Genomic DNA, 144,179 nt, shown 5'->3' with positions numbered 1-144,179 from the left:
TAAATCTACACTGGAGAAACCTGTTATACATGTATATTTCCTCTGTCCACTGGAGGTCTAGAATCAGTGACACTCCAGTAGGAATGAATGCACTCAGCTCTCAGACCTTGGTTTCTAAACTTGGTAGACACTACCTTAACCACGTGATCAAGGTCAACTCACCGTTGGTAAGCTATGTTGTGGACTTCCCTGGTGGTCCAGTGGCTAAGAATCCGCCTGCCAATGCAGGGGACAAGAGTTCGATCCCTGGTCCAGGAAGGGTCCACATGCCAAAGGCATCCAAGCCTGTAAGCCATGACTACGGAGCTTGCATGCGGAACTACTGACGCCCTCATGCCCAGTGCGCGTACTCTGCAACGAGGGAAGACATCGCAGTGAGAAAGCTGAGCACTGCAGCTCGAGAGCAGCCCTCACTTGCCACCCCAGAGAAGGCCCACCCACAGCAATGAAGACCCAGCACAACCACAAATACATACATAAAAGTTATGCTGCTCTATGACCAAGGACAAGGGTTTTTCACCTCTGTGGTATTCTTCCCTAAAAGCCACAACCCCAGTCTTATCGTGAGAAGCATCCAAAAACTCAAATTGAATAACATTCAACAAATACCTGACCAGAACTCTTTAAAGTGTTAAAGTCATGAAAGACAAGGGAAGACTGGAGAATCTGTCGGGCCGGCAGAGACTAAGAAGGTGTGATGACTAAATGCATGATGCCTTGGGTTGGATTGTAGTACATGAAAAGGACATTAGTGGGGGAAAAGGTTAAAAAAAAAAACAAAGAAGAAAGTTCATATTGTAGTCAGTAGTATTGTATCAATGTTAATTTCTTAGTTTTGACTGTGAAGAAAGTTGAGCACCAAAGAATTGATGCTTTTGGACTGTGGTGTTGGAGAAGACTCTTGAGAGTCCCTTGGACTGCAAGGAGCTCCAACCAGTCCATTCTAAAGGAGATCAGCTCTGGGATTTCTTTGGAAAGAATGATGCTAAAGCTGAAACTCCAGTACTTTGGCCACCTCATGCGAAGAGTTGACTCATTGGAAAAGTCTCTGATGCTGGGAGGGATTGGGGGCAGGAGGAGAAGGGGACGACAGAGGATGAGATGGCTGGATGGCATCACTGACTCGATGGATGTGAGTTTGAGTGAACTCCAGGAGGTGGTGATGGACAGGGAGGCCTGGCATGCTACGATTCATGGGGTCACGAAGAGTAGGACACGACTGAGCAACTGAACTGAACTGAACTGAACCAAGTTATATAATTAGCATTTAGGGGAAGCTGTGTGAAAGGTACAGGAACTCTCTGTACTGTCCCTGCAACTTTTCTGAAAGTTATGCCAAAACAAAAAGTAATTTTAAAGCATGGACAAAGCTGGGAGTGAAGACATCTAGGTTCATTCCACTCAAATTAGTGTGCCTTTGTTCCTTTTTCTGCAAAAAGGGACATAATGTAAAGCACATGCTGCTATCGTTGCTTTGGATATTTGTGTTCGTTTTCTGCATGGTTCTGTTAATGTATGTTGGGGGCCAGAGTGAGGCACTCCACCCGTGGCAAAGGTCATGAGGAAGGATGCTCGACATACGCAAAGGCGGGATCGAGCCTCAGGAGTCCCCCTGGAAATCCTCGAGCATCTACCCCCATAACCAGAGCCTGCCTACTTTACTACTTTGCGCTCTCCCCTACACCTCTGACTTTATGGGGGGCTGTCCCCCACCACCTCTTTCGGAGAAGGAGTTAACTTAGAGCTCCAGTTAATAATAATTCCTGGGCGTGATAGGTGTGTTTCAACCTACAAACTCCTCTGAAGGTTCTCTAGCCTGCCTGACAGGCTTGTCCCGCCACATGTGATTGCTCACAGCCTCCCAACCATGAGAGGCACGAGATGCTTTAAACCTTCTAAAAACAGGTTCCTTAGAAAAGTTGGAAAACCATTAGTATAAGTATAGTGGGCTGATTAGAAATTGTATTGGTGAAGGGTTTTTCATTTGTTGAGCCAATGTTTGTTGCTCAGTCTCCACATCCTTTGCCCTTACACACATTAATGAATATATAGAAATAAGTATTAACCTTTGATATTAATCACGTTAGACCTTAGGCTAAGTAAATTCTTTCCTTAACTAAAACCCACTACACCCTCACCCTATAGGAATGTAACTTTATTTGGGTGGCGTCTGTTTTAAGAATTTTCACCCCTGGAGAAATAAGTGTCCTGGTTGACTGACCACTGTCACAAGGAGAGGGTCATAAATTGTCAGCAGGCCCCCTGGCCAGAAGATGATGTAACACCCCTAAGACCTCTGTATACATTTGTATGAAGCACCTGACTTTGATAAAAGTCAGGACTGCTGACCCTGCGTGACTTTTGCATAACATCTCAGTGTATAAAAGTAGACCATGGAAAATAAAGAATTGGGATCAGTTTCTCGAAATACTGGTCTCCCCATGTCGCTCTCTCTCTCACTCTGGTTGAGTCTCCATCTGGAGCGCGGACCCCACCATGCTTGCTAATTATGCCTGGGCTTCTAAGATCCGACTGGGGAGGCCTGTGTCTCCTCTCCTTCGGGAGAACGGAAGGACGCCTGCTGCCTACGTAAGTGGTGCAAACTTCTTGTCTTTAAGTTTTATTGGTCTCCCGCGTAAACCAAGCTACTCAGCCTCTTTTCTGAATTTCCTTACTGAGCTATCCTCATTCTATTACTCTTTACATCTCTAATTAATATCTAACTGAAGCTATTGTATCCTGATCCTCGCCGACGCCGTCCCCGCTTCGAACTCCCTGGATCAGCCGGGGCTGGACCCCGGCAAATGTATGTACTCAGTCTCTCCTATCAAACTGCAGTCCTTTTGTCTGCAGGAAAATATAATTAAATTCTTTGTATTCACCCTAGTTCTGAGGACAAGCCTCAAGATAAAGTCAGGTTATCAGTAACTGACAGGTGATGTGATTTCAGTGCATGTCGTTATAAAATGTTGAGTGATGTTTTTCTGTGGTTCAGGCATGGAGGCCGAGGCTTAAAGCTAAGCATCAAAGGTGTAAGAACATCCCACGTTTCTGAGTTCAGAGCACCACCAGCTGTTAGGGGTCAGCCAACAACCCTCAGGGCTTACTGAGAACAGGAAAAGAAGTCCTAACGTGCACTGCTCTCCACGGCACTGCACCTCCGCTCCGCGGGAGAGGACTGAGTGTGGCTGTGGTGAGCCTCTGAGGACACGCTGGTCGGGAGGAGAGTGTCTTTCCTCCTCACTGCCTCCATCCCCAGGGGCGGGAACCATCTCACCGTCTCTTCTGCAGGGTACCTGACCCCCAGGAAAAGGAGAGAGTAGAGTGTGTGCCAGAACTGAGAGGAAGGGCCTTGGAGGGGCTGACTACGCACTGCTGGGCATGGCAACTCTGAAAGTGTCACCAGAGGAAGGCATCTGGGCTTAGGTCATTTCGTTGGTACCATGTCAACAGGGTGCAGGGCCAGGGACTTCTAGGATAAATCTGTGAGGTATAGAACATCAGAAGTGGCTTCACAAGCACTTGGGTAGGTGCTAGCTGAAGCGACTTAGCAGCAGCAGCAGCAAAATTCATATGTTGAAACTTAATCTCTGTTGTGATAGTATTAGATGGTGAATGCATGCTCAGTCACTTCAGTCATAGCCGACTCTCTATGACCCTATACACTACAGCCCGCCAGGCTCCTCTGTCCATGGGACTCTCCAGGCGAGAATACTGGAGTGGGTTGCCATGCCTTCCTCCAAGGGGATCTTCTCGACCCAAGGATCGAGCCCTCATCTCTTGTGTCTCCTGCACTGCAGGTGGATTCTTTGCCACTGAGCCACCGGGGAAGCCCCATTAGAAGGTGAGGCCTTAGATGATCAGGTCATGACAGTGGAGTGCTCATGGGTGGGGTCAGTGCCCCGGGGCCTCTCACGCCTTCTGCCTTGTGAGAGCACAGCCAGATGGCTGCCTGCGAGCCAGGGGTCGAGCTCTCACCAGACACCCAGTCTGTGAGTACCTGGAACTTGGACTTACCAGCCTCCAGAACTGTGAGAAATAAATGTTCACTCTTTCAGGCCCCAGTCTATAGTATTGTTGTTATAGAAGCCTGAGCAGACTAAGACGGTGGGATTAAGGCCGATTTTTACAGGAGCTAGCTCTCATACCTGATTTGGGTAGATGTCTTCGTTGCTCTCAGATTCACTCTACATGTGACAAGCATTTAAATGTCTGCCACACATGTCACTTTGTCAGTCTGATATTGATGGCCAGTAAAGGTTAGCCTAGGAAGCAAAAATAAGCACAGAAAGAGCATGGCAACCTCATTCATCAAGTAAAGAGAGATTTGTATCAGATCTGTATGAAGATTCAGACAGAACTGATTCTTAAATACTGGCATGAAAGGATTCTCATAACCAAGAGATAGCTACATTGTCAAACCTGGGTCCACGTGCCCTACACACAGTGAGGCCAAAAAAACTGAAACATTGGAGTTTGGAGTACAGGAAGGTCTACTGCAAGGGCTATGCACAGAGAACGCTCAGAAAACCTGAACTCACAGTGCTTTTCAGGGAAGAGTTTTTTGTTTGGTTGGTTTTGGCTGCTGCCTGCAGCTTTCAGGATCTTAGTTCCTCCCAGGGATGGAAGCCAGGCCACAGCAGTGAGAGTGCTGAGTCTTAACCACTGGACCGCCAGGGAGTGCCCAAGGAAGCGTGCTTAAAGGCAGTATTTGGGGTGAGAGCTGCAGGGTCTCGCTGCCTCTGATCGGTTAGTGGTGAGGTGATACGGCGGCCTTCCGGGAACCTCGGCCTTCAGCCTTCCGGTTCTCCCCAGTCTGGGGTCTCAGCGCGCAATTGTCGTGCTGTGTGTGTACTCCTGCGACGGCACCAGGACTCTGTCCTGTCACTGAACTAGCGCTTCCTGCTTTTTGTTTGTTCCTGCATCTCCTAACTGGTAACTGCTTGAAGCTGAATCTGTTCTTTGGGACTCAGGGAAGGCCTAAGACACTACAGCACTTTTCTATAAGCTAGAAGTGAAGAGTCTTTTGTACCCAAGAGGGCCCCACAGGGTCCTGTTCAGTGTCAACCCTCCTTTTCTTTGATATTCCTCAATCGTGAGAAACGCTGGGCTGGAAGAAGCACACGCTGGAATCAAGATTGCGATATGCAGATGACACCACCCTTATGGCAGAAAGTGAAGAGGAACTAAAAAGCCTCTTGATGAAAGTCAAAGAGGAGAGTGAAAAAGTTGGCTTAAAGCTCAACATTCAGAAAACGAAGATCATGGCATCTAGTCCCATCACTTCATGGGAAATAGATGGGGGAACAGTGGAAACAGTGACAGACTTTATTTTTCTGGGCTCCAAAATCACTGCAGATGGTGACTGCAGCCATGAAATTAAAAGACGCTAACTCCTTGGAAGGAAACATATGACCAACCTAGATAGCACATTGAAAAGCAGAGATAGTACTTTGCCAACAAAGGTCCGTCTAGTCAAGGCTATGGTTTTTCCTGTGGTCATGTATGGATGTGAGAGTTGGACTGTGAAGAAAGCTGAGCACCGAAGAACTGATGCTTTTGCACTGTGGTGTTGGAGAAGACTCTTGAGAGTCCCTTGGACTGCAAGGAGATCCAACCAGTCCATTCTGAAGGAGATCAGTCCTGGGTGTTCTTTGGAAAAAATGATGCTAAAGCTGAAACTCCAGTACTTTGGCCACCTCATGCGAAGAGTTGACTCCTTGGAAAAGACTCTGATGCTGGCAAGGATTGGGGGGCAGGAGGAAAAGGGGACGACAGAGGATAAGATGGCTGGATGGCATCACTGACTCGATGGACGTGAGCCTAAGTGAACTCTGGGAGTTGGTGATGGACAGGGAGGCCTGGCGTGCTGCAATTCATGGGGTCGCAAAGAGTCAGACACGACTGAGCGACTGAACTGAACTGAACTGAACTGAATCTTGAGGGGAACAGGGGCGGGACAAGAAAGGGAATAGTTTTGGATCGAGTGGTTAATCATAAACTTGGCAGAGAAATTCAGCTTCAGGGGGCACTTGGTTTCAGTTATGAGATGATAGTTTATGGGATCAAAATAAGTTGTTAAGAGAGCTATGACTCAGTAAGAAAGGGAGGTTCAACCTACCACAGTTGGGTGGCAGGTCCCAGAGAAAAGAAAGCCAGCTCATGCTCATGAGAGAGAAGGGAGCAGAGCACGCAGTTTAAAAGAATGGCATAGCCTGAGGACATGACATAAACCGATTAGAACCAAATAGGTGCAAGATGGTGGCCAAGTCGATTTCTTCTAGACCTTGAGCCATACTGTATCCTCAGTGCAACACATCAGCAGCTAAATGACAGACCCACCCGCCCCATGAGAGTTCCAAGGCCGACCATGAAGGTCAAAAAGTGAGCAGTAGCTCAGTTCCTGGAAATCACCGCCCCTTCCCCAAAATTCCTGGTTAGAACCAACTAGGTTCAATAGTCGTCTCACTCGTTAGTCTATGAAATTACCCACCCCTGTAAAAACTGACAACCCCATGACCCCGTGCCTCACCTTCTGAGGTGCCTATTCTCTGTGGAGTGTTTCTTTCTAAATAATCCACTTCTTGCCTATCATTTTTTCTCTCACGGAATTCTTTCTGTGATGAGACATCAAGACCCTCAGCTTCATTAAGTCCTGAGACCAGGTGTGTGACCTCAGATAAAGACCATGGATTTAAGACCCAGTCTGGCTTCTGACCGGTTCAAGTCCTGGCCCATGAGCTCAGGTTCTAATCTGAGTTGCACTGTTTCACTTATGCCCCGATGAGTTAAAAAGCAAAACCAAGCCACAAATGGAATCATGTACACTTCACCACATCCACCCAGGTTTCAATCCTGCCCAGAAATGTGACCTATAAAGCAATCTGAAATTTCCTGAACAGCTGCTAGTGAGGTAATATGCATGATAAACTAAGCTATTTCCTTCCCCTCAAAACGAAGGAGACCTGGCCCAAAGTAACCCTTTTCTCTTGTTAATAACTTTCTTGCCCTCCTTTGCATAAAAGCTTTCCATTTTGTACTGCTCCTGGAATGCCCTCTAGTTGCCAGATGGAATGCAGCCTGATTCATGAATCACCTTCTTAAGCCATTAGATCTCAAATTTACTTGGTTGAATTTTATTTTTTAGATGTCATTTATCCTTAAATGCATTCTCCTAAATTGAGAATAATTAATAAATTATGTTCTCAGATAGGTAACCTTTCTATTTCTTGTTCTTAGAATTTTTATAAATGAACGGATGAAAGACTGTCTTATAATTTCTTCCTCTTATAGTTTTATTTTCTCAAATTAGTTGCCAGGAAACTGTGAGTTAAACGGAATGCTAGTTGTGAAACAGTGGGGAGAGCACAATCTTTAGAAGAATGACATACCCATCATGCATGCATAATAAGTCACTCCAGTCGCGTCTGACTCTTTTGCGACCCCATGGACTGCAGCACCCCAGGCCTCCCTGTCTTTCACCATCTCCCGAAGCTTGTTCACACTTATGCCATTGAGTCAGTGACGCCATCCAACCATCTAGTCCTCATCTCCTTCTCCCTCAATTTTTCCCAGCATCAGGGTCTTTTCCAGTAAATCAGCTCTTCACATCAGGTGGCCCAAGTATGGGAGCATTAGCTTCAGCATCAGTCCTTCCAATGAGTATTTAGGGTTGATTTCCCTTAAGACTGACTGGTTTGATCTTGCTGTCCATGGGATTTTCAGGAGTCTTTTCCAGTACCACAGTTCGAAGGCATGAATTCTTCGGCGTTCTCACTTCTTTATGGTCCAGCTCTCACAACTGTACATGACCACGGGGAAGACCATACCCTTAACTATACGGACCTTTGTCGGCAGAGTAATGTCTCTGCTTTTCAACATACTGTCCAGGTTTGTCATAGTTTTCCTGCCAAGAAGCAATCGTCTTCTGATTTTATGGCTGGGCTCACCATCCGTAGTGATTTTGGAGCCCAAGAAGAGGAAATCTGTCACTACTTCCACCTTTTCCCTTCTGTTTGCCATGCAGTAATGGGACTGGACACCATGATCTTAGTTTTTTTTTAATATTTAGTTTTAAGCCAGCTCTTTCACTCTCCTCCATCACCCTCATCAAGAGTTTCTTTAGTTCCTCTTCACTTTCTGCCATTTGGGTGGTGTCCACATATCTGAGGTTGTTAATGTTTCTCCCACCTACGTTGATTCCAGCTTGTAACTCATCTAGCCTGGCGTTTCTCATGATGTGCTCAGCACATAGGTTAAACAAACAAGGTAACTGCAGACAGCCCTGTCGTGCTCCTTTCGCAATTTTGAACCAATCAGTTGTTCCACACAGGATTCTAACTAACTGTTGCCTCTTGACCCTCATACAGATTTCTCAGGAACCAGGTAAGATGGGCTGGTATTCCCATCTCTTTAAGAGCTTTCCAGTTTGTTATGATCCACACCATCAAAAGCTTTAGCGTAGTCGATGAAGCAGAGGTAGACGTTTTTCTGGAACTCCCTAGCTTTCTCTGTGATCCAGTGAATGACACAGGTCATGTATACATGTGACTCCCAGTCTCCCAGTTCCTCTCGCCCTCCCCTCCTCCCTGTGTCCACATGCCCATTCTCTACATTTGTGTCTCTATTTCTGCCCTAGAAATAGGTTCATCTGGACCACTTTTCTAGATTCCACATGTATGCATTAATGTAAGATATTTGTTTTTCTCTTTCTGACTCACTTCATTATGTGTGACAGACTCTGTGTCCATCCACATATCTACAAACGACCCTATTTCATTCCTTTGGGTGACTGAGTAACAGTCCGTTGCTTACAAGTGCCATGTTTTCTTTATCCATCCATCTGTCATTGGACATTCAGGTTGTTTCTCCTGGCTATTGTTAAGTAGTACTGCAATGAAGATTGGGGTACATGCATCCTTCTGAATTACGGGTTTCTCAGGGTATATGCCCAGTAGTGGGTTTGCTGAGTCACATGACAGTTCTATGTCTAATTCTTTAAGGAACCGCCATATTGGTCTCCTGGAGAAGGAAATGGCAGCCCACTCCAGTACCCTTGCTGGAGAATCCCATGGACAGAGGAGCCTTGCAGGCTACTGTCCATGGGGTCGCAGGAGTCAGACGCGACTTAGTGACTAAACCACCAGCAGCAGCATACTGTTCTCCACAGTGGCTGTATCAGTTTACATTCCCGCCACTAGTGCAAGAGGGTTCCCTTTTCGCCACACCCTCTCCAGCATTTATTGTTTTTAGATTTTTTGATGATGGCCATTCTGACTGCTGTGAAGTGATACCTCATTGTAGTTTTGATTTGCATTTCTCTAATAATTATTGATGTTGAGCATCTTTTCATGTGCCTCTTGGCCATCTGTATGTCTTCTTTGGAAAGATGTGCATTTAGGTCTTCTGCCCATTTTTGATTGGGCAGTTTGTTTTTCTGATATTGAGCTCCATGAGCTCTTTGTATATTTTGGAGATGAATCCTTTGCCTGTTGCTTTGTTTGCAAATATTTTGTCCCATTCTGAGGGTTGTCTTTTTGTATTCTTTATGGTTTCTTTTGCTGTGAAAAAGTATTAAGCTTAATAAAGTCCCATTTTTTATTTTTTGTTTTTATTTTCATTACACTAGGAGTGGGTCAAAAAAAAATCTTGCTGTGGTTTATGTCAGAGTGTTTTTCCATTGTTTTCATCTAAGAGTTTTATAGTGTCTGGTATTACATTTAGGTCCTTAATCTATTTTGAGTTTATTTTTGTGTATGGTGTTAGGAAGTGTTCTAATTTTATTCTTTTACATGTAGCTGTCCAGATTTCCCAGCACCACTTACTGAAGAGGCTCTCTTTTCTTCATTGTACATTCTTGCCTCCTTTGTCATAGATTAAGTGACCATAGATGTGTGGGTTTATCTCTGGGTTTTCTATCCTGTACCATTGATCCACATTCCTGTTTTTGTGCCGGTACCATACTGTCTTGATTACTGTAGCTTTGTAGTAAGTTTGAATTCAGGGAGCGTGATTCCTCCAGCTCCATTTTTTTCTCAAGATTACTTTGACTATTCAAGGTCTTTTATGTTTCCATACAAATTGTAAAATTTTTGTTCTGATTCCATGAAGAATACCATCAGTAATTTGATAGAAATTGCATTGAATCTGTATGTTGCTTTGGGTAGTATATTCATTTTCACAATATTGATTCTTTCAATCCAAGAACATGGTATATTCCTTCATCTGTTTGTGTCATCTTTGATTTCCTTCAGCACTGTTTTCTGCCTCATTAAGTAGGTTTATTTCTCGGTATTTTATTCTTTATGTTGCGATGGTAAATGCGATTGTTTTTTCCACTTTCTGCTCTTTTGTTGTTAGTGTGCAAGAGTGCAAGAGATTTCTGTGCATTAATTTTGTTTCCTGAAACCTTATCAAATTCATTGATGAGCTCTAGAAGTTTTCTGGTGGCATCTTTAGAATTTTCTATGGATAGTATCATGTCATCTGCAGTGACAGTTTTACTTCTTCTTTTCCAAATAGTATTCCTTTTTTCCTTTTTCTTCTCTGATTTCTGTGGCACTTCCAAAACTATGTTGAATAAGAGTGGTGAGAGTGAACATCCTTGTCTTTTTCTTGATCTTAGGTGAAATGCTTTCAGTTTTTCACCATTGTGAATGATGTTTGGTGTGGTTTTGTCATACATGGCCTTTATTATGTTGAGTTAAGTTCCCTCTATGCTCACTGTCTGGAGAGTTTTTATCATAAATGGGTGTTGCATTTTGTCAAAAGCTTTCTCTGTGACTATTGAGATGATTGTGTCATTTTTATCTTTCAATTTGTTAAAATGGTGTATCACATTGATTGACTTGCATATATTGAAGAATCCTTGCATCACTGGGATAAATCCTACTTGATCATGGTGAATGATCCTTTGGTGTGCTGGATTCTGTTCACTAGTATTTTGTGAGGATTTTTTGTGTCGATGTTCATCAGTGATATTTGCTTGTAGTTTTCTTTTCCTGTGACATCTATGTCTGGTTTTGGTATCACAGTGATGGTGGTCTTGTAGAACTAATTTAGGAGTGTTCCTTCCTCTGCAATTTTTTGGAAGAGTTTGAGGACAGGAGCTCAGGCCCAGCCTCCAGCTCATGAATAAGATCCCACAAGCCACAGAGCAAGGCAAAAAAAAAAAAAAAAAAAAAAAGAAAAATGGAGTAGAACAATAATAAAAAAAATAAAATAAATTTTTATTTTTATTTATTTATTTTTTAATTTTATTTTATTTTTAAACTTTACATAACTGTATTAGTTTTGCCAAATATCAAAATGAATCCGCCACAGGTAATTTTTAAAACTAACAGATATGTTAGGAAAAAAAGACAAATGAAATAAACACTAGAAGGTAAAACAGAACCCTAATAGCTAGAAAGGAAAAAAAAGTGAAGCAGAACATTAACAAGAGTTAAAAAAAATAAAATAAATTTAGAAAACTAACAGGTATGTTAGAAAAAATAAACATATCAGTAAAACAACTACCAGAAAGTAAAACAGAACCAAAATAGCAAAAAAAAATAAAATAAAAAGCCAGAAAAGGCTCTGGCTGGGGGTGCAAGGTGGGGCTTAGGCTCAGTGCAGCCCAGAGGGCACCCCTGGAGTGTCTTTGGCCTCCAAGGGTATAGGATCAGGCTTGGGACCTCAGCAGGTACCCCAGGGCCAAGTGGGCAGGAGAATGCCAGCCGTTTCCACCAGTCCTCCAAACCTCCTCACCAGAGCCCCTTCCAGTCCAGTTCTGGTCTTTCCCCTCACCTCTCTCTCATGCTCCCAGGATTCAAGCAGGTTGGGGGGGCCTCAGAATATGGAGGACCAGGCCTGAGACCACAGCGGCTCCCAGGGGCCCAGTGGGCAGGGGAAGTGCCCCCAAGGGTCTTTCCCCATCCCCACTGGCCCCGTGGAGGTGTGCCTTTCCAGGCATTAGACACCCCAGTTGCCCCTCAGGGCACCAGCCCCGTTGGCTCCACTTCCTCTCCCCCTTCTCTCCCCCGCCATGCTCTACCCAGTCACTCGGGAGTTCCTCCTGGACTCCTCGCCTTCCCACTCTGCCATCTTGTCTCTACCCTTCCATAAGGCTTATTTTATATTTTTAATTCCTTAAAAATGTAATTATTTATTTCTGGCTGCACCGGGTCTTCATTGCTGCATCGGGTCTTCATTGCTGCATGCGCGCTTTCTCTATGGTGGTGGGCGGGGGTTGGGGAGGGGAAGGGGGGCTAGTCTCCATAGAGGTGCACAGGCTTCTTGTGGCGGCTTCTGCTGTGGCAGAGCCTGCGCTGTAGGGCCTCGAGCTTCAGGAGTTGTGGCGCACAGGCTTAGCTGCCCTGCAGCATGAGGAGTCTTCTCAAGCAGGGGATCAAACCTGTGTCCCCTAAACTGGCAGGCAGATTCTTAACCACTGGACCACCAGGGAAGTCCCTTAAAGATTATTTTAAACTGGTTAAAGAAACTACAGACACAGCAGAAGCTCTGAAAACTGAGCAAAAGTTACCTTTTATAAGAGATATTTGCATTTATAAGGAAGCCCTCCATTTGTAAGGGTGTCTCCCTTGCTGTACCAAGAGGAGGGAGGGTGTCTAAACTTTTAGAAACCTGTATCACTGGAGAAGGCAACAACGTGAGTCTGCCCATCAACCCTACCCTTGTTTACTGTGCTTTTCCTGGTATCTGCCTGTAACTGGCTCTTCACCACCACATCCTTTGTCTTTAGCTAAAGGTGGTAAACCATGAAACCAAGTTCTCTTTCATGGAGCCAAAGAATGAACTTCACAAACATGCAAACACTTACACGGTCAGAGTGTATTTTAAAGGATAGAGATACAAAGCCCTCAGCATAGACACTGAGAGGGGGTGAAGTGCCCCCAAAGGTGAGAATAACAACAGTTTATATCTTTACCAGTATTGATCTGTTCACTTTTGGTTGGCTCGGGGCCCTGATGTGTGTAATTTTTGACCAATCATTTTAAATGTTGCAATGTCCACTTTGTCATTTTTATGGCTTTCTTTGATCCCCCAGTCCTTGAGTATTCATAGACATTGAGTCATCAGCCTGTGACCTTTTCTCATGACCTCAGGCTGTTTTAGGATCAGATGTATGTTTAAGAATTAGTGGTCCATCTGGTGTTTTTTTGTTGATAACTTGGGCTGCAGTTATTGATTTTCTTGTCTGGGGCCTGGATGCTTTATGAGTCTCCAGGCCAAGGAGGCATTCCTCTGAATGCCTGGGAATTAAGAACAAAACGTACAGCTATAGGTTAATGGAGTGAGACACTTAGGTGAGGGAGTAAGTTGGACTTAAAATCTACAACTAAAAAAAGAATCCAGGCTGCAACCATTACTTTGCCAACAAAAGTCTGTCTAGTCAAGGCTATGGTTTTTCCAGTAGTCATGTATGGATGTGAGAGTTCGACTATAAAGAAGGCTGAGCACCAAAGAATTGATGTTTTTGAACTATGGTGTTGGAGAAGACTCTTGAAAGTCCCTTGGACTGCAAGGAGATCCAACCAGTCCATTCTAAAGGAGATCAGCCCTGGGATTTCTTTGGAAGGAATGATGCTAAAGCTGAAACTCCGGTACTTTGGCCACCTCATGCGAAGAGTTGACTCACTGGAAAAGACTCTGATGCTGGGAGGGGTTGGGGGGCAGGAGAAGAAGGGGACGACAGAGGATGAGATGGTTGGATGGCATCACCTACTCAATGGACATGAGTTTGAGTAAACTCCAGGAGTTGGTAATGGACAGGGAAGCCTGGCATGCTGCAGTCCATGGGGTTGTAGAGTCGGATACAACTGAGCGGCTGAACGGAGGCTCCACCCCTACACTGACTGCCTAGCAATTTCTACCTCAATAGTATTTAAGTGCAGGTTTCCTTCCTTTTCGGATAGCTGCTCAGTTTTCCAAGGTCTCTCCCATGTATACAAGTTATTAAACTTTTGTGTGTGTGTGTGTGTGTGTTTCCCCTCCTGTTAATCTGTCTTACATCACTTAGGCCAGCCAAGAAAACGAACAGGCAGGAAGGAAATGCTATTCCCCTCCCAACCCCATTGAAAAAATTGCATAGCAAGAAAGGGCAAAAAAGGGAAATCCATAATTCTTTCTTCAGTCTGCCCTTCGTCATCAAGTCAGAAGTGGCGAGTGTGGGTAGAATGCATGTCTCTCAAGCAGTGGAGTCAACAGTTCTGATCACCAATTACAGGATGTGGGGAGCTTCTCCTGGGTGTCCTGCAATTCAGTTCTGACAATATCTACACTGAAATAGTATCAGATCCCACAGGTTAAGGACTGAGTCCTACAAGACCACCATCATTTCAATGCCAACTACAAGTCCTGGTTGTTACATGTGCTTCTGATTATAAATCATAGCTCTCGCAGACCCCTTCTTGGGTTTGACTAATTTGCTAGAGGCAGCTCACAGGACTCAAGAAACTAGTTAACTCACTAGATGAGCAATTCATTACAAAAGGTATTAAAGGATATGAATCAATAACCAGATTAAGAGCTACGCTAATTCATCACCTAATTCTGAAGCTGAGCAGGACACTGAGAGGCTCCTGGGCACAAAAGCCTTTCTGTGGCCCCATTTCTTGTTTGTAGGGAATACACTTCAGCCTCCAGGACCTTTTGTAAGGCAGAAAGGGCATGTTCAAACAGTTGCTAGTCAGGAAAGGGAGGGGATGAAGAGACAAAGGAGACGCACTCAAGAAATAATAGTGCAGCCTTGGGGCAGAGTCCTAGCTCCCCCTCAACTTAAGCACTTAACATCTTTCAGTTCGGCAGAACTAAAACCCCCAAGAAATGGAAGATGTTAACTTCTTGATGAAACATTCTTCATTCCAGAGAGAAGGTCACAGTTGCACAACCTCTAAGTCCACAGAACGCTCTTCAGGAGACCACCTTAGACCGGATTAAAGGAATGCAAGCCCCACACACACCCTGATCCTTATCAGCAACCCTGTCTTTGAACCGCTGCTATAAAACTCCTCACGAAATTGGACAGAGGGGGGCACTCTTTTTCTCCCTTCTGATGTCCATGTCAGAAGCTTCCTCTGTCCTCTTTTTGATTTAATAAAACTCTGCTACACAAAAGCTCATGAGTGATCAAGCCTGGTCCCTGGTCCTGAAGCTAAATCTTCTGTGGAGATTATGGATCAGACATCATTCTCCAAAAGCTATCATCTTGGGGGCTTGTCCGGGATCTTCAGGGCAAGGTTTTAGGTTCCTTGTTCTAAAAATGTTAAGAGTCATCTTTTGGGCTTGTTTTTGGTGTGATTTGTTCTGCCTCTTAAAATTTTAAACACTGTGATGCATCCTGCCATGAACAAGCAACCAGTGGATACTAGGAAGTGAGAAATTCACAGGAAACACAAGAAGAGCCACTAAGCCAAAAAACTGTGTCCCCAGGGGCACACCTCAGGCTGGCTGAGCCTTCTACTCATTAGAAACACTAGGACTGTGGTGAAGTATGCAACTCACTCCCCTTTCCTCCAGAGCCAACAACCTCAGTGAGTGACCTTAAGAACTAGGGCAGGACATGATTACTCAGTGTCTCCTTCAAGAAGCTGGAAGCTTGTGGTAGCTCTTCATGGAAATGAATTCCACCATGGTCTCGACTGTGAGTAAGTTCCAATGGAGGTGCCAGCAGATAAACAAGATGAGAAAAAAAGATTTGTGAAGGCACATGTTGAGAAGACCTTTGCACATGAGGCTCACACACCTCTGGGCAAGCTCCACCCCTTCCTGGGAATACTAATCAGTCTCAGGTTGTCATTTCCTGCCTGGGATCACCCAGCACAACCTGAAGCAAGCATTTATCTGCCTCATCCCCATCACCCTGTTAAAACGCAAGCCTAGGTAGTACTCCTAGTGGGGTGACTGTGAGTCCTAGACTTGAAACAAGATAGTTCCAAATGGAGCAAGTGTATTCAATGAAGTCTCACAGCCACAAGACAGGGGTTTCAGACTGGAAACTAGAAAACTGAGGAGAGCTACGTGAACACTGAGAAAAGGAGGTGGGATGGAAAAGGTTTCTGGTAGGTGGCCCAGAATTAAATGATCTTCAAGGTGCATTAAGACCACCTTGTAGGAGGAAAGTGGAATGATTCTCATTTCCACGGACACTTAAATATAGCCAAATTACCATGGAGGGATTTTAGGCAAGATATTAAAAACTAGATAATGGTGAAAGGTGAGTGAGACCATAATGAAACCCTGAATAGTGTGGCTGTGAGGGAAGGTTTGGAGGAGACACACTCTCCCTGGCATGTAACCCATCAGAGTTGACTTAGACAGATGAGGATGGCAGGTGAGTTTGGAGGGCTCTTTAGGGGCATTAAAAAATGCCTCATTTCTCACCAAAACATCAGAGTTCCTCCCCATCCTCCCCTAGAGGTGTCAGGATAGGGCTTTGTGATGTCAAGGCTCACCCAGGGCCACCATTGGCTGGTGAACTGACTTGCTGACCTCATAAAGCATAACGGTGTGGCCCCCTGGGGAGGGGTATATATAGGGGTGCTCAGGGGCTCTGGAGCAGACCACTGGGAGCCTTCAAAATGACTAAAGTGACTGGGATGCCACAAAGCTCTAGAGCAGTTATGGAACAGTCAACTCCAGATACACAGGACAAAAAGATGAAGACCTCCTATCAACCGAGATCCAAAAGAAGTGTCAAGGTGGCCAGGGAACCGTGATGGTGAATAAGCACATTCAAGAAAACATGGCCAAGAAAGCTTCTCAGAAATCTTCCACCTCTAAGAAATAAGAAAACCAGAGGTTCAAAGCTCTGTAGCCAGTGTTCCAAGGTGAATGAAGAGCTGAATCAGGACGAAGCAGAGGAGGTCACAGAGATCATGGAGAGCCCTGCCATTCCAGCTGGACCAGTGACTTCAGATCACAGTTAGACTTCAGAAATCTTTGGAGATCTCATGCTGAGACATGGCCAACAGTACAGACATTGAATCTTACACCAACAGCATACATTAATAATGAAAGTTCAATAAAATCAACCTGATGTGGAAAAAAAAACTGCACAGAGGTTGGGACACAGAGGAGTTGTTTTCTTTTTATTGTAACAATGGGGTACTGTGAATATTGTATTAGTTGCCTATTGCTACCATTTAGTGACTTAAAGCAACAAATATTTATTCTCTCACAGTTTCTGGGGACACAGAATTTTGAAGGGCATGAGCTGCTGTGTCCCCCTTTGCCTGGAAAAGCCATAAACCTAGCATTTTCTACCTCACCCAAAACTCTGTTGCCAAGATTTGATTTGGCACAAGTGCACCCAGTTTTCAGTATCAGTTCTACAAGAATTAAGTCAGGAGCCACTCAGTCACTGAACTTCAACACACCCTTTAAGGAATTCAAGATGGAGACCAGGAAGTAGGCATTCTGTGCCCTGGAAAAAAAACAGCAAAACAAGCCTTCAGAGAGATATTTTCAGGAGAAATTTTTATAAATCTGCATTCTTACATCTGCCCGTACTTATCAAGTCCCATACTTAGAAAACTGATAACTAAGGTATCTGAGCTATCTAAGTTCCTTATGACCTGCAGCAACCTTCCGCTGAGATATGCACATGATTATACAAATCAGTTCGGTTCAGTCCCTCACTCGTGTCCGACTCTCTGCAACCCTATGGACTGCAGCACACTGGTCTTTGCTGTGCATCGCCAGTTACCGGAGCTTTCTCAAACTCATGTCCATCGAGTCAGTGATGTCATCCAACCATCTAATCCTCTGTCATCCCCTTCTCCTCCTGTCTTCAATCTCTCCCAGGATCAAGGTCTTTTCCAATGAATCAGTTCTTCGCATGAGGTGGCCAGGGTATGGAGCTTCAGCTTCAACATCAGTCCTTCCAATGAATATTCAGGGTTGATTTCCTTTAGGTTTGACTAGTTTGATCTCCTTGAAGTCCAAGTGACTCTCAAGAGTCTTCTCCAACACCACAGATCAAAAGCATCCATTCATTGGCACTCAACTTTCTTTATAGTCCACCTCTCACATCCATGCATGACTACTAGAAAAACCATAGCTTTGACAATACAGACCTTTGTCGGTAAAGTAATGTCTATGCTTTTTAATATGCTGTTAAGGTTTGTTATACCTTTTCTCCCAAGGAGTAAGCATCTTTTACTTTCATGGCTGCAGTCACCATCTGCAGTGATTCTGGAATCCAATAAAATAAAGTCTGTCACCATTTCCATTGTTTTCCCATGAAGTGATGGGACTGGATACCATGATCTTAGTTTTGTGAAAACCTTCACAAGTTTTGGGAACCTTCATGGTTCCCTGGCCACCTTGACACTTCTTTTGGATCTCGGTTGATAGGAGGTCTTCATCTTTTAGTCCTGGGTATCTGGAGTTGGCTGTTCCATAACTGCTCTAGAGCTTTGTGGCATCCCAGTCACTTTAGTCATTTTGAAGGCTCCCAGTGGTCTGCTCCAGAGCCCCTGAGCACCCCTATATATACTCCTCCCCAGGGGGGCCACACCGTTATGCTTTATGAGGTCAGCAAGTCAGTTCGCCAGCCAATGGTGGCCCTAAAACTTAGTTGAGTTTTAAGCCAGCTTTTTCACTCTTTTTTTTCACTTTCATCAAGAGGCTCTTTAGTTCTTCTTCACTTTCTGCCATAAGGGTGGTGTCATCTGCCTATTTGAGGTTATTGATATTTCTCCTGGAAATCTTGATTCCAGATTGTCCTTCATCCAGCCTGGCATTTCACATGATGTACTCTGCATAGAAGTTAAATAAGCAGGGTGACAATATACAGACTTAACGTACTCCTTTCCTGATTTGGAACCAGTCTGTTGTTTCATGTCCAGTTTTAAGTGTTGCTTCTTGACCTGCACACAGGTTTCTCAGGAGGCAGGTCAGGTGGTCTGGTATTCCCATCTCTTTAAGAATTTTCCACAGTTTGTTGTGATCCACACAGTCAAAGGCCTTGGCATAGTCAATAGAGAAGAATTAGATGTTTTTTTGGAATTGTCTTGCTTTTTCAATGATCCAACGGATGTTGGCAGTTTGATCTCTGGTGCTTCTGCCTTTTCTAAAACCAGCTTGAACATCTGGAAGTTCCTGGTTCACATACTCTTGAAGCCTTGCTTAGAGAATTTTAAGCATTATTTTGCTAGCATGAGAGATGAGTGCAATTGTGCAGTAGTTTGAACATTGTTTGGCACTGCCTTTCTTTGGGATTTGAATGAAAACTGACTTTTCCAGTCCTGTGGCCACTGCTGAGTTTTTCAAAGTTTCTGGCCTATTGAGTGCAGCACATTAACAACATCATCTTTTAGGATTTGAAATAACTCAGCTGGAATTCCATCACCTCCACTAGCTTTGTTAATAGTAATGCTTCCTAAGGCCCACTTGACTTCGCATTCCAGGATGTCAGGCTTTAGGTGAGTGATCACACCATCGTGGTTATCTGGGTCATGAAGATCTTTTTTGCATAGTTCTGTGTGTTTTTGCCACCTCTTCTTAACATCTTCTGCTTCACAGCCTTGTCTAACTCAGTGAAACTATGAGCCACCCAAGATGGACGGGTCATGGTGGAGAGATCTGACAAAATGTGGTCCACTGGAGAAGGGAATGGCAAACCACTTCACTATTCTTGCCTTGAGAACCCCATGAACAGTATGAAAAGGCAAAAAGATATGACACTGAAAGATGAACTTCCCAAGTCTGTAGGTGCCCAATATGCTACTGGAGAAGAGTGGAGAAATAGCTCCAGAAAGAATGAGAGACAGAGCCAAAGCAAAAACAACTTCCAAATGTGGATGTGACTGGTGATGGAAGTAAAGCCCAATACTGTAAAGAGCAATATTGCATAGGTATCTGGAATGTTAGGTCCATGAATCAAGGTAATTTAGAAGTGGTCAAACAGGAGATGGTAAGAGTGAACATCGACATTTTAGGAAACAGTGAACTAAAATGGACTGGAATGGGAGAATTTAACTCAGATGACCATTATATCTACTACTGTGGCCAAGAATCCCTTAGAAGAAATGGAGTAGCCATCATAGTCAATGAAAGCATCCGAAATGCAGTACTTGGGCGCAGTCTCAAAAATGACAGAATGATCTCTGCTTGTTTCCAAGGCAAAACATTCAATATCACAATCAGTAATGTTGAAGAATCTGAAGTTGAACAGTTCTGTGAAGACTTACAAGACCTTCTAGAACTAACACTCAAAAAAGATGTCCTTTTCATTATAGGGGACTGAAATGCAAAAGTAGGAAATCAAGAGATACCTGGAGTAACAGGAAAGTTAGGCTCTGGAGTACAAAATGAAGCAGGGCAAAGACTGACAGAGTTTTGCAAGAGAACACACTGGTCATACTAACACCCTCTTCCAAAACACAAAAGTCGACTCTACACATGGACATCACCAGATGGTCAATACAGAAATCAAATTGATTATATTTGCAACTGAAGAAGGAGAAGCTGTTTACAGTCAGCAAAAACAAAACCAGGAGTTGACTGTGGCTCAGATCATGAACTCCTTATTGAAAAATCGAGACTTAAATTGAAGAAAGCAGGGAAAACCACTAGACCATTCAAGTATGACCTAAATCAAATCCCTTACAATTATACAGTGGAAGTGACAGATTCAAGGGTTTAGACTGATAGACCGAGTCCCTGAAGAACTGTGGAGGGAGATTCGTAACATTGTACAGGAGGTAATGATCAAAACCATCCCCAAGAAAAAGACTTGCAAAACGGCAAAATGGTTGTCTGAGAAGGCCTTACACATAGCTAAGAAAAGAAGAGAAGTGAAAGATATACCCATCTGAATGCAGAGTACCAAAGAACAGCAAGGAGAGATAAGAAGGCCTTCTTAAGTGATCAATGCAAAGAAATAGAGGAAAATAATAGAATGGGAAAGACTAGAGATCTCTTTAAGAAAATTAGAGATATTAAGAGAACATTTCATGCAAAGATGGGCTCAATAAAGGACAGAAATGTTATGGACCTAACAGAAGCAAAAGATTATACAAATACCCTTTGCCAAAATCACCTACACCCTTTTCGAAAATCTCATACATACTGACCTCTCCCCTGACCTTTCTGGAAATTTCTCAGAGCTATCTGAAAGTCTGTCTCTAAGGTTATGTTTCTCAATAAGACACTGAATAGGCTCAACTCAAGACTTTTACGTGGCTTTTTGGTTTTTTGACAGATACACAGGGTGCCATCTCAACAAAGGAGCTTCTATCCTCATAGTGGAAGCACTCTGGTTCACCAACCTGTAAGTCCTCTGAACTCTCCTTTTGGAGCTTTATGTAAGTTTCATTTCACAGGCAGATTGATCCAATCATTGGTGACTGGTGATTGATTGAACCTCTAGCTCTTCATTGTCTCCCTTCCCTTCCTTCCCTCTCCTTCCCTTCCCTCTAATCACATGGTTGGTTCTCCTGACAATCAGCCCAGTAGGCCCCAGTAGTCATCTTGTTAAAATAACAAAAAGTATCTTTGTCATTAGGAAATTTCAAGAGTTTTAGGAGCTCTGTGCCAGAAATTGGGACAAAGACCAAATATGTATTTCTTTTTATAAGTCACAATATCACAGGAGTAGAAACAGTTGAATTAGTCTTGTACAGTGTTTCCATTGCTCTGGTGAGAACAAAATACAGGGGCTTCCCTGGTGAACCAGTGCTTAAGACTCCACACTTTCAATGCAGGGAACACATATTCAGTCCCTGGCAGGGGAACTAAGATCCCGCATGCCACAGAGCACAGTCTAAAGAAATACAATTGATTCTTGTTATTCATGGTAGTTATGGTCTAAAGAGTCACCACAAACACTGAATTGGTGAATACTGAACCACAGTGCTCTCAAGGGAAATAGCTATTTCCCTGATAGCTTCTGATCATATTTTCATCAACTGATCAATGCATAACCTTATTTTATGTGTGTTTCTCTTTAAAAACGCTTTATTTAATGTACAGTACTTTTTCATTAACATTTGAACTCACAGTAACTGAACTAAGTCATAGCTGCTGCTGCTGCTGCTGCTGCTGCTAAGTCCCTTCAGTCGTGTCTGACTCTGTGCGACCCCATAGACGGCAGCCCACCAGGCTCCCCCGTCCCTGGGATTCTCCAGGCAAGAGCACTGGAGTGGGTTGCCATTTCCTTCTCCAGTGTATGAAAGTGAAAAGTGAAGGTGAAAAAGTGAAGTCGCTCAGTCGTGTCCGACTCTTAGCGACCTCATGGACTGCAGTCTACCAGGCTCCTCCGTCCATGGGATTTTCCAGGCAAGAGTATTGGAGTGGGTTGCCATTGCTCTCCGAAGTCATAGCTAATGCAGGCGTGTCTAGCACACATGTTTTCCTCATAACGCACGTAACCACTTTCTTGCCCTTTGAACACTGGACAGCACTACACTTGGGGGTCATTGAAACAGTGCAGTCATGAACAAAATCCACAAAAATGCAAAAAACGTGCACTAAACAGACCACAAAAAGACACATGCTTACAGTTTGACAGTTAAAACAAGAAAGCAGAACTTCACCTCCTTAATCCTGTAAAAAAAAAAATTAATAAACAGAATCCTCAGTTGAATAGAGTGGGGAAGCTCTCACTGTTGGGAGGATAGCAGAGCCCAAAATGAGGAAGAAACACTGCTCTTCATTCCCAGCAATGACTCAGCCCATGAAAAGCCGTGGACTCCGTTTGCTATAGCTCTCCCAACTTCCTTTCCTTCCTATTGCCACATGGAGACTTGCACGTGGCATTCCATGGTTGCAGACCTCGAATTGCCATTCTCTGCTGTTTTGAATAAACTCATCTTTGCTGGAGAAATATCTGGCAGTCTGTTTTAGGTCAACAAACCCTGGGAAGGACTATGCATATTGTCAAATTCCAATTTTTCCCACACTGTACATGCACATGTCCATGAATGACCAAAAGTGCTGAGAGTATTGATTTTCAGGTTACAAATAAATTTTAGGTAGTAGGAAAATTCACATACACAGAATCTGCAAACAATGAGGATCAAATATATACATACATGTACAAGTTACAAAATAAAAATTGTGTAATTTTGGTGATTCCACTGATGAGTTAGTTAAGATCAGATCAGATAAGATCAGTCGCTCAGTCATGTCTGACTCTTTGCGACCCCATGAATCACAGCACGCCAGGCCTCCCTGTCCAACACCAACTCCCAGAGTTCACTGAGACTCACGTCCATTGAGTCAGTGATGCCATCCAGCCATCTCATCCTCTGTCATCCCCTTCTTCTCCTGCCCCCAATCCCTCCCAGCATCAGAGTCTTTTCCAATGAGTCAACTCTTCGCATAAGGTGGTCAAAGTACTGGAATTTCAGCTTTAGCATCATTCCTTCCAAAGAAATCCAAGGGCTGATCTCCTTCAGAATGGACTGGTTGGATCATATATATTTACATTTAAAGCTAGCATTCGTGCAACATAAAACTGAATGGTAATATTCAAATAGACAATTTAAAATGTAAGCTTTATTTAGAATGACATTAAGTCATAAGCAAAAAGCACAAGTAAAGAAACTAGAAGAAAGGACAAAATTTTCTATTTTATCACTTCCAGCTTCAGGGATTAATAGTCAGCTGCCTGTTGCTCTGGCTATGACATGAGAAAATCACCGTGGGAAAAGAATAAAAGCAAAATATAGCAATACAGCATAACCCAAATAAAAGTACATCAGGTTGATCAGTTGGGGTTGTCATATCCTGCTAAGCTAAGGAAAAACATAGTGTGGGCCTTGGAACATCAAGTCAGCACAAGTTCAGAACACAGCTGTGCACACACTAAGATGTTTTCCCAAGGCATATGCGGGTCTATGACCTCCAGCTAGGTGAGAGCCCTTGTACAAGAAAATAACAAAGACAGTTTAAAGTAATCAATAAAATGGGAGACATGACCGGGGACGCAGGAGGCTGATTTCATCATAGCACAGCAGATACTTTCTGCTTGCCAAGACACTAAATAACACTGATGTGGCTCCAAGGAACAGGGCTCTTGACCCAAGAGGTCTTGAGTCCCCCGGTCCCATCTTTAAAACTTTAATTCTGTCTCTAGTTTCTTTTTCCCAAACTGTGTCGACCCCTACCTGCTATGCCAGCCACAGCATCTAACATTTTTTCCCCTGATTTTTGAATAAGGTATCTCACTTTTTCACTTTGCATTGAGCCTCACAAGTTATCTATCCAGCCTTGTTCCCAGGAGCCTTTCTTCCCTGTGCTCCAGTTAACACGCTTGCCCCAGTGTTATGTATGTTTGGTATGATTTCAAACCCACGTATTTATGACTTATGTGAAGTTGTTTTAATCTACTTGTTTATGAGTAAGACAAAACAAAGTTTTTATAAGTAAAAGTTGTTTTGATACAAGAATGAAGTCAGGATGTCATCATTTCATCTGTCACTGATAAGCACTCAGTAGCTTAGTAAAGCTGAAAGGAGAAAAGGAAATACATATACCCATTTGAATGCACAGTTCCAAAGAATAGCAAGGAGAGATAAGAAAGCCTTCCTCAGTGATCAGTGCAAAGAAATAGAGGGAAACAATAGAATGGGAAATACTAGAGATCCCTTCAAGAAAATTAGAGATACCAAGGGAATTTTCATGCAAAGATGGGTTCAATAAAGGACAGAAATGGTATGGACCTAACAAAAGCAGAAGATATTAAGAATAGGTGGCAAGAATACACAGAAGAACTACACAAAAAAGTTGTTCATGACCCAAATAACCCTAATCCTAACCCTAACCCTAAACCCTAATTCCAGACTGGATGGTGGATGGTGGATATCCACCTAGAGCCAGATATCCTGGAATGCGAGGTCAAGTTGTCCTCAGGAAGCATCACTATGAACAAAGCTAGTGGAGGTGATGTAATTCCAGTTGAGCTATTTCAAATCCTGAAAGATGATGCTGTTAAAGCGCTACACTCAATATGCCAGCAAATCTGGAAAACTCAGCAGTGGCCACAGGACTGGAAATGTCAGTCTTCATTCCAATCCCAAAGAAAGGCAATGCCAAAGAATATTGAAACTACTGCACAACTGCACTCAAGTACATGCTAGCAAAGACACGCTCAATATTCTCCAAGCCAGGCTTCAACAGTACATGAGCCATGAACTTCCAGATATTCAAGCTGGATTTAGAAAAGGCAGAGGACACAGAGATCAAATTGCCAACATCCGTTGGATCATTGAAAAGGCAAGAGAATTCCAGAAAAACATCTACTTTTGCTTTATTGACTATGCCAAAGCCTTTGACTGTGTGGATCACAACAAACTGTAGAAAATTCTTAAAGGGATAGGAATACCAGACCACCTGACCTGTTTCCTGAGAAATCTGTATACAGGTCAAGAAGCAGCAATTAGAACTGAACATGGAACAATAGACTGGTTCCAAATCGGGACAGGAGTATGTCAAGGCTGTTTATTGTCACCCTGCTTATTTAACTTATATGCAGAGTACATCATGAGAAATGCCAGGCTGGATGAAGCACAAACTGGAATCAAGATTGGCAGAAGAAATATCAAGAATCTCAGATAGGCAGATGAACCCACCCTTATGGCAGAAAGTGAAGAACTAAAGAGCCTCTTGAGGAAAGTGAAAGAAGAGAGTGAAAAAGTTGGCTTAAACGTCAGCATTCAGAAAACTAAGATCATGGCATCTGGTCCCATCACTTCATGGCAAATAGATGGGGAAACAATGGCAACAGTGAGAGACTTTATTTTGGGAGGCTCCAAAATCACTGCAGATTGTGACTGCAGCCATGAAATTAAAAGACTCTTGCTCCTTGGAAGGAAAGCTATGACAAGCCTAGACAGCATATTAAAAAGCAGAGACATTACTTTGCCAACAAAAGCCTGTCTAGTCAAAGCTATGGTTTTTCCAGTAGTCATGTATGGATGTGAGAGTTGGACTATAAAGAAAGCTGAGCACCGAAGAATGGATACTTTTGAACTGTGGTGTTGGAGAAGACTCTTGAGAGTCCCTTGGACTGCAAGAAGATCCAACCCGTCCATCCTAAAGGAGATCAGTCTGAATATTCATTGGAAGGACTAATGCTGAAAGGGAAACTCCAATACTTTGGCCACCTGATGCAAAAAACCAACTCATTGGAAAAGACCCTGATGCTGGGAAAGATTGAAGGTGGGAGGAGAAGGGGATGAGAGAAGATGAGATGGTTGGATGGCATCACTGATGCGATGGACATGAGTTTGAATAGGCTCTGGGAGTTGGTGATGGACAGGGAAGCCTGGCGTGCTGCAGTCCACGGAGTCTCAAAGAGTCGGACATGACTGAGCGACTGAACTGAACCTAGCTTGGTGGAAGGAATCCTATGGAATCCTGAAAGGGGCTTTTCCATAGAACATGTGGCCAGGGCACATTTAGACTATGAGTACCAAGATTTTTATCTGGGCAAAGTTACTCTTTTCCAACCTAGTTCTCCAAAGACATTGGGACATTAGCCCCGGCTTTGGTAAAGGCTACTTCCTTATTGGCAGTGGTGATCAAAGACTGGGAGATCAGATGGCCCGCCAACACGGCTACCCTTGCTCCCCAGCAACATGCTCTAGCAACCAGGGACTTTTATTTCTGCACTGGCAACAGGATGTCAGCTCCACCAAGAATTCAAAACTCATAGAAAAGGTACTCCCTCAACTAAACTTGGGTTTTATTTTCATTTCCCCTTGGCTGGAATAATCTATCACTGGTTTGGAGTATGTTTCTTTACTGACTTACTAAGAGACATTATCTTGCATGCTATTGGCTTGTGAAATCATTATTATTTCCACAGTGAACCTGTGTTAAATAATTTTATTTTTAATCTCAGTCTCTGAGCACAACTTGTCTCCCCCAAAACAAAGCACTGGGTTTCTTTATGGGGATAGGGGACATCCCTCCTCCCTACTCCAACATCCAAGACATCATTTCTCACAAGAAGAGCTCTGGCTCCCTCAGTCTTTCTCTTTCCTCACTATTCCCCAAGCCTAAGTTTTGCAGGCTTTAGTGTCAGCTAGATAGACAATAAATGACCATCCCTACCTAAGGCTGCGCTATCAGGGAAGCGGCATCACCAACTCAATGGACATGAGTTTGAGCAGTCTCTGGGAGTTGGTGATGGACAGGGAAGACTGGAGTCCATGGAGTCACAAAGAGTTGGACACGACTGAGCAACTGAACAGACAGACTGACTGACCTAAGGCTAGCTGAATCCAATAGAGAAAGACAGGCTCCAGTCCAAAGGTCAATGGAAAGCTAAAAAGAGAAAGACTGATAAATACGACTATTGCATTAGTTTCCTGAGACCATAAACTTCGTGGCTAAAAGCAGCATAAATTTATTATCTTACAATTCTAGAAGTCAGTCATCTGAAATGAGTCTCACAGAACTAAAACCAAGGTATTGGCAGAGCTATCTTCCTTCGGGAGGCTCCTTGCCTCTTTTAGCATCTAGCAGCTGCCTGCATTCCATGGATCATGGCCTTTTTCCTTTATCTTCAGAACACACACGCTAACCTTGTTTTTGTTCTTATGCCTCCTTTTTTTTTTTTTTTTTTTTGGCCATGTTGTATGGCTTGTGGGATCTGAGTTTGTAGGTCAGGGATTAAACCCAGACCCAGTTAGTGAAAGCACCAAGTCCTAACCACTGGACCACAGGGAAATTCCCTCCACCTCCTTTTCTGATTCTTACCTCCTTGTCTCTTGTCTCCCTCTTATAAGGACACTTATAATTACTTTAGGCCCACCCAGATAATCCAGGATAATTTCCCCATCTCAAAATTATTAACAATCACATCACATAAGGTTACCATGTGAAGTTACATATTCACAAAAGCCAAGGATTAAGACATGATCATCTTTGGGAGGGCATTATTTTACCTACTGAAACTACATAACAGTATAGATTAACATGCCTGATAATAGCTGAAGCTGATAGCATCTAAAAATCTGTTAAAAGATTCAGAAAAGTAAGATGATATGTGCAAACACAGGCACACACACACGTCTGGTTTTAAAAGAAGAAATTAGAAAGTAGGAAGAAGGCTGCTAGGCCTGGCACATTTGCTGGGTTCTTGATAAACTGATTTAGATTGTACACAACATAGGGTTATTCATTTAGGGGAGTTCTTCCTTTCCTGGAAGTCAAAGCAACTATCAAAGCAAAAGGCAACCACACAGAGCTACCAATGCTCTGGGAGATAACAGCAGACGTATCAGGGGAAATCTGCTGTTGGTTAAATTTACCTTCAAAAAATCCCTAGTAGCTTGCACTTAGAATTTTTGACAAAAGTTACGGTTTGTCTCAGGTGTAATGGGAAATCCTTCTTGTTGTTCAGTTGCTCAATCGTGTCCAACTAAATGCAACCCCATGGACTGCAGCACACCAGGCTTCCCTGTCCATCACCATCTCCTGGAGTTTGCTCACACTCATGTCCATCAAGTCAGTGATGCCATCCAGCCATCTCATCCTCTGTCATCCCCTTCTCCTCCTGCCTTCTATCTTTCCCAGCATCAGGGTCTTTTCCAATGAGTCAGCTCTTGGACTCAGGTGGCCAAAGTATTGGAGATTTAGCTTCAGGATCAGTCCTTCCAATGAATATTCACAGATAGCTTCCTCCAGGATTGACTGGTTGGATCTCCTTGCAGTCCAAAGGATTCCTGAGAGTCTTCTCCACTAACACAGTTCAAAAGCATCAGTTCTTCGGTACTCAGCCTTTTTTAGTGCCCAGCTCTCACATCCATACAAAACTACTGGAAAAACCATAGCTTTGACTATACAGACCTTTGTAAGGAAAGTAATGTCTCTGCTTTTTAATACGCTGTTTAGGTTTATCATAACTTTTCTTCCAAGGAGCAAGCATCTTTTAATTTCATGACTGCAGTCACCATCTGCAGTGATTTTGGAACCCAAGAAAATAAAGTCTGTCACTGTTTCCATTGTTTCCCCAACTATTTGCCATGAAGTGATGGGACTGGATGCTATGATCTTAGCTTTCTGAATGTTGAGTTTTAAGCCAGCTTTTTCATTCTCCTCTTTTACCTCCATCAAGATGTTCTTTAGTTCATCTTCAGTTTCAGCCATAAGGGTGGTGTCATCTGCATACCTGAAGTTATTGATATTTCTTCCGGCAATCTTGTTTCCAGCTTCTGCTTCATCCAGCCTGGAATTTTGAATAATATACTCTGCATATTTCCCATGATGACTCTGGAAAAAGGTCAGTTTTCATCCCAATGCCAAAGAATGTTCAAATTACCACACAATTGCACTCATTTCACACTAGCAAAGTAATACTCAAAATTTCTCCAAGTGAGGCTTCAACAGTATGTGAACTGAGAACTTTCAGACACACAAGCTGGATGTAGATAAGGCAGAGGAACCAGAGTTCAAATTGCCAACATCTGTTGGATCATAGAAAAAGCAAGAGAATTCCAGAAAAACATCTATTTCTGCTTCATTGACTACACTAAAACCTCTGTGTGGATTACAACAACCTGTGGAAAATTCTTAAAGAGATGGGGAATACCAGATCACCTTACCTCCCTCCTGAGAAGCCTGTATGCAGGTCAAGAAGCAACAGTTAGAACCAGACATGGAACAATGGACTGGTTCAAAATTGGAAAAGAAGCACGTCGAGGCTGTATATTGACACCCTGCTTATTTAACTTATAAGCAGAGTACATCATAAGAAATGCCAGGCTGGATGAAACACAAGCTGTAATTAAAATTGCTGGGACAAATACCAATAACGTCAGGTACGCAGATGACACAACCCTTACAGCAGAAAGCGAAGCAGAACTAAAGAGCCCTTGATGAAAGTGAAAGAGGAGAGTGAAAAAGTTGGCTTAAAACTCAATACTCAGAAAACTAAGATCATGGCATCTAGTCCCATCACTTCATGCCAAATAGATGTGGAAACAGTGAGAGACTTTATTTTTGGGGGCTCCAAAATCACCACAGATGGTGACTGCAGCCATGAAATAAAAAGACGCTTACTACTTGGAAGGAAAGTTATGACCCACCTAGACAGCATATTAAAAAGCAGAGACATTACTTTGCCAACAAAGGTCCGTCTAGTCAAGGCTATGGTTTTTCCAGTGGTCGTGTATGAATGTGAGAGTTGGACTATAAAGAAAGCTGAGCTCCGAAGAACTGATGCTTTTGAACTGTGGTGTTGGAGAAGACTCTTGAGAGTCCCTTGGACTGCAAGGAGATCCAACCAGTCCATCCTAAGGGAAATCAGTCCTGAATATTCATTGGAGGGACTGATGTTGAAGCTGAATCTTGAATACTTTGGCACCAGATGTGAAGAGCTGACTCATCTGAAAGGACCCTGATGCTGGGAAAGATTGAGGGCGGGAGGAGAAGGGAACGACAGAGGATGAAATGGTTGGATGGCATCACCGACTCAGTAGACATGAGTCTGAGTAAACTCTGGGAGTTGGTGATGGACAGGGAAGCCTGGTGTGCATGGGGTCACAAAGAGCCTGACACAACGGAGTAACTGAACTTACTGAACTGAGAAAGCCTTGAAAACGCCACTTATGTCAAGTTGGTTGATAGTGTTGAAGGTCATACATATCCTTACTGACTTCCCTTCTACTGGTTCTACCAGCTACTCAAAGAGGAGCACTGAAGGCTTCAAATGTAATTGTGGGTTTGCCTATTTATCCTTTCAGTTCTCCCCATTTTGTCTTCATGTGTTTTGAAGCTCTACTGTTAGTTGCACACACATTTAGAATTGTTGTGTCTTCTTGGTGAGCTGGCTCATAATTATTTAATGTCCTGCTTTATTGCTGATAGTATCCCTTGTTCTGAAGTCTACTTTATCTGACATTAATACAGCCACTAACCCCTTCCTTTCTTCATTCTTTCTTTCCTTTCATTCACTTGAAAAAATGTTTAACCTTTCTTATTTTAAGTAATTTAGACTTACAGAAAAATTCCAAAGTAATACAGAGATTTCCCACATATTCTTCATCCAACATTTCCTAATGTTAACATCTTGCATAACTATGACATAATGATAAAAACTGAGAAGTTAACATTGATACAATATTGCTAACTAAACTATATGCTTTATTTGGATTTTATTAGCTTTTCCAATGTCCCTTTTCTGTTCCAGGACCCATTCCAGGATCCCACACAATGTTTAACCACAGATCTTAGTCTTCTCCAGTCTATGGAAGTTCATCATTCTTGCCTTGTTTTTCATGAGTTTAACACTTTAAATGTTAATACCAGTCATTTTGTAAAATATTCCTTGATTTGTTTTTAATATCTTCTCATGACTAGATTAAAGCCATATGTCTTTGGCACATGTGCTCCTCTCTACATTATGTCAATATGTCTTATTACTGGTGATGTCTAACTTGATCACTTGACTAAGCTGGTATTTGAAAGATTTCTCCACTATAAAATAACTATTTCCCTTTAATAATAAATAAATATGTGGGGGAAGATATTTTGAAACTATTCAAATACCTAATTTCTCCTTAAACTTTCTCCTTTTACTTTTAGCATCGATTGGTGAATCTTGTCTATGACAATTATTGCTGTTATCTCATAATGATAATTTTTTATTTCCCTCATTCCCTCTACACTTATTAGCTGGAATTTTTCTGTAAGGAAGATCCATTCCTTTGCTCCTACCAGCTTTCTTTGTGATTGGTGTTTGCAGATTATATCCTTTCCCATTCTTTTACTTTTAACCTACCTGTGTCATGAATTTAAAACGAGGTACAGTTAGCGCTCAAACAAGGTAGTTTTAACTGCATGCATCTGGTTCTGTGCAGACAATTAGTTGTTTTGCCAAAAGCTTTCACTTTTGTCTCAGGTTCAAGGGATTTGTTAACAAAATAAGTTACTCGTTCTATAAAAATAAATAATACCAGTATTTATTAGAGAAGTATCTAGCTGACTTTCAATATACTAACATTAATAGGAAAAGAGGAATAGAAACAGCAGAGGATACATCACCAAATTGGGTTTTGACCAACATCCAGACTCAAACAACACTGGGAAGTCCCGGGTCACAGCACATCTGGAGTCCCAACTGGGAAGAGGTTCCAGGCAGTCCTTCTGCTCCATGGGTGAGACTTCAAAGATTGCAGTTTGGGGTTCCCGTTTATAACCTCAGGATGCAAACTGATACCATCATCAATCTGTGAACAAAACTGCAGCTCTGGTATTATATTAATTGTTTACAATGCTGTTTGCTTTGTTCTGCAAATCTTGGAATGTTGTTAAGCCAGGGGCTTGGTTGGCCAGGCCCCCTCCAGGGACTCAACAATCTCAGTTCTTTTCCCATCTTATCTATGGTGCCCCAAGGCTTGCATTCATAATAGTCACTCAGAGACACTAACAGTCAGGGCAGTGTCCAGGCAGGTTGGAGGTAAGGTCAGAGGCCTGCTCTGTTTTGCCTCGGTTCAGTTCAGTCGCTCAGTCCTGTCTGACTATTTGCGACCCCATGGACTGCAGCACGCCAGGCCTCACTGTCCATCAACAGCTCCCAGAGTTTACTTAAACCCATGTCCATCAAGTTGGTGATGCCATCCAGCCATCTCATCCTCTGTCGTCCCCTTTTCCTCCCACCTTCAATCTTTCCCAGCTTCAGGGTCTTTTCTAGTAAGTCAGTCTTCACATCAGGTGGATAAAGTATTGGAGTTCAGTTTCAGCATCTCTGTTCCGCAAATCTTCAATGAATTCCAATGAATTTTCAGGGCTGATCTCCTTTAGAATGGACTGGTTAGTTCTCATTGCAGTCCAAGGGACTCTCAAGAGTCTTCAACACCACAGTTCAAAAGCATAAATTCTTCGGTGCTCAGCTTTCTTCACAGTCCAACTCTCATATCCATACATGACTACTGGAAAAACCATAGCCATGACTAGATGGACCTTTGTTGGTTAAGTAATGTCTCTGCTTTTACTATGTTGTCTAGGTTGGTATAGCTTTTCTTCCAAACAGCAAGCATCTTTTAATTTCATGGTTAGTCACCATCTGCAGTGATTTTGGAGCCCAAAAAATAAAGTCTCTCACTGTTTCCACTGTTTCTCCAACTATTTGCCATGAAGTCATAGGACCAGATGCCATGATCTTAGTTTTCTGAAAGATAAGCTTTAAGCCAACTTTTTCACTCTCCACTTTAACTTTCATCAAGAGGCTTTTGAGTTCCTCTTCCCTTTCTGCCATAAGGGTGGTGTCATCTGCATATCTGAGGTTATTGATATTTCTCCTGGCAATCTTGATTCCAGCTTGTGCTTCTTCCAGCCCAGCGTTTCTCATGATGTACTCTGCATATAAGTTAAATAAGCAGGGTGACAATATACAGCCTTGATGTACTCCTTTCCCAATTTGGAATCAATCTGCTGTTCCATGTCCAGTTCTATGTGTTACTTCTTGATCTGCATACAGATTTCTCAGGAGGCAGGTCTGGTATTCCCATGTTTTTAAGAATTTTCCACAGTTTGCTGTGAGCCACACAGTCAAAGGCTGGCATAGTCAATAAAGCAGAAGTAGATGGAACTCTCTTGCTTTTTCAATGATCCAGTGGATGTTGGTAATTTGATCTCTGGCTCTTCTGCCTTTTCTAAATCCAGCTTGAACATCTGAAAGTTCAAGGTTCATGTACTGTTGAAGCCTAGCTTGGAGAATTTTGAGTATTACTCTGTTAGCGTGTGAGATGAGTGCAATACTTTGAGCATTCTTTGGCATTGTTTTTCTTTGGCATTGGAATGAAGACTGACATTTCCAGTTCTGTGGCCACTGCTGAGTTTTCCAAATTTGCTGGCATATTGAGTGCAGCACTTTCACAGCATCATCTTTCAGGATTTGAAATAGCTCAACTGGAATTCCATCACCTCCACTAGCTTTGTTCATAGTGATGCTTCCTGAAGCCCGCTTGACTTCGCATTCCAGGATGTCTGGCTCTAGGTGAGTGATCACACCATCGTGATTATTTGCATTGTGAAGATCTCTTCTGTATAGTTCTGTGTATTCTTGCCACCTCTTCTTAATATCTTCCGCTTTTGTTATGTCCATACCATTTCTGTCCTTTATTGCACCCATCTTTGCATGAAAATTCCCTTGGTATCTCTAATTTTCTTGAAGAGATCTCTAGTCTTTCCCACTCTATTGTTTTCCTCTACTTCTTTGCATTGATCACTGAAGAAGGCTTTCTTATCTCTCCTTGCTATTCTTTGGAACTCTGCATTCAAATGGGTATATCTTTCCTTTTCTTCTTTGCCTTTAGCTTCTCTTCTTTTCATAGCTATTTGTAAGGCCTCCTCAGATAATCATTTTGCCGTTTTGCATTTCTTTTTCTTAGGGATTGTTTTGATCACTGCAGCTGTACAATGTCACAAACCTCTGTCCACAGTTCTTCAGGCACTCTGTCTGTCAGATCTAATCCCTTGAATCTATTTGTCACTTCCACTGTATAGTGTAAGGGATTTGATTTAGGTCACACCTGAATGGTCTAGTGGTTTTTCCCACTTTCTTCAATTTTAGTCTGAATTTGGCAATAAGGAGTTCATGATCTGAGCCACAGTCAGCTCCCAGTCTTGCTTTTGCTGACTGTATAGAGCTTCTCCATCTTTGGCTGCAAAGAATATAATCAATCTGATTTCGGTATCAACCATCTGGTGATGTCCATGTGTAATATTACTCAGCCGTAAAAAGCATTACAGTTGAGTTACTTTGAATGAGGTAGATAAACCTAGGGCCTATTATACAGAGTGAAATAAGTCAGAAAGAGAAAAAAAATATTGAAATGCATATATATGGAATCTATAAAATGGTACAATGAATCTATTTGTAGGGCAGCAATGGAGATGTAGACATGGAGAATGGAGGGGACATGCCTATGGCTGATTCATGTTGATGTATGACAAAAAACCAGCACAATATTGAAAAGCAATTATCCTCCAGTTAAAAATAAAAGAATTTTAAAGAAGAACTGGGGAAGTTTTAGCTTATTATTTCTTCCGTCACGTGAGTGTATACTCCTCGGTTCTATCTCGTCACAACAAAGATTTGGAATGACGGACATTAAAGCCCTCGGCGTGTCACCGCTCTCGGGTGTTGGACAAACCATGTTATAGCTCTCAGATCTCCAAGAGAAGAGCACCCTAGCGCACGGGGGGTGGGGTGGAGAGTTAGCTTTGGCTCCTCTTTTTATGTTTTTCTCTTCCTGGGCCTGTCCTATGTAAATTGGGCCAGCCAGGAGTGCTGTTTGTTTTACCTGAGGTCCTCACTCCAGTCCTCGGACCCTCCTTTGTTCTATTTTCCCGGGCTTTTCTCTTCTGTATCTTTTAGCCACCCACCATTCTGGACTCCTTTTCCCTATTCTAACTACCTAAAACTTCTAACATATTTCTGCATCAATTTGTCTTTCATCTTTGAAACTCCAGTGTCATTAACATTAGAACTTTTGATATTATTACACAGAAACCTGAGATTCTGTTTATTTTTCATCCAACTGTTTTTCTCTTTGTTCTTTCAGATTGAATACATTCTACTGATCTATTTTCAGGTTTATTGATTCTCTTTCGCAATCATTTAAAAATTTTTTTGATCTGATTCTTCTTTATAGTTTCATTTCTCTTCCAAGAACTTCTGTATTTCCATTCAAATAAGGTATCAGTTCAATTCAGTTCAGTCGCTCAGTCATGTCCGACTTCTTTGCAACCCCATGAATTGCAGCATGCCAGGCCTCCCTGTCCATCACCAACTCCTGGAGTTCACTCAGACTCACGTCCATCCAGTCAGTGATGCCATCCAGCCATCTCATCCTCTGTCGCCCCCTTCTCCTCCTGCCCCCAATCCCTCCCAGTATCAGAGTCTTTTCCAATGAGTCAACTCTTCGCATGAGGTGGCCAAAGTACTGGAGTTTCAGCTTTAACATCATTTCTTCCAAAGAAATCCCAGGGCTGATCTCCTTCAGAATGGACTGGTTGGATCTCCTTGCAGTCCAAGGGAATCTCAAGAGTCTTCTCCAACACCACAGTTCAAAAGCATCAATTCTTCAGCGCTCAGCTTTCATCACAGTCCAACTCTCACATCCATACATGACCACTGGAAAAACCATAGCCTTGACTAGATGGACCTTTGTTGGAAAAGTAATGTCTCTGCTTTTGAATATGCTATCTAGGTCGGTCATAACTTTCCTTCCAAGGAGTAAGCGTCTTTTAATTTCATGGCTGCAGTCACCATCTGCAGTGATTTTGGAGCCCCAAAAAAATAAAGTCTGACACTGTTTCCACTGTTTCCCTATCTATTTCCCATGAAGTGGTGGGACCAGATGCCATGATCTTCATTTTCTGAATGTTGAGTTTTAAGCCAACTTTTTCACTCTCCTCTTTCACTTTCATCAAGAGGCTTTTTAGTTCCTCTTCACTTTCTGCCATAAGGGTGGTGTCATCTGCATATCTGAGGTTATTGATATTTCTCATGGCAATCTTGACTCCAGCTTGTGCTTCTTCCAGCCCAGCATTTCTCATGATGTATTCTGCATATAAGTTAAATAAGCAGGGTGACAATATACAGCCTTGATGTACTCCTTGTCCTATTTGGAACCAGTCTGTTGTTCCATGTCCAGTTCTAACTGTTGCTTCCTGACCTGCATACAGATTTCTCAAGAGGCAGATCAGGTAGTCTGGTATTCCCATCTCTTTCAGAATTTTCCACAGTTTATTATGATCCACACAGTCAAAGGCTTTGGCATAGTCAATAAAGCAGAAGGAGATGCTTTTCTGAAAGTCTCTTGCTTTTTCGATGATCCAGCAGATGTTGGCAATTTGGTCTCTGGTTCCTCTGCCTTTTCTAAAACCAGCTTGAACAACTGGAAGTTCACGGTTCACGTATTGCTGAAGCCTGGCTTGGAGAATTTTGAGCATTACTTTTCTAGCGTGTGAGATGAGTGCAATTGTGTGGTAGTTTGAGCATTCTTTGGCATTGCTTTTCTTTGGGATTGGAATGAAAACTGACCTTTTCCAGTCCTGTGGCCACTGCTGATTTTTCCAAATTTGCTGGCATATTGAGTGCAGCACTTTCACAGCAACATCAGGTACGTTTACCTTTAACTCATGAAGCACAGTTACTGTAGCTACTTTAAAATCTGTGTGATAATTCTTGCCTGGAGAATCCCATAGACAGAGGAGCCTGGCAGGCTACAGTCCATGGGGTCGCAACGACTTAGTGCACTGTCTGTCTCTCTCACAGGTTGGCATTTGTTCATCGTTCCCACAACTTTTTTTTTATGCCAAGTAATTTTGGACTATATGCTAGACGTTTTTAATATTGTGCTGTTTAATATCTGGGCCCAATTAAAATCCTCTGAAGAATGTTTATATATTTTTTCATTATAGCAGATAATCCACGAAGCTAGGGTCAGACTGCTAGTTCTGCTTTACCTTCTGTGAGTAGTAGTTTCACTCTCAGTTCACGTTTCAAAGACATTACTGTACCGATTTCAGTCTGTCCCATGCAAGCACTGTTCCAGTACCAACCGCTGACATGCATAGGTTCACACAGAGTCAGGTGCTCCCTTCTCCCACTCTCTCCTCCTCGTGAGTCCTCTCACACTCTCACGTGCTCAGAACCAGCTTTTCTAGTTTCTCTGGCCAGATAGGATGTATCTGTGTTTTGGGTGTGCTGAGTCTTTGTTGCTGTGTGTGAGCTTTCTTTACTTGCGGTGACTGGGATCTACTCTCTACTTGCCGGCTTCTCCCTGCAGTGGCTTCTCCTGTTGCAGAGCATGGGCTCTAGGTGCACGGGTGCAGTAATGTCGCAGACGGGCTTAGTTGCCCCTTGGTATGTGGGACCTTCCTGGACCAGGGATGAAAGCCAAGTCTCCAGCATTGGCAGGCGGATTCTTAACCACTGGACTACTGAGGAAGTTCCAGATAGGATTCTAATTGAAATTTTAATTGGCTACATTACCATCCTGGAATGCGAAGTGAAGTGGCCCTTAGGAAGCATCACTATGAACAAAGCTAATGGAGGTGATGGAATCCCAGTAGAGCTATTTCAAATCCTTAAAAATGATGTTGCTAAAGTGCTGCACTCAATATGCCAGCAAATTTGGAAAACTCAGCATTGGCCACAGGACTAGAAAAGATCAGTTTTCATTCCAATCCCTAAGATAGGCAATGCCAAAGAATGTTCAAACTACCACACAATTGCACTCATCTTACCCACTAGCAAAGTAATGCTCAAAATTCTCCAAGCCAGGCTTCAACATTACATGAACTGTGAAATTCCAGATGTTCAAGCTGGATTTATAAAAGGCAGAGGAGCCAGAGGTCAAATTGCCAACATCTGTTGGATCATCAAAAGAGCAAGCGAGTTCCAGAAAAACATCTACTTCTGCTTTATTGACTATTCCAAAGCCTTTGACTGTGTGGATCACAATAAACTGTGGAAAATTCTTAAAGACATGGGAATTCCAGACCACCTTACCTGCCTCCTGAGAAATCTGTATGCAGGTCAGGAAGCAACAGTTAGAACTGGACATGGAACAACAGACTGGTTCCAAATAGGAAAAGGAATACATCAAGGCTGTATATTGTCACCCTGCTTATTTAACTTATATGCGGAGTACACCATGCAAAAGGCTGGACTGGATGAAGCACAAGCTGGAATCAAGATTGCCGGGAGAAATATCAATAACCTCAGATACAGATGACACCACCCTTATGGCAGAAAGTGAAGAAGAACTGAAGAGCTTCTTGATGAAAGTGAAAGAGGAGAGTGAAAAAGCTGGTTTAAAACTCAGCATTCAAAAAACTAAGATCATGGCATCCGGTCCAATCACTTCATGGCAAATAGATGGGGAAACACTGGAAACAGTGACAGACTTTATTTTCTTGGGTTCCAAAATCACTGCAGATGGTGACTGTGGCCATGAAATTAAGAGGTACTTGCTCCTTGGAAGAAAAGCTATGACCAACCTAGACAGTATATTAAAAAGCATAGACGTTACTTTGCTGACTAGAGTCCATGTAGTCAAAGCTATGGTTTTTCCAGTGGTCATGTATGGGTGTGAGAGTTTGACTATGGAGAAGGCTGAGTGCGAAGAATTGATGCTTTTGAAACTGTGGTCTTAGAGAAGACTCTTGAGAGTCCCTTGGACTGCAGGGAAATCAAACCAGTCAGTCCTGAGGGAAATCAGTCCTGAATGTTCATTGGAAGGACTGATGCTGAAGCTGAAACTCCAATACTTTGGCCATCTCATGCGAAGAGCTGACTTGTTGGAAAAGACTCTGCTGCAAAAGGCTGAAGGCAGGAGAAGGGGACGACAGAGGATGAGATGATTGGATAACATCAGCAACTCAATGGACATGAGTTTGTGAGAGCTCTGGGAGTTGGTGATGGACAGGGAAGCCTGGTGTGCTGCAGTCCATGGTGTCGCAATGAACTGGGCACGACTGAACTGAACTGGACTGAACTGGACTGAACTGAACTGACTGGACTAAACTGAACATTACCATCAAAACTTCACAGCTAGGGCCCAATTTCAAAGAAAATGTATGAGAGGGGTAAAAATGAGGATTACATACACATTCGCTCTTCATCGTCTTTTCCTGGTTCTTCTTTTTAGAAAGGTGGAGTTTCTACCTTAAATTTAGCTGTTTCTTTCCCTGCCACACAGTTTTGTAACTGGTACCCGCTCTCAGGTCAAAGCTATGAGAAAAAGGAGGAAATTTTTTTAAAAAACAAGAGACTCACCTCTATATGGCTCATTTCTCAAAGTTTTGATTTCTCTTCACCATTCATCTTTTGTTTAATTTCTAGATTTAGTTGCTTTTCATGTTGTGTTCAGAGTTGTAACTCATAAGAGAGAAGCTACAGTGGGCTATTCCAAAATGGAAAGAACTAGAAGCCTCACTTTTATTAATTTTTGAGTTATTTGATTAAAAATAAAGGTGTTCTGGCTTGTTCAACCTAATATCGAATTCATTCTGGAGTCTCTTGTATAATGTCTTCTTTCAGATATTAAAGCAGATAGGATAATATTCCTTGAAATGTGATAGTTGGGATGTTACATAGAAAGGTTGAGAACCACTGTCTGACAACCTAAAATTCATCTTCAGTTAGTTATGGCCACTCTGTTAGCCAAAGGTCAGCAGAAACACATTCAATTGGCCACCTCACTAGGGCTTGGGCCAGTGCTGATTTTTTTTTAATGCTATTTTCAACAGGTTTAGCCTGTCAATTAATTAAAGAATTAAATTTTGCTTGTGTCTTCCCCTGTTTTATATATCTTAAGCCCTATTAGATTGCACTGTATGTACGCCCAGGGATATCAAGCAATTCTTAAAATGAACGAACAAAAATAATTAACTCTTGAACGACTCCCAGAAGCCCATGTAAGAAAGAGAGCCTGTGTTATGCTTTTGGACTTTTACTTAGCCCATGTTCAGGTCTGGATTCTTCACCTGCTCAAATGCAGGATAGAAAAGCAGATGATGGGGAAGAGAAGACTCTTCATGTATCAGTCAATTCAATCAGCAGACCCCATGAAGATGCTCACTGTCTCAAATGACGCTTTGGCAATACATGGATGGATCTGAGGGCCTAAAAAGCCAGCTGCTGGGAGATCTGTCCTGCAGCCTTGGGGCATGGCAGCACAGTGCCAGGCCCTCTTTACCATCACACTTCCTGAAGATCTATAGTAGACACTTTCACAAATATTATCTTGTTTCATAGGCAGAGACTTATCTGAATGCCAGTTTGGGGTGACCCTGAGCTACTCAACAGTTGAAGAATCTGCTTGAAATAACATTAGATTTGATAACCAACACACAGGGAGAATTTTTACCAATCTTTTTACCAAGATCTTTAATCTTTTAATTGTGAGAAAAGAATTCATCAACATAAAGTTCTCCAGAAACCTTTGCCTTTGGCAGAGTTTACATTCTCAACAGTTGTCCCAACCTTAGGGCATATTAGAGATGACTCCTTGGTTTGGGGCCTAAGCAAGTAGATGATGAGTAGTGTCATTTGCTGGGGTAGGAAAGACTATGGAGAAACAAGTTTGGGAATGCAGAATTAAGAGCTCTATTTTGGATATATTACATTTGGTATACTTATGGACAGCCGAGTAGAGATGTGAAGTAGGTAATTAGATGAAAGTTTGGAGTTGAGGGTGTCACAAGCCCACAAATAGGATTTAAAGCCATGGAAGGGGAAGTGGTCCCCTGGGGAGAGGATCAGGATAGAAGAAAGAAGGAGATGCAAACCCCAATCCTGGAGCTTTATCATTGGAAAGTTGGAGCAAAGAGCAGGAAAAGAGACTAAATTGCCTGATGCTATAGGAGGAAGGCAGTGAGAATGTGTTGTTATAGAGGCCATGCAAAGAGAGTGCTCCCAAGAAGGAATGGCCATCCATAGTCAGTGATGCTGAGAGGTTGAGTGAGAAGGGGCATGGAGATGTTCTTTGGATTTGCCAACATAGAGCACATAGTGACTCGAGTTTCTTTGTCAGTTAAGTGGGTTGTTTTGAGGATTATAGATTACAGAGGGTCTGTATCTAAGATGTCATTAGCTTGAATTCAAATGATTTTACTTTTTTAAAATTGAAGTATAGTTGATATACAATACTATAGAAGTTTCAGGTGTGTAACAGTGATTTACAATTTTTAAAGGTTATATTCCATTTATAGTTATTATAAAGTATTGGCTCTATTTCATGAGTTGTACTGTTTATTGTTGCAGCTTATTTATTTTGTTCATGGTGGTTTGTGCCTCTTAGTCCCCTTTCCCTATCTTGCTCCTCCCCTTTTCCATCTCCCTACTGGTTTGTTCTCTGTATCTGTGAGTTTGTTTCTTTTTGTTATAATCAAGTTTGTTTTATTTTTTGAATTTCACACATAAATGATATCAGACAGTGTGGACAAAGAATGTCATTTGCAGTTCAGTAAACAAAGGATATTGCAAAGATAAAGACATCAGCTACTGCAACAGCCCCTGATGGTGCAACCTGAAGGGAATTCAGGATAGAGAAAAACAAGATGCTGGCCCTAGATAGTTAAAATGCATATCAAAGGAATATTGTCAATGAGCCAAGATTCTTGCATCTTCCCATTAATAGAAAGGTACTAAAATCATTAATTTGTCCGTAATCTTTTGATATTTGAATACATGGCTTTTTTATTTTCCAGCAAAAACTCCTACATGTCCTGGCTCCTCCCTTTCCTCTTTGGAACAGTCTCTCAGAGCTGTTTCCCAGATTTAAGTCCTCAGTACATCTGCCAAATAAAACATAATTCTCAGACCTCTCCGGTGGTCCAGTGGTTGGGAATCTACCTTGCAATGCAGGGAACACAGGTTCATTCCCTGGTTGGGGAAGATTCCATATATCGAGGGGCAACTGGGCCACGTGCCACAACTGCTAGGCCTGTGCTCTAGAGCCCATGAGCTGCAGCTGCTGAAGCCCGCATGCCTAGGGCCTGTGCTCGGCAACAGGAGAAGCCACCACCGCAAGAAGTTCATGTACCACAACTAGAGAGATTGGCCTCTTTCTTTTTTTTTTTTTTTTTTAATTTTATTTTATTTTTAAACTTTACATAACTGTATTAGATTTGCCAAATATCAAAATGAATCCGCCACAGGTATACATGTGTTCCCCATCCTGAACCCTCTTCCCTCCTCCCTCCCCATTCCATCCCTCTGGGTCGTCCCAGTGCACCAGCCCCAAGCATCCAGTATCGTGCATCAAACCTAGACTGGCAACTCATTTCATACATGATATTTTACATGTTTCAATGCCATTCTCCCAAATCTTCCCACCCTCTCCCTCTCCCACAGAGTCCATAAGACTGTTCTATACATCAGTGTCTCTTTTGCTGTCTCGTACACAGGGTTATTGTTACCATCTTTCTAAATTCCATATATATGCGTTAGTATACTGTATTGGTGTTTTTCTTTCTGGCTTACTTCACTCTGTATAATAGGCTCCAGTTTCATCCACCTCATTAGAACTGATTTAAATGTATTCTTTTTAATGGCTGAGTAATACTCCATTGGCCTCTTTCTTGCAATTAGAGAAAGCCTGAGTGCAGCACAGCCAAAAATAAATAAAATAAAATAAATGTGTTGACGTGAAAAAGCAGACCATTACAAATTTTTTTTAAAAAACATAATACTTTTAGGTTGTGCAATGTTTTTCAGTCAAAACTGTGTTTGTCATTCTCAGTATAAATTATTTTACTTTGCAATGATATTCTATCAGTGATTCTCAAACTTTAGTATTTAGTTGAATTACCTGGAAGATTTACTAAAGTACAGTTTTTCTGACTCAGTAGGTCTGAGAATTGTATTTCTAACAACACTCCAGGTATTGCTGAGTCTCTGCCTGTCTGACTAATAGGAAGCTACAGCCTTTTCCAGGGGTTACTTTCTGCTCCTGCTTTTGATAATCCCCATGATGCTACTATGGCCATGAATAGGCCTTGATACTGCTTGGTACTTCAGCCCATTGGTGAAAAGGAGACAAAAATACACTCTGAGCTGGGCCCAAGTTCTGGTTCCCTAACAGCCCCTCGGAAATACCACTTTGACCAAGTTACTCATGCCTGCTGGCCTGTGCTCCAGAGTGGGCAGCCAGGCACCTGCTGCTGCTGCTAATAATGGAACCACTCAGTAAAGCTAGAAATCCATCAACAGCACTGGTGTCAGTTTTCTTGGATTCACCCCAGCTATCCAGAAGGAATAAAACCCTAGTCAACTGCTACCAGCCTTAGTTAGACCTCTCCAGGTTTCCCCCAACAGTATAACTTTAATAAAATGGGAGAGAACACACTCCATCTCCACTAAACCTATGGAGAAGCTGCCTGACTCTCCAAATGGTGTGTGTGTATGTATGTGCACACTCATTTGGGTCCAACTCTTTGCAACCTTATGAACTGTAGCCCAAGAGGCTCCTCTGGCCATGGGATTTTCCAGGCAAGAAAACAGAGTGGGTTGCCATTTCCTATTTCAGGGGATCTTCCCAACCCAGGGATCAAACCTGCGTTTCCTACCTGGCAGGCAGATTCTTTACTACTGAGCCACTTAGGAAGCTCCTCCAAGTAAGTTCATTCAACTCACATGCATATAACTCCTCCAGAGTCACCTCCACTCAATACACTGTCAAAGAGGCTCCCTTTTTGGTCTTTGAATTGACGTCACTGGCCCCAAGTCCATTTTACATTGTAGGGATTTTAGGAACCTGATTGTCCTTTCCTGAAACCTTACTTTGGTTGGGCCTTCCCCATTCATCAATCATGTTTTTGTAACCTTAAATTTCAGTGGGCTCAAAGTTCCTGCTCCCTTTGTTTTGTGGATTAGTTTCTAAATAAATTCTTGGCTGCAGAAAGATACAAGTGTTTACACCAGAATCCACCAACCACAACAATCAAACCCCAAAAGCAAACACATGCACTGGGGCAGGAACCTTGAATTCTCAACAAGAGCTCAAGGTCCACTCAGGCCTGTAACATGCTTGGCAGGCTACAGTCTATGGGGTCGCAAAGAGTCAGTTGGACATGACTGAGTGACTGACCACACATGCAGGTTATATCGTGTCTAGGTACATTTGTCACCTTTGCCCACATGTAAGTACAGGATAAACTAGATGTGGAATTTCTGGGTCAAAGTATACAGAAGTCATTTTTTAAAAACAGTTTTTGTATAATAAAAGTGACACATATGTATAGTAAAATAACATTTGAATCAGTACACACACACACACACAAAAATGTCTCCATTCCATCTCAGGGCATCCAGCTCCTTTCTCTTCAATTAACCACCATAAATACCTTCCTCCAGAGAATTTTCTGTCCTTAAGCAAGTGTGTATGTGTGTGTTATTTAGATTATAGTTGCAATTTGGAAAGAGAAATTCTGTGGTGAGGAGAGATTCTGTTTGGAAGGGAGACTAAAAAGAGGGAAAGACGGAGAGGTAGTAAAAGCAATAAAGAGGCTGTGGCAGCAATCTGGAAAATGAGCAGTAAGTGACAAAGGCTCAAACTAAGCAGAAGCAATGGGAATGGAAAAGAAAAAGGAAGATTCAAGAGATATTTAAGGGGAACTTCTCTGGTGGCCCAGTGGTTAAGAATCCGCCTTCCAATGCAGGGGATGTGGGTTCGATCCCAGGTTGGGTTACTAAGATTCCACGTTCCATGGGGAAAGCCCATGTGCCAAAACTAAGACCCAACATAGCTAAATAAATTTTAAAAAAAAATTTTAAGAGATAATTAAGGGATTTTCTTGGTGGTCCAGTGGTTAAGAATCCACCTTCCAATGTAGGGGAGGCAGATTCCATCCCTGGTTGGGGAACTAAGATCCCACATGCCGCAGGCAATTATTGAGCCTGAGTTCCACAACTAAAGAGAAGCTCACACATGGAAACAAAGAGCCTGTGCCCAGCAATCAAGAGCCAACGCAACCAAATTTTAAAAGAGAGAGAGAGAGATTTAGGAGGTTAAGTTGATAGGATTTCCTAAGTATTTGAATATGGGAGGTGAGAAAAGAGAAAAGTCTTCATTGATTTCCAAATTTCTGACTTCAGTAACCGGGTGGATGGGGAGTGGCACCATCCACTAACACAAAGACTTCAGGAGGAAGAATAGATGTTGGAGACAAGAAGATGATTTCAGTTTTTGTTTGGCATTTAAAGCACCTCTGTAACATCTAATCAAAGATTCCTAAAGCCAATTAGAGAGAGATCTGGGTCAGAGATACAGATCTTGGAGTCACCACATCCAATTAATTCATAGTCAAAGCCAAGGAAATGAATGAAATAACACATGGAGACAATACAGAGTGAGGAAAGATGGGAGTTGAGGACTGAATCCTACAGAATATCAACTAAACGAGAGATAGCGAAGAAACCTACAAAGGAACTAGAAACCAGGCAGCCAGAGAATTTGGAAGGAAATTGAGATAAGATTTTGTCCTTTAAACCAGGGCAGGAGGAGTTTAAAGAAAGAGAAAATGGTGAGTGAGGCCAAATGATTGCATCATGATTAGGAGTTGGACAGACCCAGATATAAATCCTAGCTTTCCCAATTACCAGCAATGACACCTTGGACACACACCAAACTTTATAAGCATTTGCAAAAAAAGATGAATAATATTACTTACCTAATAGAGTCATTTGTTTTTGTTGTTCAGGCGCTTATTTGTGTCTGACTCTTTGAGACCCCATGGACTGCAGCACGCCAGATTTCCCTGTCTTCACCATCACCCAGAGTTTGTTCAAACTCACTTAGTTCATTGAGTTGGTGATTCCATCCAACCATTTCATCTTCTGTCATCCCCTTCTCCTCCTGCCGTCAATCTTTCCCATCATCAGGGTCTTTTCCAGTGAGTCAGTTCTTCCCATCAGGTGGCCAAAGTATTGGAGTTTCAGCTTCAGCATCAGTCCTTCCAATGAATATTTGGGGTTGATTTCCTTTAGGATTGAGTGGTTTGATCTCCTTGCAGTCCAAGGGACTCTGAAAGGTCTTCTCCAACAATACAGTTTGAAAGCATCAATTCTTCAGTGCTCAGCTTTCTTTATGGTCCAACTCTCACATCTATACTTGAACACTGGAAAAACCATAGCATTGACTAACATGGACCTTTGTTGGCAAAGTAATGTCTCTGCTTTTTAATATGCTGTCTAGGTTTGTCATAGCTTTTCTTCCAAGGAGCAAGTGTTTTTTAATTTCATGGCTGCAGTCACTGTCCACAGTGATTTTGGAGCCCCCAAAAATAAAGTCTGTCACTGTTTCCATTGTTTCCCCATCTATTTGCTATGAAGTGATGGAACTGGATGCCATGATCTTAGTTTTCTGAATGTTGAGTTTTGAGCCAGCTTTTTCACTCTCCTCTTTCACCTTCATCAAGAGGCTAGTTCCTTTTCACTTTCTGCAATTAGGGTGGTGTCATCTGCATATCTGAGGTTATTGATATTTCTCCCTGCAATCTCGATTCCAGTTTGTGCTTCGTCCAACCTGGCATTTCACATGATGTACTCTGCATATAAGTTAAATAAGCAGGATGACAATATACAGCCTTGATGCACTCCTTTTCCAATTTTGAACCAGTCCATTGTTCCATGTCTGGTTCTAACTGTTGCTTCCTGACCTGCACACAGGTTTCCCAGGAGGCAGGTCAGGTGGTCTGGTGTTCCCGTCTCTTTCAGAATTTTCCAGAGTTTGTCATGATCCACATAGTCAAAAGCTTTGGTCAATGAAATTGAAGTAGATGCTTTTCTGGAATTCTCTTGCTTTTTCTATAATCAAATCTTGCTTCTTCTAGAATATAAATCTTGCTTTTTCTATAAACAGATGTTGGCAATTTTATCTCTGGATCCTCTGCCTCTTCTAAATCCAGCTTGTACATCTGGAAGTTCTTAGTTCACACACTGTTGAAGCCTATCTTGAAGTATTTTGAGTATGACTTTGCTAGCGTGTGAAATGAGTGCAATTGTGCGGCAGTTTGAAATTCTTTGACATTGCCCTTCTTTGGGACTGGAATGAAAACTGACTTTTTCCAGTCCTGTGGCCACTGCTGAGTTTTCCAAATTTGCTGACATATTGAGTGTGGTGCTTTAATAGCATTAACTTTTAGGATTTCCAATAGCTCAGCTGGAATTCCATCACCCCCACTAGCTTTGTAGTGATTCATCCTAAGGCCCACTTGACTTCTCATTCCAGGATGTCTCATTCTATACAACCACTATTGTGGCTATCCAAGTCACAGTGGCAAGAATACACAGAAGAACTGTATGAAAAAGATCTTCACGACCTAGATAATCACAATGGTGTGATCACTGACCTAGGGCCAGACATCCTGGAATGTGAAGTCAAGTGGGCCTTAGAAAGCATCACTACGAACAAAGCTAGTGGAGGTGATGGAATTCCAGTTGAGCTATTTCAAATCCTGAAAGATGATGCTGTGAAAGTGCTGCACTCAATATGTGAGCAAATTTGGAAAACTCAGCAGTAGCCACAGGACTGGAAAAGGTCCGTTTTCATTCCAATCCCAAAGAAAGACAATGCCAAAGAATGCTCAAACTACTGCACAATTGCACTCATCTCACATGCTAGTAAAGTAATGCTCAACATTCTCCAAGCCAGGCTTCAGCAATATGTGAACCGCGAACTTCCTGATGTTCAAGCTGATTTTAGAAAATGCAGAGGAACCAGAGATCAAATTACCAACATCTGCTGGATCATAGAAAAAGCAAGAGAGTTCCAGAAAAACATCTACTTCTGTTTTATTGACTATGCCAAAGCCTTTGACTGTGTGGATCACAAGAAACTGTGGAAAATTCTGAAAGAGATGGGAATATCAGACCACCTGATCTGCCTCTTGAGAAATCTGTATGCAGGTCAGGAAGCAACAGTTAGAACTGGACATGGAACAACAAACTGGTTCCAAATAGGAAAAGGAGTACATCAAGGCTGTATATTGTCACCCTGCTTATTTAACTTATATGCAGAGTACATCATGAGAAACGCTGGGCTGGAAGAAGCACAAGCTGGAATCAAGATTGCCAGGAGAAATATCAATAACCTCAGATATGCAGATGACACCACCCTTATGGCAGAAAGGGAAGAGGAACTCAAAAGCCTCTTGATGAAAATGAAAGAGAGTGAAAAAGTTGGCTTAAAACTCAACATTCAGAAAACGAAGATCATGGCATCTGGTCCCATCACTTCATGGGAAATAGATGGGGAAACAGTGGAAACAGTGTCAGACTTTATTTTTTTGGGCTCCAAAATCACTGCAGATGGTGACTGCAGCCATGAAATTAAAAGACGCTTACTCCTTGAAAGGAAAGTTATGACCAACCTAGATAGCATATTCAAAGGCAGAGACATTACTTTGCCAACAAAGTTCCGTTTAGTCAAGGCTATGGTTTGTCCTGTGGTCATGTATGGATGTGAGATTTGGACTGAAGAAAGCTGAGCGCTGAAGAATTGATGCTTTTGAACTGTGGTATTGGAAAAGACTCTTGAGAGTCCCTTGGACTGCAAGGAGATCTAACCAGTCCATTCTGAAGGAGATCAGCCCTGGGATTTCTTTGGAAGGAATGATGCTAAAGCTGAAGCTCCAGTACTTTGGCCACCTCATGCGAAGAGTTGACTCATTGGAAAAGACCTGATGCTGGGAGGGATTGGGGGCAGGAGGAGAAGGGGATGACAGAGGATGAGATGGCTGGATGGCATCACTGACTCGATGGACGTGAGTCTGAGTGAACTCCAGGAGTTGGTGTTGGACAGGGAGGCCTGGCGTGCTGCGATTCATGGGGTCACAAAGAGTCTGACACGACTGAGCGACTGAACTGAACTGAACTGAACTGAAGTCATCAATATCTTTTGTATAGTTCTTCTGTGTATTCTTGCCACCTCTTCTTAATATCTTCTGCTTCTGTTAGGTCCCTACCATTTCTGTCTTTTATTGTGCCCATCTTTGCATGAAATGTTCCTTTGGTATCTCTAATTTTCTTGAAGAGATCTCCAGTATTTCCCATTCTATTGTTTTCCTCTATTTCTTTGCATTGATCATTGAGGAAGGCTTTCTTGTCTGTCCTTGCTATTCTTTGGAACTCTGCATTCAAATGGGTATATCTTTCCTCTTTTCCTTTGCCTTTCACTTCTCTTCTTTTCTCAGCTATTTGTTAGGCCTCCTCAAATAACTTTTTTTTTTTTTTTTTTTTGCATTTCTTTTTCTTGGGGATGGTCTTGATCACTGCCTCCTGTACAATGTCATGAATCTCCATCCATAGTTCTTCAGGCACTCTATCAGATCTAATCCCTTGAATCTATTTGTCACTTCCACTGTATAATTGTAAGGAATTTGATTTAAGTCATACCTGAATGGCCTAATGGTTTTCCCTACTTTCTTCAATTTAAGTCTGAATTTTGAATAAGGAGTTCATGATCTGAACCACAGTCAGCTCCCAGTCTTTTTTTTGCTGACTGTATAGACCTTCTCCATCTTTGGCTGCAAAGAATATAATCAATCTGATTTCGGTGTTGACCATCTGGTGATGTCCATGTGTAGAGCTGTCTCCTGTGTTGTTGGAAGTGGGTGTTTCCTATAACCAGTGTGTTCTCTTGGCAAAACTTTGTGATTAAATTGAATAATGTATACAAAACTGTTAGTACAGTGCCTGATATACAATAAACTCATGAAATGCCGATTTCTAATAAGAAAAATAAACACTGAAAGAAATTCATTCAATTTAAAACTAATGACCCTATCACAGTAATTTCAGAGAAGCCATGCAGATATAAATCCAAATTAAGTATATTGAAGAGTATATGAGAGGAGAAAAAGGATTGAAGGAATTCGGCATTGAAGATAAAATGATAAAACAGGTGTTTCAGAGGGAAGCAAGGAATTGAGCATAATGTTCCCTTACACCCCCACCCCAGACTTTTCAGAAAATAGAATGTGTATATTATTAGGCTTTGGGGGACAACTTGCTCTTGTTATTTAGTTGCCAACTCTTTCACAACCCCATGACTGCCTGTAGCCCACCAAAGTCCTCTATCCATGGGAGTTTCCAGGCAAGAGTACTGGAGGGGAACAACTTAGAGAGGGACAAATTAAAAATATAAGACATAACTTGGGTTGGAAAAATTAATATTGTTAAAGGGCCATTCTGCCGAAGGCAATCTACAGATTAGGCGAGATCTCTGTCAAATTACCCTTGACATTTTCCACAGAACTAGAACCAATAATCATAAAATTTATATGGAACCAAGAAACACCCAGAAGTGCCAAAGCAATCCTGAAGAAGAACAAAACTGGAGGCAGAAACCTCAGAGACCTCAGACAATACTGCAGAGCGACGGTAATCAAAGCAGTGCAGTATTGACAGAAACAGACATGTGGATTAAAGGAATAGGATGAGAGTCCAGCAACAAAGCCCCACACCTACAGTCAAGTAATCTTCTACAGAGGAGGCAAGAGTATACAGTGGAGAGAAGACAGTCTCTTCACCAAGCGATGTTTGCAAAGTTGGACATTTGCATGGGAATCAATGAAGTGGGAACATACCCTCACACCATACAAAAAAATAAACCCAAAATGGCTTAAAGACATGATACCATAAAACTCCTAGAAGAGAGCATAGGCAAAACATTCTGACATAAATCATATCAATGTTTTCTTAGGTCAGTCTCCCAAGGAAAGAAATAAAAGCAAAAGTAAACAAATGGAAACTAATCAAATTTGCAAGTTTTGCACAGAAGGGAAACCATAAACAAAACAAAAAGACAACATACAGACTGGGAGAAAATGTTTGCAAATGATGCAAGTGATAACGGCTTAATTCCCAAAACATACAAACAACTCATACAACTCAATAACAAAAAAGCAAACAACCCAATTGAAAAGTGTGCAGAAGACCAAAACAGACATTTACCCAAAGAAGACATATAAACAACCAATAGGCCCATTAGTACGTACTGCATCACTTATGTCCGACTCTTTGCAACCCTAGGGACTACAGCCTGCCAGGCTCCTCTGTCCATGGGATTCTCCAGGCAAGAATACCAGAGTGAGTTGCCACGCCCCTCTCCAGGGGACCTTCCCAACCTAGGGATTGGACCTGTATCTCTTATGTATCTGGCATTGGCAAGTGGGTTCTTTACCACTAGCACCATCTGGGAAGCAATAGGCACATTAGGAGATACTTAACATCTCTAATTATTGGAGAAGCGCAAATCAAAATTACAGTGAGTCAGAAATTACAGTCAGACCATATCACACTGGTCAGAATGGCTATCATTACAAAGTCCACAACTAACCAATGCTGGTGAAGGTGTGGAGAAAAGGGAACTCTTCTACACTGTTGGTGGAATTTAAGTTGCAGCCACTATGGAAAACAGCATGCAGGGTCATTAAAAAACTCAAAATAGAATTGCCATATGATCCAGCAATCCCACTGCTGGACATATATCTGGAGAAAATTATAATTTGAAAAAGTACATGGACCCCAATGTTCATAGCAGTACTATTTGCAATAGCCAAGACATGGAAACATCTTAAATGTCCATTGACAGACGAGTGGATCAAAAAGATTGTGTGTGTGTGTGTGTGTGTGTGTTGGAATACTACTCAACAGTAAAAAAGAATGAAATAATACCGTTTGCAGCAACATGGATGAAACTAGAGATTATCACACTGAAGTGAAACAAGTTACAAAAAGAAAGACAAATACCGTGTGATATCACTCATATATGGAATCTAAAATATGACACAAATGAAATTATTTACAAAATAGAAACAAACTCACAAACATAAAAAACAAGCTTACGGTTACCAAAGAAAAAAGAGGGTAGAGGAGGGGTAAATTAGCAATTTCAGATTAGCAGATACAGACTACTATGTACAAAATTGGAGAAGGCAATGGCACCCTACTCCAGTACTCTTGCCTGGAAGATCCCATGGACGGAGGAGCCTGGTGGGCTGCAGTCCATGGAGTCGCTAAGAGTCGAACACGACTGAGCGACTTCACTTTCGCTTTTCTCTTTTCATGCACTGGAGAAGGAAATGGCAACCCACTCCAGTATTCTTGCCTGGAGAATCCCAGGGACGACGGAGCCTGGTGGGCTGCCGTCTTTGGGGTCGCACAGAGTCGGACACGACTGAAGTGACTTAGCGTAGCATAGCATAGCATGTAAAAAATGGGTAAACAGCAAGATCCTACTGCACAGCACAGGGACCTATATTCAACATCCTGTAATAAACTGCAGTGGAGAAGAACATGAAAAAGAGTACGTATGTATATGTGTAATGAACTCTTTGCTGTACTCTAGAAATGAAAACAATGTTGTAAATCAACTATAGTTCAATAATTTTTTTTTAAATACAAGAGACAAGAGGTGGCCATGGGTAAGATCAATACGGGACCACTCCTTGATACTTCCATTGACTCTTAGGGCCATTACTCCTGTTGAACATTACCCCTAGTTTAGGCTTTATGAAACACAAGTCTGTGAATATCATGTCCTCTGCTTTGTTGTCCCTGTTTCAAAGCTATCAAGGAATTCCTGTGGTCCAAGGAATATTATTGAAATGTCTTCCCAACATTCAAGGCCCTCCATAATCTTGCTATGTTTACAATGCTGTCTTTCCCTATAATCTGTAGACTTCCCCAGCTGAATTTCTCTCCTAGCTCCTTCAGGGATCCCCCTAACAATGTCTTCACTTACCTCTTGCTCTGTCCTAATTGAAGGTCAGCTTATACCTTCAGAAAGTCTTTCCTGGAATACTACACTTTTCAATGATCCCCTCTTCCTTTCTAACTCTCCTAGAACTAGAGTGACAAGCCAGGCCACGAAGTGATTTTTTGTTTGTTTCATTTTAAGTAGTGTAATTAGAAGTTTTCACATAAAAATCTGAATTTCTGGCTTCTTTTGAAAAATCAGGCCTTCTCTCCTGGCAAGTCTGGACTGGAGTTGAATGTAAAGTGGGCCCGTCATCTAGGGTGTGCATTCTTAAGTTTTATTTTTATACCTGGCTCATCATTCTCATACACCCTTGTGCCTGACTCATGTAAACATTTGAGTTTGTAAACCCAAGTCTAAACTGTAGCCGGACACTTGGTGTACAGTTCAGTTCAGTTCAGTCACTCAGTCGTGTCCGACTCTTTGCGACCCCATGAATCGCAGCACGCCAGGCCTCCCTGTCCATCACCAACTCCCGGAGTTCACCCAGACTCACGCCCATTGAGTCAGTGATGCCATCCAGCCATCTCATTCTCTGTCATGCCCTTCTCCTCCTGCCCACAATCCCTCCCAGCATCAGAGTCTTTTCCAATGAGTCAACTCTTCGCATGAGATGGCCAAAGTACTGGAGTTTCAGCTTTAGCATCATTCCTTCCAAAGAAATCCCAGGGCTGATCTCCTTCAGAATGGACTGGTTGGATCTCCTTGCAGTCCAAGGGACTCTCAAGAGTCTTCTCCAGCACCACAGTTCAAAGGCATCAATTCTTCGGCGCTCAGCCTTCTTCACAGTCCAACTCTCACATCCATACATGACCACAGGAAAAACCATAGCCTTGACTAGACGGACCTTTATTGGCAAAGTAATGTCTCTGCCTTTGAATATGCTATCTAGGTTGGTCATAACTTTCCTTTCAAGGAGTAAGCGTCTTTTAATTTCATGGCTGCAGTCACCATCTGCAGTGATTTTGGAGCCCAAAAAAATAAAGTCGGACACTGTTTCCACTGTTTCCCCATCTATTTCCCATGAAGTGATGGGACCAGATGCCATGATCTTCGTTTTCTGAATGTTGAGCTTTAAGCCAACTTTTTCACGCTCCACTTTCACTTTCATCAAGAGGCTTTTGAGTTCCTCTTCCCTTTCTGCCATAAGGGTGGTGTCATCTGCATATCTGAGGTTATTGATATTTCTCCTGGCAATCTTGATTCCAGCTTGTGTTTCTTCCAGTCCAGTGTTTCTCATGATGTACTCTGCATATAAGTTAAATAAACAGGGTGACAATATACAGCCTTGATGTACTCCTTGTCCTATTTGGAACCAGTCTGTTGTTCCATGTCCAGTTCTAACTGTTGCTTCCTGACCTGCATACAAATTTCTCAAGAGGCAGATCAGGCGGTCTGGTATTCCCATCTCTTTCAGAATTTTCCACAGTTTCTTGTGATCCACACAGTCAAAGGCTTTGGCATAGTCAATAAAGCAGAAGTAGATGTTTTTCTGGAACTCTCTTGCTTTTTCCATGATCCAGTGGATGTTGGTAATTTGATCTCTGGTTCCTCTGCCTTTTCTAAAACCAGCTTGAACATCAGGAAGTTCACGGTGCACATATTGCTGAAGCCTGGCTTGGAGAATTTTGAGCATTACTTTACTAGCGTGTGAGATGAGTGCAATTGTGCTGTAGTTTGAGCATTTTTGGGCATTGCCTTTCTTTGGGATTGGAATGAAAACGGACCTTTTCCAGTCCTGTGGCCACTGCTGAGTTTTCCAAATTTGCTGGCATATTGAGTGCAGCATCTTACATTTCTCATGCTTCCTGGAAAAGTTCCACATGGAACTTCTATGCCTACTTGGGATTCCCCACAATGCCTAGCACAGCAACCTAAACTTAGAATATTTAGTATAAGATAAATGTGGTCCCATCACTTCATGGGAAATAGATGGGGAAACAGTGGAAACAGTGTCAGACTTTATTTTTGGGGGGCTCCAAAATCACTGCAGATGGTGACTGCAGCCATGAAATTAAAAGACACTTACTCCTTGGAAGGAAAGTTATGACCAACTTAGACAGCACATTAAAAAGTAGAGACATTACTTTGCCAACAAAGGTCTGTACAGGCAAGGCTATGGTTTTTCCAGTGGTAATGTATGGATGTGAGAGTTGGACTGTAAAGTAAGCTGAGCGCCAAAGAACTGATGCTTTTGAACTGTTGTGCTGGAGAAGACTCTTGAGAGTCCCTTGGACTGCAAGGAGGTCCAACCAGTCCATCTTAAAGGAGACCAGTCTTGGGGGTTCATTGAACGGACTGATGCTGAGTCTGAAACTCCAATACTTTGGCCACCTCACGCAAAGAGTTGACTCATTGGAAAAGACCCTGATGCTGGGAGGGATTGGGGGCAGGAGGAGACGGGGACGGCAGAGGATGAGACGGATGGATGGCATCACCGACTCAATGGACATGAGTTTGAGTGAAATCCGGGAGTTGGTGATGGATAGGGAGGCCTGGCGTGCTGCAATTCATGGGGTGACAAAGAGTCGGACACGACTGAGCGACTGAACTAAACTGACTGAAATGGGAATGAGAACCTAATCTGCCTTTTCTTAACTAACCCATCACCCAACAAAATTACAGTTATCCCATTTCAAAAATAAATTCCAAGGAAAGAATTCTGTACGTGGAAACAAGAAAGCACTGAGAGTGAAGAGGGGAAGGCAGTCCTAGAAAGGTTGATTTCAGTGATACCAGCTCTGGTCTTGCAGCTAGAGCAAGAGGTTTGAAATTTATCCGTTGCAGTTAGCAGATATTTGTGACTCTTATCAAGGCTTCAGGCTAGGAGACACTGTTGATTCTTATTTCCTCACTCAGGTCAGATGGTTGAGACTCAAAGGCAGGAAGAAAAAGAGCAAGGATGATGGATAGTGGTGATCAGAACTGCTTATATGGTAGCTCCTCTCCCACTTTATTCTCTAATGTGGGAAATACAAACAGAGGGCTATTGCCAACTTGTAGAGCGTACAGAGTTGATTAGAGCTTCAGGGGAGGAACAGGCCATGATTTGAATCCTGATCGTATGATGCCACAGTCAACACATCCTAACACTGTGCCAAGAAAGGAGGATTTGCCATGAAGTTAACAAACTTTAACCTTCAGGACCACTTCCTTGCACAACCCCTTTTCAAGGCTCTGGGCAAGGCCTTAGCAATGTGCTCATACGGTCATTATAAAATTCTATAAGTAAAGTATTCTCATAGCAATGATTAAGATCCCTGTATCCTTTCACTCAGACTCTCTCTTCAATACCTTCCCTCTGTTAGACATTTCTGGGATCTGCTAAGAGGAAGTTGAGTTGGGATACAAATATTTTGAGTTGTATTTATGTGGTATACAGTCATTTTCACTTAGAGTCATTGCCACACATGTAAATGTAGAAATGGCTTTCAGGAATGTCTCTATTACCTGCTATGTAGACTCATTTGGCGTTATGGCCCATAGTTGTAGGACCAGAGGTCACATCTTGATATAAGTGGCATGTAGATTGTGGAGGAGAGACAGGTTTGAAAGTTATGTAATCAGAAGTTAATTTTTGGAAAAATCTTCCAATCATCACATGTGAAAAATTTCTAATGGAGGATTCAGTTATCATTAACACATGATACAATAGCAAGCATTCAAGATAATAAGTTCTGTCTCCTGTTATTCATATCCCACTCGCCTCCCACAGTATGTCAGTATTGACCAATAGAATACACAAGAGGTGGCGGCATGTCACTGCCAAGGCTAGGTCAGGAAACCCACTGCAGCTTACACCTTCTGGCTCAGTCTCCCTCTTTCTCACCTTCTTTCTCTCTCTCTCAGGAAGGAGCCAGAAGCCCATAAGATGAACTGCCTGGTGGAGTGGTCCATATGGTAAGAAACTGAGGTCCCCTGTTAAGAGTTACATGAGAGAATTTTGAAATGGATCCTCTAGCCTCAGTCAAGTCTTCAGATGACTTGTAAAGATGGCTGACAAATCGATCACCACTTTATGAGAAAACCTGAGCCAGAACCACCCAGCTAAACTGCTCCTGAATTCCTGACCCACAGAAGCCATGGGGTGATAAATGTTTGTTGTTTTAAGTCAGTAAATTTAGGGATAACATATATAGCAATAGATAACTAATATATCTACCAAAAAGGACTCTTCTCTCTTGGCCAAGAATATATTAAATAATTCAATATTAACTCTACAAAGTTTTATTGCTTATATATGTAAGAAACTTGATAGAAGTTTCCCTAAATTTGACAACAATCTAAAATTGTCACCAATTTCACCAGTAAGTTATGAAATAGACTTTTCTAAACTATCACGGATAAAAACTACTTTTATTAAAAATGCCAGCGTGAGGGCTCCCTGGTGGCACAGTAGATGAGAGTCCTCCTGCTGATGCAGGGAACAGGTCGATTTCTGGTCCGGAAAGATTCTACATGCTGTAGAGCAACTAAGTCCGAGCGTCACAATTACTGAGCCCGTGCTCCAGAGCCCGCGAGCCACAACTCCTGAGCCTGCGTGCTGCACCCACTGCAGCCGGCGCCTAGAACCCGTGCTCCGCAACGAGGAGCCACCGCAGTGAGAAGCCCGCGCACGGCAACAGAGAGTAGCCCCCACTCGTGGCAACTAGAGAAAGCCCCTGTGCAGCAAGGAAGACCCAGCCAGCCAAAAAAATAAAATAAAATGCCAGAGGGAAGACCGGTCTACTTTTATACTCTTTATAGAAGATATTTTTATACTTTTTTTTAATAAAAAGAAGATACTTTTTATAGAAGATATTACAAAATTGTCATATGAAAAGACAAAGACTATGTAGCTAAACATATAGAAAAATCTATTATAGAAGATTATAGAGTTTATTGGTTAAAAAATGACTTTTTTAGTTTGTAGTGTATATGGTTTAAGATCATTTTTATATGCAGTTTATTGTTCCTCGTCTAAATAAATGTTCACTTTTATTTCATTCTTTTTTTGGCTGTGCTGAGTGTTCATTGCCGTGAGGGCGTTTCTCTAGCTGTGGCGATTGGGGGGCTACTCTCATTGCAGTGTCTTTTCTTGTTGTGGAGCACACGCTATAGGGCGTGAGGGCTTCAGTAGTTGCTGTACGTGGGCTCAGTAACCACGGTTCCTGGGCTCTAGAGCATGGGCTCAATAGTTGTGGTATACATGACTAGTTACTCTGCTGTATGTGGGCTCTTCCTGGATCAGGGATCGAACCTGTGCCTCCTGCATTGGAAGGCAGATTCTTTACCACTGAGTCACCAGGGAAGCCCCAAATAATCACTTTTTAATCTAATTTTCTCACAGTCGTGTCCAACTCTGAACAGTCCAAATCCCATGGACTGTTCATGGAATTCTCTAGGCCAGAATACTGGAACGCATAGCCTCTCCCTTCTCCAGGGGATCTTCCCAACCCAGGGATCAAACCCAGGTCTCCCACATTGCAGGCAGATTCTTTACCAGCTGAGCCACAAGGGAAGCCCAAGAATACCGGAGTGGGTAGCCTATCCCTTCTCCAGGGGATCTTCCCAACACAGGAATCGAACCCTGGTCTCCTGCATTGCAGGCGGATCCTTTACCAACTGAGCTATCAGGGAAGCCCAGAGGGATAGGCTACAAAACCTTTGCTCTGACACTGGACACCGTAAAATATTTCATCAATTATTTACTAAAGAGGTCTTTATTTGCTGCTGCTGCTGCTAAGTCGCTTCAGTTGTGTCCGACTCTGTGCGACCCCATAGACGGCAGCCCACCAGGCTCCCCTGTCCCTGGGATTCTCAAGGCAAGAACACTGAAGTGGGTTGCCATTTCCTTCTCCAATGCATAAGAGTGAAAAGTGAAAGTGAAGTCGCTCAGTCGTGTCCGACTCTAGAGATCTAAAAATTGAATTTCATTTAGAATCAAGGGGGGTGGGGTGTGAGTAGAGAAAATCTGGCATTGTGCCTTTAGTCTAGATAATTTAACCCTTTTTAACAAACCAAGAGCAAGCCCACATTCATCCCCTGAGAATTCTGTTTGTATATATGGAGTTGGGTGGGGGCTTCTCACCTGGACTTCAGAGGATCTCCTAACTGGTTCTCCCTCTTTCTAATTGCCCTAGCTTTTAACTTCTGACCCCTTCAGTGTCCCAAATACTCCATTATTTTTCCTTCCCGCCTTGGGAGAGACTAAATAATCATGATTATTTCCATCAAAAAGGAACTGGGGCAGTTTACCGCAAAAGAGACTTACTGTGTTACCAGAGCTGCTAAAAAAGAATATGGTAGGCCTCTAAGAATTGATGACCATTAAAAGATAAAGATATATTGTAAAGGGGGGGTGGGGTGAGGGTGGGGGAAGCAAGTAGCAAAACAATATGCATAGTTGTAGCCTGTTCTTATCCTAAAATTACTATATTTCATTCATTCTAAGATATGCACACATACTATCAAATTTTAACATCTCTGATCAATGGCCTATCAGAGTTTAATTGGCAGTTTTTTCTCTTAGAGTTCTATAAAATAAAATACATAATCAATGATACCTTAGATTTGATGAAATACAACAATTGTTAAAGAACAAAACTTGAACTAAATAAGTTTAAAGATGAAATTTACTTTATTCAACGATTCATGAACCAGACAGAAGACAAATAGAAGGACAGAGTTGTACAAAATGGAAGTTTTGCTAAGAGGAAATAGAAGCTTTTTTACAGGCAGAAAGAGGGTAGGACAAGGAAGTTTAAAGTGGATTATTTGGGGAAGTTTACCTTTCCTCTGAAAGGTGGGTGGAATCTTAGTAGCAGATTGCCTCACTAGTGCAGACCAGGACATTTCAGACTGATTGGTTTAAAATGTCTCACTCCTGGGAGAGGCCCAAACTACCTTAGGTATTAGGTCTTGGTGGTGCTTAGCATAAGGGACCCCATTTGGGGGCTCCCGCTTCTTTTTTAACACTGTATATAATAGCACACTGTCACGCGAGTGTATGTTCCTCGGTTCTTTGTCTCGTCACAACAAAGATTTGGAGCAACGGACATTAAAGCCCTCGGCACATCACAGCTCTCGGGTCTTGGACAAACCGTGTTACAGCTCTTAGGCAAATCAGTGTTACAGCTGCATTTTATTTACAAGATAACAGGAGAATCCAAGACTCGAAGAGAAGAGAGTGGAGGAGTGCGTGGGGAGGGAGGGAGGAAGAAAGAGAGAGAGAGAGAGAGAGCGCGCGAGCGAGCGAGGGAGCGCGGACGTGCATCTGCTCGCGCATGCACGCGGGAGAGAGAGTCCCAGAGAAAGCGCTTTGGCTCCTCATTTTATATGTTTTTTCTTCCACCTGGGCCTGCCCTATGCAAATTGGGCTTAGCCAGGAGTGCTGTTTGTTCTGTTTGTTCTGCCTGAAGTCTTCACTCTGGTCCTCGGACCTTCCTTTGACCTTCCTTGTCTTTTAGACACCGCCATTTTGGACTCCTTTTCCCTATTCTACCTACCTAACAACACTAATCAGACCAGGATGCATCTTGAAAGCCCTAGTCTGGAAAACCCTTCAGCCTTCTATTAAACTGAAAAACCCTAGGTGTTGAGGCACAAACAGAAACTGGTTACCAAGAACCTGCTTGTAGGGCTGGTTGACATGGCAATCAGAGGATTGTCATGTAAGGGAGTGATGGGGGCTGGGATTCTAATGTGGCTTCTCACTTTGAAAGCAGATAAACGTCCAAGTTGGAAGAGACTCAACACCCTTCTGACCTGATTCATGCCCAGTCCTGGGCCGGCTGGGACTTTCACATTAAGCTGGTAGCTGAAGGAACAAGACCAAGAGGAAATAAAAGGTGCCTGGAGTCTCAACTGCTTTACCATCAAAGGGTATCCTTTCTTAGCAGCAGGACTGTATCTTTTATCCAAGTTCGGTAAAATGTTATACTAAGCAAGTTCTGTTGAGCCTATAACCCTAGGGGGATCTTGGGTTCCTACTATATTAGTGTATTCGCATACAAAAAAGTTAGAATACAGGATAAATTAATGAGAGATTATTTCTCAGGAATGAGATTAATAGAGATCTAAACTTTATACTTTCATATTTCCCTATTATTACCTTAAAAAAAAAAACTCACTTAAATTATACCTTTATAATAGAAGAAAAAAGGTAAAGATATTCCAATGGGAAAATACAGGCTAATATTAGTAATTAAGTGGGTAAGCTACGGATGTATTTCCTTTTCATATTTTAACCGTCAACTTTCTAATGAGCATGAATTGTTTTTTCCAATACGAAAATTTGTTTTAAAAAATAAAACTCCCTTCAAACACATTTCACTTCTGCAAATAAAAATAAACGCACAAATTCTTCAACATCGCAAGGAAACAATCGTTTATTTCTAAATCAAATTTACACAGGATTGGATTTATTCATTAAGCAAACACACTGGTGAGAATAAGCTGAGTGCCTACTGTCGGGTTAAAGAAAACTCTCGCGGCTTTCTCGCTTATTATGTCAATTTGATTTTAAAAATCTGTTTTTAATAAAAGACAGTTTCAAGAAACCTGTAACTTTCTAAAACTTCTAAAAGATAAGGGATGCTGCGGCTTAGCGCCTCCCGTCTCACGTGACCCTCCCAAACGGGGAAGCCATCTTAAGCATCGCCTCATAGAGGAAACTACATCTCCCAGAATCCTTGCGGCTTGCGTCGTGCTGGCACTTTTACTGGCAGGGTCTTAGAGCTGAGCCTGTAGCCGGGCGCCATCTTTGACTCTGGCAGTCTTGGATTTCTGCTGGTGTTGCTGCTGAGAAGACGGCGGGCGGCAGCGGCTAAGAAAGAAGAAAGACGTGGCAGCAAGCGGGAGTCGGGGATAGTGTCGACGGTTCGGTAAAGTTTCTGTTCTCTGGTAACTAAACCCGTTTTTTTGCTTCCCGGGTGGCTTGGGGCCGGGGAGGTGGGGGAGAGGGCGAGGGGAGTGGCCGCGGCCTCCCCTCGCCCCTGGGTCGCGGCCTAGCCCGGAAAGTCAGAGCGGGTCCTTAGGTCTTGCGGTAACGACCCCCTCCTCCACCTTCCAGCGGCCGCCGTCGCCAGGGCGGGCTGGGAGCCCCAGGTTCCCGCTTCCAGTTCCCGTCCACCCTGCCCCCACCCCGCCCCCGCCTCACTTCCCCCACCCCCACGGCGCCTGCTCCTTTCCCAACCTTCTTCCCCTCCCCCACATCCGGTGTTGGCGAAACTGGGATCCCGGAGCAGCCCCTGGAAACCGACTTGTTACCCTACCTCCAGAGGAGAACTGACACTAAATCGGTTTCTTCGGGGGCACGAGTTTCCCTAGTTTAGCGGACCCCTGCTGCGTAAATCGGATTGAGTGCTAGGAGCTGATTTTACCTACTCTCATTCCTCTCTAGGGCCCCACTACTTGGGAGATTTTCTCAAACTCCACACACAGAAAGCCACCGACCTTATTCCGGTATCCTACACCCCTTCCGTACTTTAATTAAACTTCCCACCCCCAGCCCTCAGCATCGGAATCAAGAACAACAGGGACACTTCCGTTCTCCTTGTGGGATTGATGAAACCGTAATGAAGAACACCCCCTAAACTCCCATAATCGGTGCGGATTCCTATGGGGAAGGCTCATATTGTTGACATCTTCCAGCCCTTGGTTCTGGACCTTGAGAAGGAGGCTGAACTAGTGATAGCGATGTTTTTTAGGGTAAATGTGTGTAGGTACTGGGGGAAGGGGAGGGATCAACCAAAAAGGCATGAGAATGGTTTAAAGCTAGTATTTCATTTTTTGCTGCTTATATAAGAGTCAAACTTAGGAGTTACTCGTTTATAGGCTGTACAGCTTCTCCAGTCTAAACATGTCTGAAAACCAAGCATGGATTAACTCTTGATACGAAAAATAAATCGAAAAATCGCTTGTGAGTAAAATTTTAAAGTTTTACTCTCAAAGCTTTTTTTTTTTTTTTTTTTGCTGCCCATATTTTTAAAAGAACTGTGTTACTGTTACTGTTTTAGAGTTGAAAGGGCTCAAATAGCATTTTGCTGTTAATGACCAGTATGTGGAGTCTGATTTAACTTTCCAGAATTGACGTTTTGAGTTATATTGCCAAATTGCAGCCCTAAGTGGTGAATGTTGAATGATGCACTATGTTTTTGTTTAAATGAAATTTACGGAAAATAATTAACTTCATTTAGAATTAGGGGAAATTGATGTTGCTGTCATGAGGCAGCATTAAAAAATACGTGTTTTAAAAGCTGAAGACATTTCAAGCAGGTTTAGTTTTTGTTGAAAGAGAAAGAACATGGACCTGAGATTTAAAAGACCTGGTTTCTAGCTGCTACTTATCAACTTTATTAAACTGGGAAAGTGGGTCTCCGTTCTTTTTCTGTAAACATGAATAAATTGGACTATTTGAATTCAGAACTCAGAAAGTTGGAAGGGATCTTAAAGCCCTCTATGAAAAAGTTTGGGAATGTTCTCCATTGCTGTCATTTTTCCTCCAAAAATAACCTGGCTTGGAAGTCATTGGTCCAAAGGGAATTTGACTCCCCATAGAAATTGGAGAAAAGGTAATGCAAGTAGAGAGGAACAGCTGTGTATGTGTTTGAGGAGTAAACTCACTAACAGATTCTGGTACGAATTTTGGAGACTTAAAAAGGATGAGCGTATGTACCTTAAGTGTACCAGTTTCCTCACTTGCTCCTGGTAGAAGATGTAGCACTTTTAGTGGTGCTGGGATTCTGGGGTGTGTTCCTGTTACTTCTAACACAGATGAAGAAGATGTGGTAGAGGGAAAGATGGTAGCAGAAGGAATGGATAAAGAGGCAGAATTACCCACTAAAAAGAAAAGAAAGAAGGGTTTGCGAATTAAGGGGAAAAGGCGGCGAAAGAAACTGATCCTTGCGAAAAAGTTTAGTAAGGATTTGGTATCTGGGAGGCCAGTTGCAGATGCCCCTACTTTGTTAGCTTCTAGTGCCCCTGAGCAGGATGAAGAAAGTCTTTTTGAAAGCAATATAGAAAAACAGATCTATTTACCTAGTACCAGAGCCAAGACCTCCATTGTGTGGCACTTCTTTCATGTGGACCCGCAGTATACCTGGAGGGCTATTTGTAACCTCTGTGAAAAAAGTGTTAGTAGGGGTAAACCAGGTAGCCATCTCGGGACATCTACTCTTCAACGACATCTGCAGGCAAGGCATTCACCTCACTGGACAAGGGCCAACAAATTTGGAGTTACAAGTGGGGAGGAAGATTTTACTTTGGATGCACCTTTATCTCCCTCTTCTGCTGGAAGCAGTGGAAGCTTTGAATATATCCCTGCTGATCCATTAGATAATGGAATGGGTAAGAAACGTGATAAATCAGTATCTGATGCCCTGAGGGCACAAAGAGGGAGATTTCTCATTAAAAGTAACATTGTCAAGCATGCCTTAATTCCTGGAACAAGAGCCAAGACATCTGCAGTTTGGAATTTTTTCTATACTGATCCTCAGCACATCTCAAGAGCTGTGTGTAATATATGTAAACGAAGTGTGAGCCGGGGTAGGCCAGGTTCTCACCTAGGAACTTCAACACTTCAACGACACCTGCAGGCCACTCATCCCATCCATTGGGCAGTTGCCAACAAAGACAGTGGTGCAGTTGGAAACGGATTAGATGAAGCCGAAACCGAGAGAAATGATCTCTTGAGTGACAGTTTGCGTGGAGAGAGGTCTGCAGGCGGCCAAGATGTAGTAGCTGAGCACCTTAGTGACTCGGATTCAGATGAGCCTCCTGTATTAGAGGTTGAAAATAGAAGATCTGAGAGTCCTACTCCTGTTGCAGAGCAAGACACTCAAATGCATGCACAAGAGCAAGAAACAGCATACTGTGAAAATTCAACCTCAAGTCAAATAAGTCAGGCAGTTATTCAAATGATTGTGGAAGATATGCATCCTTACAACTATTTCTCAACCCCAGCCTTTCAGAGGTTCCTGCAGATTGTGGCCCCTGACTATAGGTTACCGTCTGAAACTTTCTTTTTCACTAAGGCTGTACCTCGATTATATGATTCTGTCAGAGAAAAAATTTTCTTAACTTTGGAGAATGTTCAGACTCAAAAGATCCACCTGACTGTGGACATATGGACCCATGACCCATCCACTGACTATTTCATTGTGACTGTACACTGGGTCTCTTTGGAAACTACACCTTCTTTCAATAATGGCAGGATCCCCAACTTTAGAAGGTGGGCAGTTCTTTGTGTAACAGGTTTAGCCAAAAACTGTTTGATAACCAACATTTTACAAGAATTAAATGACCAGATTGGTCTGTGGCTTTCTCCTAATTTCCTCATCCCTAGCTTCATTGTTTCTGACAGTTCTTCTAATGTAGTACACGCAGTCAAAGATGGCGGTTTTACCCACGTACCATGCTTCCTACGTTGTTTAAATATAGTCATTCAGGACTTTTTCTGTGAGCACAAAAGCATTGAGAACATGTTAGTGGCTGCCAGGAAAACCTGTCATCATTTTAGTCATTCGGTCAAGGCCCGTCAGATACTGCAAGAGTTCCAAAATGATCACCAACTTCCATGGAAAAATTTAAAACAGGATGAAGCTGGCCATTGGATTTCTACCTTTTACATGTTAAAGTGGCTCTTGGAGCATTGCTACTCAGTTCACCATAGTCTTGGGAGAGCCAGTGGAGTTGTGCTCACCTCCCTTCAGTGGACTCTAATGACATATGTTTGTGATATTCTTAAACCATTTGAGGAGGCTACCCAGAAAGTGAGTGTGAAGACCATAGGATTGAATCAGGTGCTACCCCTCATCCATCATCTACTCCTTTCCCTGCAGAAACTCAGAGAAGATTTTCAAGTTAGAGGTATTACTCAGGCCCTCAATCTGGTAGACAGTTTATCTCTGAAACTTGAAACTGACACCCTACTAAGTGCCATGCTCAAATCCAAGCCCTGTATCTTGGCTACTTTGTTAGATCCTTGCTTTAAAGACAGTTTGGGAGACTTTTTTCCTCAAGGTGCTGATTTGGAAACTTACAAGCAGATCCTTGCAGAAGAAGTTTGTAACTATATGGAATCTTCACCAGAGGTCTGCCATATTGCAACTTCAGAAGCTTCTGGCCCCTCAGCTATAGTAGGAGCTGATTCATTTACCTCATCTATAAGAGAAGGCACCTCCATTTCAGCATCTGTTGATAGTTCAGCTGCAGATAATGTTGCCATTGGAGGCAAAAGCTTCATGTTTCCTTCTGCTATGGCAGTGGTGGATGAATACTTCAAAGAGAAGTATTCAGAGATCTCAGGGGGTGATGACCCTTTGTTTTATTGGCAGAAGAAGGTGAACGTATGGCCAGCTTTGACCCAAGTTGCCATTCAGTATCTGAGCTGCCCCATGTGTAGTTGGCAATCTGAATGTGTCTTTACTGCAAATAGCCACTTTCATCCAAAGCAGATCATGAGCCTGGACTTTGATAATATAGAACAGCTGATGTTTCTGAAAATGAACTTGAAAAATGTGAACTATGATTACTCTGCATTGGTTCTAAGCTGGGATCCTGAGAATGAAGTTATTCAAAGCAATGAAAAAGAAATATTATCTTAATTTCTTTTTCCTTTCTCCATTTAAAATGGGCAACTTATTGCTATGTTAGTGTATCCTAATTGCTATAATTGTTATATGTAGTTATACTAATTATTCTTTATGCACTATCTGGGGAAACCTGAAAACACAGAAAGGGCAGAAAATTCCTCAGAGGTAATACAGTATCGACAAAGTGAAGATTAACTTTAAAGATTTCATAATAGTAATTCAGTATAGCTATCACCTGAAATTTTATTTGTACCAATTGAGAGGGGAAAAGAGATATTTTAATTAGAAAAATATAGTGCAGCATTGAAAGGCCTTAGGCTATTTCTGGCTGGTAGATTGAACTAGTAATTGTTTTTAAATTAAAATTTCTCTCAACTTGGGAAGGTTGATTGCTGTGAAACCAATAAAATAGAGAAAAGGCAGGACTAAAAAAAAAAAAGAAAGAAAAGAAAAGGCAGGACTGTATAGTCCATGGGTTTGCAAAGGCAGATGGAGCTGAGCGACTTTACTTTCATACTAAACTGATATATCTCCCCTCCCCCCCCCACCAGTATTTTTCTATTTCTTTAAAAACTCTGATTCATACTTACAGCTTGGCAAAAACAAAAGTTGACAAAATTGTTTTATACTTTGGAATTTCTAATTGCCTCCTCATACTGGTCAATTTTATAATTTCAACTTAAGTGTGATAGAGTTGCCCTTTATTGGTTCTATATAAAATGGAAACATTAGAAAACAACTAGGAAAAAATACTTTTAGTCTTTGAATTGCCCTATTAACTTTTATTGTAAAAACAATAAAAGATTATATAGGTAGTTTTATATAATTTATGGGTAAATGACAAAAAATTTACAGAATTGGAGAAGATTAAATGGGAATAGAAATGAAAGCCCCATGAGAATACTGTGACAAAACCAGTATCCATTTCCCAAAGAATGTTTCTCTGAATTTAAGTGATCGTAAATGTCTTCTTAGAAATTACACTGAATGACCCATAATACTGTATTCTTAACTGTGAGATTATTTTGGCCTTAACTCTTACTTCAAAATAAGCAGTCAGTGTTTTCATGTGTTAGGAATCATTGCCTCACTGGTAAAATGAAAGAATTGATCTCAATTGATCTTGTCCCTTTCCACTCTGAGAGTATGTTTTTGTGATCGAGTGGGAGGCCAGAAATGATGACTTTTAGTAAAAGTTTCAGACCGAATAACTAATGTAAGATCCCAATTTTTCCTTTTTTTCATTTTAGATTTGGGAATATTCCCTGCCCAAAAATTTCCTGGAAAATTGACTAGTATTAAGTGTGAGTAAAAGGTGTCCACTTTTTTTAAAGTTTTGATTTTAGTTTTGTCTTGGATAGTATTTGGCAAGATTTAGCCTAGAAATTATGTAGTATTTATTACATGAGAATCAAATTGCTTTGTTACTGGGCTGGTTTCAAAATCTAGAACTCATTTCTATGTATCAAAATCGCTCTTCATTTTTGTTTTTTTGAAATTCTTAAATGGTAAATGTACCATTGTGAAATGAAATTTGAACTCCCAAAGTTTACCCTTTTACTAAGTGGAGTACATGGATAATCACAAAGTCTTGCGTTGCAGCCATCACTAGTAAAGCATTTGGAACTAGGTTGCATAGGCCTTTGCAGGGCCACTATTGAGTGTCATGCCAGTGACACTGGTGTTGTAAAAGAAGAAAAAATCTTCCCGTAGATAGAAGCTTTCTGTGTTTTGACAGTGCCAGTTCAGGATGGCTATCATGCTGCTCTGCCTTCTACAGCTTGCTGCACCACTCTGTAGTTACTCTGTAACTATACATTTCTATCTTTTTTGGTTAAACACTCCCTGAAGATGATAAAAGATGATGTAACAATATACATACATCCATATTATACACATTGATATATATGTCTAAGGATTTCCCTTCATTTTTATTTTGTGGGCCGGGCAAAATTTAGTGTAACATTAAAATACTTCATGATACTTTGGTATAAGAGGAAATTCACTATTTTTATAATGACCCAAATTTAAAGGCTTTTGTAGTGTATTTTAAAAGGGAAAACTTACCCAGATGTTTTATTTCTACACATTTGTGTACGTGTGTGTGTGTTTATAAGCCAGTTAGTATATATGTATATGTATATTATACATAAAACACTATATTTTTACATACAAGTATGTTTTTATTATACAGATAATAAAGATGGGGGAAGGTTTCTGTTTTTTTCTTAATAGGTGAAGAAATCTTGAAGACCAGAAATTGGATCTTATTGAATTTTGGTGTTTTTTTTTGGTTTTTTTTTTTTAATTTTTTCTTTCTTTTTTCTTTTTTAATTAAATGTTCGGCTATGGAAGATTGATCTTTTTTTCTTTTTAATAATCCTTTGAATCTCAAGTTCATTTTGATATGAACTCTTTTTTTTGTTGTTTTTTTGTTTTTGAGGAGATAACTAACCCTAGCTGTCTCCAGTTTGACAAAGGTTATTTGAATGGACTTAAACTCTCAGTAGTTGAGAGATATTTTAAAAACACATCCTGTGTTTGAATTGTGGCTGAGAGGTTTCCTTGGCAATGTGAGGAGGAAAATTCTTTCTGCCTCATTATTATTAATTCATGGATTGAGTGTTGGTTCGACCTACAGGCGTAATAAATTGGAACTCAGTGAAGACACAGACATTCCTGTTGAGATCAACCAGCTAATGTAAGTGTGGAAATGGGTTTGGTTTTTTTTTTTTTTATCATTAAAGGGGTAAACATTTTTGTAATTTACAGCATAATTTTCCTGAACCAGTAAGAAATCAAAAAGATAGTTGTCAACACATTATTTTTTTCTTGTAATTGTTTACAAGTTTTGGGGTTTTTTGATAGAAATATCACTACCCCATCTTTTTTTCTTTATAATATGTACTTATAATAAAAGTAAAACAATACAGACAAGGTGAATTCTTCCTGTAATTCTGCCTCCTCAGAGAAAACCACCATGAACAGTTTTATCATGGTATAGTTCCATGTCCATACTCATAGCTTTGCCTCACCTCTTTTTAATGACTGTGTTTGTTGCTTTATAAAAATGGATATGCAATAATTTAATATATCCTTCATTGATGGACATTTGGGTTTTGCCATTGAAAACAAAAATAGCCCCTTATCTAAAAACAGCTACACACACATACATATATGTGAACTATTTCTTTGAACCAGTTCTTAAATGTGAATTTGTAGAATTGTTACAATTTTCTAAGGAGGTTAAACCAATTTACTGTATTAATGAAGTCTTTTTGATTTTTAAAAGTTCTTAACATCCCTTTTAGTGAAGGTATTAATCCTTGGCCATGTTGCTGATCTTTTGCTGTATGAATGGTTTTCATTTTATGTAGTCATATCTATGAGTTTTGTCTTGGTTTGTAACTTTGGTATCATGTTTAGGACAGGTTTTTTTCATCCTGAGCTTACTAAAAAAAAAACCATGCATTTCTTCCCAGTACTTAAGTGTTTACATATTTTATATTAAAATGTAATCTAAGGATTGTAGTTACATGACATTGCCTGTCTTCCTCCCCTTAAGCATTGTCAAAAATGCATTTTAGCTCAGCATAGTTATGAATTTAGAATCTTTCTTATATGGTCCTTTTAGTGAGTTACAGCATCTTTGTCATCCTTGCTTTTGTTCTCCTGGAACCTTTTTTGTATGATATAGAATTTATTTTTTTCAAATGGATGGCTAATTTTTTTGTTGTTGTTGTTAATTTCAAATGCCACTTTTTCCAGAAATTGCCTGAATTCTGTTTATCTTGTACTCATTCATTTGCCAATATTACATTTAAAGGTTATATTTCACACCTGTGGTAATTACAGGAAGCCCAGGGCCCTCTCATTCTTCTTAAGATTTTCTTAGTTTAAGTAATTTTGCAGTCTGTCAGGTTCCAATAATAAAGTATCATTGAGATTTTGAATTGAATTGTATTCAATCTACTTAAGGTATTTAGGGGAAAAGTAAACTTCTTTAAGCCTCTACTCCATTATCTCTCCATTATCCAGGTCTTCTTGTGCCTTAGTAGTTTAATAGTTTTGGTTTTGTTTCTAATTTGATGGGGTCTTTTATATTTCTTTGTTTTCTTCCTATATATTTTAGTAGTATTGTGACTAGGACTCTTGTTATCATCTGAATGATTGTTGTTGGAACATAAGAAATTTACTGATTTTAAAAAATATGTTAGTTTTTTAAATTTATTTAATTGATTGTTAGATTGTATAGTTTGTAAGCCTGTAATCTATAGATACTAAATTTTTTGCTTCATCCTTTCTAATCTTTATACTTTTTTCCCTTATTGCATGCATTGAACTCTGAAACGGTGTTGGATGGTAGTACAGACAGGCTTTTTTTCCCTTGAGTGATTTACTTGTAATGTTTTACCATGTCACATATGATGATAGTTTCTGATCAATTAGTACACTTAGGCCAAGAAGGTTCCTTGTAATTTACAGAGTTTTTATTGGGAATAGATGTTTGTAGCTTCTTTTAAAAAGCCATTTTAACTTTTAAAAAACTACAGTTTTAAATATTTTTTCACCATTTTTCTGTTCTTGAAATCTTAAGATACTGCAGAGTTTCCTTTTTTAACCCCTGTTTATTCTAGTAATGAATTTCCTAATGTTAAACCATTCTTAGTTCTGGAATAAACCTTCTTTGATCATGTTTTGTTACTCTTTTGATATACTATATGGTTCACTTTATTTAGGATTTATCAGCTGTATCATGAATCAGACACCCCAAGTAGTTGCTTTAAAACTTTTTAAAAAAATAATGAGATAATGCCTTTTCATTGTTTTGTTCTTTTTCTATTTATTTATTCTAATTTTTTTTTTTCTGAAGTTAGACTGCTTCCTTTAGTAATTTTTAAAAGAATACGTGGAGTACGTACATGATATATATTTTATGAGACTTTCTAAAACCTTCTTCCCAGTCCTGAGCTTTTCTTGAAATGTAATTTGAAAAGCTCAATCTAGGGTCATAATATCACCTTTAAATTCTGGATATTTTGTCTTTTGAAATTTTAGAGATTCAAATAATGTGTCAAATGTCAAGTCTGATTTTCTTTCCTTTGTTTTCAGTCTGCTTTTTCCTAGAAGTCTGTATAATTCTGCTTTACCATTGAAATTCAAAAATTTCACCATTATATATATGGTATATGGTGAAGTAGTGATGTCTTTAAAGAACATTTCTGCCTGGCATTTGATGAATCCTTTAGTTAAAAGACTTAAGTTCATCCAGTTTAGGGAAATTTCTTTGTATTATTATTTTATTATCATTTCTACCAGTTCCATTCCATCCTTACATAATTTTCATTGTGTAGAAATTGAATCTTCTGAAATTATTTCCATGTTATGTATCTTTCCTCCCACATTAGCATATTTTTGCATTCTGGGGAATGTCCTGATAGTGATATCCTATAATTCAGTTTTGTCTTTTTCATCAGTGTTTCTTCAGATTTTTCTTTATCTTGGGTACTATTTCTTTTTTTAAAAAAAGGGAATGTGCACCATGGTTTTGGACTTTTGTCTTATGTAGTAATAATTACAGTCAATTTTTTACCTCTACATTTTTGGGGGCTATTTTCTTGCATAGCAGTTACATTCTTCCCCCCACCCCCCAGTGAAAGTTTTAGAAGTTCAGTATGTAAAAGGGATATATGAAAGAACTGTTCTATTTAAACATAAGTAATGTGGTGCATATCTATTCAGGATTCAGTCTCTCCATGCCTTGGCTTTGCCTTCCTCAGGGTGTTTTACAGAATCGATTTTGAAAAAATGGTGGGCGGGGGGTGGGGAGTACAACTCATGCTATTCTACTATTTCATAAATCTCATTTTGTTAGATTAATATGTAGCAGTCTTACTGAAACCAGCAACAGTTCATTTATGTTCTTTGGGATGTTGATTTCAGGGATGAAGGGGACACCAAAGCCTCCTTTCTATTGTAAAATGTTTCCTTTCTTTTCTGACTAATACTTTTTCTTTTTGTGTGTGTCATTGTAGTTAATTCCTAGAGACTTGATCCCACTGGAGGCAATTTTTAGTTTTTATTTTATGTTGTAGTAGAGTTGATTTACAATGCTATGTTAGTTTCAGGTGTACAGCAGAGTGATTCAGTTGTGCATATACATATATCCATTCTTTTTCAGATCCTTTTCCCATATAGGTTATTATAATATTATAATATTATAGTATTATAATATTCTGTGCTATACAGTAGGTCTTTGTTGATTATTTATTTTATATATAGTAGTATGTGTATGTTAATCTCAAACTCCTAATTTTTCCCACCTCTAAATTTTCTTTGTTTTCTTTGGCCGTTCTGCTTACGGAATCTCAGTACCCCAACCAGGAATTGAACTCAGGCCATGAAAGTGCCAAATCCTAATCACTGGACCATCAGGAAATTCCCTCTCTCCCTCTGATTTTTAAAGTTACCTTTTGGTGTACCCTAGATGGTGGAATGCATTCTCTTTGTGGTCAGAGGAATGTTGGTAGTGGACTGGTGAAGTAGTATTAAAGACCCAATCCTTGTTCTGTTCTGTAGTATATCAACAATGGTCAGGTCAGTTAGGCTAGACTTGAATTTTCTGGTACATCTATGTTTCATCATATTAGAAAATGTAGTGTTATTTTCAGCATAAAATAATAAATAGCCACCTGTAATCCTACCACCGTGACTATAACTACTGCTAAGATTTGATCTGTATTTTTCTAGCTTTCTTCCTGCTACCATATCCTCACCAGCACTTGGTGGTATCAGTTTTTGGATTTTCGTCAGCCATTCTAAAAGGAATTTGCAACTCCCAGTGATACTGAGTGTCTTTTCATATGCTTGTTTGTCATCTGTATATTTTCTTTGGTGAGGTGTCTGTTTAGAGCTTTTGCCCATTTTTAAATTAGTTTTGCTTTAACTTATTTTTTTGGCTGTGCCCCATGGCATGGGTGATGGGATCTTAGTTTCCCACCAGGGATCAAACCTGTGCTCCCTGCATTGGAAGCGTGGAGTCTTAACCACTGGACCACTGGGGAAGTCCCTGATTTGTTTTTCTTATTGTTGCATTTTAAGGGTTCTTTGTATATTTTGAATACCAATCCTTTATCAGTTATGTGTTTTGCAGAAATTTTCTCCCAGTCTGTAACTTGGCTTTTCATTCTCTTAATAGTGCTTTTGAGAAGTGAAAGTTTTTAATTTTAATTAACTCCAACTTATCAATGGTTTCTTTAATGGACTGTACATTTGGTGTTATGTCTAAAAAGCTATCACCACACCCAGAATCACCTGGATTTTCTCTTGTTTTATTCTCTAGGAGTTTTATAATTTCACATTTGTGATCCATTTTAATTTTTGTGAAAGGTTTAAGATCCCTGTCTAGATATATTTTTTTGCATGCAGGTATCCTCTTCTTCCAGCATTGTATGTTGAAAAGACTGTCCTTTCTTATTTGAAATTGCCTTGCTTCTTTGGCAAACATCAGTTGACTCTATTTTTAATGTATATTAGTTTCTTAGGGCTTCCATAACAAAGTACCACATACCTGGGTGTCTTAAAGCAACAGAAGTTTATTATTCACAGTTTCGGAGATTAGAAGTCTGAAAGGTGTTGACAGGGTCATGCTCTCTTTGAAACCTGTAGGGAAATGATCCTTCTTTGCTTCTTCTAGCTTCTGGTGTTTGCTGGCAATCCTTGTCATTCCTTGGTTTATAGAAGCATCAGTTTTTGAACATGTAGGTTTCTAGGTGTTTTTTCATTGTTAGAAGATGGTGATGAACTGTCTTATGCACTATTCTTTTGCATATTTGTTGAATATTAGTTCAGTTCAGGCGCTCAGTCGTGTCTCTCTGCGAGCCCTTGGACTACAGCATGCCAGACCTCGCTGTCCAGCTCCCACAGTTTACTCAAACTCATGTTCATTGAGTCAGTGATGCCATCCAACCATCTCATCCTCAGTCGTCGCCTTCTCCCGCCTTCAATCTTTCCCAGCATCAGGGTCTTTTCAAATGAGTCCGTTCTTTGTATCAGGTGCCAAAGTATTGGAGTTTCAGCTTCAGCATCAGTCCTTCCAGTGAATTTTCAGGACTGATTTCCTTTAGCATTGACTGGTTGGATCTCCTTGCAGTCCAAGGGACTCTCAAGAGTCTTCTCCAACACCACAGTTCAAAAGCATCCATTCTTTGGCACTCAGCTTTCTTTATAGTCCAACTCTCACATCCATACATGACCACTGGAAAAACCATAGCCATGACTAGACAGACCTTTGTTGGCAAAGTAGTGTCTCTGCTTTTTAATATGCTGTCTAGGTTGATCATAACTTTTCTTCCAAGGAGTAAGTGTCTTTTAATTTCATGGCCGCAGTCACCATCTGCAGTGATTTTGGAGCCCCAAAAAATAAAGTCTGTCACTGTTTCCACTGTTGAATATTAATCTCAGGATAAATTCTGGAAATGGAATTGAAAGCCATAGGATATTTAAATTTTGAAGGTTTCCTGTGTGTTTAGTAACATAACTCTTCTAACCTAGGTTGCTGAGTTAAAGGCTGGTTTTACCATGGCCTGCTATTCTTGGATTAGAAATTGTTAGTGGAAAATGTAAATTTGATTCATCGTAATTTCAAGTTGTAGATCAGTGTTTCTCTTTTAAGATCTTTTTGTTTTGTTTTGGCCAAAACCTCTTGGTATGCGGAATTTCCCCAACCAGGGACCAACTCCACACTCTGGATGGTGGAATTGCGAGTCTTAACCACTGGACCACAAGGGAAGTCCCTAGATCCATGTTTCTGAAACTTTATCCTCTGATGTAGGGGTTTGTAGAAACCCCTTCCAGATTCTGACATGTGTTCTTGGTCATGTATTTTTACTTCTGTAGAAGCCTGCTTTCTTTACCCTTTAGTGTGAGAACTATGGTATGGCAAGAACTAAGGGGGAGAGGGAATGTTGGTCATTCTGCATAAGCACTATTTTAGGGATAAGCCCTGAGAACTTCTTTTGCTCCTTTTGTGTAATTGGTGTGCAGCTCTTCGGTCATCTTCATTGTATTAGCTCGCTCTACAGATTTTTCAGGGGTAGTGGTTCACCAGCTATTCCAGTGAGATAGTTTTTTCCACATACTTAGAATTATATACTTTGGAAATAACAAAAATGCTTATGAATAATTAGATGAAAAAAGTCTAGTTTGTCAGAAATACAGATTTAGCAAATTATCTTGTGTAAAATAGTCCAAGTTAATAATCTAAACTGCAGATCATTTGTTGAGTATATAATGCTTACATAATTTATGGTGAAGCACCATAGAGAATGCAAAGAAAGAAGCATGGCTGTTTAACAAAAATTTTGCATTGTAGATGAGAATGTACAACAGTCACAGACTAAAATATGAATCAGAATTTTCATAAGGCTCTGTTCATTGGTCAGGGTGATTTGGAGAAGATTGTTGAAAGAATTTACCTGAAATATTTTCATTCATTGTCTTCTCATTTTAGGATTAACATTTAAAAGACGATTTCTGTGATTGACTTGTCTTTTGGAAGATTAAACCCATATCAAGAGGACTTGGAGCTGGTCCTCGCCTAGAGGAAGCAGTGGCTTGTTTTCAAAAAGCCACTTCTCATCTAAGGATCTACTCAGCATGCCTAATCAAGGAGAAGACTGCTATTTTTTTTTCTATTCTACTTGTACTAAAGTAAGAATTAGCATCTTTAAATCAGTTCTTTCTATGATTTCCCTAATAAAAATTTCCCAGCATACCAAGGTGTCTTTTATGTTTTGCTCAGTGTTTATTATCTGCTGTCAATTTTTCGTGAAGGATAGCATTCCTAAGGGAATTCATTGCTCATCGTTTTTTTCCTGTTCATTTTATGTTCTCCGTACTCCAGAAGTAAAAAGATAGCATTTAGTCGTCATCCGGTGTTCTTATAGCTACAATCAGTCTGTTCAGGGCGCTTTTAAGGGATTAGGAACACTTGACTGTGGCGTGCTAACTGTGATCTTTGTGTAGTGAATTTACTTTGTGGTAAATGGATGGGTGGGTTGTATTGTATTTATAGAATCGTCGTGGACTGAATTTGACTTCTCCCTTCAGATTTCCTGCTGAATCCTAAAGCCACTTTTCTAAATATGCTTTTGCAGGTTTATTAGAGCTTTTTTCTTTGTTGGAGCTTCCTGCCTTTCAGCTTGTTTCTTCTGCAGCTCCAGTTAGATTTATCTGTTATTTTCTGTTATTCCTTTATGACTAATTCTATACATGTGTTTTTTTTTTTTCCCCCAAGTATTTTTCTTAAATCATTCTGGTGCTATATTTTAAATTGTTAGTTTTGAGCAAAGCTTTGAGTTTAAGTAACAAGTTGCACAATAGTAGCGTTTTGTTTCAAATTTATGGTGAAACATGGAATTATACTTAAATTCTAATTACTTTCTAATTTTCCATTTAAAGCTAGTTATACAAGTCAGGATATGTGAAATAGTTTTGAAGATTAACTATAAAACATATTTTTTAAGGGTACCTAATATTCCCACTTGTATTTTTGAACCCCATCTCTTAGCTTGTGTCATTCATGTTGTCAGATCAGATAAAGGATAGGTTTTAGGAAATGAAACATTTCTTGACTCTGATTGTCTTACCATCCCACTTCAGTTGTTTTCTCCCTGTCTCTCCGTGTTTGTCTAGCTACCGAGACATTTACAGTGAGCGTTGTGCCTGGGGGCTGGTTTGATCCCACAGTTCTTTCCTGTATTACTCTTTCTGTTCACAGGGTGACAGCTGTCCATTCCGTCACTGTGAAGCTGCACTGGGAAATGAAACTGTTTGCACATTATGGCAAGAAGGGCGCTGTTTTCGACAGGTGTGCAGGTTTCGGCACATGGAGATTGATGTAAGTCTTCAGTTTGTGTTTTAGTAAGTAGTCTTGTGTCCTGATGGGACAATAAAAAATATGGCAGTAAAAATCATCTTATGTAACATGTGGGTTAAATTCTTTTTTAATGACCTAGTGAAATTTCTATCATTAGTGAAATGCTCACTTAATATCGAGATGCTTTATGTTATGAATTAGTATCATATTTCATAAAGGCCGTTTGGTAATCTGTCTAAAGTGAAAAATCATATATGTATATTTAGGGAGTATTTATATTTCTGTGTTTATTTTAAAACAGTCTGAACTTAGAGAAAAGTTGCAAATATAGTATGAAACTTGCCACTAAACCATAACTGTGATAAACCATCAAAATTAGAATATTAACATTTATATATTACTCTCATTGAATCCTCAGATCCCATTCAGGTTTTGCCCTTGAATTGGTGATGTTCCTTATTGCAGTAGGAGTGAGTCCAGAATCATGTGCTGCATTGAGTTTCGTAGTGATTTGGCCTTCTGTCTAGAACAGTTGATCAGTCTTTTCTTGCCTTTCATTGACCTTGACATTTTTGGTCGCTATAGGACAGGTATTTTGTATAATGTTCCTCACTTTGGGTTTATCTAATACTTCCTCATTGCTAAATTCAGATCTTATATTTTTGGCAGGAATATCACAGAGGTGATATTCTTCTCACTGCTTACCATTGAGTGGTGTACAATTTTAATTATCCCATTACTGATGTTAACCTGCATCACTTCATTAAGGTGGTAGCCACCAGATTGCTTCACTGTACTTTTTTTTTTTTGTAATTATGTTTTGGAAAGGTACTTCGAGACCTTGTAATTATCCCATTTCGTATCAAATTTTGAATGAAGTTTTTTTTTCCAGCCTTTTATGTGTGGTCGCAATGATTTCCTGTTTTATTCAGTGTATTATATGCCATTACTATCATTTTTTCCTCCTCAGATTGATGTTTGGCCAATAAGAGCCCTTAAAGCTGATTTTTGTATCTTTGTGATGTTTCCATCCTTCTTTGAACACGTCTTCACTTTCTGGCCTAACAAGGTTGTCCAAGTTCACATGCTCTACTCCTTTCCTCCCCGGCTCGTCCTCTGACTCAGGAAGACCCTGCCTTCCTCACCCTGCTTAGTCTTTGATGCCCCTTCTAGGCTGACCTCCATGAGTACACCCTCCTCACCCTATCATGAGATTGCTTCTGCACGGAAGCCTTCCTACCCTTCTCAGGCTCCAGCACTGTGCTGGCTATCCTCCTCCACAAATGCTTTGCTAACCCTGACAACTTGTGCCAATTCTACTTCATCCTGTGGATTCCTTCCTCATCTCAGCCAGCCTCCACCACTCTGCTGTGGGCCACTTGCCCTTCCTCTCCCAGCATCTGTGCCTGCCTCTCTCAGCCTCACATAATGACTTTTGAATTGTTTGAGAAGGGGTGGGGAAAGAAGAAAGAGCCTAAATACACAGTTTGTAGGTCTGGGGTTATGGAGCCACTCCATTCTGGTTTCAGCTGAGTACCTGGTGGCTCAGTGCTAAAGAATCCGCCTGTCTGTGCAAAAGACGTGGGTTCAATCCCTTGGTCAGGAAGATCCCCTGGAGAAGGAAATGGCAACCCACTCTGGTATTCTTGCCTGGGAAATCCCATGGACAAAGGAGTCTGGAGGACTGCAGTCCGTGGGGTTGCAAAGAGTTGGTCATGACTTAGCAAATAAATAACAACATTCTATTCTGTCTTCCAAATAGCAGATTCACTAAGTACGTTCAGAAAAAGAAATGCTCTTGCAACTTTTGAAAAATCATGCTGTAACATTGCAAGCAGAGTAAACTGGCACAACTCTTAGGAAAACTGTGCCAGTCTCTAAGAACATATATTAGATTGGTGCAGACGTAATAGCTGTTTCAGACCGTAAATTTTAAATCATTATAACTAGCTTGAAACACATCTTTATTAATCAAAATAGAATTAATTACAATCAACACATTTTGCCAATGAGAAATAAATTGCTTCGGGATTTGATGAATTCTTGGAAAACATTTTCTGCATCTTGCTGGTTGTGGAAGCCTTCTCCATGCAAAAGTTGTCCAGATGCTTGAAGAAGTGACGGTTGGTGAGAGGTCAGGTGAATATGGTGAATGAGGCAAAACTTCATAGCCCAGTTTGTTCAATTTTTGAAGTGTTGCTTGTGCAACGGTTGGGCGTTGTTGTGGAGAAGCATTGAGCCCTTTCTGTTGATTGGTGCTGGCTGCAGATGTTGGAGTTTTTTGTGCATCTTGTTGATTTGCTGAGCATACTTCTCAGATACAATGGTCTTACCGGGATTCAGAAAGCTGTAGTGGGTCAGACTGGCAGCAGACCACCAGTGTCCATGACCTTTTTTTGGTGCGAGTTTGGCTCTGGGAAGTGCTTTGGAGCTTCTCCTCCATCCAGCCGCTGAGCTAGTCATCGTCAGTTGTATAAAATCCACCTTTTGTTGCTCATCCCAATATGATCGAGAAATGGTTCATTGCTGCATAGTATGAGAGAAAACAACACTTCAGAACAGTGATATTTTTTATTTTTGGTCAGATCACGAGGCTTCCACTCTTCAAGCTTTTTCACCTTTCCAGTTTGCTTCAAATGCCGAACAACCACAGAATGATCACCTTTGAGTTCTTTGGAGGATCAACTTGAATGATTACTCTCAGTTGGTCATTGTCAATTTCTGACCAGCCACTCTGATCCTCATCTTCAAGGCTTTTGTCTCCTTTGCAAAATTTCTTGGACTGTATGTTTGTTGGCAGTTCCTGGGCCAAATACATTGTTGATGTGAGTTGTCTCCACTGCTTTATGACCCATTTTGAACTTGAATAAGAAAATCCCTTGAATTTTCTTTTTGTCTAACATCATTTCCCTAGTCTAAAATAAATACAAACAGCATGTAGTAAGTCATTAGCAGAAAGACATAAAGAGAAATGCACATTAAAATTATGTATAACATAATCACATTTATTTAAGAATATATTCCAGTATGAAACAGCAACTTTCAACAATGGAAAAACCGCAATTTTGCATCAACCTAATACATTTGGAATTCTCTAGAAAACTCAAGGGACTTAGCATATGGCTGATGCATGCATTCATGCATGCATGTGTGTGTGCTCAGTCGTCTCTGACCTCTTGTGACCCCATGAACTGTAGTCTGCCAGGGCCCTCTGTCCGTGGGATTTTCCAAGCAAGAATACTGGAGTGGGTTGCCATTTCCTCCTCCAGCGGATCTTCCCGACCCAGCGATTGAATATATATCTCCCACGTTTCCTGCGTTTCATGTGAATTCTGATTTATTACAGTGATAGAGTAAGGATACACTGATTATAAAAGACAGTCATAGTCTGGAGTTATTCATATGTGTGCTTCTTTTATGATCTCTGCATGAGGGTTCACAAAGAACACACACTTCTCCCAAAGGTGAAAACGCAGCAATATGTGTGCATGTTTTTGCTCTGGGAAGCCCATTATATGGGGCTTCCCCAGGGGCTTAGTGGGTAAAGAATCTGCCTGCAATGCAGGAGACCTAGGTTCAGTCCCTGGGTCCTTAAGGGACAGAATGGTTCCGTATTTGTTAGTTAAATACTTACGGTAGTTTTACAGTGCATAAACTACGACAGATGATGAGCATTCACTGTGTATCTTTGGACCAGCTGTATATCTTTGAACCATGTGTTATGTATATGGCTTTTTTAAAAGCTAAAGAAATAATCATGTAGGAGAATGTTACCGTGAGGGTGTGTTGCTAAGTAAAAATGTACAGAATTATATGGAAAACCTTTCTTTTAAATGTGAATCAATACATTTTACAGTTTTTTTTGTTGTTTTTTTAAGAATTCTATATCCAAATAAGTGACTCACTGTGTAATGGCATAATAGGTATTGATTTTATTTTCCAAGTCATCTTTATTGTTTGTGTATTACTTTTTATTTTGAAATAAAATTCAGTAATGGTATTAAACACATTAAATAAATGTCCTGTGACTTCATTTTAAAGATAATGCTATCATATCCAGTAATTTGAAGGTTGCTTTTAGGAAAGAAGCAAAGACAGATCCAGGAGCAGGGAAGATTGGCATTAGGTGCTACCTCAAGAAATAATTGGATAGTTGTTATTTTAAAGAGCAGTGGTAGCTTTTTTTTTTTTTTTAACATTTATTTATGCGTTTATGTATTTATTTATTTGGTTGCACTTCCTGGTGATAACAGTGGTAGCACCTGGTAGCTTCATGGGTTTCCCTGGTAACTCAGCTGGTTACAGATTCAGTCTTGAATCTGCCTGCAATGCGGGAGACCTGGGTTCGATCCCTGGGTTGGGAAGATCCCCTGGAAAAGGAAATGGCTAGTCACACCAGTATTGTGGCCTGGAGAATTCCATGGACTGTGTATAGTCCATGGGGTCCCAAAGAGCTGGACAGGACTGAGCGACTTCATTTGGTTGCTTGGGGTCTTTGTTGCTCCTCATGGGCTTTCTCTAACTGCAGTCAGCGGGGCTACTCTTCATCACAGTACACGGGCCTCGTGCGGTAGCTTCTCGTTGCAGAGCACAGGCTTCAGTACTTGCAGCACATGGACTCAGTAGTCATGGCACATGGGCTTAGTTTGCTCCACAGCACGTGGAATCTTCCCAGACTAGGGATCAGACTCATGTTCCCCGAATTAGGCAGATTCTTACCCACTGTACCACCAGGGAAGTGCAGTTGTAGCTATTATACCTAACTTTTAAGGGTAACGGGATACTAATAAATACTATAAAGTTCTTTCAAAGACTGAGTTATTTGCTATACTTTTTTAAAACGTGGCAGTAAGTGCAGGACATAACTCTTACATTGTTGTTGCTCAGTCTCTCCATCATGTGTGACTCTGCAACCCCATGGACTGCAGCATGTCCGGCTTCTCTGTTCTTCACTCTCTCCCAGAGTTTGCTCAAACTCATGTCCATTGAGTCAGTGATGTCACCCAACCATCTCATCCTTTGTCATCCCCTTCTCTTCCTGCCCTCAATCTTTCCCAGCACCAGGATCTTTTCCAATGAGTTGGCTCTTTGCATCAGGTGACCAAAGTATTGGAGCTTCAGCATCAGTCCCTCCAGTGAATATTCACGGTTGATTTCCTTTAGGATTTGACTGGCTGACCTCTTTGCTGTCTAAGGGACTGTAAAGAGTCTTCTCCAGCACCACAGTTCTAAAGAATCCATTCTTCAATGTTCAGCCTTCTGGTCCAACTCTCACATCCATACATGACAACTGAAAAAAACAATAGCTTTGACTATACGAACCTTTGTTGGTAAAGTGATGTCTCTGCTTGTTAATACACTGTCTAGGTTTGTCATAGCTTTTCTTCCAAGGAACAAACATCTTTTAATTTCAGGGGCTGCAGTCACCGTCTGCAGTGATTTTGGAGCTCAAGAAAGTAAAGTCTGTCACTGTTTCCATTGTTTCCCATCTATTTGCCATGAAGTGATGGGACTGGATGTCATGATCCTATTAGTTTTTTTGAATGTTGAATTTTAAGCCAGCTTCTTCACTCTCCTCTTTCACTTTGATCAAGATACTCTTTACTTCCTCTTCACTTTCTGATTAGAGTGGTATCATCTGCATATCTGAGGTTGTTGATTTTTTTCCCGGCAATCTTGATTCCAGCTTGTGCTTCATCCAACCTGGCATTTCGCATGATGTACTCTGCATATAAGTTAAATAAGCAGGGTGACATAATTTTTACCAAATCACCTTTCAGAGATGTTGAACTAGTTTACATTTCTGTTACCAGCGTGTGGGACTCATGATTCTTCCACATTCCTACCAACACAGTGTATTATCAATCTCCCAGTATAGCAGATATTGGGATCATTGCCCTTCTTGATACCTTTAAGGTTCTTTGCGTTTCGGGCATTGTTTCTCTGTTTGTTTCTTCCATATTGAAAAATGGAAGTTTTTGAATAGTACTGTTGTTCTTGCCTTGAAATTTAAAGCTTACGCTGCTTTATTATGAGAGATCTAACATAATGCAGGTTATTAATCAGACATTAATTACTTTTCAGAAGTCCTTATCGGGACTTTTTTAGTTATATAGAAATGTGCACAAATCATTATCTTACATGTTGAATTTTCATTGAGTGAGTGTACCTAGTAGACCAGCACCCAGATCATGAAATAGAACATTTCCAACCCTGTCTTCCCCCTTTATCTCCTCATTGTCATTCACCACAATCCCAAAACTAGTCACCATCTTGACCATTGTGCCATAGTAAAGTTTTGACTGTTTGGTTTTTCTGTAAATAGAATCATACAGTATGTGCTCTTTTGTCTGGCTTCTTTCATTTTGTACTCGTGGTATTGTTTATTCCCTCTCATTACTGGATAGCATTGTATTTTATGAATATACTGCAAAGTATTCCAGAATGTATATACTGGAATGTATCCATTCTAATGTTGCTGTACATTTGGTTTGTTTCCATTTTGGAGCTCTTTTTAAATAGTGTTGCTTTGAAATTCTTTATATATATCTAATGTAATGTCTGTTTTAGAACTAATACGTATTTCTCTTGGACATATATCCTGTGATCCAGCAAATCATTCTATTCTTGTTTTTCTTGTTCCCTTTTATAAAAGCAAGGTAGCTTGGGAAGGAAGCCTTTCTAGTGTGTTACATGAGCCTTTGAGAAGTCATGAATGGGAAGAATTTTTTTATCCAAATCTTGAACTCTCAACTTCAGATAACAACTGCAGTTTATTGACTCTTCTATCACTAAGTGCTTCTTGTACATTATTTCATTTATTTCTCATAAGAACCTGATTAGATAGCTACTGTACTCCCATTTTATAGCTGAGGAAAGTGAGACTAAGAGGTATTATTTGTCTGACATTCCATGGTCAGTAAGTAATGTGATAGAGAATCAAACACTATTATCTTGGACTCCATAATCTTACCTACTATATTACCCCCCTTTTCTAAATTATGGACATTTAAGATGAGGGCAAGGAGGAAAGAACAGCAAAGTTCTTCCTGCTCTTTGATTTCTCCATCATGCTAGGATATGTCACTTTCAGCAACCCCTTTTCCTCACACTCAAAATCATTTCACATGCCTCAGATTTTTTAACCTTGTGTGAACTTTGTCCAGAAAACATGACCAAGTGAATACAGGTCATACTGATGTCTTTTTCCTCTTACAGAAAAAACGCAGTGAGATTCCTTGTTATTGGGAAAATCAGCCAATGGGATGTCAGAAACTAAACTGTGCTTTCCATCACAACAGAGGACGTTATGTTGATGGCCTTTTCCTACCTCCAAGCAAAAGTGAGTTTCGTTTTTTAATTTTAAAAGGCTAGTTGCTGTATAATGAACACCTACATGCATACTTTATAGAGTACATACTTATAGAGTACATTGCCGTCTCTGTAGTCTTGTGAGCAGTTTTATTTTCACTTCAGATGAGGAAACTGAACTTTATTAAGGTTAAATGACTTGTGCACAGTCATAAGCCAATAAAGTAGCAGTCATGATTAAAACTTTGTTGACAAAGCTGTGCTGCTTCACAAATGTTTCTTGGCATGACTGTTTAGGTTACTTTAGCTTATGTCATTTCCCATTTTCTTACCATGCTTACAGAGATTTTTCAAAAGAAACTTGATTGTCCAGGCCAGGGGTTGGCAATCCTGGTCTTTCACCTGTATTGTAAAGTAAAATTTTATTGAAATGAAGCCCTGCCCGTTTGTTTACATATTTTCTATGGCCAAATTTTGTGCTACTGCTGTGGAGTTGAGTAGTTGAAACACAGATCTACAAGGCTTAAAATATTTACTCTATACTTCTTTATATTAAAAAATGTGCTTATCCTGCTCTAGGGTATAATCTAAAATAAAACTCACACTCTGTCAAAAGCTAGTATTTATTTTCTTTTAAAGTAATTTCCTAATGGAGTGATTAGCCATTTAAAAGCTACATCTGCTGTGTGATTAAAATCTGATGGCTGTATATTTTTATCTTCTTTAAGGGGAAAAAAGGCTCACTCCTTTCTGATTTGATTCAAAAGTATTACCCACTGTCTCTTTAAAAAGCTGCTTCTTGGTCCTACAGCCTAGAATTTCAGTATTAAAATTTAATGTCTAGAATGTGTAAATAATTACTATGCATCTAGCTTTTATTCTCTGAGTGCCCACTTTGTGTTTACATAGAGTGAATAGTTTTTAGCTAGAAGCCACATTTTCCCTCCTGGAAGTTTAGAACCTAATTGGGAAAATGGGGAAATTAAAAGCTAAATTAAATTTTTAATTAAAAGAGATAAATTAAAAAAGACAATGCTCAAATCACCAAGCTTATTATAGATAGTTGGAGTTTTTTGATGAATTGAAACTTTTTTTTTTAATTTACAACTAATTTTTTATGTCTAGCTGTGTTGCCCACTGTGCCTGAGTCACCAGAAGAGGAAGTGAAAGCTAGCCAGCTCACAGTTCAGCAGAGCAAATTATCTGTCCAGTCTAATCCCTCTCCTCAGCTGCGAAGTGTTATGAAAGTAGAAAGTTCAGAAAACGTTCCCAGCCCTACACACCCACCAGTGGTGATCAATGCTGCAGACGATGATGAAGACGATGATGGTGAGCTTTAGCTCTTTCTTTAGGACAAGTAAAAGATCAGGGTAACTTAGTGAGTTAGCATCAGACTTGAAACTCTACATCTGTTTTTTAATTGGAAATTTGCCTTAAATGTTGACAATATAGATCAGTTTTCTGAGGAAGGTGATGAAACCAAAACACCTACCCTGCAACCAACTCTTGAAGTTCATAATGGATTACGAATGACTTCTGCCCGGAAACCTGGGGTCAATTTAAAACAAGGTAAGAAGGGGCTATTTTGAGGCTAGTTTCTGCTCATAAATCTTACAGCACTATTGAATATGTCCAGACTATCTTAAATACCTTTGAAATTTAATTCATAATTACCAGCACCTCCCTCTTCCTTGTGGCCTTTACACTTATTCACACACACACACTTACATATACTTTCTCTTATTCATTGAGAAAGTATGTACAAATAAAATGCAAGGGTAACATGGTGCTAGTTCCTCACGTGGTTGCTATTTGTGTTCCTAGGTGAAAGTTTGAATTTTGGAATAAAAACTCTTGAAGAAATTAAATCCAAGAAAATGAAGGAAAAATCAAAGAAGCAAGGTGGTAAGTTTTCAGGAGTTTTAACATGGAGAATTGAATGTTTCTAGAGAAGACTAAAAAGACACTTGGCACCAACCAAAATGAGCAAATAGATTTTGATTTTTGTGGCTTGTTTAAATTAAAACATAGTCTTATTTAAAACATAGTTGCTTTTTTAAACCGTTGCAGCTGTGTTTCAGTCCCTAAGTATTCAGAACTAGGCACATACAATAAAAAACCTGAAAGAACTTGTTTATTTTGAGAAATGTAACTCTACAGAACAGCATATGAGCTTTTTTGGCCACACTGCATGGCTTGCAGGATCGTGGTGCCCTGACCAGGGATTGAGCCCGTGCGCCTTGCGGTGACAGCTCAGAGCCCTAACCGCTGAGCCGCCAGGGCGTTCCCCAAACTATAGTAAAAGAGGAGAGACTTGATTTTGCAGTAGGTTAATTCTTCCTCAGGAACTGCTAGAATTTTCTTCTAGTGTTTGCCTTAGTCTGGTTGATCTGTATTTCCAACCATAAAAATATTAGGTTAGTGCAAAAGTAATTGCGGTTTTACATTGTTGAACTTTGCTGTTTGATATTGGGATACATTCCTAAATAATGTGTGTTATACATCATTTTAATGTTCATTTCGCAGTTTGTTTTTTGCTCGTGACTTATTACTTGCTATGTATTTTATATTTATTTTAGACTAGGGAAATGGTTTTAGACAAAAAGCATATTCAAGTGATTTTCTTAAATCAAGTTCAAAATGAGTCATAAAGCAGCAGAGTCAACTCTCAACATCAGCAACACGTTTGGCCCTGGAACTGCTAACAAGCGTTCAGTGCAGTGGTGGTTCGAGAAGTTTTGCAAAGGAGACTTGAAAATGAAGATCATAGTGGACAGTTACCAGAAGTTGACAGTGACCAACTGAGAGCAGTCATTGAACCTGATCCTCTTAACAGCTACATGAGAAGTTGCCAAAGAACTGTGTTGATCATTCTGTGGTCATTTGGTGTTTGAAGCAAATTAGAAAGGTGAAGAAAGTTGGTAAGTGGGAGCCTCATGAGCTGACCAAAACCCAAAAAAATCATTGCTTTGAAGTGTGATCTCTTATTCTACATAATGACAACAAACCATTCCTTGATCATATATAACACATATGTACACATTCCTCGATCTCATGTAACAAAAATTGGATTGTACATGACAACAGGCAGCAACCAGTTCAGCGGCTGGACTGATAAGAAGCTCCAAAGGACTTCCAAAGCCAAACTTGCACCAAAAAATGGTCACGGTCTTTCTTTTGTGGTCTGTTGCCAGTTTGATGCACTCCAGCTTTCTGCATCCCAGTGAAACCATTGCATCTGAGAAGTATGCTCAGCAAATCAATGCCTGCAGCTGACTTTGGTTAACAGAAAGGGCCCAGTTCTTCTCCACAACAACGCTTCAAAACTTGAACAAAATTGGGCTGTGAAGTTTTGCCTCATATTCATTCACTCATATTCATGATGAAGTTTTTCCATCATATTCATTTGACCTCTCACCAACTGATAACCACTTCTAAGCACCTCAACAACTTTTTGCAGGGAAAATGGTCTCACAACCAGCAGGATGCAGAAAATGCTTTTCAAGGGTTCATCGAATGCATGGGTTTTTACACTACAGGAATAAACTTATTTCTCATTGGCAAAAAATGTATTAATTGTAATGGTTCCTATTTTGATTCATAGAAATGTATTTGAGCCTAGTTATACTGATTTAAAATTCATGGTTTGAAACCGCAATTATGTTTGTACCAATCTAATAGATATCGTGTGAAATGTATTTAGAAAGAATCAGAAGATTGGTTCTAAGCGCCTTGTTAAAGCTTGTTCTGCAGCGACTTTGGAGTTACGTTTTGCAGACGATTGAGTATGGATGGAAAGAATTGGATTGACACACCTGATAGGGGTGTGCTTCTGAGGTTAGGGTTAGTGTAATGTTAGCCTCACTAGTAAGTAAGTAAAAGTAGATTGAGTGCCTGAGTAACTCAGAACAGTTTATATTTTATTTTCACATTGTGCCAAAGGCAGATAAGAAATGAGATTATCTCCCTTTCCCTACTCCCATTTCACTGTAGGCAAACAGGAACAGAAAGATTGCTTGGCTTGTAGTCCAGTGGTCTGTTTTGGACTTACCTGGTCTCAAAAAACAAAATTTCTTGATTTATGATAGCTTCATTTTTCATAGATTATTTACTGTTCTTTGACTTTATTTAGAAGGTTCTTCGGGAGCTTCCAGTCTTTTACTCCAGTCACAGCCCATGCCAGGTCCTGAAAAAGAGAATGTCCGGACTGTGGTGAGGACAGTAACTTTGTCCAGCAAGCAAGGTGAGGTACAGGTAGATCTGAGCAGCTGTGAGTTCCTGCTTTTAAGTGGGAGAGCAGAATCCTTGGGTTTGGTGTATTGGTGGATTTGCAGGGAGATTTTGAGTATGTTAATTGGATAGAAGGATGAGAATTAGTGCATTTGACTCTACTGTTTAAAAGGTTGAAATTGTTAATCATGCAGCCTTCATATTTATATATTTAAGTTTTACATTGTTTATTTTATGCAGTGAATTTATTGACTGTCCATTGTAGGTAAAAAACTATAATAAAACCCTTTCATTTAGAGAGAAATGTAAAAGTCTTTTCCTCTAATAGTTTTTAAGTCTAATAAGGAATATGACAGAAGTAATTATAGTATGCAGATACATTTAAATGTTTGTGTCATTCAGACAACAAAAAATTAAGAAAAGAGCTCACTTCTTGCTGGATCAAGGAAGGTTATAGAGGAGAGTTAGCAGTGAAGTAAAGTATGATTTTATTTAACATAAGGACTTGAGCAAGCAAAAATATAGCTTGGGTTTTGTAACCAATTGGTTAGATACAGCTTGTCTTTGTGTTCTTGGTTACTGTTAATAATTAGGACTGTGTTATTGCTTCCTTTGGACTGTTCATTTGGTTATTTGAATTATTACTCAATAGGTTGATTGTTTTTTTCCCCTTTAAATGTCAGTAGTCTTTATTTCTCAAGACTAAGATCTGATTTCCAAGAGACTTTCTTAAAATCAGAGCATACTTTGTATCCATTAGTAGTTACTGAATACAGGAAAAATTGGATAATGATAGAGAAATTCTGTTTTTGCCAAAATTGGATAATGATAGAGAAATTCTGTTTTTGCCATATTAGGGGATGAACCTCTGGTAAGATTGAGTCTAACCGAGAGACTGGGGAAACGAAAATTTTCAGTAGGTGAGATAAGTTTTATGCATATTCTTTGTTTTCTGCTTGCTTCTGCATTACTTGATATCTTCTCTAAAATTCTCTTTATACGGATGCCCAATCAATATTGATATGGACTCCCTTGTATTTCTGGCTGAAAGCATGTATAAAATCCTTTTATGTTTTTAACATGTACAAAGTCATACAAATTTAAAATTCAGTTAAATTTATTAGTGCTGTTTTATACTTAGGGGAAGTATTTTACCATGTAATTAAATTATTGTGTAGTGACCGTAGTGTGTCTGTCTCAAGAGGGTTATTTTGAAAATCTTAACTGACATCAGAGCTTCTTTCATACTCGTTTAAAATGTGCTTATGCATATGAAATCTTACCTGTTTTGTGTTTTGTTTTATACCATTCTTCCTGCCTGAGAAATTTTAGGTAAAAAATTATGGAAATAATCTCTTAATAGCAGCATATGTGTTAACTTTGTGATTTTTTGGTTGTATATTTAAAGTATAAATAAGAGGAGACAGGAAAGTATACTCTGTATAGGGTCTTTAAAGTTTTGACAGAACCTTGCTAAGATTTATCTTCAGTTAAGGTTTATCTTCAGTTAACTATCCAAAGAATAGTTTTTAAAAGTTCTGATATTTAAATAACTTGTATTGACCAGTGTAATGTAATAAACCAGGAGTTAGGAATCTTGGTTTAGGTCCTGGCTCTATCACTGACTGATAACTTGGGGGTAAGATACAGCATCTTTCATAATCTTAGCTTTCGTATCTGAAATTGAAGAAAGTGGGGTTTTGGCCTTTGGAGTCTTGTTGTCACAGGAAATTTTTAAATTTTATGGTTCTTTTGCTATACTCCTAATCATCCCAGTTGCATTTAATCACAGAATCTACCTAGACTTCAGCAGTTGGCCAGTTAAAGAGTTTTTTGTGTGTGAAGATTTTTTTTCTATATATCCCTAAATCTTGAATTTCAGCTTGAATCAGGGTTTATAATCCTCCATTTTTAGTTTTAATTATTTGGTAAATGTTAATTTGTGCTTTCTAATTTTTTGTCTTCCTTCTCTTTTTTCTGGTACATTTTCATTCCTTTTCTAACATTGAGTTATAAGGAAGCTAGAAGGTGAACATCATATATTTAAATCATATACATGCATCATATACTTACATCATATACATGCAGAAAACTTGCAGAATTATTCTGTATTGTATTTCTTGACCTTGCTGAAAGTTGACTTGAAATGTTAAGCTGAGTTCCCTCTGTTGTAGGCGGTGACAGTGACCCTCCATTAAAGCGTAGCCTCGCACAGAGGCTAGGGAAGAAAATTGAAGCTCCAGAGGCTAACACTGACAAAACACCAAAGAGAGGTACCTATGTTCTAATACACTTTGTGTGTGTAATCCTGCTGCTTGTCTGTTGTAATGTTAACAGGTATGGTTTGTCATTCTTTTTGCTCAAGTAGATTAGATTATTATCTTCTCATGTCGGTTTTTTCATTCAGCAAACATTTGAAGGTTTACTCTGCTAGATCCTAGGTCACCATTGGGTAAAAAACACCATCACAGTCTTCAGGAGCTTGTAGTCTCATGGTAGATAGGAATACTTACATATATTGTGGTAAATTCTGTGACAGGAAGTGCACAGTGTTACGGGAGCACATATGAAGGGCACCTGATCTCACCATCTGTCAGGGTGAGGTTCCCAGGGGAAGTGATGTTGGCACTCAGACCTGAAACATGGTTTATCCAGGTAAAGGCGAAGGGTTAGGGGCTGAGAGCATGACACGTGCAAGGCACAGAGCTCAAGGGACTCACTTGTGGCTGAATCAGAATTGGAAAGGAGAGCATGACAATGGGAGAGGATGAAGGGACTGCTGGTCATACAGAGTCTTTTAAGCCTAATAGGGCTTAAAATATTAGAGAGTTTGGGCTTATCCTAAGATAGTAGCAAACAATGGGAAGGTTATTAACAAGAATCAGGGTGCCTAGATTGGCATTTTGGAACCACCACCCTGTCTAAGATATGGAGAAGAGGGTTAAGAGTGCTCTCCAGGAAGGAGTTAGCAGGCTTTCAACGTAATACAGGCAAGAGGAGGTAGTGGCGTAGATTTAGTGTTCTAGAAGTTGGTATGAAGAAGCGTGGACTAATTTGAGAGGTAGTTGGGAGTTAGAATGATTTTATAGTTGAAGTTTTATGTATGGAAAGAGGTAAGTGGTTGGGTTTTTATTTTTTCCCGTTGTATGACATGCAGTTGAAACAGTGGTGTTAAGTACTAAATAAATAAATGAGGTGTTTTTTCCTTCTTGTATTTAGTTTTAACTAAATACAAGATATTTAGTTAAGATAAGAAATTTCTTTACTCGTCTTCCCTAGCACAAGAGGCTTTGATAAATAGACCATCTCGTTTGGTCTATATTCTGTCTTACATTCTCAGACCTGTAAACAGAAGTTGCTTTTTTCTTTGCAATCAAATTTCCTTTCCTATTGCCTATTAATTACATTGAAGACTCATAGCTAAAGAGCATATTTCAAAAGGCAGGGTACTTTTTGATGCCAGTAAGATTTCAGAATATTGTACAATAGCAAAACTACTCCCCGAAATTAAGTAGTTTTTGCTTTTCAATGTAAAGAGGTGACTTTTTTTGTTTTGAGCTTTCCAAAGTGCTCTAGAGAATCCGTGATTTCCTATAAATCTTATCTGTACTGTGAAGAAGACAAGTTTTTTAAGACCTAAAGAGATTTTTCAAAAGCATTTTCCTTAGAAAACAAGTATAATAAGTCTGATTTGTAACCTTTGAAAAAGATTTTTGATCTCTAAGAAGTCTAACTTCTTTTTTTTAATCTTTTTCCTTTTTTAAACAGTCCAAGTTTCCAAGTCTCTGAAGGAGCGATTAGGCATGTCAACTGGTCCAAACAGTGAGGAAGCAGCAGGTAGGTAAACCCTAATGCCACCTCCTGATAAATTTTTCTTACTTTAAGAATCTTTTTCTCCAGTTTACCTTTTGACTTAGGTTGAAGGTTATGGGGTTTTTTGTATGTGTATGGATTTGTTTGTTTTTTAAGTAATATTTTTCTCACTGGTATGAATTCTCTTTTTGTGGTTAAAGATAGCAACATGATTTTTATTTTTATGATAGCAGTAATAACTGGAAACTAGAAACAATCTATTCAACAAAAAGGAATTAAGATAGTTATATGTTAAAATAGTTGCTGTCATGAAAAGTCATTCTGAACAATAACGATATGGGAAACTTAGCCCCGTGTTTTGAATGAAGAGAGGCTATGAAGGAACACATAGTGCTTTTGACTTAGAGCAACATAAACTTTTTTGGTGAGAGGTGGGTAATAAAGTTTATTTTCTTATTATAGAAACATATTCCTTAGAAAATGTCCTTATGTATGAGACGATTTCCAGTTTTATAAAAATAAAACTAAATGCCTAGAAAGAAAAATACACCAAAGTGTTAACATTGGTTTTTATCTGGGTGTTGATTAAAAATTACTTAAAAGTAATTTTAATTTTTAATTTAAGTAATTTTAATTTTCTTCATTAATTTTCCTCCTGTACTCTAATTTTTATTGTTGTTGTTCAGTTGCTAAGTCATGTCCAACTCTTTGTGATCCCAAAGAGCACACCAGGATTCCCAGTCCTTCACTATCTCCTGGAGTTTGCTCAGATTCCTGTCCATAGAGTCAGTGATGCTGTCTAACTGCCTCAATCTCTGCCGCAGTCTCCTTTTGCCTTCAGTTTTTCCCAGCATCAGGATCTTTTCTATTGAGTTGACTCTTCGCATCAGTTGGCCAAAGTATTGGAGCTTCAGCTTCAGCATCAGTCCTTCCAATGAATATTCAGATTTGCTTTTCTTGAGGTTTAATTGATTTAATCTCCTTGTAGTCCAAGGGACTGTCAAAAGAGTTGTTCACCAGCACCACAGTTCAGAAACACCAATTCCTTGGCCCTCAGCGTTCTCTATGGTCCATTTCTCACACCCATACATGAGTACTGGAAAAACCATAGCTTGGACTATACGGATCTTTGTCAGCCAAGTGATGTCTCTGATTTCTAATACATTGTCCAGGTTTGTAATAGGTTTCCTTCCAATGAGCAAGCGTCTTCTTTAATTTCATGGCTGCAGTCACCGTCCACAGTGATTTTGGAGCCCAAGAAAATAAAATCTGTCACTATTTCCAGTTTTTCCTCTTACATTTGCAATGAAGTCATGGAACCAGATGCCATGGCCTTAGTTTTTTGAATGTTGAGTTTTAAGCCAACTTTCTCACTCTCCTCTTTCACCGTCATCTTTAGTTCCTTGTCGTTGTCTGCTATTGGAGTGGTATCATCTGTATATCTGAGGCTGTTGATATTTCTCCCAGCAGTCTTGATTCTAGCTTGTGATTCTTTTTCCTTTAAGAGTTTTCTGTTTCTTCCTGTTATGCTGGGACTCTGGTATGATAGATCTAAACATGGATCTTTTTGTTCATTATGCTTAGTGTTCAGTGGGAGGTTTGAATCTTTAAGGACTTAACTTATTAGTTGTAGAAAATATTTCTCTGACTTCTCTGAGTATGTCCTCTCCACCCTTTATGTTTTCTCTTTATGACATTCTTACTAGATGTGGGAACTTTCGGATACTCTGCATGTCTTAACCTTGACTTCATGCTTTCCGTTCCTTTGCTTTTTTCCTCACATACTGTTATTTTTGCTTGGCTGTTTTCTGAATTAAGAATTGACATACTTTTTCTGTGAAAGATTCGATGGTAAATATTTTAGGCTTGAGGTCCACAGTTTCTCACTGCAACTGCTCTTCCACTAATGTGAAAGCAGCCATTTGCAGTATATAAATAAATAGTATGGCTGTGTTCCAGTAAAGCTTTATTTATGAAATATAGATCATGATCAGATTTATTTGCTCACCCTATTCTAGATGGCTAATTTTCTACTGGCCTTGCAGTGTTTTTTGTTTTTTTGTTAGCTTTATTTTGTCACTTGGATTTTTATTTTTCAAGAACTTTTCTTACTCAGTTCTCTGATTTGTCCTTTTCCATAGCTTGATATCTCGCAGTTCTGAGGTGTTTTGTTTTGTTGTTTTTTTTTAATTTGTTGAAGTATACTCGATTTACAGTGTTGCATTAATTTCTTCTATACAGTAAAGTGATGTAGTAACACATATATTCATATCCTTTCCATTGTGGTTTACGTAGCATATTGAATATAGTTTCCTGTGCTACATGGTAGGAAGCACTTTGTTATTTATCCATTCTGTGTGTAATAGTTTGCATCTCCTAGCCCCAGGCTCCCTATCCATTCCTCTTCTACCCACGCCTGCACCCTCCCACCCCCGCCCGGGCAGAGCCACAAGTCTGTTTTCTGTGTCTGTGAGTCTGTTTCTCTTATGTGGATAAGTTCATTTGTGTCATATTTTAGATTACATACATAAGTAATAGTGCATCAGTTCAGTTCAGTTGCTCAGTCGTGTCCAACTCTTCGCGACCCCATGAATCGCAGCACGCCAGTCCTCCCTGTCTATCACCAACTCCCGGAGTTCACCCAGACCCACGTCCATCGAGTCAGTGATGCCATCCAGCCATCTATCCTCTGTCGTCCCCTTCTCCTCCTGCCCACAATCCCTCCCAGCATCAGAGTCTTTTCCATTGAGTCAACTCTTCGCATGAGGTGGCCAAAGTACTGGAGTTTCAGCTTCAGCATCATTCCCTCCAAAGAAATCCCAGGGCTGATCTCCTTCAGAATGGACTGGTTGGATCTCCTTGCAGTCCAAGGGACTCTCGAGTCTTCTCCAACACCACAGTTCAAAAGCATCAATTCTTCAGCGCTCAGCCTTCTTCACAGTCCAACTCTCACATCCATACATGACCACAGGAAAAACCATAGCCTTGACTAAGCGGACCTTTGTTGGCAAAGTAATGTCTCTGCTTTTGAATATGCTATCTAGGTTGGTCATAACTTTCCTTCCAAGGAGTAAGCGTCTTTTAATTTCATGGCTGCAGTCACCATCTGCAGTGATTTTGGAGCCCCAAAAAATAAAGTTGGACACTGTTTCCACTGTTTCCCCATCTATTTCCCATGAAGTGATGGGACTGGATGCCATGATCTTCGTTTTCTGAATGTTGAGCTTTAAGCCAACTTTTTCACTCTCCTCTTTCACTTTCATCAAGAGGCTTTTTAGTTCCTCTTCACTTTCTGCCATAAGGGTGGTGTCATCTGCATATCTGAGGTTATTGATATTTCCCCCGGCAATCTTGATTCCAGCTTGTGTTTCTTCCAGCCCAGCGTTTCTCATGATGTACTCTGCATAGAAGTTAAATAAGCAGGGTGACAATATACAGCCTTGACGTACTCCTTTTCCTATTTGGAACCAGTCTGTTGTTCCATGTCCAGCTCTAACTGTTGCTTCCTGACCTGCATACAGATTTCTCAAGAGGCAGGTCAGGTGGTCTGGTATTCCCATCTCTTTCAGAATTTTCCACAGTTTCTTGTAATCCACACAGTCAAAGGCTTTGGCATAGTCAATAAAGCAGAAATAGATGTTTTTCTGGAACTCTCTTGCTTTTTCCATGATCCAGCGGATGTTGGCAATTTGATCTCTGGTTCCTCTGCCTTTTCTAAAACCAGCTTGAACATCAGGAAGTTCACGGTTCACGTATTGCTGAAGCCTGGCCTGGAGAATTTTGAGCATTACTTTACTAGCATGTGAGATGAGTGCAATTGTGCAGTAGTTTGAGCATTCTTTGGCATTGCCTTTCTTTGGGATTGGAATGAAAACTGACCTTTTCCAGTCCTGTGGCCACTGCTGAGTTTTCCAAATTTGCTGGCATAATAGTGCATAGTATTTGTCTTTCTCTTTCTGGTGTACTTCATTTAGTATGATAGGTCCAATCTCTAGGTCCATCCATGTTGCTGTCAGTGGCGTTATTTCAGTCTTTTTTATGACTGAGTAGTAGCCATTGTAGCTGTGTATCACATCTTTGTCCATTCATCTGTCAGTGGACATTTAAGTTGCTTCCATGTCTTGGCTATTGTAAGTAGTGCTGCAATGAATATTGAGGTGCCTTAACATTTTTGATTTCCGTTTTCTTCATATATATGCCCAGGAGTGAGATTGCAGGATCATGTGACAACTGTTTTTAGTTTTTTTAGGAAGCTCCATTCTGCTTTCCATAGTGGCTGCAGCAGTTCACATTCCCACCAACAGTGGAGGAGGTTCCCTTTCCTCCACACCCTCTCCAGCATTTGTTATTTACCAGCTTTTTGCTGATGGCCATTCTGACCACTGTGAGGTGTAGTGCCTTACTATAGTTGTGATTTGCGTTTCTCTAATAATTATTGATGTTGAGCATCTTTTCATGTGCCTCTTGGTTGGCCATCTGTGTATCTTCTTTGGAGAAATGTCTATTTAGATCTTCTGCCCATTTTTCTATTGGGTTGTTTGTTTTTTATCATTGAGTTGTACGAGCCGTTTGTATATTTTGGAAGTTAAGCCCTTGCTGATTGCATCATTTGCACATATTTTTCTCTCAGGCTGTAGGTTGTTTTTGTTTATGGTTTCCTTTGCTATATGAATGCTTGTAAGTTTGATTAGGTCCTATTTGGTTGTTTTGTTTTTGTTTGCTTTTATTTCTTTTGTTTTAGGAGACCAACCTAGGAAAACTGGTACAATTTTATGTCAGAGAATGTTTTGCCAGTGTTCTTTTCTAAGAGTTTTATGGTGTCATGCCTTATATTAATAAGCCTTTAAGCCATTTTGAGTTTTTCTTTTTTTTTTTCAGTTTTTCTTTGTATGTGGTATGTGAGTGTCTTCTGATTTCATTGATTTGTAAGCAGCTGTCCAACTTTGCCAGCACCACTTGCTGAAGAGACTGTATTTTCTCCATTGTATATTCTTGCCTCCTTTGTCAAAGATTAGCTGACTGTAGGTATGTGGATTTATTTTTGAGCTATCTATTCTGTTTTGTTGATTGGGGTTTCTAATTGGACTCTTTTCTTTTAATGTGTGTATGTGTTATTTTTTCTTCTTCATTGCTTATCTTCATTTTGGTTCATTTTTAATGTTGCTTTTTCACAGTTTAGGTCTAGGTTTCTTCTGTGATTCTAAAGGTCTTTTCCCCAGTAGTCTGTTTCCAGGCTGGGAGACCTCTGTCTTAGTGAGAGAGGGTACACCAAGTGGTGTCTTCTGTTGGTTATAGGCTAGAAGGCTGAGGGCTCATATAATTGCTACAGTAAAAAAGCTTTGGTTTACTTTCAGAGAGCAAGTAACTGTTTTCTAGCTTTGCTTTTCCTTTTCTCCCTCATCTCTCCTTTTTTTGCTTGGCATTTGGGAAAGCCTGAAATTTCCATGTTTTACTTCTCTTCCGCCCACCCTCGTTGTAATGTGCTTCCTTTCCCTACAGAGTCTTCTCTTTTTAGAGAGCAGTTCTTAGGAGAAGGTCTTTACACTACCCAACTGTTCTGAAAATCGTCCTTTATTTCTACCACTGTTAGTTTTCATACTAGTTTGGCAGATTTTTTTTGTCTCTTTGAGAAAGAACAGATCTCACTCCTATACGTTTATCTGTTCTTCTGTTTCTGTAATTTCAGACATCTTTCTGTCTCAAATTTCTCAAGGCTTATGTTCTGCCACTGGCATCCTTGTTTTCCATGACTATTGTGGGTTTATTCTTTTAATGTCTTCTCTGTTGTTTTGATGAAATTTTGTAGTATAGGCAAATGGGGTCTCTGTCACCATTCATATACTTAAAGTGATAATTTTGAGATCAGACTACCATCTTGAAATGGAAGAATTTTTATTTAAAAAAACCTTAGAAATATCAGTGAGTGAGTGCTTCCCCTGTAATAGGTTCTATACTAAAACAAATATAGTCACTGTTTTCATGATGTGGAAATATAAGCAGTTATTGTACTGTGTGATCAGTACCGTGATCAGAGAAACAAACTAGACTGGAGGGTGTCAGGTTCTAAGCTGAGCTCACTCTAACTAGGCAGCAGCAGAAGTGTGCCCAGTAGGGACTGTTCATGTAGAAAGGACAGCATTTTCAAAAGATTCAAAAGATGAGACAGAATGTGGTATGTTTAAGGTTGTAAAAGATACTTTTTGTTTTTGGTGTTTCATTAAAAGGTATTATTTAGTATTAAATATGTGTGTGTATAATATCCATATTCCTATTTTTCTCACATTACTTCATTATTTGTTTCTTTAACCCCTGCCAAATATGAAATTTGCTCTTTAGTTTAAACACATAAAGAATGATTAATGTATTTTGAAAAATAACTCTTCAGTGGCATGCCAGTCTCTGGGACTTTTTCATTTTTCTCCTGTCTTAACCTGTTTTACCTCCTTCTCATTCTTTAAATATCACTTAAATATTACTTACTCTGAAAAGCTTCCCTTAACCAAGCTCTAGGTGTTCTTGCTGTATACGTCTACATGGCATTATATAGTTGCCTTCAACTACATGGGTTTGAACTGTGCGGGTCCTCTTATATACAGATTTTTTTTTTCCAATATAAGTACTTACTATAGTACTACCCAATCTGTGATGGTTGGTTGAATCCACAGATGCAGAACCATGGATGCAGAGCCCAGTTGTAAAGTTTTATATGGGGGTTCTCAACTGCACAGGATTCAGTGCCCAGATAATCCCACCCCAAGCCCTGCATTGTTCAAAGGTCAACTGTACTTCTTTTATCAAAGCTGTTGTTATTAGCACACTTTGTTGTTGCTTAATTATTGGTTTGTCAGACTGAAGACTACATGTGTGGGCAGTTTGTGTTTTGCTTACCATTATATTTCTAGTGTAGTATCTGGCAGATGTTTGTATCTATCCATGAATGGAAGAACTAACTTATTCTTTTTAGTAAGATTTATAATGACAACCTTCTCCAACTAGTAAAAGGCTTTCAGGATCCTCAAGAATAAACTTCTGAATAGATATCCAGATCAGTCATTTTTGCCGCCTCCATGTTTTCCTTGAGGACCACGATCTAAAATTGAGGTTGAAACTAACGTGCTTTTGTTCATTTTAATTTCTTGCCTAAATTATACAACTCTTATTGGACTCTGTCCTGACCCAAGAATAGAGAGATCATAAGTTGTTAAGAGATGAACTCCACATACAGTGATTTGTTTTTCCCCCATGAAAACAGAGAAAGTTACTAAAGTTGGTGAGATTCATGTGAAGACATTAGAAGAAATTCTTCTTGAAAGAGCCAATCAGAAACGTGGAGAATTGCAAACTAAACTCAAGACAGAAGGACCTTCGAAAGTTGATGATTCTACATCAGGAGCAAGAACCTCCTCCACCATCCGAATCAAAACGTTCTCTGAGGTCTTGGCTGAAAAGAAGCACCGGCAGCAGGAAGCAGAGAGACAAAAGGGCAAAAAGGACATGAGCTGTGTCAAGCCAAAGACTGACAATGAAATGAAAAAAACAGTGATTTTGCCACCCACTGTAGCCAGCAGAGGACAATCAGAAGAACCTGCAGGTAAAGCAAAGTCTATGCAGGAAGTGCATATCAAGACCCTGGAAGAAATTAAACTGGAGAAGGCTCTCCGGGTGCAGCAAAGCTCTGAGAGCAGCACCAGCTCCCAGCCTCAGCCTGAGGCTATGCCAGCGGCAAAACGGCTTCTCCGGATCACTAAGAAAACAGGTAACAAAAGAACTTGATCTGTAGTACCTTTTCCCCAGATAATATTTCAAATGGCAGTATTCCACACAATATTCATAGGATTTCTGTGAGAACTTTTTCTTTATTCAGATAACTTTGAAATCAACCACTGGATTAAAAGAAATTATACTGGTCCAGTTGTTAGGGCTCTGTACTTCCACTGTAAGGAGACACGGGTTCCATCCCTGGTTGGGGGAGTAAGATCCTGCAAGCCACATAGCACCCCACTTCCCACTCCCCGCCACACACACACAAAAAAAGTGAAGCTGTTTCTTTATAGCAGTTTATATAGAGCTTTGATATCTTAATGTGCATTTTGAATCTGTATGAGAACTAAACAAATTTTGTCTACAGTTTTATTTGCCCTATGTTTATTCTTTAAAAAAAATTTTTTTAATTGATTTCTTTATTTTTAGCCGTGCATGCGGGCTTGCTTTAGTTGTGGTTAGCAGGGGCTGCGCTAGTTGTGGTGTGCGTGCTGCCGCCTGTGGTGGCTTCTCTTGTTGCAGAGCACAGGCTCCAGGGCGCTCAGACTTCAGTAGTTGTGGCATTCAGGCTCAATAGTTATCATAGGAGTTTAGTTGTTCCAAGGCATCTGGGATCGTCCCCAGATCAGGGATTGAACCCGTGTCTCCTGCATTGGCAGGCGAATTCTTAACCGCCTCATTAAGAGGATACCAGAGAAGTCCTCGTTACTTTTTTGAAGAAAAGTTTTATTTAACTTCATCTGTTATTAAGTTGCAGCATGAATGAAATTATTAATGGTGCTTTTAATGTGAATCTAGGTATAAAAGAAGAGAAGAAACTTCAAGAAGAAAGTGATGTTGCTTCTCAGAGCAGTGTTTCTAGAACAGAAGCTAAAAAGGTGGGTTTATTTAGATTGATTTTATAGGTTTGTCTGCAAAGGTTAGATGAATGATAAGTGTTCTTTTAAGTTTCTGTTTAATACTTCACTGATACATCTTTCACTGTGCTTGTAATTTTCCTTCAGAGTTTTCTGTACTTTTATGTGTATCAATATTTAATGCCCTTTTAAGTTGTTTTTGAAAAGTGTTAGTTGCTCAGGCATGTTCCACTCTGCGGCCCCACAGACTGTAGCCCTCCAGACTTCTCCATCCATGGGATTTTCCAGGCAAGAATACTGGAAACTGTTTTTAATTGGCCATTAATATTTTTTAAAGTAAGTTTTTCCCCTGCCTTTCAGAGTAATGCTGCTCATTTGTAAAACTAGGGATTTTCTTTTTTAAGAATGAGTAACCCCTTAATTCTACAATCCAGATGTTACCTCGGTTAGTTTTTTATGCATTTCTTTCAGGCCTTTTCCTTTATTAAAAAAATATTTATCTGTTTGGCTGCCTCTGGTGTTAGTTGTGGCATGCAAGGTCTTCATTTCAGCATGCAGGCTTTTCGTTGCAGTGAGTGGGCTTCTCTTCAGCTGTGGTGCGTGGGCCCCGGGGCTCCGGGCTTTCAGCAGCTGTGGTGCGTGGGCCCCGGGGCTCAGGGGTTTCAGCAGCTGTGGTGCATGGGCCCTGGGGCTCCGGGCTTTCAGCAGCTGTGGTGCGTGGGCCCCGGGGCTCCGGGCTTTCAGCAGCTGCGGTGCGTGGGCCCCGGGGCTCGGGACTTTCAGCAGCTGCGGTGCGTGGGCCCCGGGGCTCCGGGCTTTCAGCAGCTGCGGTGCGTGGGCCCCGGGGCTCCGGGCTCTCAGCAGCTGGGGTGCGTGGGCCCCGGGGCTCGGGGCTCTCAGCAGCTGGGGTGCGTGGGCCCCGGGGCTCCGGGCTCTCAGCAGCTGGGGTGCGTGGGCCCCGGGGCTCGGGGCTCTCAGCAGCTGGGGTGCGTGGGCCCCGGGGCTCGGGGCTCTCAGCAGCTGGGGTGCGTGGGCCCCGGGGCTCGGGGCTCTCAGCAGCTGGGGTGCGTGGGCCCCGGGGCTCGGGGCTCTCAGCAGCTGGGGTGCGTGGGCCCCGGGGCTCGGGGCTCTCAGCAGCTGGGGTGCGTGGGCCCCGGGGCTCGGGGCTCTCAGCAGCTGGGGTGCGTGGGCCCCGGGGCTCGGGGCTCTCAGCAGCTGGGGTGCGTGGGCCCCGGGGCTCGGGGCTCTCAGCAGCTGGGGTGCGTGGGCCCCGGGGCTCGGGGCTCTCAGCAGCTGGGGTGCGTGGGCCCCGGGGCTCGGGGCTCTCAGCAGCTGGGGTGCGTGGGCCCCGGGGCTCGGGCTCTCAGCAGCTGGGGTGCGTGGGCCCCGGGGCTCCGGGCTTTCAGCAGCTGTGGTGTGTGGGCCCCGGTGTCATGGGTTTCAGCAGCTGTGGTGCTCAGACTTAGTGCCTGCAACCCCCACCCCTGCACGTGGACTCCTTCCCCAACCAGGGATTGAACCCATGTCCTCTGCATTGGAAGGCAGATTCTTCTTAACCATTGGACAACCAGGGAAGTCCCTCAAGCCTTTTCTTTATATATTTATGTATGTGAATGTGTTTAATGTTTAACTCATATTTAGAACATAATTGAGAACCCTACAGTGTATCATTTTGCAGCCTACTTTACCACATTAATAATTCTTTCAGATGATAGCTTTTGCGGGTCATTTAGTGTCCTGTTACACAAATATAGTCTGTTTCTGAACTAGATTGTTTTACACAATTAAGATGGTGAACATCTTTGTACAGAATCTTTGAGCAAGTGTCTGATTAGGAAACATTTTGTATTAGACTTATGGTCAGGATTGTCTACCTATAGAATTTGGGTTTTTATTGTTCCACACATCTTCAATCTTTTACCTTGAGTTTTCTACTTAATAGAGGACTTCCCTGGTGGCTCAGACAGTAAAGAATCCGCCTGCAGTGTGGGAGACCTGGGTGCAGTCCCTGGGTCGGGAAGACCCCCTGGAGACGGAGATGACTACCCACTCCGGTCTTCTTGCCTGGACAGTCCCACGGACAGTACAGTCCATTGGGTCGCAAAGAGGACATGACTGAGCAACTAGCACTTTCCCTTTCACTTCTGTTTAATATAAAATAGAGAGCAAAAGCTCTTATATTCTGGATCGTATCTAGAAACTGCTTGACTTAGATGTTGGCTTCTTAACTTACAAATAATAATTATCATACAGATTGTTAGAGGTACTGGATTTTTAATTCTGTCATTTAAATTTATCGATAGGCTTCAGATGAGACCACAACAGTTGGCATCACTAAAATTCAAGACAAGAGATGTAAGACCGTGAGAGAAAAGTATGTGCCGAAACTGCCAGAGAAGGGAACCTCACAGAAGGAAAAATCAATTTTGACACCCCTTCGGGGAGATTTACTCTCTTACAGTACCGAGTTAGCTGAGAAACCAGTGCTCACCACCATGCTAGGCATCACACGGCACCTGACTAAGCGGCTTCCTTCAAAGTCATCCCAGAAGGCAAAGGTAGAAACCTCAGGGATTGGGGACTCAATATTGAATGTGAAATGTGCAACACAGCCCTTGGAAAAACGAAGTAAAGGTGAGTATTTTTACTAGTGCATCTTTCTTTAGAATTTCAAAGTTACCGAGTTTCGGTGACTGCCTGGCAATAATTGGGTTGAATTTCATTTGGCTTTGTTTACTGGTCACACAGGTGGATAGTGATATTTCTGATAATTCTGTGTTTAAAAGACAAAAAGACTAGATGAGTTCCTTTCTCAACAATTTAAAATTGATCTTTATAAAGCTTTATCTAAAACTTTCCATGGTGCATTTTTTTCCTCTGGTTTTGAAGGAGAGAAACACTGGGAAAATGAAGAGCAGTAGCAAATTCAAAAGCCATTGAAATGAATTGTTTGATGGAGTAAATATGTGTGTGTGGGTGTGTTTATGGCTCTGTGTAGTACATATTGCTAATGGGTCATCTTTAATGTGGCTTTCTTGTTTGGTTGGTTTTTAAATTATTTGTGATGTTACTGTTGCTGAGAAGGAATTTTGATATTCCAAATTTTATTCTCCATGTAAAAAGGGGATTATTTTAGCTTTTAATCAGATATTTTCTGTCTTGTAGCTAAACCTAAAGTGAATGTGAAGCCATCTGTGGTTAAAGTTGTCTCATCACCCAAATTGACTCCAAAACGTAAGGCGGTGGAGGTCCACCCTGCTGTCATTGCAGCTGTGAAGCCACTCAACTCCAGCAGTGTCCTGCTGGAAAGCCCAGCCAAAAAAGCAGCTGTGGTAAGAAGTAGATCAACTCAGGGGCGCTTTGGTCTGTGTGATAGGAAAGCGAGGAAGATTCTTTTTTAGCTCTCTATATTACGTGTAATATCTTCTGTCACTTCCTAAGTATTTATTTTTTTTAGTTGTTCAGGTAGTTACTATATCTTATATTTACAGCTTAGGGGTTTTGGGTTTTTTTTTTTTTAAGCCTAATTATAATATTTTGCTTATTTGTACATTCTGTCTTTGGATTATTGATTCTTGGATCGATTCTTGGATTCCTAGTCTTAAAGAATGGTAGCCATGATTCTAGTGAAAAAAAGTGAAAGTCGCTCTGTCGTGTCCAACACTTTGCAACCCCATGGTTCTAAGAAGGCAGCAAAACAAACTGAATCTGCTCAAATGTAAAAGCCTGGCTTTCCCACCAAGTCAGCACTGAGTCACCTTCCTCTCATTGTTGTAGGCTGTTGTCCCGCTTCTCTCTGAGGACAAGTCAGTGCCTGTGCCTGAGACAGGAAAACCTAGAGACAGGTAACACCTTGCAGTTCTTTTTAACCAAACTTTAGACCACTATTACCATTTTTGTTTTCTAAAGAATAACACTGCTAGATAATTTGAAGTATTTACAATTTAGCTGCATCTAAGTAAATCTATTAAACTTCAAATTAACTGCAAAAAACCCTGATATTCAGGGTTGCTGTTCTCTTTTCGTGCTGTTGTTTGTATTTTGCCTGTATTATTAAAAAAATGTTTTTAAACACTTATCTGAATTCTCCTTTAAAGGGTGAAACTGGTTTATCCCAAATCAGTAAAACAGTTCTTTATGTGTTTTCTCAAAAACAACTCTTCACTAAAATTCTTTGTGTACCTGGGACCAGGTGATCCGACCTGCCAACCATTGACAAAGGGCAGTTATCTAATAACCTTTGGGGTTTTTTTCTTACAGTTTTGTACTGCCTCCAGCCCAGTCCTCTTCAGAGCCTCCCCCCCCGGAAGTATCTGGCCCTTCCTCATCCCAGATGGCCACAAAAACTCGCCGACTCAGCTCTGCCTCAACAGGAAAGCCCCCACTTTCTATGGAGGATGATTTTGAGAAACTAATATGGGAGATTTCAGGAGGCAAATTAGAAGCTGAGATTGACCTGGATCCTGGGAAGGATGAAGATGACCTTCTGCTTGAGCTATCAGAAATGATTGATAGCTGAAGGTGGTAGTAGAACATTTAAAGCAAAACAAACAAAAAAACTCACCAAAAAACTGGACTTAGTTTCATCTATTATAACATTTAACCAAAATGATGATTTCTTTAGTCTAGAATTTGCCCCAAATCAGAAGTGTACGTCTGAATTATCCACGAGTCCTGGATTCCTTGGGGTCAGATTTTTAAATCCCTTGGTAATCATTTTGTCCATTTGATGCCATTGTTCAGCATCTTTGAGAAAAAAGTTCTGTCTTACCCCTCTCTCCACAAAAAGACTGAGCGGGAGACCTAAGTGAAAGGGTGCAAGAAAACTTAGTGACTCCTTGAGGTGTTTGTCAGTTTTTACCTTTTTTCCGTTTATTGTATAATTTCTTTTATGTATTGTCTTAATGTACCTTTTGTTAACCTGAGTTCGTAAAGGGTGAAGACAGCTGCTACCATTAAGGACCAAATTTCATGCCACCACTAAAAAAAAAATCCACTCAGTCTGTGTTAAATTGTATGTCTTTTTAAAGGTATTTGGAGAATTCAACTAAGCTTTTAGAAACAGCTGAGCAGCTCAGGAAACCTGTAATTTGGACATAACTTTTTGGACCTGATTTTCATGCTTCTGCTCTGTAAGCCTCTGAAGGGCAATAGCTAATTTATTATTACTGTAATTTTTTAAGGCTTTAAAGTGCCTCAGGGGTCCTCTGAAACTAATTTTCTATTTCTGGGATTCCCTGGATTCTTAAAAAGAGATGGTGACATAATGATTACAGGAATTTATTTTTTAGCAAGAAAGTTGTCCCTTCTCTTCTTTAGTACTTGCTTCCTTACTAGTGTTGTATTATCACAGGGATAAAAATTGGTTAACTTTTTTTCATTTCTGATTCTCCTTGCAAACTCCTCTTGCCCAGTATTTATTTGGTGCCCTTTACCCACCTGAGGGGGAAGAACGAGCTCACTCAAGCTGCCATTATTTATCCATGGACTACCGCAGTACCCGGAATTGTACTGTAGCAGGAGTTACCGAGATGCTCTGGGGGTGTATTGTATGCCTTCCGGTTTTCTTCATTTCTGAATTGAGTTTTCTTTTCTTGATGTTGATCTCCTTCATACCACCTCAAGGTTTAGACTTGTGAAGGAACAAGTACGATGGGGATAATAGTCTTGAAAGGAGACATATTGTACATAATCAAAAGGAAGAGGAAAGGACCTGCCCGTTTTGATACTTTGCTGTAGGTGGCCAGTTTTGTTTCTCAAAAGGAAATCTGACCCACCTGTCATGTTGGCTCCTAAGGAACTGCTGTTGTAAGCGGCTCATCAAGAGTTGAACCTCATGTAGCCTTGTTGGGAATATGAAAAGGAAGAAAGCCACAGGACTGCCCAATTCAGTCTTGGGAAGATCTGGATGATTCTACACAAGCAAAAATGACTTGAAATTTATGTATAGATACTTATCTACCAGTCCATCTTCAGCTGACTGAATGTTGTCTAATAGCCCTTCTCCAAAGCAGGGGTGAAATGTTCTGGTTTCACCACAGATTTTCTACTCATTTCATTTTTGGAATCGGCTTGTAGATTCCAGGTACCTTTTGTATATAACCTTTATTCTTTTGCTTTAAAAAAAAAAATTTTGTTTCATATTTAAAGCCTTGTGTTAGTGATTCATGTTCACCATTATTTGAACAGTTTGCCATTACAGCAAGATAAATACTTATTTGTGTTTTAAATAAAACTGGTGTAGGAATGTCTTGATGTTGTGAGTTAAGTAGTCATACATCACTTCGGGCTGAGATCTGCCTCAGTAGAGGCTCAATTAGAATGTTGTTGAACCTTTGTGTACGTGATCCAATCTCACAGATTCTATTTGTCTTTCGAAACCTTTTACAAGGATATGCTGCCAAACTTCCCACATGTGAGGATTTTTTTCTGACAGTGATTCTTACCCATTATTATTCTAACTCAAGTAATGTCATTAATTCTTTTAAAAAAGAAGGGGTTTAGAAGCGATCTCAGATGGCTTCAACAATTTAGAATTTTCAAGCATGAAAGCATATATGAAATTTTTAGTTCAGGGAAGTCCAGTTTTTTGTTATGGAAATACACATAAGTTTGTTAACCACCAAAGAATATAGGCCTTCTGAGATGGCACAGTGGTAAAGAATCGCCTGCCAGTCAGTGCCTGGGTTGGGAAGATCCCCTGGAACAGGAAGTCACAACCTGCTCCAGTGTTCTGCCTGGAAAATTGAATGGACAGATGAGCCTGCTGGGCCAGCATCCACAAGGTTGCAGAGACATGACTGAGCACACACACAACATAAATTTTTCCACATAGTCTATAAGTTTTCCCCAACAAGTTGAATCAACTTTTCACAGAAAGCAAAAGATGGCATATTCAGTTTTGAGTGATGATGGTTTTCAATTTCAACAGGAAAAAGGTCCAAATGTACAATTTGGCAGTAGCCAGAGATTTCAGAATAATGTGCAGCTTGTGTGTTTGTGTCAATAAATGATCCCTCAAAGTTCTGGCCTTAACCTCAAATTCCAGCGGCCCTCTCTCATGTGGCCAGAACATAGTTTATGTTCCTCATGGCCAGTCTGTGGTCAGTGTTTAGATACAGTTTCAGAAATAAAGCTTATTCTCCATACTGATCAAAGTTTTATGATCCTTTTCGAAAATTGTGGCTTCATTTTGCCAGACTATTTCTGCAGTTCTTTAAAATAAACTAGCTAACGTGTACTGAGATGTACTGAGTACTTCTTACGTGCCTGTGAATTCACATATCTATTTCGACACTAATCCTATACTGCATTGGAAGATTACTGCTTTTTATCCCCACTGTAGTGTCAAAATCAGTATTTTCAGATATAACAATAAGAAAGTATATTTTTATGTGCAGTTGGGTTTGATTTGTTGAACCTTTCAAGAACTTGCTTAAATCAGATCTTTGAAAGCTGCTGAATAAATATATGTTAGTATCCACAGGTTATACATCTGACCATATTAATAATTCTCTAAACTCGTTGAATTTTTGAAATAAAGCTACAGGCATCAATGCAAAAATACTTAATATTTTCTTAACATTTTACAATAAAAGGGTCAGAGTATAAAAATGGCCCCAAATAACAGCAATTAAGAATTTATGTTTTTACCCAAATAGGCAAAAGCCCAAGGTGGCTCCATTCTTTTCAGGCTTAAAAAAAAAAAAAAACATGTATTTTTAAAAATAGGAATCACTAAGTGGGCCCATTAGTAAAGTTTGCTTGGATATGACTGGGAAGGTGTTGCTGCATTGGAATCAGTGGGAATGAGCAAATAGTGGGCTAAAACTCAGTAATGCGTGTTCCTGGCTTTTTGTTCTAGAGTCTGTGACTGATTTGTCTTCAGATAGGAAGACAACAGCCTGTTAAGATGAAGGGTAAACTCACCCAACGTTGAGAATGCAGAGGTGGAAAAATGCTCCAGTAAAAGATCATTGTAGGACTTCCTGGTGGTCCAGTGGTTGAGACTACGTACACCATCTGGGAACCATCTATAGATGGCATCATCCATTTAATACTTAAACCCATTTCATTCCTGTTACTTTTTCCTTAAAAGTATTTCAAAGCTGGGGTTTGCTTCATAAATTCACTACACACTTCCACTGCAGCAGGCACAGGTTTGATCCCTGGTCAGGGAACTGAGATTCTGCATGCCGTGGCCAAAGAAAATTCGACTGTTTGCTGAATAGACAAATGACTGAGATAAGGCATTGGATGGAGGAAGAGAAGCTTCAAGGGAAAAGAGAAAAATAGAAGGATCCCTTCCCTGGTAGGTGTATTTGTTAATGAGTTCACTTATTTGGCTTGAGAGGTCAAGGAAGATAGTCAAGTTTAGAAAAATGGAGGAAATGTGAAAGAAATACATTGGCATAACTGCCACAGAAGTATTTTAGACTACCCTCCCTTGAAGAGGCTCAAATTAGAACACAAATTCTTACCTCATTAAACACTGCTGGCCGCTAAGGACAGAGAATTTAGGAAGCAAACCCCAGCTTTGAAATACTTTTAAGGAAAAAGTAACAGGAATGAAATGGGTATAAGTATTAAACGGATGATGCTATCTATAGATGGTTCCCAGGTGATGCAGTGGTAAAGAATCCACCAGCCAATGCTGGAGATGCAAAAGATGTGTGTTCAATCTCTGGTTCAGGAAGATCCCCTGGAGTAGGAAATGGCAGTATTATTGCCTGGAAAATTCGATAAACAGAGGAGCCTGGCAGGCTACAATCCATAGGGACGCAGAGTCAGACACCACTGAGCAACCGAGCACACAAACATTTATAGAGAGGATGATGAGAAATCAGTGAGTTCCAGACTGGTCAGAGCAGGTTTCCTTGCGATATTAGATCTGGAATTTTGTATAGTTTAGTAAAGGAGATGATTTGAGCTGTAAACAAAGCCAAAAATTTGAGCAGCTAATGTTTGTTTTTAATGACCTGATCATCCCGTTGGTAGTCTCCGAGTCTGTCTGGTCTTATTCTTGCTCAGATTGCTGACAGCTGTTCTTGGCCAAAGAATAAACTTTTTTTTTTTTTTTAAAGAAGGATCTATTTTAAATGTGAATTGGAGTCAGTCTGCTCATAAAATCCTCATGTGCCTTCCTCTTCCCTCCAAAATTAAACTCAAGGCCTTAGCACAGCATGCAAGGCCCTGTTGTACTAGCCTCTTCCATCATTCACCCTTCACGCTCTACACGTGTAAAACTACTGGCAGTTGACTTCCCTTGTACACTAATGTCACTGTTTACCTTTGTTAATGCTATCTTCTCTCTTCTCATCTTTTTTTCTGCTAACTCCTACATACTATACGACTTGCGGATTACCTCTCCCTATACCCTGCTCTCCCTCTCCCAAACTGGGGTCTGGTGCCTGTCTTCTAGGCACATACTTTGTTTAATCTTCATTGTTTTGAAAGTACCTGTCCATCTTCCTCAGCAGAATATGCACTGCTTCAGATAGATATACTAACCTATATATTCTCAGCACCCAGTACCGATCTGGCTCTGAGAAGAATGCCACAGCCTGGGTGGCTTAAACAACAGAAAGGTATTTTCTCACATTCTGGAGGCTAAGAATCCCACCATCATGGTGTTGGCTAGTTTGGTTTCTTCTGAGGCCTTTCTCTCTGGCTTGCAGATGGCCCCCTTCTCACTGTGTCCTCATATGAGGCATAGTCTTCCCTCTATGCCCATGTCTGTGGCTTTTATTTATACTTATTTATGGCTGTGCTGGATCCTCGTTGCTGAGTGTGGGTGTTCTCTAGGTTCAGCAAGCAGGGGCCACTCTGCAGTCGTACGAGGGCTTCTTGCCATGGCTTCTCTTGCTGCAGAGCTTTGGCTCTAGAGCCCATGGGCTTCAGTAGTTGGGGCACATGGTCTTAGCTGCCGCATGACATGTGGAGTCTTCCCAACCCAGAGATCAGACTCCAGTCCCCTGCATTGGCAGGTGGATTCTTAACCACTGGACCACCAGGGAAGTCCCACGTGTCTGTTTTACTCTCTGTAGAAGGACAATAGTGACCTTGGATTAGGGCCCACCCATGGGTGTGTGCATACGCTCTCTTTGCAACCCCATGACTCGTCTGTCCATGGAATTTTCCAGGGAAGAATATTGGAGCAGTTTACCATTTCCTTCTCGGGGGGATCTTCCCAATCCAGGGCTCAAACCCACAACTCTTGAATCTCCTGTACTGGTAGATGAGTTCTTTAACAGCTGAGCCACCAGAAAAGCCCACCCATATGACCTCATATACCTGAATTTCCACTTTAAGGACCCATTTCTAAGTAGTCACATTCTAGAGGTACTGGGCATAGCTTCAATACATGAATTTTGAGGGCCACACTTCAGGTCATAACGGAAAGCATTCAATAAATCCTGCTGAATGAACGAAAAAGTTCTTGACCCATTTCAGAGGCTATTGATCTTTGCTAGACTGCCCCTATCTCTTCCCAACCCCATTCTTTGTCATGCTTCGTTCAGCAAGCTGTGAGTCTTCTGGTTGAGATGCAAGAACTTTAAACTGAGAGAAAGGATATTCTTTTTTTTTTTTTTTTTAACTTTATGTCTCTGTGGGCCAGTTGATTTGCAGATACCTGAAAACTTCAGATTTTACAAGAACATCATGACTAGTTAGAACACACAAAAGGAAACAAATGTGCCATAGTACTTTTCACTGATAAGTTCATTGAACCAGTGATAAATTCATTCACAAGTTTCAAAATTCAAAATGTATATAAGGGTAAACAGCAAAAGTCCTCCCTGCTCCTGCCCCAGCTCCCTGCTTCCCCAAGACCAGTTCTGTTTCTCAGGTATTCTAGAGAGATTTTAGGTTCATATAAGCAAATATATTTCTCTCTAATATTATATATAAAACATATCATCTTGCTTTTTATTATATCATGAACAGTCTTAAATTATGAATTACAAATTGATGACAAATCCTGTTTCACCTATACCCATACGAGCTCTCCACCCCCTGTTCTGGCCCCCAGGACTAGGGCTAGAGTTAGGTGAGCAGAGTGGGCATAATTTAAGGGAGTGCTCACTCTCAGAGTTGTGGTTGCGCATGCAAGTGAGATGACTTAAATTTTGCTCCTTAGGCTTGCCCCATCTGAGATCCAGCTTTGCTGGCTCTGCTAAATTATTTTGAAGTAAACCTCAGATACATCGTAGCTTACTTTTTATCTTACTGTATATTAGATATCTTTTCATATGAGGACACCAAGATCTTCAATTTTTACTATAATTGCATACATGGTATTACATTCTATGAACATGCAATATTTGAGCTAATTCCTATTGATAGACATTTAGGTTGTTTCCCATCTTGGTATTTTAAAACAATGCTGCAATGATTATATCACATATGTAAGTTTATTTGTATGATTAAATATCTGGAAGTGGAGCTTAATAATTTATATTGCCACCACTTTTTGATCTTTGGTAGCCTAGTCCGGGAAAACAACTTCTTGGTAGTTTAGTTTGCATTTCTTTTCTAATGAGTGAAGTTGAACCTCTTTTCATATGTTTGAAGAAATTTGTATTTTGTTTGCTAAAATTGCCAATTTTTATTTTGGGTCTTTGTGTCAGATTAGAAATGGCTGCAAATTCTTTAACACACTTCTTTAAAGTGGGCTTTAGGGACTTCCCTGGTGGTCCAGTGGCCAAGACTCCCAGCTGCCAATGCAGGGGGCCTGGGTTCAATCCCTGGTCAGGGAACTAGATCCTGCATGCCACAGCTAAGACTGGCACAGCCAAAAAAAAGAGAGAGAGAGAGATGGACTCTGTTTTTCCAGCCCTTGAATCTGGCTTGGGGGGTGAACATTATACTAGTTCTCGACCTGGCCTTTCAGGGTACCGTTAGCTTCAGTCTTGGCTTCTCAGAGCCTTGAGCCCCCATATAATAAAGCATACCTCACGGCCAGAGAGATCATGTGGTGAGGCCCCGAGGCTACATAGACATGGAGGCTGATTCAGGTGGGGCCAGCCTTCCAAATACACATGCCAAATCCTTAGATACACCTTCTGAAGCAGAAAAATCACCCAGCTGACCCCTATCCAAACTCTTGACCCACTAAGGTCACAAATTTTTTTTAAAAACAGCTGTTTTAAGCCATTAACCTTTGTAACATTTCTTACACAGTAATTTTTTTTTAGGTATTAGTAAAATTACCCATTTGTTTGATGTAGTATAAACATACTTTTCCCAGATCTTCTCATTTTGCTTATTTTGATAGCTTTTTATTCATGGAAAAGTATATAATTTTTATATAATTGAATGTATTACTTTTCAAAACCAATTAGAGCATACAAATGAGTAAAATACAAATTTTCAGAACAAGAGAGATGAACTATCTATGATTAAACTAGATGAACTACAAAGAAATGAAAACTAAAGAAAACTAATGCCTGTGAACTCAGTCATATCCAACTCTCTGCGACCCCATGGACTAGCCCACTAGTGCCTCTGTCCATGGGATTTTCCAGGCAAGAATACTGGAGTGAGTTGCCATTTCCTCCTCCAGGGAATCTTCCCCACCCAGGGATTGAATCTGAATCTCCTTCATTGCAGGCAGATTCCAGGGAAAAAAAACTAAAAATTTCTCAAAGACTCAAAATTTGAACAAATAGCCACCATGTACTTAGATTTTAAAAAATTAATTCTAAGTTGTTCTAGGTTTAATGTAATCACAGTAAAAGTACCAACAGGACTTTTTAAAATTAGGTAAGTTTATTCTAAAGTTTTAAGGAAAAACAAAAATAACTAGGAAAATTCTATGAACTTTTTGTCCTGCCAAATAAAAATAACAGTGATAACTAGTCTAAATAGACACTAAGATCAACTGAACAAAATATAAACTCTATACATAAAAACACATACCTACACACACACACTTGATATACTATAAATGTGGCATTTAAAATTGAATGAGGAACAAAGGGTTATTTTATTTTTTTTTGTAATAGTGATGGACAAGTGGATAGCCACCTAGAAACTTTAAAGTTGTATCAGTTCTAGGATATACTGGTATAAATTCTAGATGGATCAAAGATTTAAATGGAAAATGGCAAAATCACTAAGAAAAAGTAAATCTCTTCTCATGAGTTATATGAGTCAACTGGTTGTAAAGATCAATCCTTAAAAGTTAGGAATCGTGCCTTCAGAAATAGGAAAATGTAAAAACAAGTAGCTAAGCATTTCTGCATCTGAGATCAGACAGGTATACTGGTGTGTTCTATTCACACTGTCTTCAAATTCAGCAAATTTCAACTTTTCCATGTGTTTTCTAGGTCCTTTTAAAAAATTACTTTCATGTCCTTTGATCTCACATTTTTATGAGGTTGTTATTACTATTATCCTCTTTAAACAGAAGATCTTAAAACTGAGCCAGGACTCTGTGGGGCCTTCCAGGTGACAGACCCCTTTGTATCCCTTTCCTCTTATTTATAGAAAAGCTTTAACCTCCTAGGCCTTCCCTGAGTGTCTAAGAGTAAATTTAATTAGAGAAGTGAGAAAATGCAGAAACAAAGGAAAACAGTCAAACAAGACAAAATAACGATAGTTTAGCCATGAAACAGAGTCAAGAGCTATAGATAATATCCTGAGCCATATCTTTGAGTTGTTTTGCAGGTACTAAAACTGTTAACTACCTCGTGACCATGAACACATAGCCTTCAGACTGGCTGGGGCCTGAGGATCTTTAATACTGACCCCTGTGACCTCAGCTGGTTACCTAACCACCCAGTGAGAGAATCGTGCATGAGCTGATCATGTAGCCTCAACCTTCTCCCTTACTTTGTCTTTAAAGATCCTCTCCTAAAAGTCACCGGGGAGTTTGGGTCTTTTGACGGTGAGCTGCCTGTTCCCCTGGCTGTCCTTCACCAGGAACCAGTGTCAACAGCTTGGCTTTACTGCTCCTCCTCAGAGCAGACCCAAGTTTGGTTTGGTAACAATCTCAGTTAAACAAGTTACGATTCTGCTAATTGCAAAAGTGTGTCTAAGTGGTGTCTAATCTAAGCGCTGTCCCCTTGGACGAGTCCCTTCGACTCTCAGTTTCAGTATCTTCATCTATAAAATGGGTATTCCAATTAAAGGAAAGTTCTGCCAGCCGGCAGCCCAGGATATAGCCTAACCAAGTCCGACCCCTCCCCTCCAGCTGTGTTACCCAGGAAACGATATGTTGGAAGGCTGAGACCTTAATGTGTACACACGTACACTACTTCGTCATTGGATCTTTAACCCCACGAGGAAGGAACATTTTTATCTCCATTTTGTTAATAACTTAAGCCAAGACAGGGCAAGGGTGAGTAACATTCTTGGTCACACACTATAAGCGTGCAGGATTTGAGCCAAGGGTTTTAGGGTTTTCATTCAACATTGATCCTCCGCTGCCACCTAACAAATAGCTCTCCAAAAAGCTGATGAGAGTGGAATCAGTTACTGGAGCAAACACAGCACCCGGCTTTGAAATCGTATCGTCTGTGGCCCAGAGTGTCAGCTGCGGGAGCCCTGAGTTTGGGCTTCTTGCGGCCCTACCCTGTCCACCACGACGCGGCTGTCAAGCCTAAATCCCAGAGAAGCAGGCCTTAAAAAAAACCCACTGAACCACACCATTTCAGAGGAGGTACGCGGGGAAACGATCCGGCTCATGCTGCTGCTGCTGCTGCTAAGTCGCTTCAGTCGTGTCCGACTCTGTGCGACCCCATAGACGGCAGCCCACCAGGGTCCCCCGTCCCTGGGATTCTCCAGGCAAGAGCACTGGAGTGGGGTGCCATTGCCTCCTCCAGATCCGGCTCATAAAACCGACTCAAAAGCGAAGTCGCGATGGGCAGCCACGGCCGCAGCACAATCGAAGCCGCGCTCCCCCTCCAACCTCCCTCCAGGTGGCGCTGCAGGACCAACCCGCCTTCCGAAAGGGAGTCGCCGCCGTGCGGCCTCCCCGGGATGCTCTGGAGCACCGAAATAATCGACTCCTGTGGCTAGAGAGGTATTTCCCAGGAACCGCCCACGTCGCCGCCTGAGCATCGCGCACTTCCGCTTCCGGCTCGTTGTTCCGGAAGTTGCTTTCTGAGAGAGAGTGTGGAACATTGTGGTGCTTGTGAGCTTCCAGCATGGCGTATCGGGGCCAGGGCCAGAAGGTGCAGAAGGTGATGGTGCAGCCCATCGTATCCTGCTCAATGCGTGAGCAGTAGGAGCTTTGGGCCGGGAAATGAGGGGCGAAGGAGGAGACGGTGTAGGCCCGAGGGAGCGGAGTGCGGCCGCTCATCCCATGAGCCCCTGGGGCGGCCGAGGCTAGGAGAAAGCGCGGGGAGTTGAAGAACCAGTTATGGGCGGGAGGTGGGCTCGGGCAGACCCTGCGCTGGAGAATGTGGTAGTGGTGGGGTGAGCGGGGACGACGATTTTAATTATATACTGACTGAAAGCGGGTGTTAGGCTTTCCACCGGGAGGGAGACCTCGGCGCGGAAGAAACTCCAGGAAGATGAGAGTGGGGATCTGTTCCTTTATAGTATTTAGTGATGTCCTAATGGGTGTTTGGACTTCCCAGGTGGCTCAGAATCCGTCTGCCGATGCGGGAGACTGGATTTAGATCCCAGAGTGGGGAAGATCCCATGGAGAAGGAAATGGCAGCCCACCCCAGACTTCTTGCCTGTAAAGTCCCATGGACAGAGGAACCTGGAGGGCTACAGTCCATGGGGTCACAAGAGTGGGACAGGACCTAGCGACTGAACAGCAACAGTGGGTACCTAGTTGGGCACTTTCTTTGCCTAGGCACAGAGTTCGCGTTCAGAAAAATGAGATGCGGGTAGATTGAACGAGTTCCAGGGAGCAGAGTCTATGCTTTGCGTGTGTGTGTTTTCCTTTTCCTTAACTCCTGCTGCAGAATCTCATCTTCAGATACTTGCAAAATGTAAGTTGTTGTCTGTTTTGTTATTTTTAAGTTAAAGGTGAATTTATTTGGCTGTTTGTATCATTGTTCTTGAGTCAAAAAATGAAACTGGAGATTGGGAGGGCATTTGAGGAGGAGGAGTGCCAGGAAAGCTCTAATGTGACAAAATGGTATGTAGCCATGCCATGAGCTTCCCTGGTGGCTCAGACAGGAAAGAATCTTCCTGCAGTGCAGGAGACCCAGCTTGGATTCCTGGGTGGGCAAGATCCCCTGGAGAAGGGAATGGCAACCCACTCCAGCATCCTTACCTGGAGAATTCCATGGATAGAAGAGCCTGGAGAGCTACAGTCCATGGGGTCTCAAAGAGTTGGTCATGACTGAGCCCCTAACACAGCCATGCCAACTCCAAGCATGCAAAGAACTGTGTTGTTACTACTTTGCAAGACCAAAATTACTAATTTTGAAAAATAATTACTGGCTGACATGATAGTGGCACTTGGGTATTGGTACTTTCCTTGGCATTATGACAAGAATATTGGAACCTTTCCATGGCACCTCAGGATGAGGCACTGAAAGAAAATTTCAGTCAGCTTTTACTGGGTCATAAGGTGGTGTGCTAAGCACTTTGGGAGGCGGAGACACACTTATCGATAGAAAAGACACTGGAAAAGGAAGATTGGAGGGATAGGTTCAGAGGATTTAGTGAACCCTTTCACTAAACCCTTTCACTCCCTTTCCTTTGGAGGGATTTTTATCAACTCAAAATTTGACTTGGCAGAGCAGAGTATTTATCCCTGAAAGAAAATGTGTTTCCTGTGGTTCTGACAAATTTTAGTATGTGACAACGTAATAGAAAAGCATTAATTTCAAGCCGTTGTAATTTTTAATCACAGCAATTGAGGGTCTCACTCCTGGTTATTAGGGCTTCCCAGGTGGCACTAGTAGTAAAGAACCTGCCTGCCAGTGCAGGAGATGAGAAGAGACTCGGGTTCCATCCCTGGGTCAGGATGATCCCCTGGAGGAGGGCATGGCAACGCACTCCAGTATTCTTGCCTGGAGACTCCATCTCTTGGATAGAGGAGGCAGGCTACAGCCCATGGGATTGCAAAGAGTCGGACACGACTTACGCATTCCTGATTATTAGGTGTGAGACGTGGAAAACTGAGACGCTAGAGAAGACTGTCTTGCAGCTGGAGTTTGCTCTGGCAGATAAGAAAGAAGCCCTTTTCACTATCTTGTCACAAATTTTCACTCTAAATATATAGAGACTGTAAGCAACAGAAATATGATTGAGTCTCAAAAACACAGGAATATTATTAGTTCCAGTGTAACATTTATTAAGTGAGAATGTTTCATGGTAAGTAACTTGTCTTGGCTTTTATTTGTCAGAGTTTTTTAGGAGCCATATTTGTCTGTTGTTTGACCAAAGTGGTTGGATTTTGTTCACTTAGTTCTTAACATTTCTGTTTTTCTGATTATTTCAGAGATCGCGGATTCAGGTGTGGCTTTATGAGCAAGTGAATATGCGGATAGAGGGCTGTATCATTGTAAGTACCCAGGATATTTTACCTCAGAGCTTGTTGTTCAAAGAAAAAAATTTCCTAAAAGATGGCCAACAGAGCAATATACAAAAAAATCAAAGACCCAACCCACAGAAAGTCCTTCAGGACTCACTGTCCTTGTCTCATTGTTCTACTTAATAGGGATTAGGTAATTCACAAAAGAGAGGGAAAATTAATTTTATAAAATGTTTAAACAATGGTATTAGATGAGAATTCTTGGTTAGTGATACCTGAATAGAACTGGATGTCCAAGGTAGCAGAGTAACTTAAATAATGTTTTAAAGAAAGAAAATATGGGTGTATAAGTGTTATACTAAGAGTCTGGTATTTCTTTTGAGACCGTGTAGTAGATTCCATCGGTAATCTCCCCTTCCCTGTTTGTTAGTTGAAAAAACAAGCTCGGTGGTTGGTAGTGATAGTGTATTTGTGGGAACATGGGAAAATTAATATATGTACGCACACTGCACTGAGTAGGTTATAAAAGATGTGAATGATGACTTTTTGGCATAGTTAATGAAGTCTAAAGTCCCCAAAGTTCCAGAAGTAATTTGAAGTACATTCCCTCTTTTGTCGTTATTTAAAAAGAGACTTAGGGAGTTTCCTAGTGGCAAAGTAGTTACAATACCAGGCTTTCAATACTGTGGCCTGGGTTCAATTCCTGGTTGGGGAACTAAGATCCTGCAAGCTGTGTGGGGCACCCCCCCTCCCAAAAAAAAAAGGAGAGGCTTGAGATGTGGTGTTTCAGCTGGAAGGTCAGTGGAGAGATGAATTTCTGAACGTGGTGTTTTTATATATTGCCATATTAATTTAGAACGGTTTGGATATGATTTTAAATGAAGATGACAGTCAATTGACTTATTTTTCTAGGGTTTTGATGAGTATATGAACCTCGTATTAGATGACGCAGAAGAGATTCATTCTAAAACAAAGTCAAGAAAACAACTGGGTAAGAATATAGATGGCTTTAAAGAATTATAGAAATTTTTATTCACTTGCAGAATTGAATGAATTGCAACTCATTTCATGTTTAAATTTAGTTTGTATTTGAGAAATTATTTGGGAGAGTAGTATATTCTTAATCATCTTTTGCCACTTATTGTTTATCTCACTCCATTTCTACTTCTGTCTCTCCAGTTGAGAGCTTTCACCAAGGTTACCAAAGACTAATGGTGTTAAATCTAATGGTCCCCATTTTATTGAGCTCTAAATGGCATTTGGCTCTGTGATACTGTAGTCAGATTTTCACTTTTCTTTTTTTTTTTTTTTTTTTTTTTTTAGCTTTTCACTTTTCATTACTAGTTGTTCCTTTTTGAGACTTCTATATATTCATTCTTTAGGACCCAGCCATTAAATGTTTGAGTTGCTTAAGTCTTTGTTCTCAGTCCTCCTGTCACTCAATGTTATTTCCTAGGTACTCAAGACTACACTAACAGTTATATTTATATGTTGACTTGCAAATGTACATTTGTAGCCCTAGACCTCTCTCAGCCTCTTCAGTATTTCTACTTGGATGTCTCAAAGGCTCCTCAAAATTAGCATATCAGAATCAAACTCAGTTCCAATGCCTGACACACTATTTAGAGCTATATTAGTGTTTTCCTGCCATAGTAAATGGGACCAGTTCTATTCAGTTTACTAATAAATTTCTCTGCAACTCCAATTTGCTCTACAGACTCCAGTCATCTTTTTAAAACACTGGCCTGAATTTGTTATCTCTTTGCTTGAAATCCTTTGGTGGCTTCCTGTTGCTCATAGGATAAGAAAATCTTTAATATATCCTTCAAAGTCTTTCATGATCTGGCTTTACCTCCCTCTGCTCATTTTGTATCACTCTGTACTTCATTTTCTGAGGATCATCCATACTTCTTTCAATTCTTAGAATCTGCACTTTTGTCTCATCATAAATTTTTGTGTATGCTGTCCCCTGTGTCTTTGGGGCTCAGGTCAGATACCACTTGCTGCCAGGGTTAGGTTTTGTTTTGCCTGGGGTGGGGATGGAGGGAGGGTATGCTGTGCTGAATTTGTAGTAAAACATTCATTATTGGGGTTGTTAATGTCTGCCACTGGACCACATGCTCCACTAGTGCATGAGTCCTCTCTGTTTTGCTCCCTAATGTACTTAGTGCATGCCACATAGTAGAAATTTTAAAATATTTGAATAGTGAAGTCAGTTTCTTGACCCATGTTCTTTAGGATTTATGGCTTCCTCAAGGCTTAAATAATTTCTGTTAAAATTGCATTAAGTTGAGGTTTATTTAGGCATTTTGTCTTTAACTGTTTAATGCCCCAATTGACAGCTCACTAGTATTTTTAAAAGTGGTAGTTTTCAAGTGCCTCTTTTTTCCAGTCCCTGAGAATTCTCTTGAGCCTTATCTTAGCTGTGTGCAAAGTAGATTCTGAGAGTGGTATAATGTTTTGCTTAGCTTCTTCCTGCCTAGGCTTTTTGAAAGCCTGGATTTTTCAAATATAAACGTGTCTTATCAGGAAGTGCAAGCTCACCTTACTGACATTATTTATAAATTATTTGCAAAGTATTGATTGCTCATGGTAATATCAACTCTGTAAAACAGGTTAATATTACTTCTTGTGGAATTGCTGATGGTGTTGATTAACATTTCTCAAAGTGTTCTATTGAACACCAATATTCCTGCAGATATTTGTAGATATTTCTCAGGAAGAGTGCCCTTTGCTCAAACAGATTTAAACAGTGTTAGGTAAAACTTAAACAAGTTTGTATATCACAGAATGAAATCCTTATAAGAACTCTTAAGAATGAGGTTATAGTATGCTGCTGCTAAGTCGTTTCAGTTGTGTCTGACTCTGTGCGACCCCATAGATGGCAGCCCACCAGGCTCCACTGTCCCTGGGATTCTCCAGGCAAGAACACTGGAGTGGGTTGCCATTGCCTTCTCCAATGCATGAAACTAAAAAGTGAAAGTGAAGTCGCTCAGTCGTGTCCGACTCTTAGCGACCCCATGGACTGCAGCCCACCAGGCTCCTCCATCCATGGGATTTTCCAGGCAAGAGTACTGGAGTGGGTGCCATTGCCTTCTCTGTATAGTATGCTGCAGTTCCTAAAAAATTCATTTCTCAGCTTCTGTAAAATCAGCTTTAGGAAATGTTGGGATAGTTCACTTAGTCTGCAGATACTGTACTTTTCATAAAATAACATTTCTCTGCCTTCATTAGGTTATTGTTGGAAAAGTGCATATGGTCTGATATGCACAGCCTTTCAACATTGGAACATGTCACATAATTTCACACACGAGAAAGCATTTTTAGAATCACTCAAGAACGATCTAAAATTCTAAAGCTAAAAGTTTCTGAGTGACTGTTAATGGCTTCTTTTTTTTTTTTTTTTTTTTTTAAATTTTGTGTTGCAGGTCGGATCATGCTAAAAGGAGATAACATTACTCTGCTCCAAAGTGTCTCCAACTAGAAGTGACAGATGAAGTGAGAAATTGTTTGGCAATACCGTTGGTTGTTTTTAGGTGTCCTTTGTTAGAGATGTAGTTCTAAAACATGTATTCATATTGTTCTCCTCACCCTTATGTTATTACCAGATGACAATAAATGCTGTGGGACTGTTTTTATCAAAATATTTACCTTATTTTTTCTATCCAGTTATATAGAGTTTTTACACAATGTCACCGTTAGCTGTTAGTGTTTATTTTAAAGTTTTCTGAGGGATGGCACTTGCCCTGAACATTTCTGTGTGAAAAACATTCTGTTTTTCACAGAACTGGGATTTGTAGATCCTTAAGGCAAAGACTAGGAATTCTGCCTGATGTGACTTCTGATACTGGGTGGTGTAGCAGGGGAGCGTTCACAAAAGTAAAGATTATGGTGCTAATATAGGTTTTCATCATCAGTTCTAATTCTGGAAGCTGGGACACCAGGGCTTCTAGCCACATTATGTTGAGAACATTATAAGGGCTCAGTATCTGCTTAGCACTCTGTTAGAGTTACTGTGTGAGGTCTTGTGTATTTTATCACTAAGATCAGAATGTGAGGAATATTTGGATATAGACAAAGAATGAAGGTTTTAATTAAAAAGGAGTTCTGTTAAGAGTTAACCAGAGGGAGACTTTGTGAGATTGGTAATCTGAAAAAGACCCACAGGAAACACTGGTTAACTGTTAACTACCTGTTAAGCAGAATAATAGAATGTTAGTTGAAGAAACACCTCTCATACTCTTATCTCCAAGGATTTTGGTTCCTCCCCCAGTAATTGCTTATTTCCTAATTAAATTATGTCATTAGTTCTCGCTTCCCCCAATAGATCAGGGTGGTTCTGATTAGAATTCTTCTATTAAATGGTTATTGAACATCTGCTATTAGTTGAATACATATGTGAAACAGACTGACAAACATAGCCTCAATACCAGGTACTAAGTATTATTTAAGTTGAATCTTGAAAGATGAATAAGACCTGCCTTAAATTCTGATAATGGGCAGTGTTACTAAGGGTAGCTGAGGAAGAACCAAAAAGTCCAGTTCTTGTTTTTCCAAGTGCCTGTGAGGGTGATACAGAACTTTTCTTTAAACTGAGTAAAAGAATCACTTTGTGAGGTAGAGAAGATTTGTAGGTGAGTGTAGAAATCAGTCCAACTTAGAACTTAGCATTTTAGCTGTCCCACTCTATTTAAAGTTGTGCCTTTTTGGTCATGTTTTCTAAATAAAGGGCTGGTTTAGCTCTTTTAACATGTCTTAAGTTGGAAATTCAATTGAACCTGCTATAGCATGCAAAGAAAACCTCAAGCAGCAGAGGGAGTTGCAGCCCTGAGACTGCTTCAGCCTTTCTGGTGAAAAGCTTTTTGAGAGCAGAGCAAAGACCTCCCTGCAGCTTTCTTGGCACCAAAATAGCTGAGAAGAAGGATAAAAGCTGGAGCAACATAATCCCTAAGAAAACCCGCTGGCTGCTTTTTCTTTTCCCCATGCTGCCTTTCTGACCTGCCCACCCTATGTAAGCAAAGCTGTTCCTGCTGTGGGTTATTCTGAATGGCTCAAGACATGGAAGTGTCTATTTTTGACAGAGCAAATGATGATAGTGAGAAATAAAGGTACAGTGAACTCTTAAAATTGAGCTCTGTATTTAGAAATCCCTGCTTGCTTTCCTGCTGTACTGGAACCTGTGGTGTTTGCTTTTTAAGTTGTACTTTTCCACAATATGTAGATCTTTTCTTCCAACCAGAATTTATATTATAGAAGGCATTGCTCTCTGCTTCATTAAGGTTATTCGTATGTGCTGCTGGGAATCTGTTCTTGACAGCTCTTGGTATTTGAGCAGTTATTTTTCTGGAATGGTTGGTTTCTCAAGGGGTCTTGCTAACCACTCAGTAACTCTCATAATATTGTTGAAGTGCAATAGCCTCTGAAACAGTAAGTGCTGATATGGGCCTGGTGTTCGTAGTAAGCAGGGAGAAAGAAGGGTCAGAATAGTTGGAAAACACTGGAATTCTGTATATGCAGGCACCAGCTGTTCTTGAGTCACATTTGTCAGTTTCAGGATTAGAGAGTGGGTCTCTAATTTAGACTAAGGCATTACTGCCCAGGAAATAACAACAGGCATTTCCTGGGGGAAAGCCTAATAGCACCATCTCCTGTGATTGGTTGACCCAGGATCTTTGTCCTTATTAATTATTCCTTAATTTATTATTCCTATTAGAACTAATCATAACCACATAGGAAAAAAACACATCCAGTGAAATTTTTAAAGCTTCAAACTACACAGAAAGATGTAGAGCAGAGAACAAATCCCCCCTTTCCCCATCAATGTTCTCCATGAAAAACCACGGTTAGGAGTTGGATGCCTTCTGAGCTCTTTTTTAATATGTATAGCTTGGTTTCTCATTTTGGTATTTGTACTTTAAAATTTCTTTTAATTAAAAATTTTAACTTTGATAAAATATACACATATAATATTTGCTATCTTAACCATTTTAAAGTATACAGCTCAGTAATGTTAAGTATATTCTCATTATTACACAGTCAATATTTGGAACTTTTTTATCTTACAAAAATCAAACTAGACCCATTAAACAATAACTTGTCACCCCTCCCTCCCCTGAGCCTCTAGTGACCATCATTCTTTCTGTTTCTGAGTTCGATTAGGTACCTCATATAAATAGAGCGTGTAGAATGTGTCAGGATTTCCTTCCTTTCTAAGGATGAATAGTATTGCATGTATGTATACCATATTTTGCTTATACGTTTAACTGTCAGTAGGCATTTGGGTTGCTTCCACTTTTTTACTTTTGTAAATTATGCTGCTGTGCATCTTTGAGACTCCACTTTCAGTTCTTTTGAGCATATGCTTACAATTTTTTTTGAGGAACCATCAAACTATTTTCCACGGCATCTTCACCATTTTACTTTCTCATAAGTAGTGCACAGAGGATTCAATTTCTTCACTTCCTTGGTAAAACAACTTTTTTAATAGAGAAGTCTGTGACATTTTTGGCCAGGCAGGCCACTTGAAGGGGATGAAGCCAGAGGAGTGGTCCCGATGCTGACCTGGATGTGTAGGTGACTGTGTGAAGGTGCTGCCCTTGTAGATGCCCACCATGCTGCCCATCTTAGGTGGGATGGCATGTCCTGCAGGTGTCTTTGCCACCTCAGGCTTCTCCTTGGGTGGTGCCGCCTCCTTGGCCTTACACAGGTGCTGTAGCAGGGAGTGCTGCTTCCTCGCCAGGCCTGGCTCAGCAGTTTCTGGGGCCTGCACAGCTGTACCAGCTCCTCGTAGGGCAAATTGCAAAAGGTCTGGTGCTTCTGCTCCACTTGCGCAACCTTGTGGATTCTTCTTGGAGAGGCAAAACTTGATTTTGAGAGCAGTCATCCTAATGGTGGTTGTGAGGTTGTGGCTTTGCTTTTCATTTCCATAATAATTAGTGTTGTTGAGTGTCTTTTCATGTGTTTATTGGTCATTTGTATGTCTTCTTTGGAGAAATGTCTTAAATAAAGGGCTCTTCCCATTTTTAAATAGGTTATTTTGTTGTTAATTTGTACTAGTTCTTTATGTATTCTTAAGTGATTTGCAAATATTTGCTGCCTTTTCACTCTGTTGATTGTCTTTTAATACACAGTTCCAAATTTTGATGCAGCCCAGTTTATCTGTTATTGCTTTTGTAGCCTTTTGGGGAGGGGGTTAGGGGCTTGCCACACAGCTTGTGGGCTCTTAGTTCTCCGACCAGGTATTGAACACAGGCCCTTGGCAGTGAAAGTACAAAGTCCTAACCAGTGGACCACCAGGAATTCCCTGTTGCCTTTGTAGTGTCATAGGTATCTTCATCTGTGTACACATGTTCTTTGCAGCTTCACTGTTATCAACAAAACTGGTACCTAGTTCCATGTTAAACAGCTGTGGTGTATTCTAATATATGAGTCTCAATTTAAGTAGTCACATCCTATTGATAGGTATTTTAGGCTGCTTCTTATTTTTTGCTGTTAAAAAAAAATTGTAATTGACATTTTTATGCCTGTTTTTGTCCACTTAACATTTCCTGAGATGAATTCTTAGAAGTGGAATTGCTAGATCACAGGATATGCACATTAAAAAAAACTCTGTAGGTATTTTTAAATTGCCTTCCAAAGTACTTGTGAGAAAATTGTTTTCCTCATACCAGGCAACCATCAGGCAGCAGCATTAATGAAACGCACAGGCTTATTGTGAGGATACTATGAGATAATGATTGCCAACATCCTAAGGATGCCAGAGGAGAAAGATGGAAGAATTTGATCTTTGATGAATTTGCACCACTGAATTAATCAACTCTGAAACTTCCCTGCCACCTAACTTCTTATATGAGAGAATAAAATTCCTGATTGGGTTTTCTGTTACTTACAGCTAAAGCATTGTAACTGAGTACAGTGTCAGAACAGGGTTACTTGTCTTCAGTACCTCTTAAACTTGGAGGGGATTAGTTGTTTTACTGAAGATTTGTCAAATGCCATAGTTGAGAAGGTTGGCAAACTTGGACCTATATGAGAGAATATAAATGAAGTGATGTGACCGATGTTATTCTGTAAAACAGTTAAACTTCCTTAGTTAAAATAATTTCTGAGAAAAATGATATTGGATCATCATGTCTGGAGAAACTACTGTCTCTGGAGTATTAGCAGAGTACCCTCATTCCCAGGGCCATCTGAGTTTGAGATGTTTTGCTTGGCTGAGAAATTGAAGAGGAGCGAGGGAGAATTATTAATAACAAAAAAGTGCTTCCTTTCGATGAACTGTGTTACTAAACCAGAGATGGTAGGAGTAGAGTGGGAAAGGGAGGATTTTCCCAAGAAAAGCTTTATTCTTTAGATCATATACTTGGTAAGGTGAATTTGGGAAGATATGGCTTCTATTTTACCAATGTCAGCTTTTATTAAGATGTTATGTGTTAGACATAGTGAAAAAATTTTAATTTAGTCCTTGTCTTTGGGGAGCTGGGAAAGCAGTGTGGTAAAGAGGGAAAGATGACCTTGGTAGTCCACGTACCTGGCCTTAAATGCCAACTTTAGAATTACCCAAACATCTCAACCTCAGTTTCACAGGGTTGGTGGAAGACCTATCAAGCCTCAGGAATGCTCAAGAAGTAGTCTTTGTCTCATTAGAAATGATACTTATTTGTCTAGTTATAAATGTGGATAGTTTTGTAGTTTAAAAGATTTATTTAGGAATGTGTGAGGAAAGGTAAACTTGTTCTACATAGAGCAAGACATATCACAACTTTTCCATAAAGATTTCAGAATCAGCTTGCCAATTTCTATTAAAAAACTCTACTGGGATTTTGGTTGTGATTATTTCGTGCTATAAATAATTGTGGAAGAATTGACCATTTTCCGTTGATAAACATGGTCATTCAGTTCAGTCGATCAGTTGTGTCCGACTATTTGCAACCCCATGGACTTCAGCATGCCAGGCTTTCCTGTCCATCACCAATTCCTGGAGTTTACTCAATCTCATGTTCATTGAGTCAGTGATGCCATCCAATCATCTCATCCTCTGTCATCCTCTTCTCCTCCTGCCATCAATCTTTCCCAGCATCAGGATCTTTTCCAGTGAGTCAGTTCTTCACATCAGATGGCCAAAGTACTGGAATTTCAGCTTCAGTGTCAGTCTTCCAATGAATATTCAGGACTGATTTCCTTTAGGATTGACTGGTTGGATCTCCTTGCAGTCCAAGGGACTCTTAAGAGTCTTCTCCAACACCACAGTTCAAAAGCATCAGTTCTTCAGTGCTCAGCTTTATTTATGGTCCAACTCTCACATCCCATACATAGCTACTGGAAAAACCATAGCTTTGACTAGATGAATCTTTGTTGGCAAAGTAGTGTCTCTGATTTTTAATACACTGTTTAGGTTTATCATAGCTTTTCTTCCAAGGAGCAACTGTCTTAATTTCATGACTGCAGTCACCATCTGCAGTGATTTAGGAGCCCAAGAAAATTAAGTCTGTCACTGTTTTCGTTGTTTCTCCATCTGTTTGCCATGAAGTGATAGGACCGTATGCCATAATCTTAGTTTTTGCATGTGGAGTTTTAAGCCAGCTTTTTCACTCTCCTCTTTCACATTCATCAAGAAGCTCTTTAGTTCCTCTTTGCTTTCTGCCATAAGGGTAGTGTCATCTGCATATGTGACGTTACTGATACTTCTCCCTGCAATCTTTTTTTTTTTTTCATCCCTGCAGTCTTGATTCCAGCCTGTGCTTCATCCATCCTGGCATTTCCCATGATGTACTCTGCATATAAGTTAAATAAGCAGGGTGACAATATACAGCCTTGACGTACTCCTTTCTCAATTTGGAACCAGTCCGTTGTTCCATGTCTGGTTCTAACTGTTGCTTCTTTACCTGCATACAGATTCCTTAGGAAGGAGGTAAGGTGGTCAGGTATTCCCATCTCTTTTAAGAATTTTCCACAGTTTGTTGCTATCCACACAGTCAAAGGGTTTAGTGTAGTCAGTGAAACAAAAGTAGATGTGTTTCTGGAACTCTCTTGCTTTTTCAATGATCCAGTGGATGTTAGCAATTTGACCTCTGGTTCCTCTGCCTTTTCTAAAACCAGCTTGAACATATGGAAGTTCTCAGTTGACTACTATTGAAGCCTAGCTTCAAGAATTTTGAGCATTCCTTTGCTTGTGGGTGAGATAAGTGCAGTTGTGTGGTAGTTTGAACATTCTTTGTCATTGCCTTTCTTTGGGATTGGAATGAAAACTGACTTTTCCAGTCCTGTGGCCACTGCTGAGTTTTCCTTGCGGCATATTGAGTGCAGCACTTGCACAGCATTATCTTCTAGGATTTGAAGAGCTCAGCTGGAATTCCATCACCTCCACTAGCTTTGTTCGTAGTGATGCTTCCTAATGCCCACTTGACTTCACATGCCAGGATGTCTGGCTCTAGGTGAGTGCTCACACCATCGTGGTTATCTGGGTCATGAAGATCTCTCTTGTGTAGTCCTTCTGTGTATTCTTGCCACCTCTTAATATCTTCTGCTTCTGTCAGGTCCCTACCATTTCTGTGCTTTATTGAGCCCATCTTTGCATGCAATGTTCCCTTGGTATCTCTAATTTTCTTGAAGAGATCTCCTGTCTTTCCCACAGGCTGTAGTCAGTGGGCTCAGTACTTGGCAGCATGTGGGCTCTAGGCCATGCAGATTCAAGAGTTGCTGCTCATGGGCTCTAGAGTACAGTCTCAGGAGCATGGGCTTAAGTTGCTCCACAGGTCCTGGATCAGGGATCAGACCTGCATCCCTGCATTGACAAGCAGATTCTTATCCACTGTGCCACCAAGGAAATCTCTTTTTAGATTTCTTATATCATTTTTCTGACATTCTCCACATCTTCCGTATTTTTTGAGCATTGTGAATTAGATTTTGTCTTGTAGGTCTGCAATTAGGTCTTTCTCAGGGATAATTTTTATTGACTTAGTTTATTCCTTTCAATGGGCTATACTCGCTTGTTTCCTTGCATGCTTTGTGTTTTTTGTCATCGTTGTTGAAAATTAGATATTTGAATCTAATAATGTTATCCCTGGAAATCAGATTCTCCCTCTTACCTGAAGTTTTTTGTTGTTACTATTTAATTGTTATGGGTTGTCTCTGTTCCAAGGATCAGCTGCAGGTTTAAATTTAAGGTCTTCTCAGTTCTTTTTTGAGCCTGTACACTTTCTAATTTTTCCCATATATATATTTGGTTTTGAATGTCCTAGTCTTTTGATGTCTGGCTGCCAAAATGGGAGAAAGAGAAAAATGAAAGGGAGGGAGAAAAGGGCACTGACACTTTAAATCCCTTATAAGGTCCCTTCAGCCATAGGAGAGGAGGCTTACAACAATGGGTGGAAGTGCAACAACGATGGACCGCCTAGCAGCTATCACCAGTTAGAATATGACTTCCCAATATTTGGAGGACAGAGTCCTTTTTACCCATCCTGGATGTGTGCAAACTGCATCAGGAACATATGCACAGCTGCCTGCCTTGGAGATGTCCTGTGCTAAGAGCTGAGACTGACCAAAAATAACCATAGTTTACCTTCCAAGCCTTCCTCCGGAAGTTGTAAACCTTCAGTCAATTTCAGAATTTTAAGATAGATATGTCAGAGGAATTCTGCCAGTTGTAGTCTTAAGTGGGGAGAGATTCCTAGTGTTTTCCTGCTCTGCCATCCTCCCAGAATCCTCTCTTATTTTTTAAAGGCAGTATGATTGTTTTTCAAAGGCAGTAAAAGGGCAGTATTTTGTGAGTTTGTTCCTGAGCTGAAATTCTTGACATATCCCTTCCTGTTGTGAAATCTTTTTATGAGAACTTCACCAGTGTTTTTATTTTGAGTGTGTGTGGAGATAGAGAGGGTACATGCATAAATACAATGGGGAATTATATGATATGTAGCTCTTCATAAAGTTCTGAGACCTGTGCTGGCCAGTACCGTAGCTGTTGAGCACTTGAAATGTGGCTACTAAGTCCCTGGTGGCTCAGACTGAAGAATCTGCCGGCAATGCTGGAGACCAAGGTTCGATCCCTGGGTGGGGAAGGTCGCCTAGAGAAGGGAGTGGCTACTCGCTCCAGTATTCTTCCCTGGAGAATTCCATTGACCTAAGAGCCTGAGGGGTACAGTCCATGGAGACACAAAGAGTTGGACATGGCTGAGTGACTTTAAAAAACCAGATTTTTAATTTAGAAAACTTTCATGTGTAAGTAAGTGGAACAACCTTGCTATGGAAATCCACTTTTTCAGCTAAACATTTAATGAAACTCAAAACATATCAAGTATTACTGATAAGAATAAATTCTGTTTTCTACATATATATTGAATGTACTATGAGTGTATTATACCCATCAGATTTTGATAATTACCCCCAAAATGAAGTAAAATATTAGTAAATTTTTATATTTATTACATGTTAATGTTTTGGATATAATGGATTAAATAAAGTACATTATTATAGTTAATTTCACTTTTTAATTTTTTCACTACTTAGGAAACTTTAAATTACATATATGGCTTGTATTGTATTTCTTTTAGACAGCACTAGCCTAGATTGTAAGTAACATGAGTTTACAACACCATTCCTGTGGCTCTCCAGTGTTGTAAATACAGGAAAAGTGGTAGCTGTATAGAGTTATTGACACTAGAGGGCTCGGTGTTGGAAAAATAGGAAAGAAAGCCTGGAAAGCTAATGCAGACCCAGCTGGTTGGAAGAAGAATGTGGGCACTGGGAAGGTTTATTCCATGAAAGCAACGGTTACCCATTTAAAGTATGAACTGAGTACATGGTTATCTCTACATTGCTATGTTTTCTGCTTTCAGTTTAAAATCCAAGAAAGTAATTTATTTTTTAAAAATAAACATGAAAGTTGAAAAATAAGGCTAAAATTAATAAGACAAAATGATTAAATATTAAAATGAAGAGGACAGAATTAACAGATAACTTAAAATTCAAAAGGAAAACATATACTATTCTCAATCAAGAATTTAAACATTATATCCATGAACCCTCCCTGCACCAATTTTAGCTACAGAAGCTAGTGAACCCCGCTACAGTGATAAGTAGGGGGGAACATTCATTTTTTGGGGGAATACAGTTAATGGAGTTACAGAGGAATTTATGTACTCTCACAATTCTTGCATAATTATCACTGCAAAAAGAAAAAAATCACTAGGTTTCTTAATCAGGTTGGAATAAGAAGGACCGCATTTGTCTTCTCACCAGAAACAACAAAAAATCTGGACAAAATTTATATGAAGCAGATTTCAGACACTGGACATCAGGCGTTTCAGAATAGTGATCTGTGAGGAAGGGAAAACCAAATGAGAAGAGCCATATAATGGCCATAATCTCTGGATAGATTTCAGGTATAATGGGCAGGTATCCAGGTGGAGACCAGGAGTCTCTTAAGTTGAGAAGATGGAGACAAGAATCTGGATCAGTTCAGTTCAGTTCAGTTCAGTCTCTCAGTCGTGTCCGACTCTTTGTGACCCCATGAATTGCAGCACACCAGGCCTCCCTGTCCATCACCAACTCCCGGAGTTCACGCCGACTCACGTCCATCGAGTCAGTGATGCCATCCAGCCATCTCATTCTCTGTTGTCCCCTTCTCCTCCTGCCCCCAATCCCTCCCAGCATCAGAGTCTTTTCCAATGAGTCAACTCTTTGCATGAGGTGGCCAAAGGACTGGAGTTTCAGCTTTAGCATCATTCCTTCCAAAGAAATCCCAGGGCTGATCTCCTTCAGAATGGACTGGTTGGATCTCCTTGCAGTCCAAGACTCTCAAGAGTCTTCTCCAACACCACAGTTCAAAAGTATCAATTCTTCGGTGCTCAGCCTTCTTCACAGTCCAACTTTCACATCCATACATGACCACAGGAAAAACCATAGCCTTTGTTGGCAAAGTAATGTCTCTGCTTTTGAATATGCTGTCTAGGTTGGTCATAACTTTCCTTCCAAGGAGTAAGCGTCTTTTAATTTCATGGCTGCAGTCACCATCTGCAGTGATTTTGGAGCCCAGAAAAATAAAGTCTGACACTTTCCCCATCTATTTCCCATGAAGTGATGGGACCAGATGCCATGATCTTCGTTTTCTGAATGTTGAGCTTTAAGCCAACTTTTTCACTCTCCTCTTTCACTTTCATCAAGAGGCTTTTGAGTTCTTCTTCACTTTCTGCCATAAGGGTGGTGTCATCTGCATATCTGAGGTTATTGATATTTCTCTCGGCAATCTTGATTCCAGCTTGTGTTTCTTCCAGCCCAGCGTTTCTCATGATATATTCTGCATATAAGTTAAATAAGCAGGGTGACAATATACAGCCTTGATGTACTCCTTTTCCTATTTGGAACCAGTCTGTTGTTCCATGTCCAGTTCTAACTGTTGCTTCCTGACCTGCATACAGATTTCTCAAGAGGCAGGTCAGGTGGTCTGGTATTCCCATCTCTTGAAGAATTTTCCACAGTTTATTGTGATCCACACAGTCAAAGGCTTTGGCATAGTCAATAAAGCAAAAATAGATGTTTTTCTGGAACTCTCTTGCTTTTTCCATGACCCAGCGAATGTTGGCAATTTGATCTCTGGTTCCTCTGCCTTTTCTAAAACCAGCTTGAACATCAGGAAGTTCATGGTTCACATATTGCTGAAGCCTGGCTTGGAGAATTTTGAGCATTACTTTACTAGCATGTGAGATGAGTGCAATTGTGTGGTAGTTTGAGCATTCTTTGGCATTGCCTTTCTTCGGGATTGGAATGAAAATGGACCTTTTCCAGTCCTGTGGCCACTGCTGAGTTTTCCAAATTTGCTGGCCTATTGAGTGCAGCACTTTCATAGCATCATCTTTCAGGATTTGAAATAGCTCAACTGGAATTACATCACCTCCACTAGCTTTGTTCGTAGTGATGCTTCCTAAGGCCCACTTGACTTCACATTCCAGGATGTCTGGCTCTAGGTCAGTGATCACATCATCATGATTATCTGGGTCGTGAAGATCTTTTTTGTACTTATGTGTATTTTGTAATCTTCTGTGTATTCTTTCCACCTCTGCTTAATATCTTCTGCTTCTGTTAGGTCCATACCATTTCTGTCCTTTATCGAGCCCATCTTTGCATGAAATGTTCCCTTGGTATCTCTAATTTTCTTGAAGAGATCTCTAGTCTGTCCCATTCTGTTGTTTTCCTCTATTTCTTTGCATTGATCGCTGAGGAAGGCTTTCTTATCTCTTCTCACTATTCTTTGGAACTCTGCATTCAGATGCTTATATCTTTCCTTTTCTCCTTTACTTTTCACTTCTCTTCTTTTCACAGCTATTTGTAAGGCCTCCCCAGGCAGCCATTTTGCTTTTTTGCATTTCTTTTCCATGGGGATGGTCTTGATCCCTGTCTCCTGTACAATGTCATGAACCTCAGTCCATAGTTCATCAGGCACTCTATCTATCAGATCTAGGCCCTTACATCTATTTCTCACTTCCACTGTATAATCATAAGGGATTTGATTTAGGTCATACCTGAAGGGTCTAGTGGTTTTCCCTACTTTCTTCAATTTCAGTCCGAATTTGGCAATAAGGAGTTCATGATCTGAGCCACAGTCAGCTCCCGGTCTTGTTTTTGTTGACTGTATAGAGCTTCTCCATCTTTGGCTGCAAAGAATATCATCAATCTGATTTCAGTGTTGACCATCTGGTGATGTCCATGTGTAGAGTCTTTTCTTGTGTTGTTGGAAGAGGGTGTTTGCTATGACCAGTGCATTTTCTTGGCAAAGCTCTATTAGTCTTTGCCCTGCTTCATTCCGTATTCCAAGGCCAAATTTGCCTGTTACTCCAGGTGTTTCTTGACTTCCTACTTTTGCATTCCAGTCCCCTATAATGAAAAAGACATCTTTTTTGGGTGTTAGTTCTAAAAGGTCTTGTAGGTCTTCATAGAACCATCCAACTTCAGCTTCTTCAGCATTACTGGTTGGGGCATAGACTTGGATTATTGTGATATTGAATGGTTTGCCTTGGAAATGAACAGAGATCATTCTGTCGTTTTTGAGATTGCATCCAAGTACTGCATTTCGGACTCTTTTGTTGACCATGATGGCTACTCCATTTCTTCTGAGGGATTCCTGCCCGCAGTGGTAGATATAATGGTCATCTGAGTTAAATTCACCCATTTCAGTCCATTTTAGTTCGCTGATTCCTAGAATGTCGACGTTCACTCTTGCCATCTCTTGTTTGACCACTTCCAATTTACCTTGATTCATGGACCTGACATTCCAGGTTCCTATGCAATATTGCTCTTTACAGCATCGGACCTTGCTTCTATCACCAGTCACATCCACAACTGGGTATTGTTTTTGCTTTGGCTCCATCCCTTCATTCTTTCTGGAGTTATTTCTCCGCTGGTCTCCAGTAGCATATTGGGCACTACTGACCTGGGGAGTTCCTCTTTCAGTATCTTATCATTTTGCCTTTTCATACTGTTCATGGGGTTCTCAAGGCAAGAATACTGAAGTGGTTTGCCATTCCCTTCTCTAGTGGACCACATTCTGTCAGATCGCTCCACCATGATCTGCCCATCATCAGAAGGCAGACACACTGAAACCATACTCCCAGGAAACTAGTCAATCTAATCACACTAGAACCACAGCCTTGTCTAACTCAATGAAGAATCTGGATAGGCCAATGTAAATAAGGGTTTTTAGGACATAGTGCTGAAGAAAAGAGAGCTGGAGATGTGCAGACTTTTCTGAAGGCCTGTAAGATAACCCAAGACAAGGAAATAAATACCAAAATGGAACAGAATACACAGTCAACATATCTCACACAAAGCTGGGAATATGTTATAATCCCACCAGCCACAGAGGAAGGCCTCATACTTCATAGGGCATCGAGTACTTAAGACAACATTGTATTAGTGGGACAAAATTAGCCCTAGATTAAGATTACTCTGGTCTCACCTAGTAAAAATTAAAACATAAATAAAAGTTAATAATATATAGAAGTAATAAAAGTTAAACTTTTGAAGAAACAAACTATTTCTAAGTAACTTATGTGGATCCCAGGACAAATCTCAAGAATATTATAAAAATGGAAAAATATCTGGAATACAATAAAGTAAAATTCACAATGGTAACCAGTTGGAAATTATCCATCATGCAAATGAAAAAGAAAATGCAACCTGTAGTGAGAAAATCAGTAGCAACACAGTTGGAAATAACCCATGATAGGGTTTGGTTTACAAAGACATTATGTTCTATATATTCAAGGAAGTAGAGAAATGCTTGAACATTAAAAGATTAAAGAAACAAAAAGATTCAAATTAAGCCTCTGCACACTCCAGTGTCTGAGATGAAAAATGTACTAGATAGGATTAACAGCAGGTTAGGCATTGCAGAATGAAAGATTAATAAACTTGAAGGTAAAACACAGAAACTGTCCAAAGTGAAACAATACAGTAAGTTCCCGACATACAAATCTTCAAGTTGTGAACTTTCAAAGATATGAACATGCATTCACGTGTCGGATGTTCACTGTCACGTGCTTGCATCCTCTGCGAGTGGTTATCCTTTTGTGTACTTTAATAGAGTAGCAACAGTATCTATTTCAAGCCTAGGTTGCCCAGAAGCAAACATAAAAACAGCAGTGAAGCAGTTGGTCCCACAATAGGTTAGATGTTTTTGAGGCATGGGACCTAGGTGTACAGTGGTACACAAAGGTTGCCCTTCAGAATGAAATCCAGTGTCACTGTGTCATCTCTGACAAGAAAAAAAGACCTACTACCCAGACGTCACTGGGTTGTTTTTTCAAGAGTGTCCATGTGAACCAGGATCTGTGCCATCAGCATCACGTGTGAGTGACGTTGCAGCTTGCCCTCCATTTCCTATTACTGCCGATCCTTTAGCTCTGCTGTCTCTCATCTTTCTCTCTCTTGTAGTCAGTAACTCTTGCCTGGCCACCTGACGCCAGCCCCTTGTATGCCAGCTGTTGTACTACCCTACTATTCTTTTTAAGGGACAGTATTGTAAGATTAAAGGTTTTTTCCTTATTTTCTGTGTTTGTTGTGTATTATTTATGTGAAAAGTGTTATGAACCTGTTACAGTACAGTACTATATAGTTGACTGTGTTAGTTGGGTACCTAGGCTAACTTTGTTGAACTTACAAATTGGACTTATGAACATGCTCTTGGAATGGAACTCGTTTGTATGAGGGACTTCACTGAAAGATTGAAGAGCTCTACAATTGTGGAACTGTAGGGCAACGTCAAATGATCTAATATATGTGTAACTGGAGTTCCCAAAGGACAGCAGAGTATAGGACCAAAAAAAATTTGAAGAAATACTTAATGGCCAAAGAAAATTTCAAATTTGATGACAACGATAAGCCTGTGGATCCAAGAATCTCACTGGACATCAAGTACAAGAAACATGCCAGAAACTGCATGAAACCACATAATACTCAATTTCTTCAAACCAGAGATTAAGAAAATACTAAAGGTAGGGCAAAAAAAAAAAAGCATATAGACAAAAGGTGACAGCATAGTTTTCATCAGATACAATACAAATGTGAAAACAGTGGCGTAGTATCTCAAAGTACTGAAAGGAAAAAAAAAAAAAAAAAACTTGAGGTCTATACCCAGCAAAAATATCTTTCAAAAACTATGGTAAAACTGACCAATTCAGACTTACAAAAGTTCAAATAATTCATCACCAGCAGACTCATACTTAAAGAAGTGTTAAAGGAAGTCCTTCAAAAATAAGAGACAAAATACCAGATGGAAATTTGGATCTACATAAAGGAATGAAGAGTAAAAGTTTTCTTTAAAAGATAGATACAGTTGACTCTTCAACAACACAAGTTTAATACAGAGATCCACCTATACATGGAATTTTTTTTCAATGTATACATACTACTCTACTACATAATCAACAATTGATTGACTCCCTGGATGTAGAACCACAGATATGGAGAGCCAGCTATAAAATTATATGTAGATTTTTGACTCTGCAGGGGGCACAATACCCCAACTTCCACCTTGTTCAAGAGTCAACTGCATTGCTTAAATGAAAAGTAATAAAATTAACCATGGCCCTATAATATATGTAGAAGTAAAAAGTATGACATCAATAGAACATAAGTTTTTATCTGAAGGAGAAAGTGAAAGTAAAATATAAAAAATGTAGAAGTAAAAGTGTATGACAGACTTCTGGTTCAAGATGGCAGAGTAAAAGAATGTGTGCTCATTTCCTCTTGCAAGAGCACCAAAATCGCAGCTAGCTGTTGAACAACCATCAACAGGAGGATGCTGAAACCCATCAAAAAGATATCCCATGTCCAAAGACAAGAAGCCGCAAGATATGGCAAGAGGAGTGCAATCACGATCAAATCAAATCCTATATCCACCACGAACTAGAAAACAATAATACCAAAGAAGTTCTCCCATTATTGTGAAGATTCTGAACCCCATGTCAGGTTTCCCAGCCTGGGGAACCCCAGGGAATCTGACCTTGAAGTCCAGCGGGATTGGATTATAGGATTTCCACAGGACTAGGGGAAACAGAGACTAGTCTTGGAAAGCACAAACAAAACTTTGCATGAACCAAGACCCAAAGGAAAGGAGCAGTGACCCTGAGGAGACTGAACCAAAACTACCTGCTATCGTTGAAGAGTCTCTTGTGGAGGCATGGGTCAGCAGGGGCTCCCCACAGGGATGGGGGCACTGGCAGCAGCAGTCCTGAAAGGTCCCCCTTGGCATACGCCCTCTTAGAGGTCACCATTAACCCTATCATAGAGCACATAGACCCCAGGGCTGGGGTGCCTCAGATCAAACAACTACCAGGGAGGGAGCGCAACCCCACCCATCAGCAGATAATTGGATTAAAGCCTTACTGACTAAGGCCCTGCTCACCAGAGAAAGACCTAGTTTTTTCCACCACCAGTCCCTCCCATCAGGAAGCTCACACAAGCCTCTTAGCCTCCTCCATCAGAGGGCAGACAGAAGAAGCAAGAAAAACCACAGTCCCACAGCACCTAGAACAAAAACCACCTTACATAGTTAATCGAGATGAAAAAGCAGAAAGTTATGTCCCAAATGAAGGGAGGATGATAAGACCCCAGAAAAACAACTAAATGAAGAGGAGACAGGCAACTTTCCAGAAAAAATTCAGAGTAATGGTAGTGAAGATGATCCACGCTCTCAGGAAAACAGCAGAGAAAATGCAAGAAATGTTTACCAAAGACCTACAAGAACTAAAGAATAAACAAACAGAGATGAATAATAGAAGGAATCAAAAGCAGAATAACTGAGACAGAAGAATGGATAAATGGCCTAAAACACAGAATGATGGAAATCACTGCCACAGACCAGAATATAGGGGAAAAAACGAAAAGAAAAAAAAAAAAGAAGACAGCCTGAGAGATCTCTGGGACAACATTAAATGTACCAACATTCACATTATAGGTATACTTTCTTCTCCCAGAAGGAGAAGAAAGGACCTGAGAAAATATTGGAAGAGATAGTAGCTGAAAATTTCCCTAACATGGGAAAGGAAATAGTCAACCAAGTCTAGGAAGCACAGAGAGTCCCAGGCAGGATAAACCTGAGGGGGAACATACAGGGACATAGTATTCAAATTGAAAAAAATTAAAGATAAAATATTAAAAGTAACAAGGGAAAAACGACAAACAACATTTGTCGACAATGTTTGTCGATATTTGTTGATAACAATGTCAACAAATAACATTCATCTCAAGACTCTCATTCAGATGTGATGGATAAATCAAAAGCTTTCCAGGCAAGCAAAAGTTAAGAGAATTCAGAACCACCAAACTAGCTTTATAACAAATGCTAATGGAACTTCTCTATACAGGAAACACAAGAGAAGGAAAAGACATACAAAAAATAAACCCAAAACCATTATGAAAATAGTAATAGGATCGTACATATCAATAATTACCTTAAAAGTGAATGGATTAAATGCACCAACCAAAAGAACCAGACTGGCTGGGCAGTCACCATGTACATGCATGCATTCCCACTTACCACCTCAGTTGGCTTGACCCCCCACAAATTGTATGTAATTATTTTATGAAAGTGAAAGTGAAGTCGCTCAGTCGTGTCTGACTCTTTGTGACCCCGTGGACTGTAGCCCACCAGGCTCCTCCGTCCATGGCATTCTCCAGGCAAGAGTACTGGAGTGGGTTGCCATTTCCTTCTCCAGGGGATCTTCCCAACCCAGGGATCAAACCCCGGTCTCCCGCACCGCAGGCAGACGCTTTAACCTCTGAGCCACCAGGGTTAGGTTAATCATGTTCCCGTTATGGTTGCAATTGTAATTATCTTTTATTTTTTGTCTGGCTATTGATTGTGAAAACTGATAAATATCTTTCCTGTTGTGATTATGTAACTATTACTCACTTAATACCACTGTATCATGATTGGTCAATAGAAAAATAATAGAATTCTCTATCACCAAAACTATCATTTAATAGAAAACCTGTAATCACTTTTTAAAATCCAGATGTATATCAGAATTATCTTGGAATTTTTTGAAAAATACAAATGCCCAGATATTGCTTTTTTTCCTCCAAAGCTCCAGATATGTTTCTAATGAGCAACCATGTTTAGAAACAACTGGACTATATGATGATCTTTTACTTTTATCCAGTTTGTTTCACTTTTTCTATTTCATATTCAGTGCTCCCATTTCAAGTGGTTTATATTTTCCAATTTCTCCATCTCTTCTTTTTTTCTTAATGTTCTTTCTCAAGCCTTTATCAAGCATAGTAGAAAAGCTTTTGTACACATAAATATAAATAGTATGTATAATATATATATTTTAGAAAACTTAGGAATTTTTGCCTAACTAAAAAAAATATGACATTTTCATTCCACTTGTTTGACTTAGTATGAATAGAATGCTAGATTTCTAATTTAAAGATATACATATGCAACAAAGTTTTACTGTATAGTACATACGGTAACTATGTGAACAATCAGTTTCAGTTCAGTTCAGTTCAGTCACTCAGTCATGTCCGACTCTTTGCGACCCCATGAATCACAGCAAGCCAGGCCTCCCTGTCCATCACCAACTCCTGGAGTTCACTCAAACTCATGTCTATCAAGTTGGTGATGCCATGCAGCCATCTCATCCTCTGTCATCCCCTTCTCCTCCTGCCCCCAATCCCTCCCAGCATCAGGTCTTGTCCAATGAGTCACCTCTTTGCATGAGGTGGCCAAAGTACTGGAGTTTCAGCTTTAGCATCATTCCTTCCAAAGAACACCCAGGGCTGATCTCCTTTAGGTTGGACTCGTTGGATCTCCTTGCAGTCCAAGGGACTCTCAAGAGTCTTCTCCAACACCACAGTTCAAAAGAATCAATTCTTCGGCGCTCAGTTTTCTTCACAGTCCAACTCTCACATCCATACATGACTACTGGAAAAACCATAGCCTTGACTAGACGGACCTTTGTTGGCAAGTAATGTCTCTGTTTTTCAATATACTATCTATGTTGGTCATAACTTTCCTTCCAAGGAGTAAACGTATTTTAATTTCATGGCTGCAGTCACCGTCTGTAGTGATTTTGGAGTCCAAAAAAATAAAGTCTGACACTGTTTCCACTGTTTCCCCATCTATTTCCCATGAAGTGATGGGACCAGGTGCCATGATCTTCATTTTCTGAATGTTGAGCTTTAAGCCAACTTTTTCACTCTCTACTTTCACTTTCATCAAGAGGCTTTTGAGTTCTTCTTCACTTTCTGCCATAAGGGTGGTGTCATCTGCATATCTGAGGTTATTGATATTTCTCCTGGCAATCTTGATTCCAGCTTGTGTTTCTTCCAGCCCAGCGTTTCTCATGATGTACTCTGCATATAAGTTAAATAAGCAGGGTGACAATATACAGCCTTGATGTACTCCTTTTCCTATTTGGAACCAGTCTGTTGTTCCATGTCCAGTTCTAACTGTTGCTTCCTGACCTGCATATAGGTTTCTCAAGAGGCAGATCAAGTGGTCTGGTATTCCCATCTCTTGAAGAATTTTCCACAGTTTATTGTGATCCACACAGTCAAAGGCTTTGGCATAGTCAATAAAGCAGAAATAGATGTTTTTCTGGAACTCTCTTGCTTTTTCCATGATCCAGCAGATGTTGGCAATTTGATCTCTGGTTCCTCTGCCTTTTCTAAAACCAGCTTGAATATCTGGAAGTTCACAGTTGACATATTGCTGAAGCCTGGCTTGGAGAATTTTGAGCATTACTTTACTAGCGTGTGAGATGAGTGCAATTGTGTGGTAGTTTGAGCATTCTTTGGCATTGCCTTTCTTTGGGATTGGAATGAAAACTGACCTTTTCCAGTCCTGTGGCCACTGCTGAGTTTTCCAAATTTGCTGGCATATTGAGTGCAGCACTTTCACAGCATCATCTTTCAGGATTTGAAAAAGCTCAACTGGAATTCCATCACCTCCACTAGCTTTGTTCGTAGTGATGCTTCCTAAGGCCCGTTTGACTTCACATTCCAGGATGTCTGGCTCTAGGTGAGTGCTCACACCATCGTGATTATCTGGGTCTTGAAGCTTTTACCTGACTGCTATGCAAAATGGGTGTAATTGTATGGTAGTTTGAACATTCTCTGGCATTGTCTTTCTTTGGGATTGGAATGAAAACTGACCTATTTCAGTGCTGTGGCCACTGGTGAGTTTTCCAAATTTTCTGGCATACTGAGTGCAGCACTTTAACACATCATATTTCAGGATTTGAAATAGCTCACCTGGAATTCCATCACCTCCACTAGCTTTGTTTGTAGTAATGCTTCCTAAGGCCCACTTGACCTCACACTCCAGGATGTCTGGCTTTAGATTAGTGACCACACCATCATAGTTATCCATTAAGACTTTTTTGTATAATTCTTCTGTGTACTTTTGCCACCTCTTCTTAATCTCTTCTGCTTCTGTTAGACCCATACCGTTTCTGTCCTTTATTGCACCCATCTTTGCATGAAATGTTCGCTTGTGCCCATCTTTGCATGAAATGTTCCCTTAATTTTCTTGAAGAGATTTTGTCTTTCCCATTCAATTGTTTTGTATTTCTTTGCATTGTTCACTTAAGAAGGCTTTCTTATATCTCCTTGCTAGTCTCTGAAACACTGAATTCAGATGGGTATATCTTTCCTTTTCTCCTTTGCCTTTCACTTCTCTTCTTTCCTCAGTTATTTGTAAAGCCTCCTCAGACAACCACTTTGTCTTCCTCCATCTCTTTTTCTTGGAGATGGTTTGGTCACTGCCTCCTGTATAATGTTATGCACCTCTGTCCACAGTTCTTCAGACACTACCATACAATAATGAAGGATTTGATTTAGGTCATACCTGAATTGCCTAGTGGTTTTCCCTACTTTCTTCAGCTTAAGATTCACTTTTGCAATAAAGACCTCATGATCTGAGCAAAAGTCAGCTCCAGGTCTTTTTTTTTGCTGACTGTATAGAGTCTGTCCATCTTTGACTGCAAAGAATATAATCAATCTGATTTCGTATTGACCATCTGACGCTGTCCAAGTGTAAAGTCATCTCTTGTGTTGTTGGAAGAGGGTGTTTGCTATGACCAGTCCATTCTCTTGGAAAAACTCAGTTGGCCTTTGCCCTGCTTTATTTTGTACTCCAAGGCCAAACTTGCCTGTTACTCTAGGTAACACTTGACTTCTTACTTTTGCATTTCAGAGCCCTATAATGAAAAGGACACCTTTTTTTGGTATGAGTTCTAGAAGTTTTGGAGGTCTCTATAGAACTGATCAACTTCAGCTTCTTTGGCATAGTGATTGGGGCAGAGACTTGGATTACTGTGATGTTAAATAGTTATCTTGGAAATGAACCAAGATCATTCTGTTGGTTTTGATATTGCATCCAAGTACTGCATTTTGGATTCTTTTGTTGACTGTGAGGGCTGCTCCATTTCTTCTAAGGGATTCTTGCCCACAGTAGTAGATATAATGGTCATCTGAATTAAATTTGTTCATTCCTGTCCATTTTAGTTCACTGATTTGTGAAGATGTCGATGTTCATTCTTGCCATCTCCTATTTGACCATGTCCA

General features: G+C 40.6%; 3 protein-coding genes across 7 annotated transcripts; all 3 read left to right on the top strand.

The window, feature by feature from the left end:
- Positions 1 to 61,922: 61,922 nt before the first annotated feature.
- On the top strand, positions 61,923 to 107,920 carry ZC3H11A (zinc finger CCCH-type containing 11A). 5 transcript variants are annotated; one of them, XM_025277656.2, is made up of 19 exons: positions 61,923 to 62,104; positions 68,065 to 68,118; positions 69,456 to 69,515; positions 76,326 to 76,525; positions 77,595 to 77,714; positions 84,912 to 85,035; positions 86,130 to 86,333; positions 86,457 to 86,573; positions 86,829 to 86,909; positions 89,137 to 89,247; positions 90,092 to 90,154; positions 91,409 to 91,507; positions 93,003 to 93,071; positions 100,300 to 100,803; positions 101,607 to 101,686; positions 103,969 to 104,299; positions 104,831 to 104,997; positions 105,443 to 105,510; positions 105,926 to 107,920. In XM_025277656.2, exons 4-19 carry the CDS (start codon positions 76,472 to 76,474, stop codon positions 106,182 to 106,184), a joined length of 2,451 nt encoding a protein of 816 aa, XP_025133441.1. In that variant the 5' UTR covers positions 61,923 to 62,104; positions 68,065 to 68,118; positions 69,456 to 69,515; positions 76,326 to 76,471; the 3' UTR covers positions 106,185 to 107,920. The 5 variants fall into 5 exon arrangements, with proteins under 5 accessions (XP_025133441.1, XP_025133437.1, XP_044799259.1 ...); XM_044943324.1 differs by lacking the exon at positions 61,923 to 62,104 and adding an exon at positions 62,616 to 62,684; XM_025277653.2 differs by lacking the exon at positions 61,923 to 62,104 and adding an exon at positions 62,689 to 62,828.
- ZBED6 (zinc finger BED-type containing 6) lies at positions 62,828 to 68,102 on the top strand. The gene has a single exon (XM_025277650.2). It carries the CDS (start codon positions 63,884 to 63,886, stop codon positions 66,824 to 66,826), a length of 2,943 nt encoding a protein of 980 aa, XP_025133435.1. The 5' UTR covers positions 62,828 to 63,883; the 3' UTR covers positions 66,827 to 68,102.
- Positions 107,921 to 116,720: 8,800 nt separating the features above from the next.
- SNRPE (small nuclear ribonucleoprotein polypeptide E) lies at positions 116,721 to 122,755 on the top strand. The gene is made up of 5 exons (XM_006072390.3): positions 116,721 to 116,871; positions 117,589 to 117,615; positions 119,079 to 119,141; positions 120,024 to 120,102; positions 122,540 to 122,755. The coding sequence occupies exons 1-5, from the start codon at positions 116,818 to 116,820 to the stop codon at positions 122,593 to 122,595; spliced, it is 279 nt and encodes a 92-aa protein (XP_006072452.1). The 5' UTR covers positions 116,721 to 116,817; the 3' UTR covers positions 122,596 to 122,755.
- The last annotated feature ends 21,424 nt before the right edge of the window (positions 122,756 to 144,179 follow it).

The sequence above is a fragment of the Bubalus bubalis genome, chromosome 5, assembly GCF_019923935.1.
Source record: "Bubalus bubalis isolate 160015118507 breed Murrah chromosome 5, NDDB_SH_1, whole genome shotgun sequence".
Taxonomy (NCBI): domain Eukaryota; kingdom Metazoa; phylum Chordata; class Mammalia; order Artiodactyla; family Bovidae; genus Bubalus; species Bubalus bubalis.
The sequence above is the reverse complement of the archived record's forward strand: the minus strand, read 5'-3'. Positions and strand labels throughout refer to the sequence as shown.

What these genes read in the sequence shown, in the direction of transcription:
- ZC3H11A (XM_025277656.2), top strand. Translation starts at nt 76,472, where the DNA reads ATGCCTAATCAAGGAGAAGACTGCTATTTTTTTTTCTATTCTACTTGT. An exon ending in TTTCCTACCTCCAAGCAAAA is followed by an intron (nt 85,036 to 86,129) that starts GTGAGTTTCGTT and finishes TTTTATGTCTAG; the next exon opens with CTGTGTTGCCCACTGTGCCT. An exon ending in GAAACGAAAATTTTCAGTAG is followed by an intron (nt 90,155 to 91,408) that starts GTGAGATAAGTT and finishes CCTCTGTTGTAG; the next exon opens with GCGGTGACAGTGACCCTCCA.
- SNRPE (XM_006072390.3), top strand. Translation starts at nt 116,818, where the DNA reads ATGGCGTATCGGGGCCAGGGCCAGAAGGTGCAGAAGGTGATGGTGCAG. An exon ending in TCTTCAGATACTTGCAAAAT is followed by an intron (nt 117,616 to 119,078) that starts GTAAGTTGTTGT and finishes TGATTATTTCAG; the next exon opens with AGATCGCGGATTCAGGTGTG. An exon ending in GGATAGAGGGCTGTATCATT is followed by an intron (nt 119,142 to 120,023) that starts GTAAGTACCCAG and finishes TTATTTTTCTAG; the next exon opens with GGTTTTGATGAGTATATGAA.
- ZBED6 (XM_025277650.2), top strand. Translation starts at nt 63,884, where the DNA reads ATGAGCGTATGTACCTTAAGTGTACCAGTTTCCTCACTTGCTCCTGGT.